Below are 126,193 nucleotides of genomic sequence, written 5' to 3'. Positions count from 1 at the left end.
CCTCTCCGCAGTCTGGTGATGGGGGATTTTTGGGAGGGGTAGCTCGGGTGGGATTTTGGGGTTTTTTTCTTTCTTCCTCCTTCCTCTTCTTCTTGCAGATGTGGGTCATTGGGGTTTTTTTTTTTTTTTTTTAAAATAAAAATTATGATTTTTTCCACATGGCAGACATTTGGCAGCCACGTGACATATATGTGGCAACCATGTCAGCATTTAACAGATCAATGGATGGAAAATGTAACGGAGGTATTATTTTGAAATAAAATAGTACTTAAGATATGAAAGTGAAATGTTTTAAAGATGTTGTAAGGAATTGAAATAGAGTCCAAACTTGAGGTATGAAAGTGTAATTTACCCTTTCTCAAAAAATGAGAATTAGTTGTGAGATCCACTCCACATTGAACTGCAATGATCCGAACTTTCTATTTTGTAAGACTCGATTCATATATTTTTTTTGCAAAAATTCAATTAAATGCTTCAAATATTTCTGATCTGGCTAAAATTTTGCAAAGATGGTCTATGAGGTGCAGCTTGAAAAATAGACAGTTCAGATAGTTAAAGTTTGATGTGATATGGGCCCCCACAAATAATCTCCATTTCTATATAAAAAAAATATAGGGATCTCTTCCCTTAAAAGCTTATATTAGAAAGTGTATAAGTTGAAGAAGTTAGTCCATCATAAAATTAATTGGCAATAAAGGTAATGTCAAACTACTTATAAGCACATGCAAAGTCTCTCATTTCTTTAATGTGAGATTCATTCTCAACATAAGTATCTTAATTTTGCAGCCCTTTGATAACTTTTTTATTTTTTATTGAAATGAAAATCTTTTTGGTAACTAGTTTTGGGTTTTTTATAAAAGAAAATGAAATATGAAAATTGAAATCCAAATTTTGCACACTCTAAAAGAGTAGTTTTCATTTAAAAAAAAATTTCAATTTAAAAAAAAATGAAAAAAAAAACTTAAAAGGATATGGTTATCAAACGGCCTCTTTATATGTCCAAATAATGACGAATTTTAGGTCTATATTTTATACGTCACGTTCTGGGTTTGATTCATGATTATGGTGAATCATACGATGGTGGTCAGGTAGAGGCTAAAATCTCTCTGTAAGTCTTCTCAACCCCTGAAAGGATGGACTGATGTACCGAAGCCACCAATTAGCCTCGTTTTAAGAAAAATGAATAATAATAAATTCTTCCATCCAAAATTACAATGAGTTGATCGTATCTTTTGGGTATCATCATTATTTGTGGTAGGGTTGGCATGACCAGTTGTAATGCCAACGGAGATGAGAAGTTGGATAGTACAAGACAACATTTTTCCCCTAAGAAAGCAACTTTGGGTGTACAAGACAAGTTGAACGATGTTTAGAAGCATTTACGTGGCCACAATTGTCTTGCTTGCACGTTACATCCAAGGGAAGGGCTGGCCCTTTTCTCCCCATTCTTCTTTGCATCATTTTTTCATCCCCCTTCAATTGAAACAGAATATGCTTCTTGTTCCGTCTGCTGAACTTATTGTGCTTCAGACTTCCATCCCATGAAGATTATCTATATCATTAATTTGTTTATAGAGATTTAATCTTAATTTCTTTTAAGACATCAGCAATGAGAAATTGCCTTTCCCTCTCACCTTCAGCAACGAGTGTTTTCAAGAAAACCAAAGCTTCCCTCTCCATTACCTAGCTGGCCTCCTGGTACGTACTTGTTCATCTCTCTAGCTATTTAGACAGTTCTGATATGAGTTGCAATGATGATTTGCAATCGGTCCTCTCTTCAAATGCATTTGTGGTATAAACTTAATAACCAGTTAAAGCTTGAACCATATATATTATATCTCTACACACACACACACACACACACACACACACACATGCCTACGCATTATATATACCCCAAGACTTTGTTGTTGTAATTTCTGAGTTTTATATAATATACTTTACAGTAGTAATGCCAATTAATCTATATTTACCGGTGTACATGAACATGATATATGGATCATATTTTATTAGGTGATGGGTTCGCAAGTGGAATGATCGATCTGGGAGGGTTACTAGTGTGTCAGATATCGTCTTTCAACAAAGTTTGGGCTACTCATGAGGGGGGACCAGGCAACCTTGGGGCAAGCTTCTTCGAACCTTCACCCCTACCCCACGGATTCTACATGCTTGGCTGCTACAGCCAACCCAACAACATACCCCTTTACGGACGGGCCCTTGCTGCTAAACCGACAAAAGACAACGACGATGACCCTTCTTCGCCCTTGCTGCGGCAACCAGTTGATTTCACTCTCTTTTGGAGTAGCGAGTTCTTGAACATCAAGAAAGATGGCAATGGCTATGTCTGGTTACCTGATAGGAGCATATTTAGGCAACTTAGTTGGCTTGTTCTCGTGCATTTACGTTGTGTTTCTTTAGTTATTTTAGTCCTTTATGCCATTTTCGTGTGTTTCTAGGTTCATATGGCTAAGGAAGCAAAAAGGTGCATTTTGGAGCATTTTGGAGCAAAATTGGGCTTGGAATGGATAGCTTACGTTTGGAGCAAAAGGAATGGACGAAATTGAAGAGGATTCCTAATCAAATGAGGAATCTTAGTCAAAGAAGGTTCCTACCTATTCTAGGTCACAAAACTTGCAACCTTAAGCCATGCCGTGTATCCCCTTGGTGTTTCCCTTCCTTGCCGTGCAAGGGAGGGCCTTCTTTCCTATTCTAAAGCATTCAAACACATTCCTTTTTCATATCAAACTCAGCCATAATTCACATATCCTTTTCTATTTCAAAGTCCTTGCCTAATTTCAGAAATAAATGACATTCTCCTTCTCACAAGTGAATGCCGCAAGTTACTTCCTTTTCCCTTTAAATTCTGACTTTGTGTTTCCTATTCTTAAAGAATTTGGAGTTAATTCTTTTCCTAAACTAAGTAATAAAACCTTAGGATTCTTTCTTCCTTATAAAAACCCATATGCCGCACCCTTATTAATCCTAATCACCCTTCCACACAACCTGCCTTCATTCATTCAGAAAATACATCCCTTGCCGTGGCTTTCCAGCATTCCACACCATCATTGCAGCCACATTCTTCCATTCCCACTTCAATCATTCACCCTAGCTGTCACTCACATGCATTCCCTTCATTATTTCAGCCACATGCACCCATAATCATTCACTCCCCTAGCCGTGACATGCATTCATCATTCAGCAACTTTTCCTAGCTGTTTTTCACATGCATTCCCTTCATTATTTCAGCCACATGCACCCATAATCATAGAGCCACATGCAATCTTAATCATTCAGCCAAATATTCTCCCATTCTCCCTATAAAACCATGCATTCCCTCACCAACAAGAGGAATCAATCCCATTGCCGTGCATAACATTGCATTTTCCAGCTTTCCCCCATCCTGGCAGCAGCACTCCAACCATTCCTCACTCCATTCCACACTTCCACATACCTTTCCACCACCTTCCAACCATCAAACACTCATCCACACCCAACCTACACCCCTTGCCGTGTCTCTACACTCCCCAAAACCCGTTCTACATCATCAAAACAGCCCAGAAACCATCACCATCCAATCTGCCGCAAGCAAGGGAAAGGAGACAGTTTCACACAATTGTTTGGCTCTTCATTCTGAGTTGTTGAACAATTTTAGGTGTATTCTATCTTATATTTCAATGTCTAATTCATGTAATCTTTGTTTTGCCTTGAGAATGATTGGCTAAATTCGCCTTGGCTAAGGGGGATTTGAAACCATGATTATATATGTGAAATAAGTTGATTACTTCCAGTTATCAGTTGCATAAGTCGTGAATACAATTTGCTTAACCATTTGATTTAGAACTTATTCTTGTATGTTGATTGAGAGTGCACGCTTAATTTGCATGCTTGAATTTGGTGCTAGGATATAAGTTTGTTTCACCTAATCGTTATGAATTTATATTCATAAGTAGTGAAGGTCGCTAGTCACGATCATGTTAAGTAGATTCCTGGCAAGAGTTTCATGCTTTTCATAGTTACAAATGCCTTGTCGATGCTTATGATTTCCAAAGAACGTAATGATTCTAACTTGTATCTTTATCTTTGTAGACATCGAAATTTCGGGAACTTTTGTGTTCACAATCATGCTGTTCATATAAAGAACTTGTTAGGAATAATTTGTTTGCGATGCATATTCATCCAATTCAATGATTCTAGGGAAATCTGAAGGTTAATTTAAGCGGACCTAATTAACTTGGAGTGTCGAGGTTCATAACTTAATGAATTGATAACTGGAAAGTGATTTACGTTGCATATATTTCATGTGTGGAGAAAAACCCCTTAGCTATTCCATCATCCATATTTTCATCACATTCATATTTACATTCTGCCCTTAATTGCAATCTGTGCATTTTAGTTTAATTTCGTCAAAACCTCAATCCCCCCCATATTTTGTTTAGTCTTAATCTATCTTATTTTGTGTTTTTAAGTATTTGGAGTCTTGTGGACTTATTTTGAGTTTTCGTTAAGTGAGTTAAGTGTTTTAAAAGATTAGTTTTATTTATTTGAGTCAAGTGTTTAGCACCCCTAGTTAATCCCCGGTTAGAACGATCCCTACTTACATCATTACTACAATTGTCACAAATAGGGTTTAATTTGTGTGTCACATTCGTAACGCACCATTACCCACAGCCTCAGATGGTTATAAAGCCATAGGCCTTGTTGTCACAAGCTCTCCGGAGAAGCCATCCCTCGATAAAATCAGGTGCGTTCGTTCCAGCCTCACTGACGAGTACGAGGCTGACTTGTGGATTTGGGGACCAGGTACCGCCAGCGATGCCAATGGATTCAAAGTCTTTAGCGTCAGACCCAGCAATAGGGGAACCTCAGCCATGGGTGTCTTCGCTGGCACTTTTATAGCTGCTCAACAAAATGGTGGGTTGTCAACTGTGGCTTGTTTGAAAAACGCCGCCATATCTAATCCCTAAGTATCTATGCCTAACCTAACTCAAATTGAGGCATTACTTGAAGCTTACTCTCTATTTATATACTTCCATCCTGATGAAGTATACCTCCCTTCTGTTAATGTGTGTGTGTTAACTGTGTATTTCAATGGAGGTTTTCTGCAACCTTCGAAAATGGCAGAGAATGTAGAGGGAATTTCAAAGAGAAGATGACGGAATATTTTTGATTTTTTTTTTCACACCAAACATGTGTGTGCTTGTTACCGTTATACATGGAAAGGAAGGAGATCCTTCACTCACCAAACCAAGATACAATCTCAATCCTTAATTGTTATCACCCTATGAAATGATGCCAATTGTCTTAATCTATTACTTAAGCTAGATACAAGATTGAGCTGCCATATGGACTATGATCCAATGGCTCAGATTCAAACTTATAACAAAAACATTTTAATCGATCTTTGCCCCCAAGCTTTAGCTGAAGGGTTACACATCAACACTTCCTTCTAACCCTTTAGCTGATTTAACTCCGAGTAGCTCCCTTAGATATGCAAATCGATCTTTAGGCAAGGCTTTAGTGAGTATGTCTGCAATTTGCTCCTCAGTCCTGCAGTACACCAGTTCAATCTCTTTGGCTTGGATTACTTCTTGGATGAAATGAAATTTTCTGCTGAGGTGTCTTGTCTTTTGATGAAGGACAAGGTTCTTTGCCATAGCAATGGCTGATGTGTTATCACATATGATCTGAGTTCCTTCCACTTGTTCTTCTCCAAAATCCTCAAGTACAAACCTCAGCCATTTTGCTTGAGAAGTAGCTTCTGCGGCACCAGCATATTCTGCTTCTGCCGTGGGCAATGCCATTTTGCTTTGTTTGATCGATGCCCATGAGAATACACCGGATAGTGTAAATGCAAACCCTGAAGTGCTCCTCATATCATCCTTACTTCCTGCCCAATCATTATCACAGTAACCAATTAAAGTAGCTGTCTTCCTTTTAAAAAAACAATTCCAAAGTCAATTGTTCCCTGAATGTATCTCATCACCCTTTTTGCTGTTCCCATGTGTTTCTTGGTAGGATTATGCATGAACCTTGCCAATAGACTTACTGCAAACATCATATCAGATCTAGTTGCAGTTAAATAAAGCAAGCTTCCCATAATCTACCTATATTCTCCTTTATTTACAGCTTCACTTCCATCAATCTTGCTCAATCTCTCATTCATTGCAAGTGGAGTAGCTACTGATTTGCAGTCTTTTAATCCAAACTTCTCAATTAACTTTTGTGCATACTTCTTTTGGTGTATGAAAATACTCTTCTCAGTTTGTAATACTCCTATTCCAAAAAAATGGTGTAACAATCCCAAATCTATCATCTCATAGTGCTTCATCATGTCATCTCTAAACTCTTCAAGCATTTGTGGACTGCTACCAATGTATACAATATCATCTACATATAAGGAGACAATAATGATACTCAAATACTCCTTTGTTTTCACAAATAAAGTTGCTTCACTTGAGCTCTTCTTGAAACTAGCACTGTTGAAATAGGCATTAATTTCATCATACTAAGCCCTTGGTGCTTGTTTCAATCCATACAATGTCTTCTGCAATTTGTACACCTTAGTTTCTTCATTCTCCTTTATAAAGCCTTGTGGTCGCTCAACATACACTTCTTCCTTTAATACTCCATTGAGAAACGCAAACTTCACATCCAGTTGATACAAGTTCCATTTCTTCTGTGCAACAAGGGCAATCAAAGTTCTAATGGTATCTAACCTTGCCACTGGGGCAAAAGTTTCATTGTCAATTCCAGGCTTTTGTGAATAACCTTTAGCCACCAATCTAGCTTTATTTTTCTGCACAGTACCATCTAGATTAAGTTTGGTCTTATAAACCCACTTGACACTAATGACAGGCTTGTTAAATGGTCTCTTAACAAGCTACCATGTATTATTCTTCTCTATCATTTCCAACTCAGCTTCCATTGCCTTTCTCCATGATTCATCTTTAGCTACATCATCATAGTTTTTAGGTTCAACAATACACATGTAGCACTAAGCTATAATTTCATTCACATTTCTCAACTTTTTAGGTGTAGAATCATATACTTGAGACCTGTCAATCACACTTTCTCTTTGAGAAGTAATAGGTTGCTCAGAATGAGAACTTTCACCAGTTTCACATAGCTTATTAGCACTTTGATACTCAGTGACAGCTGTAAATCTCACTTCATTGTTGGTAGTGTAGTTCCAATCCCAGGAAGCATTCTCATCAAATGTAACATCTCTTGATAGAATGATCTTCTTTGAAATCGGATCATACAATCTGTAACCTTTCTCACTAACACCATAGCCTACAAAGATGCACTTATGATAGCTATCTTCCAACTTGTGTATGAGATTTGAAGGAATGTGAACATAACAAAGTGAACCAAAGACCTTCAAATGAGCTATCCCTGGTTTGCTGCCACTGTAAGCTTCAAATAGAGTTGTTTTCTTCAATGCTTTGGTTGGACACCTATTAAGCAAATAAACTGTAGTGTTCACTGCTTCTGCCCAAAATACATATGGAAGATTCTTTTCATGTAACATTGACTTTGCCATTTCCACCACAATCCTATTCTTTCTTTCTGACACTCCATTTTGATGGGGAGTGTAGGCCATAGTCAACTGTCTTTGAATTCCTAGCTCACTGCAGTACTTGTCAAATTCTGCATAAAGGAATTCTCTCCCTCTATCACTTTTGAGACATTTAACCTTCTATCCACATTGCAACTCAGTCATTGCCTTAAATTTCTTAAAACACACCAATGCATCAGACTTATATCGTAGAAAGTACACCCATGTCATTCTGGTGCAATCATCTATGAATAACAGAAAATACCAGTTCCCATCTTCACTTTGGATGTCAAATTTCTCTGGATATTGACTAACAACCTCTCATCACCTGTCATGTGGTTACTGCAGCCATTGTTAATATACCAAGTGTTATTAACCTTCACATCTGTCTCTGCATTACAAACATAAAATGGTGATCATGTCTCTCCCAAGATCGTGATGTGGAAGACGTCTTGGACCTCCTCTTCAGTGCCATCTTTTTGGACTTGTTGGCGTGAAGATTGGCCAGTATGGACAATGGTGCGCCTTATTACCTTTAGTGGTCTTTTTATGTCAACCTCCAAGGTTGCTTGGTGCTTCCTCCTTGAAGGAATCGAGCTTCGAACATCATCTTTTTCTATTAGATTGTCGAGCTTTTCTTCATTTGGTGCTGTCTTCCTCTTTTTAGAAGGCTTATTGGTTTTTTCAAGTCTTTCCAGAGCCGATTGTCGCGGAGGAGTGCTAGATGCGTTGCTTTGTTTCTTAGGTTTTGACAACTTTTCAAAAACAGAGTTTTAGGGTTTTGGCATGTTAAGCCCCTTGCAGACGGAAGTTCGGTCTCAACCACCAATGCGATCAAGTGCTAAAATTCTGGGTTTTGAACGATTCCACCAATGCAATTGTTGATAGTGTTTGCATTCTTCTTTCCAAGATTTGAAGAGGAAGCGAAATCGTACCCAGCCTTTAACATCAGTTTGTAGGCGAAATCCTTTTTCGATCCTCTTGGTTGGAAAAGAGCTCGGTTCTACCCATTTTGGTAGACGAAACCTTGTGGTGATTTTGAAATTTTAGCGTTGCCAAGCTGTGTTAGAGGTAAAACCGCATTTGTCTTGAGCAGCTTCATATCGTCTTTGTGCAGCTGTGTGTCGGGTTTGCTTGTTCCAATTTCGAATGGGGATTGTCCATTCCTTTTTTTTTCAACACGGCGATGTATCGAAATACTAGTGTGTTTAATCCTTTTGAGGGCGTCATACTCTCTTTGATTGTTGCGGGCTTAGTAAGCTCGTCGTCGTTTTTGCTTGAAGATGGCAAGTGTCACACCCCGATCCCAACGTACGTCGAGAATCGACACGTGACAAGGAAAATAACGTTCGTTGAACACGGTCTGAGCGACTGAAGGAAATACTTTAAATGATAACCCAAATTAATATGAAGATAACTAAGTTCACCACTTGATATTTACAAATATGTACATTCCAAAAAGAAGTACAACCTTCGCCAGACCAAAAACAAGTTCAAGATGCTCAAAAGAAAGTCCCAAAATAAAAAGTACAAGAGTGAATCAAGGGTAACCTAACGCTCCAAGTCTCTGATACCGCACTGCTACCCCCACCTACGACCGTCTCGAAGTCTACTCAACTTGTCACCTGTAAGTTCAGTGCCTACACCATCGAAATGGTACATCGGCAACCATCCATCAAACATAATTTATAAACATTGAATGTAATTCCTTGATAACAATCAATACCAAACCTTTGAAACTCCAAAGAAGTCACCCGGATATCCAAAAGTTCATTTGAAACAACTATCACATCTCACACCCATTTTCACATACACACAATGAAAGTAAAATTAGGTGACACAGTTTATCCAAAGCCTACACCTTTGCAACTATCTCAGCCTAAACTCAAGGAACCAAGGTGGATACAATCCCGGACCATCACTCAACGGGATCGCGGGGTAAGAGGGATTCCGGACCATCTCTCAATGGAATCCGAATGGTTATGATTCCGGACCATCACTCAACGGAATCGCGGAGTGGGAGGGATTCCGGACCATCTCTCAACAGAATCCGAATGGGTACGATTCCGGACCGTCACTCAACGGAATCGTGGAAAGCCAACACCCATAATGTACAACGGTTCAAAGAACTGAGACCAGCACAAGTTACTTCATTTACAAAAGCTCAACTAAGAGAAGTAAGGCATAAATACTAACTTTTAGAATGGATCAACGAATCGTAAATGAAACAATATCAAAACAGCAAATCCCCAATGGGTTAATGACCCACCACTAGCCCTCACATTTCATCACATCATGCCAATCAAACAATTTACATCATATTTCAAAATGTAATAATCAAATCTCATTCCATAATCTTAAGTCAAAACTAGGTATTAACATAATAATTCAATAGAAATATATTTATAAAACTAAGTCACACCCACACAGAGTAGTAATTACAAAAGCAAGGTAATCACTAATATCACATATATTGAAGTCACTCACCTGGAACCCACGCTAATGCACCTTAGCACGAGAGTCAAGGCATCACGTTCTATCACCTCTTGAACAAAGCACAAGTCCACATTTAGATTTCCTTCGATAATTCACATAATCAAAAACTCTTATATGCCTCCCATAACACATTTAATAAGGGATCAAACCATTGTTCTAAGGCAGGGTCCATGATCTTACATCATTTACTCCATAAGACCCAATCACTAGATTTTCACTACTCCAGGTATCGTTATGACCCATTACCAGAAACAGAGTGATTCCAAATCCTTTAAATATATATAAACTTGAACATAAGCCACACTTAGATGGAAAAGTTCCAGTAATTACGTAGTCGAAAAGTAGGGATTCCAGTGGCAATACTACTAAATTAAACAATTGAATTAACTACTTGAAACGTAGGTGCCCGGTATCACACAGTCTCCTCCCCACCGGCTTCCTTAATCTCTCCCTTGCTACAATCATTTTCTTCATACCTTCCCTCAAATACCCAAGAAGCAGGCATGAAAATACAGTCAAACGCCCATTATAAATCAAGGCAGTAACGTAAGGCTAGTTTCTACTGAAATTGAACACATTAACATAAAGCATCCAAATGCAGACTTAGAATTACAAAATGCATGAAAATTCACATTCCAATGTTTTATTCAATCATCAACATTTCCATAACACCAATGTCACAAAAAAATTCGACCTTTTTTTTTCTCCCAAAAAATCTCAAATTTTACAAGAGCAAATATCTCAACAAGTAGAATAAACTTTATACCTGGGGCCGAGTCCAATTTGGCCGGGAAGGCCCTCAAATTGGCTCGCACCCAACGAAACCCTAAGGTGGGTGTTCTTCAATTCCGCTTCTTTGGTGTTCCAACGCCCCAACCACCAGTTGGGTCTTGTTCCTGGGTCAAAGGGAAGTTGAATAAGGGTGATGGTGAATGGTGACACTCACCGGAATGACGAATCGCCGTTGAGAATCACTAGGGTTCTCCGGTGGAGTTCTACCTGAAGTAAGCCTCAAACAAACTTGATTTTTGGTGGAGATGGAAGGAAGGAGATAGTCAAGCAAGTTACAAGTGAAGTAGACAAGAAGGTCAGCTAAGAACCAGAGGAATTAGCTTGAAATTAGCAGGTTTGAAATTATGTTGGTGAAGCATACGGGTCACAAACTAAGGGGGGGGAAAATGTCCCCTTCTCACCTCCCTTAACGTCTTTTTATAATCCCAAAAAAAAAAAAAACTGATTGTTCCCTTAAAAAAACTAACTTAACCTTTACCCACTTGTGGGAATTTAATAATTCCCACAATCTAAAGTTCACAATTCAAACGTCCGTAACTATACCGTTATAATTCGGACTCGCAAACGGCTTTCGCTTATGTATTCGTGGGTTCAAGATCTATTAAAAAGAACTAGTTGTACATTCCAAATGTCAATGAGAGATAAAGATTGATTATGAAACTTCCAACTCAAAGCCAAATCAATTTCCAAACTTAAAATTAATGGTATTAAAATTAACTAATAAAGATCACCTAATCACGAAATACGAATTTAAAATACGGGGTACATAATGCATGGTGAAATTCCGGCGATGGGATTTCACAGCAAGGCTTCCCCTTCTTGTTTCTTGGGCACGGCTTGCCACTCTTGTTTCTTAGGTGCCGTTTTGCTTGTGGATTTGATTTCTTTTGGAAGAGCTTTAGGCACCATGACTTCATCTATGTAGAACTTGGCGTCCGCGAAGTGTGATTCGGCTTCGGTGAAAGTCTTGGTGTTGCCTTGTATCACTTTTACTCATTCTCGGTAGAACTTTAAGCATTGATGAAGGGTGGACGACACTACTTCATTCTTATGGATCCAAGGCCTTCCTAAGAGCAAGTTGTAGGAAGTTCTTGCATCAATCACGTGGAATAGCGTGCTTGATTTGAGTTTGCTAATGGTCATGTCGACCCGGATTATGCCCATCGCTCTTTGTCCTCCTTGGTTAAAATCTTGGATTAGGAGGTGGCTTCGGGATAGTTTATCCACCTTGATGCCAATTGTGGTCATTGTTGACTTTGGTACGATGTTTATAGCCGACCCACTATACACAAGCATGCGTTGATTTTGTTCTCTCTCACTTACCCAGAGACAAAGAGAGGACGATTGTGAGGCTTTAATCCTAGCAGCAAATCTTTGTCAGTGAAGTTGATTGTGTCATGAGCGACATAGCATGTGGCATATTTATATAGCCGAAGCTTCAAACCTTCGTCCTTGCTTTCTTGCACATCGTGGTCGTTGGGACTTGCCAAGACCGCTACTAGTGCCTTTCTCATCTCCTTGGGCAATCATAGTGTTTCCTCGATGCTAAAGTGTGCCGACATGCTTTCTTTGGGCATGAGGGTATTTTCTTCCTCGATAACGATAACGATAACTTTGCCTTTTAAGGGCTATTCTATCTCCATTTCAACCATGTGACAGGCAGTGGTAGTGCACTGTTGGAAGAAGTTATTTGGGAAGTACTCGTACAAGGAGATGAGAATGCGCAGCTCTTGCTTCATAGGTTGCCCTATATGCGTTGGCTTAGCAGCTCTTAAGCTCATTTTAGGCTTCCTATTGTTACGATGGTGGTGCTTTCTCCCTTGTTCCATCATTGGCCGTGTGGCTTGTTGTCTTGGCTTCTTTGTCTTTTTGTAGGTCACCAATGTCCACCCTTCTTCATCGTCGGTAGGTGCATTTTGGTCGCTTACCCCCAACGATGGTTGTGCAGAAGGTGTTGTGTAGCTTGAGTATGGATGAGAGTGGTTAGGTGTCACTTAGAGAGGCACAGGATCGAAGGATCGAAACACAATCGTAGTAGTATGTGTTGCGGTTGTGTCTTTAAGGTCAAGCTCGATCTGCCCTTGTTATGCTAACTGCATGGTGAACTCCTTAAGGATGAAGCACTTACTGACATGATAACTTACGATACGATGGTATTTGTAGTACCTAGGATCATTAACTTGATTCATCTCTTCGGGGCACTTGCATTCAGGTAAGCCAATCACCTTCTTTTCCAGCAAGTTGTCTAGTATTGCAGCCACGTTAGAGTGAGGAAAAGGGTACGTCTTCTGCTCTAGCTCCCTCAAGGTGTTTTTGTACCTGTCTTGGGTGCGAGAAGGCTCACATCTTTTCATCTCTTTGGTTTTGTTTTTGGAGGAGTTCTTGACGGGAGCGGATGAGGTCTTGATGGGGGTAGTATGGACGGTAAAAGCTTCATTGGCAGGCTTTTTCCTAGTCTTGTCCACCTTTGGGGTGAACACCTTATCCTTTTTGAAGTCAGTGATCGACTCATTTTTCCCATGATTGGCAATACTCAGCTCCATATCATGGGATCGAGTTGCCAATTCTTCAAATGTTCTCGGTTTTATGCCTTAAAGGATGTAATGTAACCCCAAGTGCATGCCTTGAACACACATATCAATGACGGAGGTTTTAGGAAGTCAATATTTACAATCTAAACTTAATAAATGCCACCTATTGATGTAGTCGATGACAGGTTCATCTTTCCATTGTTTCGTACTCGTTAGCTCCAGCATGCTTATGGTACAGTAAGTGCTGTAAAATCGGTTGAGGAATTCCCTTTCAAGCTGGTCCCAACTATTGATAGACTCGGGCTTGAGATCGATGTACCAGTCAAAGGCATTACCTTTTAGCGAGCACACAAACTGCTTGATGAGGCAGTCTCCCTCCGTCCCAGCATTGTTGCAGGTTTCAACGAAATTGGCAATATGTTGTTTAGGATTGCTCTTTCCATTGAATTGCATGAATTTGGATGGCTAATAACCCCTTGGAATCTTCAAGGCGTCAATCCTTTAAGAGTATGGCTTTGAGTATAGCACGAAATCATGCAAGCTTCTTTCATATTGCGCCTTGATCGTGCTTATGATCATCTCATGTAGTTGTTGGATAGAGAGAGATCCTATGAGTGTCGCAGCTCGGTCCACATCTAGCTTCTCCTTAGCTTTGTCCATCAGAGGCTACTCATTTTCATCATTTTCTTCCTTTGGTGGATCAACCTTCGGGTTAGCTTTCTTGTCGTGCTACGCTTCTAGAAGGTTGTCGAGTGTAGCAATCTGAAAGTCATTTTCCTCCACAGTCTTTGTCAGCCTTGCGATTGCTTCGCTCATTTATGCCAGTTGCTCTTTAATTGAAGTTACACCAATAGCCATGACTTGCATGGCCACAGGATACGAGCTACTGCTTGAGTTGGCATCGGAAGTTAACGACTCGGAGTACCTCATTGGGCTTTCTTCCCTTGGTGCCCTTAGTGAAGCTAGGGTGATCACGGGCTTGTGCCTCGGGTGCTTTTGCTCATTCGGCAAAGTTAATGTAGGGGTGGAAGACATGGTAGAAGAGCTCTTGCATTGCTTCGGGTTGTGACGCCTAAAGTGCCACCATTTGTTCTTCGCGTTGGTTGTGGGAACAACTTGATCATTTCTTGATGCCATGTGTATTTCTGGTGGATTTGAAGACAGAGATGAGAGGCAAAGTAGTCCCATTGGGCGTGCCAAATTTGTAAACACGAAGATCTTACGACAAATGAGACAAGAACACTTGTACAAAGAATATGTTGTACAAATGAATTTGTAGGGTTACAATCTCTTTACAACTTGATCATATGATTCGATCTCTGAGGCATGTATATGTGTAATGTTGTGGATCCAAGGGTCACGATGACTTGATCTTGAACAAACGAGGGCTGTAAGGTTTTGGCTCTTGGCAATAGAGGAACCAGCATGTGTAGGGATGCTTGGTGGTTCTTGTGATGTAGGGGTTGTTAATCCAAAGGTCACGATGACTTGATCTTGGATGAACGAGGGCCGCATGGTTTTTTGGCTCTTGGCAATGAAAGAAACTAGAGAAGCCAAAAATGCTTTGCTTATTTCTTGTTGCTTTGCTTTGAATGTGTGATTTTGGGAAGTTTGATACTTTGATGGAGAAGCTTGTTTATAGGCTTTGAGAATGAATCACCACCACAATTTTTTTCTTCCCACCCATTTGTGGCCTAATTTTCCCACTTAATACAATGTTAAACTTGAAGTGGCCTAACTTATGGCCTAATTTTCCCACTTAATACAATTTTAAACTTGAAGTGTGCTTGCCTTTTCATTGCCCAAATGATTTTAACTTGTTTTGATCCATAATGGATTGAAGTGTGCTTGCCTTGTCATTGCCCAAAATGAGAAAAAAAACCTTATTTTGATCCGTAATGGATTAAAGTGTACTTGCCTTGTCATTGCCCAAAATGAGAGAAAAACTTGTTTAATCCTCCAATGGTATTTCTTCTTATACCTTTCATGCACCCCTTTTCAATATGAGGTGATTCGTCCGATTTCGTTAAGTCACACGCCATGTGTACAATTTGTACGACACCTGGCGTATGCCACGTATGCGCTAACATGTCGAAACTTTAATGCTTTGGTGAACATTTATTTCACCGAAATTTTGATGTCTACAAATGCCCTCACTTCAAGGCACGTCGTATACATGTGCTTGTCACATGTAGAAGGTATGTCGTATTCAAATTCCACCACTTCAAGGCGTGTGGTATACTCGTGTTCACTAATTCTCTTACTAAAAGGTCATAGCGAGACCCCCCAAATACCATGAGAGTGCGAAGAACCTCGTTGCGTTCTTCTTCGCGTTGCGTCCTACACTTACCAAACTCCGGCAAGATCACACCACCAGTCCAAACCACCACCAATCACTCTCTCTCCCTCTCCTTGTTTTCATTTTTTATTTTTTTTTACTTGTTCTGTTCTTTGAAGTCTCAGAACATTTGATGGATTATGTGAATTTGTTGCGTTTGTTTTGTGAATGAAGGCTGGATTTGTGGTTTTCTAGGATGCCAATTAGTTCTAATCAAATTGAACGATTTCTGATTTCTCTGAAATTTGGATTAAGCATTTGTTATTGGAAGTTCTGCAATTTCCAAGGTGCAGAAGAGCACCAACAATTTGTGAAGAACATACCTTTTTTTTTTTTTTTTTTTTTTTTCCATATTGATATTTTTAATAGAAAAGAAATTAAGCTACAATTATTATTATTATTGTTAGTCCAACTTCTTATTCTAACATTGCACCAAAAACTTCACCAAGTTAGTCCAACTTAGTCTAGTCTAAGCCAGTCCAGCTTAGTCTCTAAAACTAGTCCAGTCCAAATAGTTAGGTGCAACAAATACACCCTACAAGTAAATGGGAAGTATGTAACCTAGTACGACACAAACCATAATATTGAATCTATAAATTGGGACGTGCAAAACTAATTATGTAACCTAAAAACCAAACCAAACTGTTGAGATATCCATTTCGGTTCTAGTATGAGCGGTAAACAGGACTTATTGATGCATAAAATAGGATGGACTTTTGGAACACCGTAAAGTGTTAAGTTTGTGACATTTGCAAGGTTGCTTGGTTCACCTAGTGAGGATAATATGTAAAGAGATAGAGATATGGAAGCAAACACAAAATGTACGTGGTTCATCCTAAGTTGGGCTACATACATAGGGTAGAGGAATTCTCATTAATAGTGAAAAGTTTACACAATGCATAGGTTCAAGCATTATCATCATTAGCGTGATCTAATGACGAGTTTAAATACAATAATGACATTAAGGATCAATTGTAGGATAATGATTTTTTTTTTAATAGTTAAGGAGAGTTGCTCACTTCCGTTTGCGGTCGATGTGAGACTCTAAGAGATTTATTCTAATGTTGACACATGTCGTGTTGTGATTGGTCTCTTGATTGGAGAAGAACTCTTGTGCTTCAGCAGGGGTGCCCCAACACGAATCACTAAGTGGGTATACGAAGTTAACCGGTGCTCGGTAGTTTTGGGATTGATGAAGTATGGTAGAAACGAGACCAAAATTGAATTGTGCCCACCCCTATGTAGAAATACCTTTGCTCTAATCCGCAGACTTGTAATGGCTTTTGAATAAAGCTAAGAAACAACATTTTATTGGGATGCTGGGCGGCATCAACTGCAAGCATTAGGAATGGAATAATTGTTCTACTGCATAGGCCAGGGCTTATAGTGGTTATAAAACGACTCCCACTGTTGTTCTAGACGTTGTAGCCTCGTTCGGAACTCCCACGATCGCAAAACGACATCACCATCCTTGAGCATCTTCAATGGTGGTTTTATATATACTCTATAAGGCTACTATATATATATATATACATATACAGGCCTTTTATGCAAAATGATCCCAATTTTTTGAAAAAAATGGAGATTAGTTGTGGAGCCCACTTCACATCGAATTTCAACAATCCGAACTGTCTATTTTCTAAGTTACAATTCATAGATCATCCTTACAAAATTTCAATTCAATCCGAAACCATTTACCTATTTAATTATCAAGATCAAAATGTCATTGTTTCTTTATATAAGAAAGTATTCGTTCATTTCTTTAAACCCAATTAGATGTGTTAAATATTTCTGATTTGGCTAATATTTTGCAAGGATGATTTATGAGGTACAACTTGAAAAATAGACGGTTCGGATCATTAAAGTTTGATGTGGTGTGGATCCCACAATTAATCCTCAATTTTATAAAATAAAAAAAAAATGGGGATCCTTTCCCTTAAAGGCTTCCTATACATATATATGAAGCCAGTGAAAAATTTCATCCCCAATACCGGAAAATGAGGCTAGATCCACCACTTGGGTGGACAACGTCTTTCCTTGGGTAGCAAAAAATTAGGTTACATCCAGCCCTAAAAAGCAGTGGGTACAAGAAATGTAATAGCCCATGTTAAATTGGTTCATTCTCCCCTCACTTGCAAATACACTTATACTCTCATTTTATTTATATATATTTTTTCATATTTTTTGTTTGTATGCTTAATGGTTAAACATAAAATGATATAAGATGTTCTACTAAAAGGGCTTACTTTTATCAATTTCAAAATAAAAACACACTACATATTGAAATGACATTGGTAGCTTAGAGAGCTAAACCGAAAACATAAACAAACAACATACCTAAATTGCAAGGGTATTACAATTTAGTAATTTGAAAGCATAAACATGCAAATGGACCTAAATTGTAAAGTCATTACAATTTAGTTAGTTAAATGCTACAAACACAAGATTTAGCCTCTTTGTGCATGTTCATACTACATGTGTTATCAAATTATTACGAAGGGCGAAATGAGCATTTACATCATCCACTACACTTTGGTTACGTAGATATTGATGCAGTGTTAAAAGATCTCGGTATGCGTCACTCGTGTTGGGTTTTTGAGCATATTATTGAGATTGATTCAATTCAAATAATCACACGCAACAAAAAATAACATGCAATATGTTATCCTAGTTATATATTTGGTTCGTTGTAATTGATAAAGCAACAAACAAAGAAAGAGAATATATTAAGAGTAAATTACACTTTCATACCTCAGGTTTGGGGTATATTTCAATTCCTTACAATATCTTTAAAACATTTCACTTTCATACCTTAAGTACTATTTTATTTCAACATAATACATCCGTTACATTTTCCATCCATTGATCTGTTAAATGCTGAGGTGGCTGCCACATATATGCCACGTGGCTGCAAAATGTTTGCCACGTGGCAAATACAAATAAATTTAATTTTTTTTAAAAAAACCTGAATTTTCTCAAAAAAAAGAAAAAAAAAAGGGTAAATTACACTTTCATACCTTAGGCTTGGGATCTATTTCAATTCCTTACAATATCTTTAAAATATTTCACTTTTATACCTTAAGTATTATTTTATTTCAAAATAATACCTCCGTTACATTTTCTATCAATTGATCTGTTAAATGCTGACATGGCTGCCACATATATACCACGTGGCTGCCAAATGTCTACCACGCAGCAAATAAAAATATTTTTGTAATTTTTTTAAAAAACTTGAATTTTCTCAAAAAAAAAAAAAAAAATTGAAATAAACCCCATCCCATCTCCCCACAAAACCCATAACCCTTTTGCCCCACCCACACCCACCCAGCTCATCTTCCCCCTTCTTCCCAAAGACCCACGTGAGCTAGAACCCCGCTACCTCACCTTGCTTCCCCCCCTCGCGACCCCACCCTGCTTCCCCTCTCCCCCTAGAAACCTTACCCTGCTTCCCCCCTCCCGCAACCTAACTCCCTGCGTCTGACCTTACCCAGAACCCAGATCTTAACCCGGGCGACCCACCTTGCCCAGAACCCGACCCCCACCCTCCTCTCATCTGCAACACCCACCCTCTTCTCCTTCCTCCATCTGTGCCCTGCTCGTCGGCAAGTCGGTCGGCTCCGACAACGAGGTATGCATTTAATTTTGTCCTTCAAATTTTGAATTTTTTTGGTGCTTGGTTGGTGGTGGTCTAGATGGAGTTAGGTTTGCTAAGGGTGGGTGTGGTTGCAGATGAGAGAAGGGAGGGTGGAGGTGAAGAAGAGAAAGGGCTCGGGGAAAGTGGGGGTTTGCTGGGTTTCTTGATGGGAGGGGAGGTGAAGAGAGTGGAGAGAGGGAAGTGGGTCAAGGGGGGAGAGGGTTTAAGGTTTCTGGGTTTGTTTGCAGGGGTGGGGGGTTATGGGGAGCTAGGTTTCAGTTTTTTTTTTAATTAAAAAATTTATTTTTTTTGTCACGTGGTGTGCCACGTTAGCAGCCGCGTCAGCACTTAACGGATCAATGGATAGAAAATGTAACGGAGGTATTATTTTGAAATAAAATAGTACTTAAGGTATGAAATTGAAATGTTTTGAAGATGTTGTAAGGAATTGAAATATACCCCAAACCTGAGGTATGAAAGTGTAATTTACCCTTTTTTTTTCAATTTTTTTTCTTTTTTTGAGAAAATTCACGTTTTTTAAAAAAAATTAAAAAAATATTTTTATTTGCCACGTGATAGACATTTGGCAGCCACATGACATATATGTGGCAGCCACGTCAGCATTTAACAAATCAATGGATGTAAAATGTAACGAAGGTATTATTTTGAAATAAAATAGTAGTTAAGGTATGAAAGTGAAATGTTTTTAAAATGTTGTAAGGAATTGAAATAGACCCCAAACCTGAGGTATGAAAGTGTAATTTAACCATATATTAACTTACTTAAATCTCCAGCCATGCGCATGCCGCGTGATTGGATCACCCACTATTCAATATTCCTTTTCATGCTTGCAATCTTCGTCTTCATGGTTGATCACACAAAGCTCTGCAAGTATTGAGCCTCTAAAAGTATCCACACTGATACACTAGCAACCAATGATGGAGTGGTCGATTTAAATGTGCTAGCAAACCTCTCACTTAGATCAATATAAAATGGACGGCACTAAGGTGTTTTGGCTTAGGATTTTCCTCTCTTTTATTTGAGAGACATAACTGAACAACTTTTGCATTGTGTGTATTAAGAAAAATATAGAGTACATAGATACTCTTTGCCGCACCCCTTTATACAGTTTAGTTGAATAAATGATGACAAGAAAATAAAACCATGAATAAACTAAGAAAATACAAAGAAAAAACGACGTTATATGCCATGTTGAATCATCAAATAAAAAAAAACTAATGAAAAGGTTTCAAAACTCTAAATTTTAACCAAAAATTATATAATAATTTTATTTAATGATAAGGATAAAAGAAAGAATAAAAAATAAAAAAAATAAAATCAGCCAATGCACTCCATTACATCTTTTGCAGTCACCCTCTCGCTTTTTGGATATTGGGAAGTTAAGGCCATCTCCAATCGAGGAAAGATTTTTTTTTTTTTTCAAAAAATAAAAAATTCGTCCAAAAAAAAAAATGTGAGCAAAGTTGAACTTGATTCCGTTATGAACTTCCTATTTACGACCCGATAGAACCCGAACTTGATGACTAGCCCAACCCAGTTTGTGAAAGAGTGGATCGGGATTTAGATTGACGTTCCGACCCGGCAACCCGCACCCTTGAACAAACCCTTGACCTTTATAGTAACTTCTGTTCATCCCTGAGTTGTCAAACATATCGCTGGTGGAAGATTTTAGCTCTTCTTTTCAATCGTCATCTCCAGAGGAACTGGTACACCCCAAATCTTGTGGTCCGTCTCTCTTTTCCTTTTCTCAAACCGATGTTTCGATTTTCATCTTTAATAAATTTGATTATTTATGCATGTTTGTGCTCCAATTTAATGGGTTTCTCTTGAATCTCCCAAATTTCTGTGCTTTTCTTGTAAATTTAGAAATCTATCCTTCTCTGTATTTAAATTGAAGCATAGATAAGATTTGTGATATCATAAAAAACGCCTAATTTTGTAAACTACAGTGTGATTTCAATTTGATGGTTTGTTAAGATTGGCTGGCTCGATTTTTCGATTGAATTTTCTGCTTGTTTGAGCTTGAGTTCATGAAACGGTTCAGATTGGCTGCATCGGGCTGGCTGGCTGGAGATGGCCAGCCCGCTGGCCTGATTTAGTGGTTTTGGCTCCACCGGGCCCACAAGCCCTTTGGCCTAACCCTTGGTTGGAGACGGTTTTCGTGTCATTTTGAGCTAATGTATGCATGCAAGTATGCAAATATGTTTTTAATCTTATGTATTGATTTGGGGTTGAGAAATTGATTGACTGGTCGGCAATTCCATCCTTTGTTGTTTCCTTAATCTCGATTGATCAATTGCTTGCATGATTAATTGCAAATTAATTATACTTGTTTGCTTCCTCTGTGTCTTTTTCCTGGGCTATATGGATGGATTCTTTGACATTCTTGCCTACAATTGAATACTTCAATTTAAGGATTGAAAAATTCCGCCTTAGTTCTTGAATAATATTATTACACATAACTTGCCATAAACACGCTTCTTTATTTATTCATTTTGGTTTTCTTTGGAACTTGCTGCTTCTTTTACCACTGGACTGAGATGGATGCTTAAAACTCAGGTTGCTTGTGTGAGCAAGTATAGCATTATATGATGCTTCATGACTAGCTGATGAAGGGTTTTTGTGAGACGGCTGTTGCGTCGAAATATTCTTCTAAAAGTTCAACAGATTCAACAGATAGAGGTTCATCGTCTGCTTGTTCAGATTCAGGATCTAGGGACAGTAAGCACAATAAGGCATCCCTGTGGACAAACTTCTTTGCGTCCGCTTTCTCAATCTTCGAAACACATAGTGAGTCATCAATTACTGAAAAGAAGGAAAGTCACTCTAGAAACAATGGATGGACAGCAGCTGTGAGGAAAGCTGTGACTAGTGGATCTATGAGGAGAATTCACGAGCGTGTACTTGGATCCAGCAGGACTGGAATTTCTTCTGCTAGTGACATATGGCTTCTTGGTGTGTGCTATAAGGTCTCACAAGATGATTCCTCCGGAGATGCACCTATTAATAATGGATTAGGAGCATTTGAACAGGATTTCTCATCAAAAATTTTGATGACATATCGTAAAGGTTTGGCTTGCAAAGACCATTTTAAACTTTAGCAATTATGAGTTTGTGGATAAAAATCAACATGTATATATTTATTTCTAGGATTTGAGGCTATTGGAGATTCAAAGTACACTAGTGATGTAAATTGGGGTTGCATGCTTCGGAGTAGTCAGATGCTTGTAGCCCAGGTATGGTACAGTGTTTTATCCATTTTGGGTTCTTGCATTCTTACGTGGTTAATAACTGGTACATGTGTGAATGTTATTGTTAAGGTTTCTTGATCATGGCTTCGGTCTTTGCAATTAGATAACTTTTTGGTGTCTTCATAGATGCTTTACTTATAGGGGGATTGTGCTTCTTGATTTTCTGTGTGGCTTTATTTTTTATTTTGTGGACATCTTGTCCACTTTTTTTGTAATTTTGTTGTGATATGCAATAATATTTTGTTTCTTCTTCTTAAAAAAAATAAAAAGTAGTGAATGACTAGAGTATATTTTTACAGGCGTTGCTTTTCCATAGATTGGGAAGATCTTGGAGAAGGCCCTTGCACAAGGTAAGTTGGGTGAGGTAGGATTGTTTTTTCTGTGATATAGTTTTGCCTTGAAATGTTTGCAGCTCACATCTTACCCCTTTACATATATTTTCTTAAATCACATTCAGGAATCTGATTAGTCATACATGTTTTTTTATACCTCTGTTATGCAGCCTTTAGATGAAGCATATATTGAGATCTTGTATCATTTCGGTGATTCCGAAACATCAACTTTCTCCATCCACAATCTTCTTCAGGCTGGAAAGGCTTATGACCTCGCTGCCGGATCATGGGTTGGCCCATATGCCATGTGCCGCACTTGGGAGACTCTAGTACGATGTAGGAGAGAAGTAACTGACCTTGATGATCAGCCACTTCCAATGGCTGTTTATATTGTTTCCGGGGACGAAGATGGGGAGCGAGGTGGAGCCCCAGTAGTCTGCATTGAAGATGCTTCTAGACACTGTTTGGAGTTCTCAAGAGGCCAAGTTGATTGGACTCCTATTCTTTTATTGGTTCCTTTGGTTCTTGGACTTGAAAAAGTCAACCCCAGGTGTTTCTTTTATTTATAGTATACGGATGATTATGATTGGTATATGCTGAGTTGCTGACGTGGGAATATTTGGTCATTTTATTTGTTGTCTAGATATTTGAGTTAGTGTTATTTAGCTTTTGTTGTTTCCTTTTTCTTACGTTGTTAGATTAAGAATTTAGGAAGTCCTTTCCCAAAACTGTAAGCTTATATGTCTCACCGAACCATAAAGTTAACTTGGAGCCTAGATGACATGGAGAATGATAAAATTAGTGAAATTCATGACTCCAGACATCTAAATTTTAGACCATTTATGTTACTTAAATGGGACCATTAATTGATTATCAGGTGCTGCTTTAGGATAGTTTAGAGTTGTATTACAAAGTAAGAGGTTTATGATGAATTTTATTTTTCTTTCTTTTTTCCAAGGGTTGTACCATTTTGTTGGTGGACCTTTGGTTCACTAATTTTTGTTTTGTGATTATAAGCTCTTTAATAAAATATTGTTTCTGATAAAATAAAATAAAAATTATAATCAGGTACATTCCATCGTTGCGGGCGACATTTACCTTTCCCCAAAGTCTTGGCATCATGGGTGGAAAACCTGGTGCATCAACTTACATTATTGGTGTGCAGGATGAAAAAGCACTTTACCTTGATCCCCATGAAGTTCAGCCGGTATGGAATTTCTTTTTAAATACTTCTCATTCAGATATCTTTGTATGTTTTCAACCAAAATAAAAGCTAATAATCTGAAAATCTGCATTGTTCAACGAGCAAATTGTGTTTCAAATGGCAAAGTTGTATGGCTTATGTGAAACAAATACTCCTTGATGAATTTTGAATATATCTCATACTAAGGACATATAGGTTATAAGATAGACTAGTGTCTAGTTAGTGTCTAGTCATACTTTGGGTGACATCTAGGCTAGTGGCTAGTCATAATTTGGGTGACATCCAGTTGTCTCCCATAATCCCATTGCAAATGCACTCATGGTTGTCCTTTTCTTTGATTGTGGATTTTCTAGAACTAACTGTGGAGAGTAATGCTGCTAAACTCTATGCCAATTGCATCAGCTTGGAAAATCCGTATTATTGATTTAATTTGTGTAGGTGACTAGAGCTCCTCATGAGGTGTGGACTGTATGAATCCTGTGCTGTATTCCACTCAATCGAGGACTATGCCTCACTCAAGTTTGCAAATTCATGTCCGTCCGCCCACACAATACTTTTGGGCTTCCTCTTCTGCCAATATTCTCTATTTGAATAAAGTCACTCGTATACCAAGCATTTTTATGTTGTTGTACATGTCTAAATCGAGCAAACCACCTTAGTGTGCGTGGTTGAAGGTCATGTTCTCTATTTCTGGCATAATATCTGATGCAGTAGCAACACCTTGGTTAACAAAGCCCAAGTCCAAACACAAGTCTGTTTTCCCAAATTGAACAATAAGGCAGTTTCTGTCAAAAGAAAAATTCCCGTGGTTGTGTAAGAGTCGGGCAATACAAAGATTGAGCAAGTGAAGTTCTTATAGTAAAATAGGCTAAAGAGTGAAATGAAGTGTGATATTAGTCAATATATTTGGTGCTTTAATATCTCAACTACTTTCTCGTCTCTATCTTCCTTATTGTTCTCTGTTTCTCAGTGTAATTCTGTTTCCTAAACTTTTTACTATCTGAAGGCCAGCATCAACATGGCAATACATTGTCTTACGTCAGATTGGTAAATAGAGCTTATTCATCCTCTGTTCTTTCAAATTTCTTTTATTTCTTCAAGTACAGTAATATCAAAGCAAGACATTCATCTACGGTTGAGGGTTTGTCTAAAGGTTGTGTGGGCAATAAGAAGCCGCTCAATGAGTTGATTGGGAAACAGCTTAAACGTATTGTTGCTTCGGTTAGGGAAGATGTGAATGGGCAAAATGCAAACGTGGATTCTCGTTTGTCAGTGTCTAGACAAGAACCTAGGGAATTTGCAGTAGAGATTGGTTTATGTGGGATGCAGATTAAATAGGAACCAAGATGAATTGCAGAATAATTCAAGCTTTGAAACTCTGCATGCATTCTGTCCACATCTTAGAAAATTGAAAATAGTATAAAAATCAGCGTGAATCAAGTTAATTTCAATTCTTCATTACGTTCCCAAAATAAAAATTTATAAAATTAGGATGTTTTAGTGACTGATCACACTTCTCCAATTTGGGGTTTTGCCCAAATTCAATGTAAGTCTCGAGTCTCTATCATGTATATAGGTTGTTTTAGCGACTGAAGAGATTGGTGGTGTTCAAATTTGAATGCGAGTCTTAAATTGGCATGAAACAAGTTAATTTCAATGTCAATATTATATTCCTAAAGCAGACTTGTATAGTTTAGGATTTTGTTCAAATTCTGGTGCAGGTCTTTAAGTTCCAGGTGTGAAAGCTTTGTGAGACTGTCAAATTTTGGGCTACCACAGGCATCAGTAATGGCTGTCTACATGATGTGTTCTTTTTTGGGGACTTTTCTGATTGGAAAGCTGTAATAGTCAAATTTCTATGAGTTGATCTTGTAGCTGTTATTTATCCACTGGATTTATAAGCCATTTCATGCCTCATATTACCGGTCTCTTAATCCAGATGCCATTTCTGTCTTCTATGAGTTTTTATCTTCTAGTATTATTGGATTTTCCCTTCAAGATATTCCTAGTAAGAAACAACTCTACTATCCAAATTGTTCCTTTGTTTTTCTCTTCTTGTATAGTGGAGTTTCTGTCCAATAAACTCAGTCTCTCTAGAGTTTGTTCCACCGGTATAGAGTCTAGCAAACAAGCTTTTGCTTGATTTGCCTCCTAACACCATGCCTATCTAGAATTCTCTTTTTACCCATGAAAGTCCCTGTATTCCAGGTCTCCAAAAATATTCTACTTTCCTGGACTAGTCTCTTTACCTGCAAGATGTCTGTTAAATTCTGTCTACTCAGCACAATTGGTGCCACTGTGGTGCTTCCGGGAACACCTTAGATAACCACTCCCTTTTCACTACACTTGGATGTGATGCAGCGCATCACTAGTAGGAAATGTTCCACTCATCTCATAGATCCAGTTCATCTATAATCCAGTGTATGAAATTTCAAATTTACCTGCAATGACTTCATCTAACACATGTTGGCCTCACATTTATCTGGGATTTGGAGGGGCTGTGGTATATGGTTCCACATGAAGCATATGGAGTGATAATTATTAATTACATTGGAATGTTCTTGTTACAGGGGTTCTTATTTGTTCTTATTTAGGTTGGATACTTGTGATAATGTTTTGAATTATTACATTAGCTGTCCTATTGTTCATGGCAGACTGGTTTTTTGTCGTTGGTTGTGCCAGGTAATCAATATAAGAAGGGATGATTTGGAGGCTGATACTTTATCTTACCACTGCAAGTAAGATTCTTTCAGACTAATTGTCTTCATTGAATTGTGTGTTTAATACTAACTACTGGTAATTTGCAGTGTTATACGGCACATTCCCCTTGATTTGATTGATCCATCCTTGGCGATTGGATTTTATTGTCGTGACAGAGGTTTGCTCTGAATTCATATTTTTGCAAACCTTGGTTTATGTACTTGTAGTGAAGTTGATGTACTTAGTATTGTTTCATTGCTGGCAGATGATTTTAATGATTTTTGTTTTCGAGCCTCCAAGCTGGCAGATGAATCAAATGGTGCTCCACTGTTTACTGTGACTCAGACACATAGTTTTCCCAGGCCGGTTAACCACAGTGATGCGTTGGGTGATAGTGGTGCAGTAGAAAACGATGATCCATTTTCTGTTCTGCCCATGAGCGATGCAGATGGAAGTGCACAAGAAGATGACTGGCAACTCCTATGATGACTATTTACCAGGTATGAAATGAATATGGGTGTTCGACAACGTTGTACATTGTGGGCGGTTTTGGGCTGTCGTGGTTGTATCCGAGCACTTCTGGTTGGCATTTGGATTGCGTGCTTTATTCCTGGAGTTGGGGTGAAATTGACATTTGTGAAGAAAAAAAATTATGATTATGTTATAAATAGACAAAACTTAGAGAAATAACCTTTGCTAAGGACAGAAACGAAGCGAGTGCGAAATATCACACTGTTTTTGTTTTGTAACTATAACACAAATGATTGCAGATAAAAGAGGAGAGGAGGGAAACTGATATTATTGCTTTCAGTGATTTTCTCATTTTCAGTTGCTATACCTTAATCACCTGCAAAGTGCTTTATTTATAAAGCCACATTCGTAGGTTTACAGTGAATGAAACATAAACAACACTATTAGGCATGTGAGAAAGTTAATGTTGGCATGTGGGCATACATTTCCACTGTTTACAACACTCCTCCTTGGATGCTCACAAATCAACATTAGTTGCCTCGTTAAAACCTTGTTTGGAAAAACTCAGTGGGAAAAAACCATAGTGAAGGAAAAAGAGTACAAGTTTACCTGTATTGTTGATATAGTGTTAAGCATGCTTATGTTGCCTCATTTAAACCTTAATAGGAAAAACCTAGTGGAAAAAATCTTAGTCGAAGGAAAAAGAGTACAACAGACATGTATTATGGAAGCTCCTCCTGAATTGTATCTCCCCTTGATTTCGCATTCTTCAAATTTAGCTCATTGGTAAGCCGACGTAATCCGATACCCTGCACTAGCTTATGGAATGTGCACTTCGGTAGAGATTTGGTGAACAGGTTTGACATATTTTCATTGGAACAAATTTGTTTGACTTCAATAACTTTAGCCTTCTGAAGCTCGTGCATTGAAAATTTTTGGAGATATGTGTTTAGTCTTATCGCCCTTGATGAATCCTTCCTTCATTTGGGCAACACAGGCTGCATTATCTTCATGGATGACAGTTGGAGTGTCTGTCTTTAAAGGAGACCATATAAATTCCAGATATGATGGATCATTGATCTTAACCAAGAACATTCACGACTTGCTTCATGTAAAGCAAGTATTTATGAGTGATTGGAAGATGTAGCAACTAATGTTTGCTTTGTTGAGCATCATGAAATTGTTGTATCTTCATTAGTGAACACATATCCAGTTTGTGAGTAGGCTTTGTGCGGATCAAAGAGAAAACCAGCATCTACATATCCAACAAGAATCTGGTCATTTGTGGATTTCTCTGAGTAGAAGAGGCCCATGTCTGTTGTCCCACAAAGGTGTCGTAAAACATCTTTGACTCCTTTCCAATGATAAATTGTTGGAGCAGAGTTATACCTTGCTAACAAGTTGACTATAAAAGTTATATCTGGTCTAGTACATTGTGCTAAATACAATAAAGCACCTATTGCACTCAAATATAGTACTTCTAGACCAAGGACCATTTCATCATCTTCATTCGGACAAAATGAATCTTCTTAATGTCTTAATGTCCAAAGAACGAACGACCATTGGCATGCTGAGTGGATAAGCTTTGTCCGTGTCAAATCGCTTCAGGATTTTTTCAATGTAAGTGATTGATGGACCAAAATTCCATTAGCACAATGCTAGATCTGCAGGCCGAGACAATATTTTGTTTTCCCAATGTCTTTCATTTCAAATTCACTTTTAAAATATTTTGTAGTTTTATTGAGCTCTTCAGGGGTTCCAACTATGTTCATATCATCGACATATACTGCCACTATAGCAAATCAAGAATTTGATTTCTTAATGAACACACAAGGGCAGATGACATTGTTACTATATCCTTCTTTGATCAAATACTCATTGAGACGATTATACCATATTCGTCCAGATTGCTTCAGCTCATATAATGATTACCTTAATTTGATTGAGAGCATACCTTGTGGTTTGTTTGTTGTTTCAGGCAACTTAAGTCGTTCTGGGACTTTCATATATATGTCAGTATCTAATTCTCCATATAGATACGCAGTGATGACATCCATAAGTCGCATGTCAAGTTTTTCTAAAACCACCAAACTTATCAAGTAACAGAATGTAATTGCGTCCATTACAGGAGAGTATGTCTCTTTATAATCAATTTCAGGTCTTTGTGAAAAACCTTGTGCAATGAGCGTGCTTTATATCTTGCAAACTTGTTTTTCTCATTGCGTTTTCTTGTGAATACCCATTTATAACCCACAGGGTTTACACCAGGCGGGGTTTGGACTATCGGTCCAAAAACACTTCTCTTTTCTAAGGAATTTAATTTTGCCTGGATTACATCTTTCCACTTAGGTCAATCTTGTCTCTGTTTGCATTCATCAATAGAGTGGGGCTCAATATCATCACTTAATATGATTTCAGTGGCTACTGTGAATGCGAACATATCGTTGATGATTATTTCATTTCGATCTCACAAGTTGTTAGTACATGCATAATTTATGAAGATTTCTTTGCTTTCATGTACTTCTGTCTCTTCAGGGACATGTATCTCATGAAGGGCATTTTCTTTTCTGAAAGTTCAGATTGTGGATTTGTCATTCATTTTCTTTTCTTGAATGATTTCATTTGGATTCAGTTGTGCCCTCATCTTTCTTTTTTGAGGAGCTGAATCTTTTGAACCTGGGGGTCTACCACGCTTTAGGCGTGCACTGGATGAATCATTCACTACCACTTTATTTTGTCTAGCAGGGACATCAATTCTTGCAGGTGCATTTGCAGTTGGTATATGTGATTTTGTCACTTTTGTAGCATCATTAAATGCATCTGACATTTGATTAGCAATATTTTGAAGATGAACGATCATTTTCACTTCATTTTCACATTGAGTGCTTTGTGGATCAAAATGAGATAATGTAGGTACAATCCATGTTAGCTCTTGCCGTTCTTCTGGAACAGTTTTTTCTCCCCTAGCAACGAGAATATTGTCTCATCAAAGTGACAATCTGTAAAACGAGCTGTAAACATATCACCTATCAAGGGTTCCAAATATCTAATGATAAATGGTGAATCAAAGCCCACATAAATTCCTAGTCTGCGCTGAGGTCCCATTTTAGTGCGTTGTGGCCGTGCAGTAGGCACATAAACAGCACAATCAAAAACTCATAAATGTGAAATATTTGGCTGATACCCAAATATGAGTTGTATTGATGAGTATTGGTGGTTGGCTATGGGTCTTAATCGAACCAATGATGCAGCATGTAAGATAGTATGTCCCCACGTAGAGACTGACAATTTTGTTTTCATGAGTAGAGTACGAGCTATTAATTGAAGCCGCTTGATAAAGGCTTATGCTAAACCATTTTGAGTATGGACATAAGGAACAGGGTGTTCAACATCAATGCCTAATGTCAAGCAATAATCATCAAAGGTCTGAGACGTAAATTCACCAGCGTTATCAAGTCGGATTGACTTAATAAGATAATCTGGGAACTGTGCTCGCAACTTAATTATCAGAGCAAGAAGTCTCGCAAAAGCTACATTTCGAGTAGACAAGAAGCAAACATGTGACCATCGGGTAGATGCATCAACCAAAACCATAAAATATCGAAATGGTGCCCAAGGTGGTTGAATAGGCCCACAAATATCCCCTTGAATTCTTTGCAAAAATGATGGGGATTTAGCATCAATCTTTAGTTGTGATGGTCTAATTACCAACTTTCCTTAAGAACAAGCCTTACAAGAGTTATCATTTGAGATAGTAATGTGTGTACTCAATAACGGATGTCCATTAAAGTTGGTAATGATCATACGCATCATGGTAGATCCTGGATGACCCAGACGATCATGCCAAAGCATATAAACTTTTGAATTAATGAACTTCTGGTTCATGAAAGTATGTGCTTCAATTATATTTATGTATTTATAATACAATCCAATCGATAAACACTCAACTTCTCCAAAATACGGTTCTAGGTATCATTGGAGGTAATGCATAGATATTCCACATTTTCTGCACTTTTTGTTTTAATGTGTTATCCATTTAAACGTATGTCTTTAGATCGAGTAGCGTACAATGCATTTTGTATGGACAATATTGTTCCATTTGGTAACATGATCTGGGCTTTTCATGAGCCTTCAATTACATCTGATTGGCCTGATATTGTTGTTACCTTTACTTTTGTAAGCATCAAGCTTGAGAAATATTTTCTATCTCGAAGTATTGTATGCGTGGTTACACTATCTGCAAGACAAATATCTCCACTATTGCTCTTGTTTTGAGAATAACCATAATTTTTATCCATACTCTCTGAGTAAGGAAATCTTAGTTAACAGAACAATTTATTCATAATAAAGGAAATTGAAATGTCACTTTTATTGAATTGAAATGAAAGCTTTAAACTACAAATTCAGATAAGAGTACATCAAACAGAAGTGATTCAATCAGACCGATACACTTCGGCCCTGTTTGGTACACCGTATAAGGCACCGGATAGGACTAATAATACGGTGTACCGTGTTTGGTGACCGTTTGAATTAAATAAGCACTGGATTAAATAATATGGGGCCACCTTTTTTATCCGATGCTTACCTGCTTAGTAATACCGTGCAAATGCACGGTACAAATTAGTCGGGCTTCGGTTGGAAAGAGCAGTCTTCCTCACCATCTCTTCCTCTACAGGCGCTCTCCAGTGCTCTCCAGGTGCTCTTTCTTCCTCTCCAGGCACTCTTTCTTCCTCTCATCCCAGGTTCGTCTTCTCAACTTCTTCTTCTTCATTTGAATCACAGTACTTTTCAGATTTCTTCTTCTAGGATTCCGCCCCTCCCTCTATTCTTCCCCCTCCTCCTATTTTTCTTGCAATTTTCTTTCAATTGATTGAATCTAGTTATCATTTTCTCTCTAATTATGCAATTGATTATGTAATTTTGTGTTTTAATTAGAATTTTTTAATTTTAGGGTTTTCTATTGGAGTCGAATTTAGGGTTTGTTGTTGGTGTTGAACTTACAATTTTAACTCTGTGTGTGTGTGTGTGTGTGTGTGTGTGTGTGTGTGTGCTTGCAATGTGCGCAGATAGTGTGTGTGTGCAGGGTGTGTGTCTGTGTGTCTGTCTGTCTGTGCTTGCAATGTGCGCAGATAGTGTGTGCAGCGTGTGTGTTTGTGCAGCGCGTGTGTGTGTCCAGCGATGTGCCCAGATAGTGTGTGTAGCGTGTGTGTTTGTGCAGCGTGTGTGTGTGTGCGCAGGATGTGTGTGCAGGGTGTGGGTGTGTGTGGGCGTGTGTGCGTGTGTGTGTGTGTGCGGGCTTGCAATGCCAGAGAAAACCAAGGGCAGCGTGCGTTTGTGTCTGTGCTTGCAATGTGCGCAGATTGTGTGTGTGTGTGTGTGTGCTCGCTTGCAATGCAAGAGAAAACCAAGGGCTGTGTGTGTGTGTGTGTGTGTGTGTGTCTGTGGTTGCAATGTGCTCCAGGCATCTGGTATCATCTTTGGGGAAGAAGAAAGAATTGAGTATTTTGAAAGGCTTTGCTGGGAGTGCGCCCTCAAAGGTGAGAAAGAGTTGGGCATTTTCTTCAGTTCTGCTTTGCCAAAAAATGAAGGTCGACATATATAGGGAATTCAATAGCAAGTGGTGGTACTGTTCTTTTACCGTTGTCGACAAACGTTTTGATCCCGCAAATCCGGCTTTTTGAAATAGTGACGACTCTTTGATCTTTGAATTTGCCTCTTCGATTTCTGAGCAGTCGCCCCTTCGATTTCTGAACGATGCCCTTCGCTTTCTGAACGACACGTAGTAGCGCGGATGCGGCTCTGTCTGAGATCTTTTGACAAGTGGCACGCGTTTTCTGCAAAGCAGATAAAGCGTCGCCGAACTTTGCGCTTGTCGGCTAAAGACGTGTAGTTGCGATGATGGCCTCCACGTGTTGAACGCGATTTCTGAAAAGCCGAGGCTTTTTGAATTGGTGGACGCGTTGCCTTGGCATTTTTATAGAGCTATCGATCACCGCCAACTTACACACTCTGAAGATTTTCCATTCTTGAAACTCGTCTCCGGCTCTTTTGAAAATCTACTCCGTCCACCCCTTCTCTTTTAACTTTGTGAACAATGGCTAGCTCATCCAACCCATCGAACCTTTGCTTAGATTTGAGTCTAAGCAGTGATCCGGTCGCGTCTCGTCAGGGTAAGGTATGGTGCCCGTCTTTCTTATCTTCCCATGGCCCTCTTACAGATGAGGACTTTGTGATGACGGATCCCACAACGGCTACGATAGTGGCTCGGAACCTCCTCACTCCCAAAGACAGTCAGCTGCTTTCTGGACGGTCCGATGAGTTGGCCGTTCAAGAGTCCTTGGCTCTTAGCGTTCAGTGCGCTGGCTCTGTGTCCAACATGGGCCAACGCCTTCTTGCTCGCTCCCGTCAGGTTGAATCCTTGATGGCGGAGGTAGAGAGTCTTAAGCAAGAGATCAAACAGCTTAAGTACGAGAACCGAAGTTTGCACGTGCTTGCCAACAATTATTCGTCAGGCATGAAGAGGAAGCTTGATGAGCTTGATGACCGTCAACGGTTTGCAGCTTTCTTCCAGAGGCACCTCTTTCCTGGGTCATCCAGCGTTCCACCAAGGTTTGAGGCCTTGAATGATCTATCTTTGGTACCTCCCGCTCCTATGCCTTCCGCTCCGATGCCTCTTGCTCCAATGCCTTCTGCTCCGAGACCTCCTGTTCCGATGCCTCCTGCTCCGAGAGTGTTGCCACGTAGTGGGGCCTCACGTACACAACCTTTGTAAAGGCTCCATCTTTCTGCCATGTTTTTTTTTTTTTTTTTTTTTTTTTTTTTTTTTTTTTTTTTTTTTTTTCATCACTCGGAAATCAATAAACAAGCTTTATTCACTGTATTGGGTTGCCTCCCAAGTAGCGCTTGCTTTAACGTCGTACAGCCGGACGATGAACCCAATCACTCCAGGATATGTTCACGAATCGGATGAGAACTCCGAGTCATGAACTAGTACCTAAAACAAGAAACAAAACAAATTTAAGAATCTAGAAAAATAAAAACAAACGAAAATAAAACAATCCAAGGGATTAGCAAAGTTGCTAATCCCCGGCAACGGCGCCAAAATTTGATGTGAGAATTACTTGACACTCAAATTAAACCCTCGTTTGACAATTGTAGTAGAATGGATAAGTGAGGGATCGTTCTGGACCGGGGATTAGGAGGGATTGTTAATCACTTGGATTTGACTCAAAAACGTAAAAACACAATATAAAACACTATACTAGACTCAAAGAATGCAAAACTAAACTTTAAAACACTAAGACAAACCAAAGACTCAAAATGCTTTAAAAACACAAACTAAATTGATTTCTAACTAAATTGAACAATAAAGTAAAGGGGGATTGAGTTTTGGACGAAATTAAACTAAATGCACAGATTGTAAATTAAAGCAGAATGTAAATATGAATGTGATGAAATTTAATGGATGGGAAACTAGCTAAGGGGTTCTTCTCCCAAACTAAGACACTTTCTAACTAAATTGGACACTAAAGTAAAGGGGGATTGAGATTTTGACGAAAATAAACTAAATGCACAGATTGTAAATTAAAGCAGAATGTAAATATGAATGTGATGAAATTTAATGGATGGGAAACTAGCTAAGGGGTTCTTCTCCACACATGTTATACTTGCATACAAGATTGATTCTCAGTTGGTCTTTCGATAAATTATGAAACTCAACACTCCGGACTAATTAAGTCCGCTTAAATTAACCGTCAAGTTTTCCTTAAGTTAATGAATTGGATGGGTTTGCGCAACGCAATTCACAACATTCTCCAAAAGTCCTTTACGTGAACAGCACAATAAAGATACAATCAAAGATCATTAAGCATTATGAAAACTATAAGTGTTGACGAGGCATTTGTTACTATGATGAGCATGAAACTCGTGCCAAGAATTCATTTAACGCGATTGTTTATAAGCAACCTCCACTACTTGTGAATATAAGTTCATAACGATTAGGTGAAATTCACTTATATTCTAGCGTCATATTTATGCATGAAAATTAAGCGCGCATTCTTAATAAACATTCATAAATAAGTTATCAATCAAACGGTTAAACAAATTGAATCCAAAACTTATGAAATTCCCACGAAAGTTAATCAATTCATATTGCAAATATAAACATAGTTTCGAATCACCCCCTAGCTAAAGGGGGTTTAGTTCCTCATAACTTTGAAATCAAAGAAACACCTAAACATCCCAACAACTCAAAACTTGAATTGTATGAACGTTTAAGCACTCTTTTCTTCCATTTCTCATACGTACAAAACAAAGAGAATTAAAATGAAACTTTGAAATCAAAGAAACACCTAAACATCCCAACAACTCAAAAATTGAATTGTATGAACGTTTAGGCACTCTTCTCTTCCTCGTTGTTGTAGCACAAGGTTTAAGGATAGGTTGGTTGGGGGGATGGAAGTGTGGAATGAAGTGGAAATGGAGGAAATGGAGAAGGGGAAGTGTTTGTGTATTACAATGGAAAAATGAGATGATTTGGTGAATGGAATGAATGGGTATTTATAGGAGGAGAATGGGTGTTAATGGATGTTTGTTTAAGGTATTTGGTGGATGGGAAAAGGTGTGGATGGTGGGAATTATGGTGGATGGATGGTTTAGTGGATGTAATTTAGGGTTTATTTAGGTGAATGTGGATGCATGGTTTAGTGGATGTAAAGGATAATGGGATGGTGTGGAATTAAAAGCTAAAAAAATGGGATAATGGGCATTTAAGTGTGAATGGAATGGTGGGATGCACTAATGGAAATTATGGAATGGAATGGTGGGATGCACTAATTAGGAGGAAGAATTAGGGTGAAGGGCTTAATGCATGGATTTGGGCCAATTAGGGTGAAGGGCTTAATGCATGGATTTGGGCCTAAAATGCCCCCCCTTGCATGGCAAGGGAAAGGACTTGGGCTAAAGCCCACGGCAATGGCTCTAAAATGGGCTAAGGTTAGGGTTTAGGTCATCTAAAAGCCCAAAGCCAAGAATAGAAACTCACGACAATGGAAACCTCCAAGAATAGAAACTTCCAACTTTAGAAACTTTGGTTACCAATTCCGACTTCCTTGCTCTTCACTTTCATTTCTTCATTTCTTAAGCTCCTTTGACCTTCAACCTCGTTCATTCCTCGTGCTCCATTTGCATACACCACATTCCAGCTCAGTTTTTGCTCCAAAAGCTCCAAATTGCATCATTTCATGTAATATGTCCTTTAAACCTGAAAACACATGAAAGTAGCTTAAAAGACTACTTTAACAAAGAAAACATAACAAAAATGCATAAGAACTAGCTAACTAAGGCGCATAAATATGCTCCTATCATGTGTGCGTGTGTGTGTGTGTGCGGGCTTGCAATGCCAGAGAAAACCAAGGGCAGCGTGCGTTTGTGTCTGTGCTTGCAATGTGCGCAGATTGTGTGTGTGTGTGTGTGCTCGCTTGCAATGCAAGAGAAAACCAAGGGCTGTGTGTGTGTGTGTGTGTGTGTGTGTCTGTGGTTGCAATGTGCACAGATTGTGTGTGTGTGTGTGCAGCGTGTGTGTGCTTGCAATGCAAGAGAAAACCAAGGGCAGCGTGTGTGTGTGTGCGCGCGCGCTTGCAATGTGCGCAGATTGTGTGTGTGCATGTGTGTGCAACGTGTGTGTGCAGATTGTGTGTGTGTGTGCGTGCGCGCGCGCGCGCAAATTGTGTGTGTGCAGATTGTGTGTGTGTGTGTGTGTGTGTGCAGATTGTGCAGATTGTGTGTGTGTGTGTGTGTGCAGATTGTGTGTGTGTGTGTGTGCAGATTATGTGTGTGCAGCGTGTGTGTGTGTATGTGTGTGCAGCGTGTGTGTGTGTGTGTGCAGATTGTGTGTGCGCGCAGATTGTGTGTGTGCGCAGATTGTGTGTGTGTGTGTGTGCAGATTATGTGTGTGCAGCGTGTGTGTGTATGTGTGTGCAGCGTGTGTGTGTGCAGATTGTGCGTGTGTGTGTGTGTTAACATGCTTCCTTCCGTTTTTAGTGTTATTATTCATTCATGCTCCATTTACTTAATTTTTTGCCACTATCTAATAATGTTATTTTATATTATCACTAGACATGGATCAAAGAAAGATTGTGGCATGCTTCATTTCTTCTTTGGATGGTGCAATGAAAAAAGGAGTGGATCCAAAACCTGAGATTGTTTCAGAATTGTCAAAGATGGATTTGTCTATTGAGGATCAAATCAAGGCACTAAATATCCTTTTTGAAAAGCCACAGAATGAGAGGACATTCTCGTCTTTGGATGGTGCAATGAAAAAAGCCTTTGTACTCATGTTACTTGGACAAAGTAACCCCAATTGTATATTTTATGAACTTGGATATGTGGTTGGATTATATATCGTAACGATTGTAGTTGTTTTTTGTGAACCTTTTTTTATGTTATTAGAAAATATTTTGAATTTGATGTATGAAATTTACTATTTTTCTTTGTTATTTGAAAATTTATGTGGTTTTCAATAGGAATAAATATGAGAAAAGTTCAACAAATAAAGAAAGATTTGTTAAATTTTTTTTTTCTTTTGTCCTATCCGGTTCAGTACCAAACACAGTATAAATAATACGGTCATTAATCCGATACTGCACCAAACGCCCGACTAATTTAGTCAGTACTATCCGGTGGCTATTTATCCTATCCGACAGAAATAGTCAGTACAGTCCGAGTTGCCAAACGAGGCCTTCATTCCCTCTTTCCACAATGAAGTCTGAAACATCTAGGTGGGTTGTGTTCAATTGCCTTGATAAATCGAATACTGGATCAGGTTTGTTCATCGGTTTAGCATGGTCGATAAAATTGGTTTTGACACCTTTCTCCTTGAGCGAGGCTTGATACAGATTCACCAGATGTTTTGGGGTACGACATGTACGCGCCCAGTACCCATTGCCACCACACCTATAACAAACTCTTTCAGGATTTCTACGAGTGTTATTCATTTGAGCTTTGCCTTTCTAGCGATTTGCATTCTTGAAGCTCGGGCTTGAATTATGCTTTGGAACCGAGTTGTGAAACTAGACACCATAGTTCTTGCCTTTCCCGTTCCACTGGCCTCGCTTATGGCCACGTCCTCGTTTATAATTATTGCCACGAAATGATGTGGTGTTCACTTCAAGGGAAGCAGCATTCACTTCTGGGAATGGTGTTGATCCAGTAGGTCGGGACTGATGATTCTTCATTAAGAGCTCATTGTTTTGTTCAGTCATCAGGAATACAGATATCAGTTGTTTGTACTCAATAAAGCCTCGTTCTCTATACTGTTGTTGCAGGAGTACGTTGGAGGCATAAAAGGTGTTGAAAGTCTTTTCCAGCATACCTTTCTCAGTGATGGTTTCCCCACAAAGCTTCATATGGGAGCTGATTCTGAACATTGCAGAATTGTACTTAGCCACTGTTATGAAATCCTGGATCCTTAGGTGAGTCCACTCATAACGAGCCCTTGAAAGAATCACTGTTTCTGATGATTGTATCTATTTCTCAGTGTTTTCCAGAGGGCTAATGGATCCTCAACAGTTAGCTACTCGCTCTTTAGTCCTTCATCAAGGTGGCGATGGATAAAGATAATGGCCTTCGCCCGATCTTAAGATGATGCATTATTCTCCTCCTTAATGGTTTCTCTAAGATTCCCTACCTCCAGATGGATCTTGGCATCCACTAACCAGGTATGGTAGTTCTTCCCAGTAATGTCGAGGGCAACAAAATCAAGTTTTGCCAAGTTCGCCATTTTATTTTCTGAAAGCAAAATGAGATGTGTAAGAACTTGCAACAATATGTATTCTGAAGGAATGTAGTGTTAAAACTTCTGGTTCTTACAAATTTTTCATTTTGATCTTCAGGCCAAAATGACAAGCACTTGAAATTTTAGGCTCGAGATTTACATGATTAATGAGGAGGGTGATTGTGCTGCACCACTCTCATTGAAACAATATAGCATAAGATGGGCAATTCTGCACCACTCAAGCAGCAGGAAAATTTAAATATGCAGAGCAGGGTGGGCGATCATACCGCACCTAGCTAAAATTGTAGTAAAATTAAATGGTAAATTACACAAAACTACCTTAACTATGAGTTGAACAACACTATCATATCTCATCTTTTTAAAATGACAATGTCATACCTCATCTTACGAATTTGTGACAATGACATACCTTCCGTCAGTTTGTCAGTCAATTATTCCGTTAAATAGTGACGTGGCTTAAAAAAATGAATTAAACATTAAAAACTAAAATTATAAAATCATTTAACAATTTTTTTATATGGGGATCCACCCCTTATCCCCCTCACCTTTCTTCTCTCCTTTCATCTTCCCCCACCCCAAACCCAGATCCCACCCGCCCCCAACTTCCCCTAACCCACCCCCCAAACTCATCACCCTTAACCTTCTTCCCCACCTACCTCCCCCGAACTCATCACCATCACCCACCTTCCCCATTTCAGTCCCCACCTTAATTTTCCCACTTCGCTTTCCCTCGTCGTGCTCAGAACCACTATCCCTCCCCTCTCTTTCGCTTTTCTCCTGTATTCTCTCTCCCTTTCTCCTTTTCACGCTGCAACAGCAGCCTCGTATGCTCCGCCATCATCCGTAAGCTCCAAGCCTTAGACTTTGCAAACCTCATCTTCCACACCCACGCCGAGAGCCTTTTGTCTCCGAGAACCTGATCGATTCGATCATTGACATGTGCCTCGGCGAGCTCGCCCTTCGCACCCATAGCTGTGCCAGCAAATCTGCTGAAGGGCGAGCTCACCGAGGCACATATCGACGATCGAATCTATCAGGTTCTCGAAGACAAAAGGTGCTCGGCGTGGGTGCAGAAGACGAGGTTCGCAAAGTCTAAGGCTTGGAGCTTACGGATGATGGCGAAGCCGACGAGGCTGCTGTTGCAGCTTGAAAAGGAGAAAGGGAGAGAGAATACAGGAGGAAAAGGAAAGAGAGGGGAGGGATGGTGGTTTTGAGCATGGCGAGGGAAAACGAAGTGGGGAAATTAGGGTGGGGACTGAAATGGGGAAGGTGGGTGATGGTGATGAGTTCGGGGGAGACATGTGGGGAAGAAGGATGAGGGTGATGAGTTTGGGGGGTGGGTTAGGAGAAGACGGGAGCGGGTGGGATCTGGGTTAGGGGTGGGGGAAGATGAAAGGAGAGAAGAAAGGTGAGGGGGATAAGGGCTGGGTCCCCATGTAAAAAAAATTGTTAAATGATTTTATAATTTTAGTTTTTAATATTTAATTAATTTTTTTGAGCCACATCACTATTTAACGGAGTAATTGACAGACAAACTAACGGAAGGTATGACATTGTCACAAATTCGTAAGATGAGATATGACATTGTCATTTTAAAAAGATAAGGTATGATAGTGTCGTTCGACCCATAATTGAGGTAGTTTTGTGTAATTTACCCAAAATTAAATCTGCAGTCCAAGATGGGTAATGATACCGCACCATCTTTGATCATAGCAAAGATAAATAAACTTTCAGTTAGTAATCAGGAACTACACTAAACAAGAAATCAAATATATAAGTAATTGTTATATTGACAACTAGAAACAGGCATGGTGCTAGCAGTTCTTAGCGAGGGTACACCAGGTAGGTGAGGCAAAGGAAGAAGAACAGTAAAATCCTTGGTGGAAGCATTTTTTGGCTAATGGAAATGAGAACTGTTTAGGGTTAGAGAGTCGTGCTGATAATGTGTTATAAATAGTCAAAATTTAGAGAAATAACTTTGTTTTTGTTTTGTAATATCACATGAACGAAGCGTGTGTGAAATATCACTTTGTTTTTGTTTTGTAACTATAACACAAATGATTGCAGATAAAAGAACACAAATGATTGTAGATAAAAGAGGAGAGGAGAGGAGAGAAACTAATATTATTACTTTTAGTGATTTTCTCTTTTCAGTTGCTATAACTTGATCACCTGCGGAGTGCTCTATTTATAAAGCCACATCCGTAGGTTTACAGTGAATGGAAATTACACCCGTGACCAATCCAACAACGTCCGTGATTAGTTTATAGGAAGTGGATGGTTGCTATACAAAAAGCAAAAACAACACTATGTGAGAAAGTTACTGTTGGCATGTGGGCATACATTCCCACTGTTTACAATAGATTCTTATTACTTTAAATTATTATCAATCCATCTTGGAAATTTGGAAAGATGGCCAAAGTTTTTAGCTAGGCTTTTTATTTAGAGTAAATTGCAGTAATGGTCTCTTCACTTTAACTCAATTAGAGTAGTAGTCCCTCAACTAAAAAAACCATTACCATTGGTCTCTCAACTCATCAAAACATGTAGCTATGATCTCTCAACTAAAAATTCATTTCCATTGGTCCCTCAACTTTAATCCAACTGGAGAAATGGTCTGTCAACTTTAACTTAATTGGAGCAATGGTCCTTCAATTTTAACTCAATTGTAAGCAATGGTCTTTCAAACATAACTCATTTTGACAAAATTCTGACGAAGTTGACAAAAACAATCATAGCTACACGTTTTGATGAGTTGAGAAATCCTAATTGTACCAATGGTCTTCTAACATAACTTATTTTGACAAAATTCTAAATAAGTTGACCAAAATGACCATAGCTATACATTTTGATGAATTGAGAGACCAATAGTAATGAATTTTTAGTTGAGAGACTATTACTCTAATTTAATTATAGTTGAGAAATTATTGTTACAATATAATCTTTTATTTATGATAAGAGGAATGCTTTCTTCATTTCCCACTTACCTGTTTCTATTTACTTTTTTCATTCAAATTTTGACATGTGACTCTACTGCTACAACTACATCAAACTATCAGGAAAAGCTTGGTCAACCATCGTTGAATCTAATCCAACGCTGCAGAAAAATAAGTCATTTAATATTATCTTCATTTTTTCTCTCTTTCCTCACACCTTTGCTCTGTCGGAAATCGATGAACGACAACCAACGAAGAATGACGAATGAAGGGCACTGCAAGCAATGGTGGTTGACAGAGAACACAAACGTCGCATCCAAGATTTATTTGTTTACTGCTATCCAAATCTAGCGATGGTTAACAACAGAGTTTGTTGAAAGTGGCGTGGCGGCAATGGTCATCAACACCTCGAATCTAGCGATGCACTGAGAGAGACGTGGAGAGAGATGCGTTGAGGAAGAGTTCGGAAAGAGAGTTCGGAAAGAGAGTATAACTATTGTAAGTAAAAAAAATATTAAAACAAAAACGCTTTTATTTATTCACCCTTGGATTTTAATCCAAGGCTGTTGACCAAGATTTCCCTGGACCCTGCGTTCCAGGTGAACGGGATTGTCAAATCCAAATTACCTATTTGATTCATAAATTTCAATAGGTTTTTTTTAGCCAAAATGGTCCCTAAGAATTGCATAACTTCTCATTTTGGTCCTCGAGATTTGAAATCAATAGAAGTGATCCCTGAGATTATCCACCATCAATCATTTTGGTCATTTGATGAAAAATTATGTTAAATAAGGTTCAAAATGACAAAAAATACCCTCAATTTAATAAACAATATGACAAATGATTTGACAAAATTTGAGGGTAGTTTTGTCATTTTATCCTTATTCAATAGAGATATTTCAGAGAATGACCAATATGATTGATGGTTAATAAACTCAGGGACCAATTCTACCGATTTCAAATCCCAAGGACCAAAGTGAGGAGTTATGCAAATCTCAGAGACCATTTTGGCTAAAAAGCCATTTCAATATTTGTTATAAACAAAATTGTAGCAATGGTCATTGATCCCTCAACTAAAAATCTATGATCATTGATCCCTTAACTTATCAAATTGTGCAACTATGGTCCTTTTATTCAACTCCGTCAAAATGAGTCACGTTGGAATGACTATTGCAACAATTAGGTTAAAGTTGAGGGACCATTTCTCCAATTGGGTTAAAGTTGAGTGACCATTTCTCCAATTGTATTAAAATTGAAGGACCATTGCTACAATTTTTCTCATTTGGTTTTCCATATTTGCATCTTGATTTAGTCTCACATGTGTGGCACGTGACTCATTTTAACTGAAGTTCTAACGGAGTTGACAAAAAGGACCATAATTGTACGTTTTGATAAGTTAGAGACCATTGGTCACAAATTTTTTGTTGAATGATCATTGCTACAATATCTTAGTTCTTATAATATTGTGTTGATCAATTTCTTCCGTCACAATGAGATATCTCAATCTTTTTCAATGGGGTATGACACACCTTGACCCGGAATGTCCAGCTGGATTCTGAATCAAGCTGTGTTGGCCGATACCCGAAGGGTGACAAAGCCATAAGTGTAGTGATATGAAAAATGTGAATAAATTTAAACCTGAAAGTGCCTAAATATAAGAGTGCGCTGGTGAGCGGGAATGAACCTATTTCACACTCATAAGTAAAGTACAGTAAAGTAGGATAAGAATTATATCATCGAATGTAACCACTTATACCAAGATTTGCCAAGAATCCTTATCGATACCAAAGCTCGGATGCTAAAACCTGGAGGGGCGAAAAACAAAGGTGAGTGGGCCTAAAAATAAAGTTTTATAAAAACCTTTTTGAAAACTTTATAACCCATTGCCGTAAAACAAGTATAGTTTCCAAAATATACATACTACATATAGTAAGAAAATACTTACCGTAACCTGCAATATTTCAAGAATTCAATACGGCACAATACTTCGTAAGTAAATACATGACATCCGTAATCGCATAATCTTGCATAAGTAAACATATCATATCAAGTGTTCATCGACACATGCTGACGCACGAGTTCATGCAGAGATATTCTGACATGAAGAGGACTGGGTGTAATAATGATATACGTTCTAATATTACAATCACATGAAGACTGGTGTTATGCACAATATATACGAGTCTTAATTGCCTATAAAAATCTAGGATAGGACTGGCGCCTACAATGGATCCAAAGTGAGCGTATGATGCGATGTGCACATACACATGAAAGACTGACCCTGGCCCAAACGAGTGTTAACACCGGTGCAGCAACGATAAGCATATAACGTAAATATAGTCATGCCACAATGATTCAATAATTCTAGTCAACATAATATCATTCATAGCCATAAATATAATTATGGAATCAATAATAATAAGCATACATTTGCATCCCGTAGGACGTAGCATAACGTCATAATTTCTATCAACGTGCTAAATCTTATAAACGTCACGCTAATTTAGGTGTATTGTGGAAAACTCTTTATAAAATGTATAAATGGAAACTAACAATTATATATATACTATATAAAAGAAAAGACTCACTCACAGTTACTTGCGATGCCACATCCGTTCGAGTTAAGAAGTTGGAGTCTCCAATAGTAATTACACCTAAGCATAATATTGGGACCCATTAGTAAAACTTAATTAAACCACTTGAATTTGGAGAAACGGATGGCAGATTTGAAATCAACACATCGAAATATGCTAAGGAGTGTCCCGGGCTTTTTTTCTTAAAAAAATCAACAGTTAACGGTCAACCGTAAAAAGTCAATCGAGATGCCTCGATGGTCAACTATGTTAAAACTTTGGAATTTCAATAAATGGATGTGAAAAACGAATTAAGGACGTCGAAATTAGCCCAGGAAGGTTTCTGAGAAATTTTCGAAAAAGTCAACTAATGGTCAACAGTTAACTTTAACGGAATATTCCATTCTCAGATAGAATATTTTGTTAAAGTTAACTGGGAGGTTAATATAATATTCCCTCCAAATCAAAAATGGATCTGGGTCAATCTAGCCATGGATTCGAGTTATGGGCTTGGGCTAGTTCCAGGTTTGGCGTTTTTTTTTTTTTTTTATTTTTTTGCGGTTGGGTCCACACGGTTCCTCTCACGGGTCCAGTCGTCGAAACTGGGCAGCAAATTCCCGAGCTCAAAACCCAACCATTTTTCATGAAATAAAAGTCAAAATAAAGCTAGTGAAGTAAGGGTTTGAAATGTACCAGTTTGAGGTCCAAATGAGGCCTGAGGCGGCTGGAAAAATGGCCGGATGGCCACGGTTCGATTCCCAGAAATCTGGGGAAAAACTCCCCCGAGGTATTTCTGCATCAATCTTTCTCCAAATCAATTACAAGATTGTAAAAGACATCAGATCATGATTAAAAGGAGAACCTAAGGAATCCTAAGGCTTACCTTGGTCGGAATCTTGAAAAATACGCCGGAGTTGGCTTAGTTAGGTGACTATGCACTGTTGCTTTCTCCATACCAGTGGAGGTAGAAGGGATGAGAAAGAGACTGAGAGTTTGAAGAAAGGTTTAAAAGGAACAAGGATATGGTCGTGGTCGATTGAAACATCATCATCAAGGTTTGGTTTTTGGGCAAACCTTCTCGACCTCCCTACGTGTGCAGAGAAAGAGGGAGTCTAAGAGGGATTAAGATGTGAGCTGAAAGGGTTAGAGGAAAAGGATGGGTTGGCAGCCAATAAGTGGTGGAAGTGAGGTGAGGGAATATTTAAAAAAAACTAAAGTGAGATTGTCCTGAGAGATAGGGGACATGAGAAAGAGGTAGATGAATAGGGTGTGGGCCCCACATGGTACACAGCTCAAGGCTAAAGGACAAAATCAAATTATCTCCTGTAAACGTGAAATTACTAAAATGCCCTTTACTATCGTAGTTCCGTAAAATTTTAACCGTATCTCCGATTTTGATTCCGCTTGCACCTACATGTTCGTAGTGATGAGCACTACAAGGATACGCTAAAAGAATAAGTTATAAGTCTCTCTAAACAATGGTCAACGGAAGTCAAAATCCTTGCCTCTAGGGGCATTTTCGTCAATTCACAGTCTTAAATTTTATAAAATCATAAAATTAGGGACGGGTTGTTACAATCTACCCACCTTAAAAAAATTTCATCCCCGAAAGTTGAAATAAGTTGTAAACATAAAATACTCAAAGATAGATAGAAAATACATAAAGAAAAAATCAAGCTAGAGCGGTTGCATAAAAGAGAATGTCATTCCATCAAAATCGGAGTGCAATGATTCCTCTTTCATGCCTCCAAACTCATACTTTCCTTCTCCTTCAATACAATACTATAATATAATACTTTTTATAAAAACATAAAATCGAAAAATTTATATAAGTATAATAACATCATGTCAAAATACGTATATATAATAACGTAAGGTTAAAAATAATTGTACTAAAATTAAAACCGAACATAGAAAGATTTCAGCTACGTACTCGTAGCATAATGTACTCCGAGAATAAGTGTAGTATCTTTGGGTGAAGCCCAAACAATAAATAAATAAACTAACGTAAATGGCCTAATTGTCCACTTGCTTAACGAATCCAACAAATATGTTATTGAAATTACGGTCTGCAGACAATACCGACAATTCACTGTTGTCACGATAAGCAAGCAAATAATTCCCGATGGTGCAATATTACCATCTTGCCCCTCATTGGGAAATACACCTCGATTGCGCTCACACATTATCCTCTTGGGCGACATCATCAATAGCTCACAATTATGCTACATCGTAAACTCAATCATTCAAATACCCGTTCGTAAAACTCTTATGTTTATCAAGTATTGTCCAGTAGAATGTCTATACATCATCTCGAATGGTGCCATGCTAAAAATTGAAATAGTAATTGTAGTTGCACTCAACTCTAACAAGGATAAGTGTCTAACATAACTGGCTCAAACTGTAAAACATACATAGCAATATGTTCTCTAAGTTTCGGGCAGTTCATTGAGACTGGCTATTAGTTTGAGGGCGAAATGTGGTATTTGACAAAAACTTAGTACCCATGGTTTTCAAGGAGACTTCCTAAGACTTGGAAGTGAAATGCGCATCACATTGAGATACAGTAGTGACATGCACACCATGTAGCTGAACAATGCAATTCACAACACCTTAGCGAGTAGATTTACAATGAATTCTCTCGAATTTAGTGAAAAACTATGTCGAGAAGACTAAAAGAACACTCAAGAATTTGAGGTCAAAACAAGTTCATCACATCAAGAATACAAGGTAACTAGATTGAATGCATAACATGTCGCTACAACAGTAGCTTCCGAAATATTCAATCACCAACAGTAAAGGTTCGTTCAACAGAGTATTGGTTAGGTGATTGAGGAATTAATGGCCACAACTAAAATTTCAAGGTCCGAGCGATTCTCCTAGGTGATCTATCTGTTTCAAAATTAATACGAAGTGCAGTAGAATAGACAAGTATCCACGGTCGATTGAAATGCTTTCTTGCACAAGAAGATGAATATGGAATCACATTCAGAGTAAATGTTGATCAAAACACCAGAAAATCTGGTAAATTCAAGTTAATGTCATCGAAAGGTGTAAAGCAAAGGTGAGGTGAGACAACAGTTCGGTTGTCAGAAACTTTATTCATATCCACATCCCAAACCAAACTAACTTTCCTCGGTCGATAAGTGAGGAAAAACACTATAGCCAAAAAATCGCTAACAATTGTCGATAAAAATCGACAAGGCCAAAGATATCTCAAATTTCACAACACTTTGCGAGAATTTCAACTTTCTTCTGCTACAACCTTTTGGGCAAAGAAAAGAATATCGTCCACTGAGAGCACGGCTCCCAAGAAACGTACATGTTCTAAACAAGTTTAACATTTGAAGAATTTGATATAAAGCTGACTATTGGTGTTTAGAGAATTTGGTCTCACTACCGAGGTAGATGAGAAAGTTGCGATAAGACCACTATGAATTCGTCAGGCTATGGAAGAAAACTCGGGTTACAAAAGTTGGTTGAGTAGACCATCAATTTGAAGTCAGGGTTAACGATTTTTAATCATCACCCGATTAAGTTACTAAAATCTAGGTACGATCCTAAGGTTCAATCTTTCGCCTTCATGGATGGGTTTGAGGTTCCTAAGATAACGTGTTTAGTTGGGTGAATTCCTAATCGATAAGCTTTCGCAACTAAGTTTTCTCGGTGTCAAAGGAATTTGATGTGAAAAATGCTTTCTTACATAGTAATCTTAAAGAATAAGTTTATATGGCTATTCCACATGGTTATGCATCAGTTTCACAACCCGAAGTAGTGTGCAAATTGAATAAAGCATAGTATGGATTGAAACAATCACCTCAGGCATAGTTTGGTAGATTCCGAACGGCTATGAGGAAATATGGGTTTAGGCAGAGCAAAGTTGATCATACACTTTTCTTGAAACGTCAAATGGGGAAATTGACGACACTTATTATTTATGTGGATGATATGATTGTTCCAAGTGATGATAAAGAGGAAATCTGAAGGCTAAAGGATTACCTGGCAACCGAGTTTGAGATGAAAGATCTCGGTGGATTGAAATATTTCTTAGGGATATAAGTAGCTCGATCTAAACAAGGTTTATTTCTATCTCAAAAACAATATGTTCTAGACTTGTTAGCTCAAATAGGGATGCTTGATTGTAAACCGGCTGACACCCCCATAGTCCAAAATCATCATCTTGCCGTGCACCCTGATCAAGTTCCCACTAACAGAGATCGTTATCAAAGATTAGTTAGGAGATTAATTTATTTATCTCACACCAGACCTGATATTACATATGCAGTAAGTGTTGTTAGTCAGTTTATTCATTCTCCAAGTGATATGCATATGGGTGTAGTTGATCGCATCCTACGATACCTAAAGTCCTCCCTGAGGAGAGGCATCATGTTTTCAGAAAATGATCATTGCCGGATAGAAGGTTATACAGATGCAAATTGGGCAGGAAACATTTTTTATTAACGGTCTACATCTGGATACTTTACATTTGTGGAGGGAAATTTATTGACTTGGTAGAGTAAGAAATAGAAAGTGGTTGCTTTATCCAATACAGAGGTGGAATACAGGGGTATGGCGAAAGGAGTGTGTGAATTATTATGGCTTTGGAGGTTACTTGCTGAGCTCGGGTGTCCTTCAAAAGTCAACATAGGATTTGTTTTGTGATAATAAAGCAGTTATTGGTATCTCACACAACCTAATCCAGCACGATTACACGAAACATGTGGAAGTTGACAGACACTTCATTAAGGAGAAATTGGAGGGGAATATTATTCAATTCCCGTTCGTAAAGCAGATGATCAATTGGCGGACATCTTAACTAAAGTTGTTGCGAGTCAAGCGTTCTACAACTCTCTCGTCAAGTTGGGCATGAACGACATTTATGCACTAACTTGAGGGGGAGTGTTAGAGAGTTGACCTTTTGTAATTAGTTTAGTTACTTGTTTGGGTCCTTATAATCATGATGTAATTAGGAAAGATATTATTTGATGTTTCTTTCCTTGTAAATCAATCTTGTACATTATATATTTTCCTCCATGGTAAAAAGAATAATATCAGAAAATTAAGCCTCAAGATAAGTCCTAATTAGCATTCTACCCTTTCAATGGCCCGCCAGGGCCAAAGTTGAGTTTCTGAATCTCTCTCCCTAGGGAAAATTGGTGAACATATTGGTGACTGGGAGCACGTGACCCTACGAGTCAGCAATTTTACTAAGGAACTCTGGAAGGTCTACTTCTCGCAGCACAACGGGTGCATATGGGTGGACGCTTCTGAGCTTGAGTTTCAGAATGGTGGTGGGAACAAAGCCGTGACCTATGCATCTTTGCACGACCATGCTTTTTATGCCAAGCCAAGACTTGTATTGCAAGGCACTGGAGGAATAGGAATTAGGAATGATGCTGCCAAGAGTAAGATGGTATTGGACACTGGACAAAGCCAGTTTATAATCATTGCAGTTGACTATTTGGGCTCCGTTATATCCGAACCGCCATGGCTCAACTACTATTGGGAATGGGATCCAAAACTTAGTTATGACATTACTGATGAACTAAAAAAGGTGGAGAAACTTTTGCCTGGAAAGCTCAAATCTGCATTTGAGAAATTCGTAAAGAGTCTACCAAATGAAGTGTTAGGGGAAGAAGGGCCTACTGGTCCCAAGATGAAGAAGAACTGGACTAGTGATGAAAAAATGAGACTTTAGTTAATTATATATGTTTATGTATAATTTAAAGGGATTCTTTCTACATGATCAAATGAATTCGTTTGTTGCCTTTCACCAATTAGTCTACTACTAGTTGCAGGAGGAAGGGAGAAAAATCTTAATTAAAACTTTGTGCAGTTGTAGGAGGAAGGGAGAAATCTTAATTAAAACTTGGAGTAGTGGAGAAAGGAGACGCTTTTAATGTGAAAACATTTTTATTTCTTCACATACAAAAACTATATAACAGTGCTTGGCTTTTATAGCTAATACAATACATCATAATTTATTTAGTTAATTAAGAACAACTTTGTAACTGAAACGTGTAGAGAAATAACTGACTCTAGCAATCTCAATCATCACAACTCTAAGACTTCTATCTTTTATTAATCCCTATTCGTGACTCTTAACTCAATAACTAAAATTTGGTTTAGTTCTCCAACACTAGTAAGGCCTCTTTGTCCATTATAGGTGCGTTTGTTTGGCTTCACTAGCCTTCACTGGACTAGACAGGACTACTCATCAGTGCAGTCCTATGTTTGTTACATAGTGGGACTATGTTTAATGGGATTGAAGGGGACTTGCGTTCACTAACTCTCTCACTAAAGGGTCATAGCGAGACCCCACAAATACCATGGGACTGCGAGGATCCTCACTGCGCTCTTCTTTGCGTCTCGTCCTTCCCTGCTTTCTTCTTCGTGTCGTGTCCTACACTCACCAAACTCCGGCAAGATCACACCACTGGTCCAAACCACCACCAATCTCTCTCTCTCTCTCTCTCTCTCTCTCTCTCTCTCTCTCTCTCCCCCTCATTTTTTTTTTTAAACTTTACTTGTTCTGTTCTTTGAAGTCTCAGAACATTTGATGGATTATGTGAATTCGTTGCGTTTGGTTTGTGAAGGGAAGCTGGATTTGTGAGTTTTCTGGGATGCCAATTAGTTCTGATAAAATTGAACGATTTCTGATTTCTCTGTAATTTGGGTTAAGCATTTGTTATTGGAAGTTCTACAATTTCCAAGGTGCAGAGGAGCACCAACAATTTGTAAAGAAGATGCCCTTTTTTTCCATATTGATATTTTTAATAGAAAAGAAATTAAAGTATAATAATAATTATTATTATTATTATTTTTAGTCCAACTTCGTAGTCTAACATTGCACCAAAAGCTTCATTAAATTAGTCTAACTTAGTCTAGTCTAAGCCAGTCCAACTTAGTCCCTAAAACTAGTCCAATCTGAAATAGTCTGGTGCAACAAACGCACCCTACAAGTAAATGGGAAGTATGTAACCTAGTACGACACAAAACATAATATTGAACCTATAAATTGGGACGTGTAGAACTAATTATGTAACCTAAAAACCAAACCAAACTGTAGAGATATCCATTTCGGTTCTAGTATGAGTGGTAAACTGGACTAATTGATGCATAAAATCACATGGACTTTTGGAACAACGTAAAGTGTTAAGTATGTGACCTTCGCAAGGTTGCTCCGTTCACCTAGTGAGGATAATATGTGAAGAGACAGAGATATGGAAGCAAACACAAAATGTACATGGTTCACCCTAAGTTGGGCTATGTACACGGGGTAGAGGAATTCTCATTAATAGTGAAGAGTTTACACAATGCATAGGTTCAAGCATTATCATCATTAGCAAGTTCTAATGACGAGTTTAAATACAATAATGACATTAGGGATTAATTGTAGGAGAATAGTTTTTTTTATAGTTGAGGAGAGTCGCTCACTTCCGTTTGTTGTCAATGTGAGACTCTAAGAGCTTTATTCTAATGTTGACACGTGTCTTGTTGTGATTGGTCTCTTGATTGGAGAGGAACTCTTGTGCTTCAGCAGGGGTGCCCTAGCACGAATCCTTCAATGGGTCCCTGAAGATACGACGTTAACCAGTGCTCGGTAGTTTTGGGATTTATGAAGTATGGTACAAACGAGACCAAAATCAAACTGTGCGCACCCCTATGAAGAAATACCGTTGCTCTAATCTGCAGACTTACAATGGCTTTTGAATAAAGCTAAGAAACAGGGTCTTATTGGGATGCTGGGCGGCATCAACTGCAAGCATTAGGAGTTGAAGAATTTTTCTACTACATAGGACAGGGCTTTTAATGGTTATAAAAAGACTCCCACTATTGTTCTAGACGTTGTAGCCTCGTTAGGAACTCCTATGGTCGCACAACGACATCACCGTCCTCGAGCATTTTCAATGGTGGCTTTATATATACTCTATGGGGCTACTATATATATACATATACAGGCCCTTTATGCAAGGGGATCCCCATTTAAAAAAAAATGGGGATTAGTTGTGGGGCCTACTCCACATCAAATTTCAACGATCCGAATAATCTATTTTGCAAGTCTCGATTTATAGATCATCCTTGCAAAAATTCAATTCAATCCGAAACCATTTACCTATTTAATTATCAAGATCAAATTTCATTGTTTCTTTATATAACAAAGTATTCGTTCATTTCTTTAAACCCAATTAGATGTGTTAAATATTTCCAATTTGGCTAATATTTTGCAAGGATGATCTATGAGGTACAACTTGAAAAATAGACGGTTTTGATGTTAAAGTTCGATGTGGTGCGGACCCCACAACTAATCCCCATTTTTATAAATAAAAAATGGGGATCCCTTTAAAAATGAGGATCCTTCCCTTAAAGGCTTCTTATACATATATATGAAGCCCTAGTGAAAAATTTCATCCCTAATACCGGAAAATATGGCTAGATCCACCACTTGGGTGGGTAACGTCTTTCCTTGTGTGGCAAAAAATTAGGTTACATCCAGCCCTAAAAAGCAGTGGGTACGAGTAAAGTAATAGCCCATTTCATATTTTTTGTTTGTATGTTTAATGATTAAACATAAAATGATATAAGATGTTCTACTAAAAGGGCTTACTTTTATCAATTTCAAAATAAAAACACACTACATATGGAAATGACATTGGTAGCTTAGAGAGCTAAACCGAAAACATAAACAAACAACATAACAATTTAGTAATTTGAAAGCATAAACAAGCAAATGGACCTAAATTGTAAAGTCATTACAATTTAGTTAGTTAAATGCTACAAACACAAGACTTAGCCTCTTTGTACAAGTTCATACTACATGTGTTATCAAATTATTACAAAGGGCGAAATGGGCATTTGCATCATCCATGCAATATGTTATCCCGGTTATATATTTGGTTCGTTGTAATTGATAAAGCAACAAACAAAGAAAGAGAAGAGATTAACTTACTTGAATCTCTAGCCACGTGCATGCCACGTAATTGGATCACTCACTATTCAATCTTCCTATTGGGAAGCTGAGGCTATCTCCAACCGATCCTACCAGAAGGCCACGGAGCCAAAAATAGCCCGAAATGACATGAAAATCATCTCCAACCGAGGGCTAGGCCAAATGGCTCGTGGACCCCACCAGGCCAAAAAAGGAGAAAAGGGCTAACCGGTTGGCCCAACCCAGCTAGCTTGGACCGGTCTAGTAATTTGAATCCAACGGCTACTTGATGATGTCATGATGACGTCAGCTAGCCATTATATTGATTTTTTTTTTTACAAAATTTAAAAAAAAAAAAATTAATTTCTAATTTTTTTCCTATAACTACATAAGCCATTACACAACATTAAATAACATTAAGTAACATTAAACAACATTAAATAACATTAAAACTTAAATGTCTACTACATGCTTCTTTTGAGATTCCTTATCAACACGAAATCTGCAAAGTCACTCAAATATCGACACATATATCGACAAGAAATCTGCAAAGTCACTCAGATATCGACACCTGTCACTCGAAATCCGAGACGTAAAATTATTGAGATTCCTTATTGACAAGAAATCTACAAAGTCACTCAGATATCGACACGTGACACTCGAAATCCGAGACATAAAATTATTGAGATACCTTATTGACAATAAATATGCAAAGTCACTCAAATATAGACATGTATCACTCGAAATCCGAGACGTGCCCCTCGGTTAGAGATGGTAAGAAATATGACCTGACACTGTTCATTAAAATATTAATTTTGAAGGTGAGAAAGTGCCGAGAAAATTTAAGAAGAGGAGATAGAAGAATGATAGTTAAACTTCGGAGAGATGTCATATTCAGCTTAAAAAGTAGTCAGTGCATGGCAAAATGTGTTCAGTTTTAAGAATAGTGTTCGTGTTCAATTTCAAAAATAGTATGGTACTCGTGTTCAATTTCAAAAATAATGTAGTTCTTGTATTTAGTTCAAAAACAATCAGTGTTAATAGTATTCAATTTCAAAAACAATGTGGTACCATTCAATTTCAAAAATAGTGTAGTACCATTTAGTTTAAAAAATAATGTAGTACCATTAAATTTGAAAAATAGTATAATATCATTCAATTTCAAAAATATTACGTGTGATGGACTCGCGGGTTCCCGCAAGGCAATTTTTTTTTTCACTTTTTCTATTTTATATTTTAGACTTTTGGTATATCAAACTTTTGTTCTTTTTGGTAAAATTTAAGTCATTTTCATTAACTAAAATTATAAGACGATTTTTTTGTTAAAATAAAGTCCGAACACTTTTCATTAAAGTTCCCAATAATAAATGTGCCGCCCTCATAGTAGAATACGCGTAAAAAACATTCTACTTATGGAAATCTTTAAAGTACACGTTTTAATCTAAATAGCTCCAATCCGTTTATTAACTGAGCAGCAAAAGCCCCAGCGCCTATGTCACTTCAAAATTTCTTCAAAGTACTTGAATATGCTCAAGTGATGTGAGTGTTGAGGTTTTCCTGTGACAATTTCTCAACTAAAACCAACAGAAACTGAAATTTTTACACCACCGCTGCATCCTTCACAAAGCCATCATTCGGGAGCAATTATTACTCAAACAAAGTGATACAACACTCAATTTCTCAAGACGAAGCTGCTTTCTTGCAGAAATTCTCAAGCGATTCCATCGTAACACTTTTTGGCCTTTCAAGAGGCAAACCAAGAGCTCGGTCCCATATCAACTGAACCAAACCAAGAGAACATATTAACACAAAGAAAATTTAACAATTAGGAATAAAAGAGAGAGAGAGAGAGAGAGAGAGAACCTGGGAACCAATCCCTATACTCCTCGATGCACCGAAAAGAACAGTAAAATATCTGCCACGGTTGAATTTCAAGTACATTATCATCTCAAAACATGTACCGCTTTGGAATATTATGGACCATCACCAGGTACAACGTAAGGAATAATAACATGAAATATGATACCTTGCCTCAGTCACAAATAGTGTAGTACCATTTAGTTTAAAAAATAATGTAGTACCATTAAGTTTGAAAAATAGTATAATATCATTCAATTTCAAAAATATTACGTGTGATGGACTCGCGGGTTCCCGCAAGGCAATTTTTTTTTTCACTTTTTCTATTTTATATTTTAGACTTTTGGTATATCAAACTTTTGTTCTTTTTGGTAAAATTTAAGTCATTTTCATTAACTAAAATTATAAGACGATTTTTTTGTTAAAATAAAGTCCGAACACTTTTAATTAAAGTTCCCAATAATAAATGTGCCGCCCTCATAGTAGAATACGCGTAAAAAACATTCTACTTATGGAAATCTTTAAAGTACACGTTTTAATCTAAATAGCTCCAATCCGTTTATTAACTGAGCAGCAAAAGCCCCAGCGCCTATGTCACTTCAAAATTTCTTCAAAGTACTTGAATATGCTCAAGTGATGTGTGAGTGTTGAGGTTTTCCTGTGACAATTTCTCAACTAAAACCAACAGAAACTGAAATTTTTACACCACCGCTGCATCCTTCACAAAGCCATCATTCGGGAGCAATTATTACTCAAACAAAGTGATACAACACTCAATTTCTCAAGACGAAGCTGCTTTCTTGCAGAAATTCTCAAGCGATTCCATCGTAACACTTTTTGGCCTTTCAAGAGGCAAACCAAGAGCTCGGTCCCATATCAACTGAACCAAACCAAGAGAACATATTAACACAAAGAAAATTTAACAATTAGGAATAAAAGAGAGAGAGAGAGAGAGAGAGAGAGAGAACCTGGGAACCAATCCCTATACTCCTCGATACACCGAAAAGAACAGTAAAATATCTGCCACGGTTGAATTTCAAGTACATTATCATCTCAAAACATGTACCGCTTTGGAATATTATGGACCATCACCAGGTACAACGTAAGGAATAATAACATGAAATATGATACCTTGCCTCAGTCAAACCAAAATGGTTCAACAGAACTCCACTGTGTGCATCTACATTGGGCCATGGGTTTTTAACCTATAAAGATGATAAAATCCCAGATAAAATCAGCATCAGATTGGTCCTAAGGTTAATAGGAAAAGACAGATACAATGATTGTAAAAATCCTCAATTTCTCACTAGGCTTTAAAGTGAAAGATCATAGTTCGAGCAGAATAAAAAATTTTGCACTTCCGTCAGTAAATATAAAGGATTACAGTAATATTCTCAAGAGGCAAAGATATAACATAATTTACATTCATAAAATAAAGTTATTAAATTACCTTGCCTAGTTCAGTAAGTATGGGAGGCACAACTTCATAAAGCTTCGAGACCTGTTTAAGGTAATGACTAAATTAGCTCATAAAGGATGGATGCAATTACAACCATGATTTGCAGTGTGCATAAAAAGGGCACACCCTCGTGCGATCAGGGTTACACCTACCAGCTGAAACAGCGGATCATCAGGCATGTGCTTCAATGCAAACTCCCTTTGACATGTGTATCGTGGGTCTGTTTTACGCAAGACTCCGTGTCCAAAACCAGGAACAACCTGCAATACGAGAAAAAGAGGAGAGAGGTGACAATTACAGACAAGAATATTAGCAGCTCATCAAACTATGGGCATCAAACGAAGTTTCAAATATATTTCAAATAGTGAAGATTCAAGAAAAGTGAAAGTCCATTTTGCTTAAGGAACAAAAAAAAAAACTAATCAGGTCTGACAAGGTAACTTCCCTTGCAAGTTTAAAACTTCTACAAAGTCAAGGGTAGAATAGTCGACCACCCAGGGCCGGCCCTAGACCAGGGCAGCCAGGGCGACCACACGGGGTCCCAAAAAATCAAGGGCACAAAAAAATTTAATTTCTATTATTATAATGTTATGTCCAGTAAGCATATAAAAATATAAAACTGGATTATTTGTCATAATTTGTTATTTGCAGCAGTGTTTCGCTGATTTCTTGCAATGGAAAGGAACACGGGTTCGAATCTCAAAACTGCCTATGTTTTTTATGAATTATTTCACCTTTGGTTTAAATAAGTAGCTATATTTCTATATGTGCCTTTGACAAAAGTGGTTTTTACAAATTCATTTTCAATTAATTACCACCCTTTGGCAAATAATAATAATAATAGCCACCCAGGTTCAGATCAAACCGAGGGCCTTTTTCTTTTTAGCAATGATGTTCTGTTTCAATATAATGTTAAGGTTTAGGGTTACTTTTCTTTCTTATCCAAGAAAAAAATGAGTTATAATTTTAAATAACATATATGTGGTATTTGGTTTTTCAATAAGTTTTTTGGTTCATTCATTGTTTATAACATTATATATAAAAATTAGAGATAGAAAAATATGACAATTCTTATGAAGCCCCAAGGGACAGTAAATCAGAAAATTATCCCCATAACCATAAGTTTTATACAAAAACACCTGTCATACTTTAATTGATTTTTGCTTGTGAAATATTTGTGTACCCTTATCTAATTACAAACCAACGTGAAATGTTATAGCTTAGATGTGAAATCTATTTTTTCTTCACGTATAAGTAGGAGGTCTTAGGTTTGAGTCTTTTAAATGACAAGTTAGATACCAAATTATGGCTAACCCATCTTGTTGCTTTAGCATAATCCCTCACACCCCGCTATCATTTTATCAAAGAAAAGTTACATCGGCACGCACGAATACGAACACTAAAACAATTGAATTTTGTTTCTTACGTGGAGTTATACTAGGGCACTTTTTTCTGGTATTGCCCTGGGCCTCAAAAATCTCAAGACCAGCACTGATTACTACATATTTTATTTATCTGTTGACAGTTCTAAGTTCAGTAGGCGAGTTCTGACAAAGATTGAATGGTTTAGCCAATTTTCTGGCAGAAAAATGTCCGTGAGCAAAGATGCACATTGCTAATTAGATACTAGATTCATACAAAAATAATAATAAATTCGTGAGCAAGGGATCAACCGTGCACGTTTACTACAAGAAGAGAATAAACTGAACATGGGCCATATTTAAATAGACTATTTAGGTAAAAGTCGATGGCATTACCTTCCCACTTTTTAATGTTTTCCAGACATAATCTTTCAACTGCTTTGTAGTTACATTCTCTCCAACTTCATCTACCACAGACTTTATCCAAAGCAATACTTCCTGCAATAAAACAGTGCGGTATGAGGAAAAGAGAATGCATCATTTCAACATGCAACCTTTCTATACATCAATAACTTTTTTAGATATACAAAATATAGTTCACGCTTTTATTAGAATAAACAGATGGAAAAAACCAAACATAAGAAAAAAATATTACCTGATTAGCCAAACCATGGAGTGGGCCAGCCAAGCCGTTTAAAGCAGCTGCATATGAAAGATACGGATCTGAAAGTGCACTAGCAACCTGTATTCAGAATGTAAAATTAAAGAACATATACATCAACATCCAAATTGGAATAGATATCAAGTTATCGATCAAATCATCGCATGATTTACATTTTTCAAGACGAAATGATGTTAACAGGAGTCCTCATTACCAAAGTATAAGAAAATAACAAGGGAAAAAAGAACAAAAATTGGGTAGCTTACTAAGTGGCCGGTGTGAGCACTGACATTCCCACCTTCATGATCACTACAATGCATTATTACTTAAAATGTCATGTAACTTGAAACCAAAGGAAACATGTCATTCACTGTCCTTGAAAGAGAAGTTTATACAAACCTATGGATGGTGACATAAAGCCTCATGAGCTCATGCACTATGGGATCGTCAAAACCCAGCATGTGTGAAAAATTTGCACCATAATCCAGAGAATCATTAACGGGTCTTACTTTTCCATCCTTGAAAATTCTTCAAACCACAAGGAAGAAGAGAAATAATGCCATCGTTCATCAGTCAGTTGACAACATCGTACATAAGAAACAACTTTTTACACAAAAGTTTCACAGGTTTAGATTAAATGCTATTCTAAAACATGCACAAGGGGTGCAGTTGGATTGGAAATTCTAATCCAAACCGAACATTTCCGATTCTGAAAATTTCTGAAAGACTTGGATGGCAATTGGAATGTACCTATCCAAACCGAAATTCTGACATTTCTTAAACTTAGTACTATAAAAAAACCATGCGTATTCTTATTTTATCATGTTTATTGTTATATTTATATCATACACTCACCTATTGTAAATTAAAAATGAAGAGCATAATCATACGTACTATTTTTTCTTGTCCACAATGATTTTATGTCATACACTCACCTAACAGCCTACAAGCAAAAATTCGGAAAAAAAATATTGAATGCTAGATACATAAAAGTTTGAAAATTTTCAAAGTTTTGCAAACTGTAGGAGATCCGGATCGTAAATTCCGAGATAAAACCGATTCCGAAATTTCTGATAAATTACGATAATCCCAAATTGGAACTAATAGTTGATTCCCAAATTTTTCTGGATTAGCATTGGATTGCTGGCTTCCGATCTGATCACAATGTTAAAACTTTTGTTCTTTCTAGAAAGAACACAAGGTCAAACATTCAAACATATAACTATGAGAAAGATGTAATATGCTTTACCAACCTTCGATAAATATAGGCAGCTACTACTGGCACTTGTGCAATCAAGCTAAGTGAATCCTCAAAAGTTGGCTCCCAGTACCTAAAAATAACTTATGTTAACAGGTCTGAAAAGTAATGGAAGACTGGGGTTGAAAAGAAAAATACAAGCAAACTTACTTTGATTTATGTATCCCCTTTTCATATGCCTTCTGGAATTCACTGTCTACCTGAAAGCAGTATTAAACAATGGGAAATTTAGTTGCATATACTAGAGATACTCAGCAAATCAGGTAAATGAGTACTGCCAGCCTTTTAATGAAATACTTAATTGTTTCATTCACGTGGAGAACATTTCATTCTTTTAGAAAGAAATACTGTCACTAAACCCAAAAGAAACACTGAAGCCGATTGAATGCTCCAACAAAGAATAGTCATTCAGAAAAATTAGCCTCCTTAGCTCTAGATCAACAATCATGAAGATGAAAGACAACATGCAGTATTCACCACAGAAGTAGCATGTATCATACTTTTGCGATAAATCCTAATTGATAACTGTAATGCAAAACAGACCATACCCAAGCAAGGACTTCATCTAATTACTTGTTCGTATGTAATTCAAACTTATTGTGATAGATCAAAAATTGCATAGTAAACTCAGGACTATGAAGTTTTTATCTCAGAAAGTAATTATGAAAAATTTACAACATAAACCTCGCATTAAACATATTCAGAAAAAGTTGAATACACAAAGGAATGCTAGAAGCATATGAGATTATGAAGAGACAATCTGGGGACTCGACACTAAGTTCTCTTACATATAAGTAGTAGTTCTCCATATCAATCTTACATAATGTACAGCAATTTCTCCTCTATTTATACAGAAACTAAAACAAAACATCCGGGAATTGATGCTGATAATATTAACACTTCACAGTTGAATGTGTGAAATCAAGTAATCAAGACTCAAGAGGGGTAATACCGTAATATTAATGAGAAATACATGCATACATTATAATAATCGATGATGTATTACAATTTGCAAAATATCAAGTTATTTGCTTATGCAAATACACCCTTGGCTAAGGGAAAAGCCTAAAAGAAATGCCCCACCTTCCATTTCACAGTTACCTAGAAGCCTAGGGTTCTGCTAAAGACAATTTGGCTAACCAAGAACCAAAACTAAATGCATGAATACAGAACCAAAACTAAATGCATGAATCTGATTTTGACCAACCATGATTATGGCAAAAGGGCAAACGGAGAATAACTGAAACATGAGTATAATGCAACCCTAAGTAGCCCATATACCAACCTGGAGGGCCATGACACCAGTGGTGAACTGGGTCATTGGATGTGCTGTAATAGGCAGAGCATCAATGGCCTTATACACATGAGCTGCAATGGAGAATTACAGAGATCTGATGAGTAATCTTATATTAATGATCATAAGAGTGTAAAAATTGAGTGACTGCGCACAGAAGCACTTCAATCAAACCTTATGCACATAAGAGCCTTTCTAGATACAAGTATTAAGTGAAACTGTGAAACAAACATCTTCTGTAGGTAGGCTTCTCACATATATGACCACTTCAGAAGTAGCCAATTGAAGTCGTCATAAGTATTTGGTTTTTCTTATGAAGACATATAATATAATCCAAACAGAATTATGTAGTTCATCAAATTATGGGTAGCAAAATAGACAAATATAAGCTACCAAACCTGGAACTACAGCACGAGTCCTCAATTCCTTGGATAATGCATCTACTTGCTCTTTGCTAGGTACCTATGACACATACGAATGGCAAAAGCTGTGTTCAATGTTAAGATATTCCAAAAAAAACACACCCAAAGTAAAAAAGAAAACAAAGCCAGATAATTAAATACAAACGCTCTTTGGTGCATGTTATACGCAAGCAATGTTTTATCCAAATTTGAACTGTGACATTAATGATGACATTCAGCTGAGGCTAAGTATTTCAGGAGGTATATAGGGAGTTACAGGTATCTTGTATGGAATCATGGATACACATTACAGTAAAATGAAACTTGTATTTTTTCAAGAGTGCACCTTTAAAATATCTTGTGATGGAATATGCCTAAAAAACCATACCTTTCCTGTCAAAAGCAGCCACAGAAGACCCTCAGGCAAAGGTTCTCCACCTGGCTTTGCAGCCGGTAATACTTTCTGGCATTCTGGAATTGACAAACCCCTGAAGCGAATTCCCTGCATAAAGAAATCAAGACATCCTATTAACATCATATTTTCAATTAGCTGTTAGAATTGTCACATAAATTTATCCACATTGATTTATAAAATTTCAAGATGAGTAATTCAAATGTACACCTCATCTGGATCAAGTAAGGAGGTTTCCCACAGCAACCCTGTCATTCCTCTCATTCCACCAATCACCTACGCAGTTTTAAATCGAATCCAAACACAGTTACAACCTATGATCATATGTAAGTTCAAAATTAAAAGTTTACTCTATTTAAAAAGAAAAATAATAAAGTTCAGATGAAGGCTCACTTCTTGGCTTTTAATGGTACAAGCATTAAGTTCTTCGACTGATAACAAAGGGAAACATTTTACAGTTTCTATATGAAAGAAAAGGAAGAAAGAAAGATACTATACCATATCAACCGTGATATTGCCCAGTTGAACTTTTCCATAATCTGCCTTCAGTTTTTTCAGACGTTCCTGTAGCCAAGAAAGAAACATGCAGCTGTGATAATATACAAAATACACTTACTAACATATCTAATATTCAAATATAAGTAAAATCTCAGAATTGCTCAAAGTATGAAAAACTGTGCATGACATAAGACCTCAACCTTCCACCAATCTAATGCCTATGGAAAAATGAATAGAAGGAAGAGCTTTAGCTAGCTCTTAAGCACACACTACTTGAAGCAGATGGAAAGAACTGATTCTCACCCACACATTACACCAGTCATCTAAATAAACAAAGAATGCAGCAACTCAACACTCGACATCAAGAATACAATCGAGTGATATTAGCGTACAAGTAAACCAAAAACAAGAAAACACAGCTATTGGGAAAGTGAATGCTTTCAGTCAGGACTAGGACTAGACTAGTGTAACAAACCTGTTGTTCTGGAATCAATTCCGCCAACTGAGAACGAAGGTCCTGCACGGCATTGACAACACAGACACAATGAATGTCATGACAAAACTGAGATTTATTACTTGCAACATTTGTGATTCACTACTTTGCACATTCTCGGAAATTAATTGACATAAAATGAAAACGATAATATCAGAATTACAATTTAGAGGCTCCAACGTGCATGTGGTAAATAAAATTAAATGGATTCTACAAATACTAATTGATTTGTATGCAGAATATCGACTCGTTTCGTAATAGGAAGAAGAACTCACGAGATCTGTGGTGGTCTGCGTTTGAATCCATCTGACGGAATCCCTGAGACTCGACCGATGCCCCTGCAACCATCACAATCACAATCACAAACACATTTGGTTCCAAAAAAGGAAAAATACAAATTTCGGTCTGAAACAGGTAAAAGGAAAAGGAACTCACGAGACGAGAACGGAGCTTGGAAAGCGCGGTGACGCTCCTGAAGAATACCATCGATGACTGCAGAGATTGATCACCTCTCTTTCTCTCGCCGTACCCTGCACCGAACCAACTCAATTACGTTTTAAATGTGAAAGACCGAAAAATACAAACAATCAAGGATATTTAAGGCCCAAACCCAAAGAGAGAATGAAGAACTGAAGAGAGAATTACAATTTAATATTGGAGTTCCGATAAAAAATTAAAAATGGCAGAAAAAGGAAGGTACATACGGACGGAGGAGTCAAAACTCTCAAAAGTCAGAGAAATAGGCCGTGAACAACTAGTAGTGTAGTGCCAAACGTAATTTGAGACCAACCACCAAATCAGACGGAGTACAAAAGGCCAAGCCGCGGTCACTCGTTTACCTTTTAAACACCTGTCACTTTATTTTGTTTTTATTTTCGCATATGTATATTTTAGTTATTTTAACATTGAACTTGCAAGAGGTCATTTACCACAATTGTGAAAAGGAATTGAGCTTTTGGATGGCGGTGTGAATTCGAATCTCGTTAGACTCTACTCTAGTAGCAATAAACAAACATACATTTGCACCTTATGCCAATTTAGTTCCCTTCAATTCACTTTTTAACGTACTTTAATAGCTTTTTTCTCTATTTATAAATTGTATGTTTTATGTTCGATTGGTATAAATGACAAACGTTACATTAAATTTTTTTTTTTTTTAAAGGAGGACAACTAGTGATAAGTCATGATCATCCATCCATTCCGAGGGCCAAAAAGTGTCACGCCTCGAACCCGACATACGTTTAAGATCGATACGTGACGTCACCCAACATTCGTATATCTAACAGATCCCGCCTCCAGGATATGTACAAGGCATAACTCAAGAATCGAATCGCATAGCAATTTTTCGTATACTTTATGGCTGCATCTAACCTCCTTGTTAGACTGCCTACGTATCCTAAACAGAAATCAAGCCATTCATAGTTCATCCTTCCCCACACTCGAGCATTTGTCACATAAACCACTAGGTCTCGACATAATGCCACAAATCAGGCATGCAGCAACTCATGGAACATTCAATAAAATACATTAATAATCTCTAGCCACATAGGTCAACGAGTCTAATCATAATGACAACCATCATAACCAACATCACTTCACGATCATACCAATCCATAACACATACAATATACCGAAATGCGGGGCTAGACACAGTTCGACCGAGGCCTACATCTCTGAAACTGAAATCAAATCCAAGGAACCAACAAGTCAAATGATGCGATTTCGGACCACTCAACGAAATCCATCAACATCGGGTTTCGGACCTCTTAACGGAACCATAATACCAAACAGGATTCCGGACCACTCAACTGAATCCAAACCAGGATACAATTCTGGACCACTTAACGAAATCGCGGAGTAGAAGGGATTCCAGATCTCTCAATGGAATCCGAATGGATACGATTTTGGACCACTCAACGGAATTGCGGAGTACAATGCATATCGAATTACTTAACGAAATCCAAGCTGGATACGATTCCGAACCACTCAACGGAATCGCCGATCACGAGGAATTCCATACTTCTCAGCAGAATCCAGACGGAGTAGAGAACCGGACCACTCAACGGAACCCCAGCGGATACTCAGTTCCGAATCACTCAACAGAACCAAGCGGAGGACCAAGGAATATAGCAACGCTTGAAGAAGAAGACTTGAAACAAGTACTCAAAATACAAAAGCTCAACGAAACAAAAAATGGAACAAACGCAAGGTACACAATTAGAACAGCTCAACGAAACGAGAAATTATATAATGATATGATATGTGAAATAAGTCTTGAAGCAACAAACCCCATGACAATGGGTTAACGGTCCACTGCTAGCCTTCACATTTCATCACATCATATCAATTATGCAAATCAACCACATTTCAAATATGCACATCAAATCACATTTCATCAAACAATTCAACAAGCACTTCAAATCACATTTCATCACATCATACTCATCATACAAATCAAACCATATTCCACAAACGTTTTCAATGCACAAATCAAAACATACTTGATAACAAGTATAATAGAATATGATGCCACTAGTACGCAAATCGAATCACACGTCATCACAATGAGTCCATCAAACTCCATGAAATCTCATCTGCACTCTAAGATAACCGACACGCTAGAAGAACTCGGGCTAGTTGACTAAAAAGCCAACAGGCAATCAAGGTCGAGAGTAGGGTCCACAACCCTAGAAATCTAAACTGAAGATCCGCCTATCAAAAGTCTAATTCGTAACTTTCTAAAGTCCACATTATGCTTCTAGATCAACATGCTAAAATCTCATCACAATCCAATGGTCGGATCTCCGCTAATCACGAATTCAAGTGGCGGTTAACGTTTGATTTTACAAACTTAGAAATCCAATTCGGGAAGATCCATACGTCGGATTCCAGATCTGTAAGTTCCGATGGTCTTCAAATATTATGTACTATATTGTATTAAAGTTTACTAACGATTCAACGATCAGATCGTCAATTCATATTTTGGTCAAGTGATGTATTGTAATGAAATTAAGTTCAAACAATCAAACCACGTCATACGGATATCAATTATGAAATCGAAGCATCTAATTGAACTTAGAAATACATCGTTGGCCCACCGCGGTCGGGTGCCCCGACTTGCCGAAAAATTCAACTATTTTCAAAAATCACCAAATTTTACAGAAATATATATCTCTATCTCAATGAGTAGAGCAAGTTTCATACCTGTGTCCAATGCCAATTTGGCCGGGAAAGGCCCCAATTTCACTCAAACCCGCCGGAAACCCTAGAATGGGTGAGCTTCAATTCGTCATCTCCAATGTTCCGCCTCCAAGGTTGTTTGGGCTTTATTCTTGGGTTCAAGGAGGGTCTAATGGTGGTAGAGATCGAGGGGATTGCATTCAAAAATGACGGATCACCGTCAATGATGTCGTCGGCACCAGTGCTTCTTCTTTCATGAAATTGAACCCAAAAGCCCTCAAATTTGAGCTAAGATGGTAGATATGGGGTTGTGGAATAGGTTGTAGGTGGTGGAAGGGTGAATTTAGACTGAAAAGTGGTGGAAATTGGTCGGAATCAAACTGGGTACACGAGTCGACGGGTGAGCCCATTCCCCTTTTCCTTTCCTCTCTCCTTTCCCCTCCTTTCCCTCCTTCTAATTGGTCCTCCTCCCCCATCCTTTCTCTCCTTTCTCTTCTTTTCTTTTCATCTCAACCATCCACGTGTCATAATCTGATCATTCCAGAAAATCTGGAGCCTTCTAATGAGGGCCAAATTTACTAAAATATCCCTAACTTTAAACGTTAATAACTCTTTCGTTATAACTCCATTTCATGAATGTTTGTGCCTACGCGTTCGTGAGATCGAGCTCTATTCGAAAATATAAATTGTGACCTCGAATGGTCTACGAATTTTGAATAATTAATTTCCAAACTTCAAGCCTCGTAACTACTTTAATAAAAATCTAAATTCAAACAAATTAAAAAAAAATTCTCGAACAATAAAACAAAATCTCAATAATTCAAATATGTATATCATAATAGTGAAATCCAAGAACGGGATTTCACAAAAAGACTCACAGAAGCATTTCAGCCTGCCCTGGCTATAGTCAAGCAGACTCACCAATTTGGAACCTCAAACCTCCCGATTTTTTGTATTTTAGGAGCTAGAATATACACCCTTACCACTGAGACACTGTTGTGGTTGACAAATGTTACATTAAATTAAATTAATATTCATTACGTGACTTAGCGAAAATATGCTCAACCTAATATTGATATATTGTTGTATTAAAAAAATCCAATATTTAAGAGAACTAATAGAAAAGAGGTGGAGCATTTTACTTGTAGACACGTTGGGGGGCCGCCAGCGCATATTAGTTTTCATTTTCGAATGCTTAGCTAGCTTCGGACATCACCACTCCACCAGTTGGGTATCTGATGCCTTCTGCTGTCGATTTGAGACCGTTCAAGACCATCAGCCACCATTTGCTCTTTTTTTATTGTTTTATTAATTAAAATATTTTTTTCTTCTAAACAAACGATATTATCTATATTAAGAATGTAGAGAAGTGAGCTAAGCTTCACAATTGATTAGCAACAACGTGATTCAAATTCACTTTTAGCAAGAATTGAATCTGATACCTCTTACTTACAAGTGAAGATGAATATCATTAGACCGTAGTACTAAATAACTTAACAAAATATATTTCAAAAAATAATAATTAGTCTTGCTCTCCTAAGGTTCTCATTTTGAGGACATGTGATGACCAAATGCATATTAGTCACAAGATTATATTAGTTTAGATCCAAAGATTTAAAATAATTATTAGAAAACTCATTTTTTTGTTAAGACTAGAACAAAACACTTACTATCATATTATGTTGTATTTTTACGATTTTTTAAAATCATAATGATAGAAAGATAATTTGAGTATTATGAAAGCTTCACTCTTTTTTGCATTCTCCATGTAGATATAGATGAATGCTCAAATTCAGTACAAAATCTAATTTGATTAAGGCACGTCCAGTGTCTAGTAACATTTTACATAACAAATTTCTAAAAGTTATTTTGCATAACGAAATGACAAATAGAATTGCAGATATATTTAAGAGTGCATTTAGTTTTTCACTGGCAGTGATATCTCTCTCTCTCTCTCTCTCTGATGCTCTGCCACTTTCCCTTTTTTATTTTCATTTTTCGAAAAGCTTTTTTGGGATATTTAATTTAATTTTCTGGTTCGTTCGTTTGTTTTCTCTTTATTTAGGAAGACAGACAAAGAGATAGCTCAGAGGCCTGGCGCTAGGCCAATGTGGAAGCTAAGAACAGGGGCAACAAAAAGTTGAAGGCTTTAATTTTAAGAAACTTTAATGAAATGTTTTCGGTATTGTTTACTTTAACAAAAAATTATATTTTTATACTAAAAGGTTAATCATAATACTATTCACTTTACTCTTTATTTTATCCTTATCGTTAAAACTCAAAGTTTTCAAGTTATTTTTATTAGTTTTTCTTTAATTTTAATGTTTATTTTTATTTTTTATTTTTATTGTAAAGTTGAATAAATTAATTTCTAGTTGCTGATCTTGGAATTCAGCAACAGTGCGAATCCCCATAAGCATTAGATGCCAATTATTGTGGACTCTCCACCTTTCCTTTCCACTTTTTTCTTTTAATTGGTTTTTAATTCTCTTGCTACAATACAGTACGAACTCGAGATTAATCTAACTCAGAACTACGCAGACGTGGACCTAGTTACATTGATCACTGCCCTCTTCGTATATATTTGAGTTTGCATCTCCCTCATGTATTTTAGTTAGATAAGACTAGAAAAAATGCATGCGCATTGTCGTGGGAACTAGCTGTTTCAGGCATAATCGGATGAATAAAACATATTTAAGTTGAATAAATTCAACACAATTATGAACAAACAAAGGGATACATGAGTTAATGAGGTCAATAAGATAAACAATTTTGCTTTTATATACATTCAAGTGAGTTGGCATAAAAACACATCGTACAATGAGTGGGAAGAAATTGAACGTCTTTGATTAGAAATAGATGATTTCCAAAAAAGTTCTGTTTCCTTAAGAAATAGAAGAAACATTTAGTTCACACATATAATATATGTCCAGCAGTGTAGGCAGCCATTTCAACAGGTAATTAAAAATATAAAGTGTTGAGGACTTGTTCAGTAGTTAATTTTGTAACCATAATTGTTTAAAGGCAAAAATAAGCAAAAGGTCTGTTTCCATATGAAACTGAAGAAAAAGAAGCAAGCTGTAGTTTACACATTTTGCCCCTATATGCCCTGCAATTTACATACCTCACTTGTGCAACATATGCCTTACACTGGAAAAACATCAAAAATTGAATACAAATTTGTAAATCATGGACGGCTTTTGTTTTACATTTTTATAATCAAATCAAGTGACAGTGTAGCACGTAAAATAAAAAATGCATGATGAAATGGATTCATAGTTTTCATGCATGACACAACCCTATATTATTCCATAAGTCAACTTAATATAATTCCACAAAGTGAAATTATAATGCTTACTTGTCGCAGTGCGGGCAATGCCACAATGAAAGCATATGGCGAAACTTAGTAACCTGTAGCATTCATTGCACTTTGTAGCCGATATGATTTTGCCTATCTGATGGCATTTGCCAACACAAAAAAGGCCACAAAAAGGATGCCAAGTCCACTGTGATTCTTATGACATGCGATAAATAGAACAAACAAATGATGTTTTCCATATCAATAGCATACCTAAAAATGTAAAGGAGACAACACAGTAGCTTACTAATTCAAAAGATTAAATGAACTATAAATGGACCAGTGGTTAATGGAACAAATTCAATACAACTGAATCACATTCTAATTTTAAGCTAAGCACTATGTTGCCAAGAAAAGTGCCTATATTGCTGTAAATGTAAGAAAAATGAGTTAGCACTATCCACTGCTCATTTTGCTGAATGAAACGCCTAGAATCTATCCATTTCAAGTAAGTAAAAATCCAGAACAGGGAGATGGAGATATTAGATGTTGAAAAGTGATTAAATTGCCATCTTAACAATCGATTTAACCTATATACACCTACATATATCAAATTCGATCTTAGATAAAAATAAAGCTGCTGATGAGATAACTGATTCCTGATGTGAGTCATCACTTCTACTTTTTATGGCAACGATTACTTAAAGTTCTCATGCATACTCAATTGATCAATAATATCGACAATCCATCATTTCAAAAGGGTCATTACTAAACATCTACTAATCCGTAGTTACCTATAGTTTGATAACTGGAAGCCTGAGGCTTAACAAATTTGTAGATGTTTAGTAATGACCCTCCTGAAGCTCTTTATCAATATCTATGTATGTTAAGTTAAGAAAGGCATGAAGAAACTAGAGTCAAGACAAAATTAATTTTAATTTAAGAATTTGAACAATCAACCTTGAATTAGTACACTTGGTGATATGGATTCCATGTTCCATCAAGACCGCTCAGAACAAATGCGAGATTTTGGAATGGATTCTTTGTTCCTATTCTCACTTTTGGCTTGGCATCTATTGCTTTGTTTAACATGTAACATTATATGTATTACTATAACATGTATATAAACAGATAGGTAACATATTGCATTGTGTGTATATAATGTAATTTTGTTCTTATACCAAAAAATAGTTGGCAAAGAACACATTCAACCTGCAGATATAGGTTCCATTCAAGTTTACACCAAATTCATATAACATTTCCAAGTAAATTCATACATAATTCGTTTAAAAATAAACAAAAATTTTAGCAAGTTGGGCTAAAATACTGCAATTGCTCAAAGTCAAAAAAGCGGGGAAAAGGTAGTCAGCTCAGCATAATATACAAATTTTCAAGCTTAGAATTGCCTTGTTCGCAAATCAGTATTCTGTTACGTATACAACCTTTGAACTTATTATTTGAATCCAAAGCGAAAAAGTCAAGAAGACATTCACAAAACCAAATCAAACGCACCAAATGTCACATCAAAGAATAAATTATATAAATTGGCAGATTGAAAGAAACTCAGTAGAGATTAGAAAGAGAAAGAGAGACCGGAGGAAGCGGGAAAGTGAAGAAAGACGTAGTTGTAGAGGTTAACGAAAGAAGCCATTGCCAATAAATCAAGCTTGAATAATTAACATTTATTGTTACAGATGATTAACTCTAAGGTTTCTCAATATCTGTGATCAAAATGCATGTAAATGGTTAAATGAGTAATTTAGCTTGTTGATTTTTCTTCAACCACCAGTGCAAAATTCATACGAATTCTCTCATATATCAAGATTGGTAATAACATGCTACTCGGCAAAACATTCATTATTCACCCGTTAGTATTTAGCTCATGGTTACGAATACATACATATATTCTGGAAAATTTAAATACCTAATTGTGCAAAGCATATGATCAGGGAACGAAAAAACCAAAGTAGGTACCTGGCTAAACTGGAGAGTAGTGTTGTTAACATACCTAAGAACATACTAACATTCATTTAAAAATGCATTTATGTAAGTACTAACACTACATGGAACTAATAATTATTGCTACGCATATGAGGATTAATCAACCCTTAATGGCACTAATAACGGACTTACATCTACATATTGAAGAGGATTGATATAATTGAGTGAAGTGTAATCACTAACATTTCACATTTAACATAATTTCAATTATGAAATCTACATCCCAGTTAAATAATAAAATCAGGGATTAAACTTAGTTACTATAATATGTTCATGTATTACAAATTATTAATACATGCAGTGAAGAATGGTTCCATTGTACACGTATACTGAGAGTCTGAGATGCAGAGAGGGCAAAAGATTGCATAATTGGAAGGAAGAGCTTCAAGATGAGAATTGAATTGATAAGCAAAAGATTGCACATACTGAGATGGAAATTGTAAGGAATGTGGATGTACAAATCACATGAGAATTGACTTACCTGATAAGTGCACAGTAACCAAAACCCTAAAAAAATTATAATACGCAAACAGAAAAATCTAAACGAAAAAACCAAGGAGATGGGAAAGGAGGATGAATTATTATTAACTGAAGAATACAATTCATAGAACAATAATTAGTACATAAAACAAAACAGCAATGTAATAGTCATGGGGCTACCTGAATTCTGAGGGCTGAGGATGATAGCTTAATAGCACCAAGTTCCATTTTCAGTCCGAGTTTGGAAACTGAATTCAAGACTCTTCTGGGTTCCTATTAACAAACATAACATGGCGGACCAAATTAAAAACAGCCTTAAACCGAAATTAAAATCTGAGTTGTTCTAGTTCTTTTTGTAAGAATTCTCATAACCTTGAACAAAAAGAAAAGTTTACTGCAAGCTTGGAGCTAATCGGGGTCACTTTCTCCTTGCTCTGCAATCACACATCACAAAATTCGAAGTTGAAAACTTTTTAAACATATATATAGCAACTTGTCCTACCAACCTGACTTTAAAATACAACTTCACTAAAACTTTTAGATGGTGGTGGTTTCTTACATTACAAAAATGATACATAATGTAAACTAATGAACTTGATTCTCCGTGGAGGGGTATGTGTATCTTTTAGAACATCTATAGCTGACAAAATGGAAAGGTACAAAGCCATTAAACAATTATGTACACCTAAACAATGGTCTAAAAATAAGCTAGCTTATATAAATGTTACCAGAATCTCAAAACGACCGATGCCCCGGAAATAGCCATGCCCTATTGCGCCTCCTCCTTCCCAGTTTGTCCTGAAATGGGGGTTTGACTCATAGTTTGCTCTGCAATGGGTAGCTTGACTTATAGTTTGATCTACAATGGGAGTTTGAATCATGACCGAATAAAATTATTGATCGAAATCGTTCTGTTTATTAATGCTTGTTAAGAGACATAATCATACCAAACAGAGAGATATGGGGAGCGAAGAGAGAGGAGAGCAGAGGAAGAACGCAGAGAAGAGAAAGAGGAAGAGTGAGCGAGGAGAGAAAGAGTGACCCTGAGGCTCCAAGGTTTATCAGTGATATTTCCATTCTTAATTTTAGCAGACAGACATGAGTGGGAGCAGTCCACCAACTAAACTTTGAATTCAAAACTATTCACATGTGGAATAAATTGAAATGCATCAAAATATTATCATGATCCAATTGTATATGGAAAATGCCTGAAAGTAATCCATTCCTTTCTCAAAAATAGGTCATTCAGCGTAGAGCACTAAGTAACAGCCTCTAATATCAGAGAAGATACCTGCCAAGAAAAGAAAATAAAATATTAGGCATATGAGTGCAAGGCTGCAAGCTTACATAAACTTTGTTTTTGTACACTTTCTTCTCCCTTCAATGACAGTTTGTTTCTTATCCAGAAAAATAAAATGAGCAGGTCAATGGTACTCACATGTGCAAAATGCTAAACTTATGGTCTAAAGCTAACTGAGTTTTTAAGTGTAAAATCCATAATTTCACTGCATTTGGATTGATCACAGTTCGTGACTTGTTAAACTTGATATCTCCTTGTACATTTTGGGAACTTGACAGCTTAAAGAAGTGCTCATAAAAGCAAATTACACAATATCTACTAAAAACTTAGAGAAGGGACTCAATTAGTCAACAAACAGGTGCCTCACACTTAAAATATTAAAGACCAAAGAGAGAAAACCAAGCCGAACTCTTCAAAATTCGTTGGCACACATGCTTCATTGGCTCAATTGAATGTATAATGCATACTTATATACAACAATTCAAGCAATTGTTAGAGATTGACATAAGCCTCCAAACTTGAAAAAATTTGAAACCTTAAGAAAGCAGAACCTGTTTTCCTTCATATTTGTGCTGTTTCGATTAGCTTATCTCGCTATCACAAGGAAGTTCTAATCACTACGAAAACAGCTTAATAACATTTGATTATCTCTAAAACAAAGAGGGAAAACTTAGAAATACTATATGTACTCAAAATCCCAAATGTGTAACATATGGTTGTAATCTACCCTGATTTCAAAATTTAAAATTCGACACAAAAATGAAAAATGATTAGCAGGGAAACAAGAGAGAGAAGTGTGAGCAAATATACCCATGAGGCCTTCGGATCCGAGTTTGGAGCTGGAAGCAGCAGAGGTTGCGAACCCAGAGCATGGAAGAAGCGGGAAGGATTTTCCTCTGTGCTGCCTCATGAACGTGTCTTCTACTATTTATCCAAGCATTGAATGTGTCAAATATTGGCTAGTGGGTAATCTTAATACTGATATAATCATATAGAAATAACTTTGTTCAATCTTTCAGTATCTTAGCAACATGTCTTTTGTTTCATGACTTCTCAACAAAAGATGTGGCATCAACAATATTTGTGATGTTAATTTTGAATCATGTCTCTATTTTAGATTGAGAGAGAGAGAGAGAGAGAGAGAGAGAGAGAGCATGATTTAAGCAGGAACTATCTCAGGCAATTTTCCTATCTAGCAAATGGTTAAGACAGAAAAATCAATCTTCAATATAGAAAACATCCTGACCTTATAAAAACCACCAAATCAAAGTTATGTTTTTTTATGTGCTTGTTTGCAACACGGCATATTTATTGCTTTCCGGGGTATAAATGGCTATCAAGCAAAATGAAAAAGAAGTTAAAGACTTCCAACAATGGAGAGCAACCATCATATGTGATCAAGGGCAACACTATAAAAACATGCTGGAATTAGAGAGATGAGACTGGTGGTTAGTGGAATTAGAGAGATTAGCATTACCTCCAAGATAAGTCGACCACTCTGATCATATGGGAATCTGTAACGCATGGATTTCCTGTAGATATCTTTTGCATCATCATGGTCATTATCAAAAAGGTAAACATGATCACATGTTTCAGGGACAGCATAAAGAACACGCGTATACACACCCCAATTGCAAACTCTGCAATGAAAAGGACCAAAATAAAATAAAAACTTTAGTTAAACTAAAACAAGTGCAAAATCCAAAATTCAATTCTTTCTTTTTTGCAAACTCTGCAATGAAAAGGACCAAAATAAAATAAAAACTTTAGTTAAACTAAATCAATTACAAAATGCAAAATTCAATTCTCTCTTTTTTCTTGTGTCAAAATTAATTTATAATAACAAACCTTCATAAATGCATCAATTTCTGGATCCGGCCTTATGTTCCTTTCCCTCTCTAACCGTACCAAATCATTCATGAATGCTACAGCATAAAACGATTGACAAAAACAGGGAAAGGATATTAGCAGTGATCGATTGAGTACATGAAATCAATTGTTGGAATTAAGAATATCTGCGCATTGAATGTAACAAAATTGCAATTAAAAGGAACACACCTGCATAGGCTTCACTTGCATCTTGACATCTAGCTGTAAAATCCAATGTTTCTCTTACGGTCAGCTCTGGAAAATGATTATCTGTTTGGTGGATTTATGCCCCAAAATTCGAACACCAGAGTTTCCTGAAAGAAAAAAAGACTGAAATCAGCCAGTCACACACAGCATCCAAGCACACATACAAAACCCCCAAAAATTACAAAATAAAAGCAATTGTAGGCTCACTGAAAAAGTATAAATTTTTTTTTTTTTTTTTTTTTGTTGGAAATGCTAATAGATTCATTTTCCAACCCTCATATCTATTTCCCCACAAAACCAAAAACAAAAGGTTAGTTTGCTCCCCTCAGAAGCAAAGGGAATGAAAGAAAGGAAGAGCAAAATAAAAGAAAAGGGGGAGTCTAAACTTGGACACCAAGCATAATGAGTACAACTACTGCTAAAATCATTTGTCAGATGATATGAAATATGAATCATGAACATATACGCAATAAAGTTTCCCTTATGGAATCCTCAAAAAATCTGGTACAGATTGGATCACCTAGAGATGAAGAAACAATAGTCCTACCAGTATAGAAGCATGCAAAAGAAGCTCTAAGAATTAGAAAAACATCATCCGCCATACGTGATGAAATATCTCAGGCTGCAAGGTGTAACCATTTGCAGTTCATTTATCTGCATCCCACACCATGTAGCTCCGCTAATGACCAATGAATTTATACTGCAGCGCATAGAGAAAAATGCAACTGCACATAAACTCTTAACTACATTGAAAGTCATGATATCAAAGTAATGATGAAACTTCTTCACATGATATCATTTTGAACCATACCAAAGCATGTGAATTCTATGTGATTTTGTTAAGAGTAAATGTTCATTTTCTATGTTGTATATATCCATGTACCAACTTCAAATCTACTAATTTTGAGAGAAAGGGAAATAATTACAACATTTTTCTATGCATGACCATAATAAATATGACTCATAAATAGATTTGACCTTAAACAAAAGAAAATGCTTAGGAAAATCAAATTTAACAGAGGTCCATGTTAACTACATTGCAATGTTTGGGAATTGAAGGGAAAATCAAGAAGAAAGATGATCACAGAAGGATGAACACAGAGAGTTTTAGAGAGAGAGTAAAGAGAAAGAAATATGCCTTTGTATTGACTGAAAGAATGAAGATTACACACTTTGTTTTTATACTAGTAAGTCTAACAACTCTAACCAAATACTAACAAACTTGCTAACTATATTTCTAACTGTACTGCAGACTTATACCCTTAATACTCCCCCTCAATCTCAACTGGGGAAACCCAGTTTGAGATTGGAAGAACATCTGCAATCACTGCTATGAAACCAGAAAACAGAACACAGAGTTGAACCATCTGCAATCTTGCAATCCCACTTCATCCACCTCAGATTCATTCCATGTCAAGAACAATATGACAGAAAACCTTGCAAGCTACCCTTTAATTGCCTTCTTTCAATCTGGTTGTGGGTAGTTAACCTTTCAATATTGTACTACTCTGCAATCTTCTCCTGGAAATCCTTTTCATCATTTTTCCCTTTTGAATAGTTCTACAAAGCTGTACTGCCCCCAACTTCTAGCTGAACCTTGTCATTGCAATCAATCTCACTTTCCATCACACTTTTCTTTCTATCTAAAACTACATTGAGGTCAGCGCTGCCAGAATTTGAACTGCTGTCCATGTTCAGTTTTGGCTTTGCTAAAAGATTTTCCTCAATAGATCCTCCCCTGCTTTAATTTCCAGATATAACACTCTTTTCAGTTTCACCCTTATCGTGATCACCAGAGTCGTCGCCATTATGTATATGTGTTCGGAGAGACAACTGGTATTTTCCAAACTAGTAATAGGGTTCTGAGCAACAATTTTCTCCATAGATACTTCAATGTACTCATCCCCAGTTATAGCATACTTTTCAGTCTCATGATCACCATCATCAATAATATTTCCTTCTACGGGTCTTTTGCTGCTATAATCCGCATCATCCAGACCAACAGAGTGTGTTGTTTGATTTATTCCAGTACTGCTAAAGGAATTTGCATCAGATGTGACATTTGTATCACTTTCTGGAAAGTTCACCTGTAACGACTCGTAATTATCATAAGTCTCATGTCCTTCAGGAGAGCCAACCAAGCTTTTAGCTACCTGAGGCATCATAACGTCAGCAGGGGATGATTTTTCATCTGAACCCTGGTTTTCAGTAGTCTTGATCTCAATCTGAGACACATTGGCTTCTTCAGAAGGCACTTCCTTAACCATTGGCTTGCTGCTACCTCCATCCAAATTACAACCTTTGTAGATACAATCTTTCCATCCAAAAAATCCAATATTCCTCTGCCTCTCACATGAGTTTCAATCAAAGAACAGCCTTGTATAAACGAGTCGTAGCACACCCTCATGTCGGTATAACAACTTCTTACGGGTTTACCCTTTGTGGGATTTACCGTCAACAATCTCATTCAACTTGGCTTCGGCCTTTAATATTTACAAAAAACAGAAAATTAACAAACTATAGTATGGCATCAGCCTTAACTATAGCACCACGGGATTGCCCTTTGTGGATTTTACCAAAAACAATCTTCTTTGAACAATGGCATCGGCCTTCACAATTTCAACAACAAAAAATCAACATCTATGTAGGATTACCCTTCATGGGATTGACCTACTCATAAAACAGGATTACCCTTCATGGGATTTACCGTCAACAACTTGTTCAAACTTCATCTCTTCAAGAAACACACAACCGGACTTCTAGTAGATACATACTACAACTAAGCTGGTTAGACTCTGAAATTATAGGCTGATATAAGCTTCAGAACAATTTAAATCCAATGACGAGACAGCAGAAATTCAAGGACTTACATCTTGAAACTAAGTCCCATTTGGAACAAATTATGATACCAACAGCTGCATTATCAAGGACCATGAGCAACTTCAGCAGAGAGAAATATTAACCATGTTTGAGTTTTGCACCACCAGGCAGTAATTCAAGTTTAGTGAAGGAGTTGAAATAACTAAGTATTCAGATTTATCAAGGAGTGCCTTGCAGAGAATGAGAGACATGGAGTCTTCACTATCTAAAACCAGCCGTACATACCCAGATTGCTCTCCCATGTCCACAAAGCTCCGTGCTATGACTCAAAATGCTGAAGAGCAAGTTCTGTTGCAGAAGAAGCAAGTCTCTTCTCTGTTCAACCTTGCTGCAAGCACAACCCCAAAGGGCCTACACTGTCTTTCTATGCAGCTGACTGCAGAATATTTTACTCTGGATTCCAAGGAGAGGCAGTTTCGTAACCAGAAAAAAAAATTACATGATCCAAAGCTCTATCATTATCCTGTTTTCTCCGACAATGTTCAGGCTGTACAGTGGTTGTGAACTCCACTGTTTCCACTGCCTTGAAACCAGAGAAGATTGTTTTCCATGTGGTTACTGATGCACTCAATTTTCTAGAAACCATCAACAAAATACTTGTTCTGACAATACTGAACCCCAATATTAGAAAAAAAAAAACAACATGAAACTCAGAAAAGATCATCGAAAGTGAGATGAATTCATGCCTTAATTTGGATGAAAGCAAATGATTGTCACATCCCAGAAGTAATTGCAGTAAGAAATCGTTCCAATTCTCCAAAGAATTCAGAGAAAATTATTGGAAACATAACCTTCACAAAAATCTTGAGCTGTCATTTCGTCGAACATGTGGACTGCACAAATTTTGAACTTTCCTCCACACCAGCAAAGGGGTGATCTGCGAACTCCACCAAGAGGAAAGAAATAAACCCAAAACACCCGCTTCTCTCTCTCACTAGGGTTTTAGACTTTGGAGGTTTTGCCACTCGAAACCCTCCAGTTGCAGGCTCTTCGTTCTGATTTGATCCGAATACTCGAGAGGAAGCTTTCAATAGAAGCCTAATGGATATTCGTATTCTCGCTAAGGAGGGACCATAAGCTTTAAAGACATTTTAAAATTTTATTTATCACTACTGTGGTTAAATGTCTTTAACTTAAATTTTGTTTTAAGTCTTGATGTCCATGTGGATAGGTATGCTCATCACTAAGGTAGATGACGATGGATGAAGTGAAGGAAATCCAGTACCTTAGCTCTTCAATGAAGCCATCCACATCTGAGAAAGTATCCAACAAATCTTTGTCGCTCTGCAGGTCACCTGACGGCAACTATGATGATCTCCACATGTAGTCTTGCATTTCCTCCATTACTACTCTACCCTGTCATCTCTGCCATCATTTTCCAATCCCAACATTTTCTTGTTTGGAGTTGGTAATGAACAAGTAGAACAAGTACTCTGTTGGAATATATTTTTATTTCCTAAAGCCGCACCTATTGGGAGAAATCCCAATGATGCCTAATTAATGTGGTCTCCTAGTCACTTACAGATTGCTTGGAAATCCAATTGGGATTTGGAGTATTAAGTTATTAACTTGGCATATCTTGTACCCAATATAGTTTAGTGAATATGAGTAACGGGCAAAAGGGTTCCTATTCTATTTGGACTTAATTTAGGGAAGTATAGATGCACAAGGATTTCTAACGGGCATATGATGGGTGTATTCTATTAGGATTATATACTCTATATAAGTAAGGGTTCTTGTTGGTGCTATACGCATTACACATAGTCAGTGTTTGAAATTTCTTTGATACGGTTGATATGTGGAAATATCAAAAAATTGAGAGAAAGATACGAAAATGGGGGGTGAAGACTAAACTTCACCTCATATTGGAAAAATTGACAATTTCGTTGAGATTTCTAACATATCGATTAAATATCGGAGAAACTCTTATATGTCACCAGTGTTTGACATTCTCTAATGTTTCATTTTAAATTTCCATCATTTCTCTCGAAAACAACCGACATTGATGTCGATATTTTCACAAATTTGCATATCATATTTACAACGATACTGATATTTTAAACACGGCACATAACACTCTTCATTAGGTATAGTAACCTAATGTGTAGAAACCAATAGAAGAATTTTTGCTTGCTCGCGTGGAAGGATTCAACAAGAAGATGTTTTTGAAACTCAACGTTCGAGGTTAGTACTGTGGGTTTAACCATATGAACACCTTAAGATTAACATGCTCCTCCTTATTGTTTTTTTCTTACCAGCAATACTTATTGATTCCGGCGGCGGTGCAGGTTTTCCAGTGAGAATTTGCCCCAGTTCTGGAAAGTTGGCAGCTTCTGTCTTAAAGATTTCTGGTGCAAGTACGTGGATTATGCGGAGTTTGGCTTCGATGTCATACTCTGAGAAATTTTATGTGAATCTTTGTGCGGCATGCGCAGCTGCAGCTCATTAGAACTAGGAGTTGATGAGTATTGTGGCTTCATCAATCTTAACAATTTGGGGATAAAACTCACTGAACAATATGCCAAACCTAATTTATACAAAATATTACCGATCATGACAATTTTCTTTCTCCTTTTCTTTTGCATAGCTTGTAATAAGATCTAAAATTAGATTCAAGTACTGGTATGTACGATTTCATTACACAGAGGCATCCAATTTCACACAAATTAATATTTCAAACTAAAACTCATGAGCCTGACAGAAATAATGTAACAAAATTCTAATGCCAATATATACCCAATGTTACTTATTACAAGACATTAAATCAAGAACAAATGAATAATAATCTCTCAAACTCGAGCGAGCATACACACATATATTAATGATGTATATGTCACATACGAATATGTGCTTAATTTAATTAGGAGAATCGAGTGGTTGAGTATTCTTGGCTACTACTTTTGCTGTTAGGGGACTGCATCATCATTGTGTTCGTGTCCGTTGAGTTTGTTGAAGGAGAGAGCTCGCCGCCAGCAGGTAAGTCAGAAAGAGCAGCGAGCATCCGGCGAATACTGACAGAGCGAGCTGGTTTGAAGCTGTGGGACCTCTTGGTGGTTTTGGAGAAGATGTTGGATGAGTTGGAAAGGATGAGATATACCAAGGCCTGAACCAGGAAGAACACGCCAACCTTCACCAGCACATGCTGCACATCTGCGAAGCTGCTTTCTATCATCATCAGCACCATATTTCTCTAAATTAAACTAAACTTTAATTGGGTGGAAGTGGACGACTGGAATGAATGAATGAATGAATTGGATTCAAAACTATAGTATCCAAACAAGTATTCATATATGTATATATAGATGGGATTATGGAGGGCGGGAGGGAAGGAGAGATGGAGGGGGCAATGGAACACGGATAACATGGCATGGGATCATTGGAATGGGATTGGAAGGCAAGCAAGCCAACCTCCTTGACTTGCCTTCACAATCTAGAACTTGTGCTTACCTTACGTGTTCATTATGTTGACCTTGAAAAGTAAACCAGCTAGGAGGTTAGCTTAGCTTCATGTGTCCACGGTCAATTAATTACCTGCTTTCCTTAATTTCCCGGAACCTAGCTGCTAAGCCATCACTGCATGAAGAAGCAGGCACTCATCAGTCATCATCATCCACGTCACCCAACTAATCCTAATCCTAATTCAGGTGTGTCGTGTGAATAAAAAAAAATATAAGTGTCTGAATGAATCGTTTGCATGCACATCCATTATGTCTGACTTTGGTAATGCAAGAAAGCAAGAAGCACGTGCATAATATAATTTACGCCTCTCTATGACACGACAAGAGACGTAGTAGGCTAGTAGCTAATCCATGCCTTCACTCACTTGTTTAATTTTCTTCATTGTTTTCGTAAAAGAGAAATGCTAAGAAAACTTTCATAATTTATTTAATTTGATAGCCAAAAACAAAAACGTGTGCAAGACCCAAAAAAGCTGATGAAACTTTGTTCTCTCGAGTAATTACTTTTGTGGTTCACCCTGTAAAATTAGTCAGAACTCACAAGCTACACAAACACACACACACACCACAACTCGGTATTTAGCAAAAGCAATTTCTCTCTTTCCCGCCTTGACATTCATAATTGACGATTCAATTTAACGGTTTTGCTTCCTTCATCATACATGCATAATGTGTTCCCATGAACTGGCACAAAATCTGTTATTTTGTATTGTTAAAACGAAGGTGCATTCCTGGGTGCATGAAGAGCTCCAGATCCACCGCAGGCACCTAACAAACTCCAGTCCACTGCAGATTTACACCTCAGTTTTATCAAGACACTCAACATTCCTCAATGACTTCTGCTATAAATTCCCTGCAATCACATATTCAAAGTGAGTCATTAGTTAATTCTACAATCTACAGGCCTTGCTCTTTTAGCTTTTCAAAATTGATACAATGTAAAAGTTATCCCGGTGACAGAGAAAGTAAACCCCACTCCGCATGGTCCATCCCATCTTAAGAATAGTCCATGCCAAATGCGAGGCCGGATATTTTGCGAGGAATTCCACAGGCAGACAATTTCATTGTCTTGTTTTAGACTAGTGTAAATAAGGTTTCGTCTCAACTTAAGGCTGCACTGGATGGACTCATGGATGATGACACAACGCAACGCCTTGCCCTTCCTATGGCAATTTTTAGATGCTCTGGAGTACTGAATAGTCCGGATGCTTTACCGTTAAATCTGGACTTATATATTTTTAAACAAAGATAGTTAAACTTAAAACATCCGAACCTCTTAAGCTTATGCACTTTGAATTAGCTGTTTCTTCAACCGACTTGGCACCTGCCACAGATCTCAAACCACATAATACAAGGATAAATGGCGCCGCAAAGTAATTGAAGTATAAATCCATACCTCGAAAATCATTGTACAAGTTCGACGAACGTTTCTTGATCTAAGTAATTGAAGTATAAACATCCATACCTCGAAAATCATTGTACAAGTTCAATGAATGGTTCTTGATCTCATAATACAATGGAAGTGTGAAAACAAGCAGATAGGATGTTGGAAAGCGGCTGAATGCTTAGCAAGGCAAGGTAAAAGGTAATGAAAGAGAAACAAGTGAATCAATTTTCTTTACTTTCTTGCAACCCCTGCGGTAGTAAGAGTCAACTAGGCGACATGTTATTGCTGCATGGAATTTTTGAATTCCATGAATTACGTAAACAACAAATACAAAATTTATATCAAAGAACATTCATTTGTGAATCCTGAAACACACCATATGCAGAGGAACTTCCTCAATAAAAGCACCAGGAAGCAATATCTTTTGGAGGCTGTGTAGGAGGATGTTTGACAGCAAGCGATTGTTTGAAAAAGAAAAAAAAAAGCATTTTTGCCTCCTTATTTAAAGGTGCGATCATAATCCTTATCCATCTGTATGAAACAGTAGCCATATTAGTAGTCGTTAAACAAAAACTACTCAAGAAGAAAATCCAGCTTAAAACTTACAGATTTGGAAAGCTCTGTAGCTTTATCATCATCAAAACCTAGGGACGCCAAGATCTTGTAACCTGCCGACTCTTTTTCAGACCAAATCCCAAGAAGCAGATGAGTTACTGTTATTTCCCCATTTTCTCCTGCATCAGAGAAGACAATCTCAATAAACAGTGAGGATGAAAATGCACTAGCCAACCAAACAATTATGCATGTACAGCGTACATGCCTAGATGGGAATGGTGGAAACTGATGACAATCCTAGATTTCGAACTACAAAATCACCATCATTAGATTTTCTGAACCTAAATTTACAAACCTGATTTTAGTTTTTGATCAAAAGCCCAATCAAGGGCTCTCTGGGCTGGTTCAGTTAATGGAGGATGCTCAGGGCTGAAATAGTACATGTCTGATTTTCCAAGTAAATTTACAGTTTCATCTCGAACCTTGAAGAGTGTAATTCCATTGGCTCTAAGAAACTTTGCAGCTAGGCTTGTTCCTGAAGTCAAAAGTAATATATCTGAATAACATGAACACGAAAAACAAAAACATTAAACAAGCATTGACATAGAGGCAAAGGCACATGGAAGCCACTGAAGGAGCTGCCAGGTTTGTCTTAAGCATGGTAAGATTCTTGAAGTAAGCAACTTATGATTCAGTGAACCAAAGCTCATCCAGATAATTTTATTTGTTACAAGATCAGAGTGGAAATAAGACTAAGAATGGTACGAAAAGACAATCTCTTGTTTGGTACTCTACTTGAACCCAACTTTTTAAAATCAAGAACAATTTTCAAGTTTTAGGCCTTAAATACTTGTTTGGTAGGACTATTTTCAAAAACTGAACTCAAGACTAACTAAAAAACATAGTCTATTCTCTAAAAACATAAAAGGTGAGTTTTTAGAGTTTTTAAACTTAAAACTCACTCCTTTCTTTTCTCTCCCTCCTCCCCTATCACTCCAAATCTCTCTCTTTTCTTCGTTCTCTTTCCTCTTTTTTTTTGTTTTTACCTTTTTCGTCTCTCCTCCAATCCGCTCTCTTCATTCTCTCACTCCTCGTCCTCTCTATCTCGTCTGATCCTCTCCCTTCTTTCTCTTTCCTTCAATCATCTCTTACTTTCTTTCCTCCTCTCTCCTCTTTCTCCCTCTCCTGCAACCCGCTCTTTTTAGATCTCTTTGTCTAGTTTAAGTCGTAAGATTTAAAATTTTTAAATCGCAAACCAATCAAGTTTTTGAGTCTTAAAGAAAATTGTTTTCAAGAAATGTTCTTAAGAAATGTTTAGGAGAAATGATAAAAAATATCAAATAGGATTAGTTTTTTATTTAAAAATGAGCAAGCTTTCCACTCTTGGTTTTGATAAAGATAACAAGAATCATAATAAAGACTTCAAAAATACAACTTTTCAAATAGAGAAATGATAAAATACACACCCTTTATCTCCTCATACACAATCTGTTTAATCATTTTTGTTGCTTCAGTGTAATTTATTCAATATGATGGTTAGAAACAAAGAGGGGTGTGTGGAAGGCTAAATGACAGAAAAAATGTATTGTTTCATCTATAGTTTTTCCATAAACCCAAGATGCAGCAGCATCAAATCAAAAAATCATGATGACAAGTTCAAAGCCATTCATACTTCTCGAAATGCCAAGTGCAGACACACTTTCTCTTAGCACAGAACCGTTTGTAATCTACAAAAGGATCCATTTCTACGAAGGCAGGGCAATTACTAGCGTTTAAACATTTCATAAACAAAAAAACAATAAAAGAAATAGGGTTAATCTCAGTTTACTACCTCAAAGTTTCAAGGTTTTCAACATTTGGTACATGAAGTTTTTTTCATCCCAAAGTATACCTCAAGTCTTAATTTTTGGATAATCTCATACATCCGTTAAGTTGACTATTAAATCAGTCATTAACTGATGACGTGGCACCCATGTGGACAATGATTGGGTGTCATATGTCATTAAGGCTCACGTGGAAATTTTAAATTTAAAAAATTTTAAATTTAAAAAACTAAAAAATAAAATAAAATTGAACCTTACACTTCCTAGTCTCAACTCTTCAACTACTTCAAGGCTTTCAACCAAATACAAATTGGCTCATCAAATTGGGTTCTACAGAATGGTACTAAACCGTGGATGGAAGAATTCATTGCCCTCTCGAAAAGTATGTCTCTACAATGTAGACAGAGAAATCACATAGAGATGCGGCCAGAAATTTGGGGACGAATGTGAAGGCCATCTCCTCCTCTCCTCCTCTCCTCCCTTCTTCAAGATCTCCCCCTCTGATACAAATAAAAAAATAAAAATCCGATTCCAGACTTCCTTGGAAACCTGCTCACAGAGGAAGAGTTCAATCCGCCCCTCCTTCATTCCCCAACCCCCTTCTCCCTTCTCTCCTCTGCAACCCACCCAAACCTCCTCTCCTACTCACCCCCCACTCCCAATCCCCTTCGCTGCAACAGAATCCACCTGAACAGCGGTGTACCTGGATCTGGATATAATCAGAGGGCTGAGAGCCACCACAAGAGGGATTACTATTGCCGTTAGGGACTGCAATGACCGATTCGTCGAAGCTCGAGTGGGAGTGAGTCGGCAGATTTGAGAGCAAGGTTGGAAATTACGGAGGAGAAATCGGGCGGAGGAGGATCAAGTCGAAGATCAGGCCGCCCCTGTCACTCCTCTGAGACAAATCGGGCGGAGGAGGTAGACCAAGTTGGCGAAGACAGAGGAGGAAGAAGGGGTCTGAGCGATGGGGATGGTTAAAATTAAGGTTTAGGTTTAGTTTTGAGAATTGTTATTGACACTCCAAAATTTTCATTTTGCACTCCAAACGTTCTATAATTAGAAAGAAAAAATACCCTTATAAGGAGGGTAGAATGAGATTTTTGGAGTGCTAATAACAATTCTCTTAATTTTAAATTAATTTTCTAATTTTTTTTAATTTTTAATTTTTAGTTTTTAATTTTTAAATTTCCACATGGGCCCTTAATCACGAGGCACCAGTCATTGTCTACGTAAACGTCACGTCACTAGTTAATGACTGACTTAATAATCAACTTAAGTTAACAGATGTATTAGACTGTCCGAAAATTAAAGCTTAAGGTATGACTCTGATATGAAAAAAACTTGATGTGTCAAATATTAAAAACTACGAAATTGGATAGTAAACTGAAATTATCCCAAAAAAATAACACGAAAGCACAAATACAGATGAGATTTAGCTCGCAAGAAGCTGACTAACCCTCAACCAAAATCCCCATGAGAAGTGCTTCGGTCCCTGTATTGGGATATTTAAGCTTCCTTGCTTCCAATTCAGCCATAGCAAACGACTTTATCGCTCTGGCGGACCATCTAAACACCAAAATTCAATGAATATCTCACATTCAAATTCACATGGACACATATAGGCACGCACAAAAATGCAATCAAAATGAAATAAATATAACTCACTTGGGGCTCTTCCCAGTAGAAATCCTGTCGGGCTTCCTGCAAAACAATCAGATCAGTACAGTACAACTCAGATGGGCCGGGCTTTAATCTAGGTACAATTAAAATACCATCACTTGGAAGAAGAAGAAGACTTACGCGGTTGGGAGGCTGAAGAGGACGGTGGCGATGGCCGTCCGATGCTTGGAAGCCATGTGCTTTACATTCGGAATTCGAATAGAAAGCCTTGCGCCGAGAAATGTTGTCAAGTTATAGTGGGGAACGTGGCAGGGAAGGGAGGGAGAAGAGAAGGCGCATCGGTTTCTGTGGGGTTGAGAGGTAGAGAAGGGTGAGATTGGGAGAGCTGAGAGTGCGACAGAGGCGGATGCCATATTCTTCTGCTGCGACTGCTGCGTGCCAAAGCAATTGCAATTATCAGAAACCCTAGCCTAGCATGAGAGAGTCTGCATCGATCTTAACGGCTCAAAACAATTCGATGAGATCGTGTTTTCAATTTCTATACAGCGACATATCGTGTATTTCTAATTATGTTTTCAGTTTCTATACAGCGACATGTCGTGTAGGGTTTTTAATTTCTAATTTTAATGACGTAGATCACTATATTTATCATTATTAAATTAGTTTAAATTTCAAGATATGTCTAATAATAGATATAAATTCAAAATTTAAACTTATTCGATAATAATAAGTAGAGTTATAAAAAGGCCATAGCCCAACCTTATCTTTTGCATTGTGGGCTAGCTTGGTTAGGATCTAACCGGCCCAATTTTTTTTTTTTATACAAACAATATTTCTATACTAAGATCATCTTCAACTCTTAAAATAAAGTTTAAAAATTTAAGCCAGAAAATTTTAAGCTATAATTACAAAACTGTTTTTCTCCTCCAACCTTTATGGCTTAAAATGTTAGCCCGAGATTATTAAATAATGATTTTAGCCTAACTTTTTTTTTTCGGTTACTTTTTTGAAAATTAAATTTATATAGATTATCCTAATTTATTTTTATGAACATTTCAATCTAAAAATATAATTCCGATAAGTAATAAAAAAAATTATACAAATACATAGGTATTTATAAAGTTATAAGTTAAATTTGATTTAAATTATTTTAGACGTCAGATTTAATTTTGGGCCATCAAATCTTCTTTTAACCATTAGATTTGATCTCATTTGATCATAACCGTTAGATTATAAGTAAAAAAACAAAAGAATGTTTGAAATATAATAATTTGGTAGGTCCAGAATAATTTTGGCCAAGCTTAAATCATGGGGGGAATCTAGCCCAAAGATATACTTCCTCTCCAAGGCTTATTTTAGCCCAAGGGTTGGAGGTGGTTTTTTGGGGGGGGGGGGGGGCGTGTTTAAAGCTTATATTTTAAGTTTTATCCCATGAGTTGGAGATGGTCTAAGGGGGAGGGGTTAGACTTAGCCTCACAATGGGTTAGCAATAATGTGGTTTAAATTCGTCTTTGGTGAGAATCGAATCTACGACCTTTCACTTACAAATGAAGAGAAATACTACTAAACTTTAGCACTAAGTAGCAGGCCTCGCCCAATCTTAGATCTGATCTTTATTCGACCTGATTTTAAATGGGCAGGGCTAGACTTAGCATTTTAGGTCATGGGCTAACTCATAGGCCGAGTTTAGTCTTGACCCTTTCCTAGGCCTGATCAGATATGGCCCAATATAATTTAAATACTTTGGAACTTTCTTTAAAATAATTAATTTGTAATACTTATTTATTTCATTTAATTGTTTATATTAACTTAACAGATACCTTAGTTCAAGGGAAGCTATGCTATGAAGTTGATTAAGTATTTTTCATCAAAAATTAGTTTTGGTAGGCTAGTTTCATTAGTTTTCCTTAGTTCAAGGGTAATTGACAATTGATGAAAGTACAAGGTATAGGTTCAATCTTAACTATATTAATGGGAAAAAAAAATCTCAACTATATTACGTTTTTTTTAATTAAATGAAAATGACTAAAGGGCCAAAAATTGGGCCAGTTAGGTGGTTTGCTCGTAATGCCAAAATTTTTAAGCCTATGAGCTGGGCCAGGGCCTTAGGCTATCTCCAATCGAAAGCTGGCCAAAGAGTTCATTTTAGCCCTCTGGTCCTCCAAGAAATTAATATTTTAATGAATAGTGCATGGCCAAATTTTGTTAGCTCGACCGGTTGACCCTTTGGCCATTTTTTGTCCAGTGGAGCTCACGAGCCATTTCGCCTGGCCCTCAGTTAGAGACGATTTTTGGGCTATTTTTAGCCCTCTGGCCAAAGGGTCAACTGGTCGGCCCAAATCAGCCAGCCAGCGGGCTGAAATTCAAATTGCAACTGCTAGCTGCTGACGTCAGCTAGCCATTATTTTTAATTTATTTATTCAATTTTTACAGTTTTTTTTTTATTTTTTTTTTTACAAAATTTGTAAATATCAATTTACTACCCTTAAGTTTCGTGATTGTCAACATTTGGTACATGAAATTTTTTTCTGTCCCAGAGTCATACGTAAAGTGTTAATTTCGGGACAGTCTCATACATCCGTTAGTCAAACTGTTAAGTCTGCCATTAACTGATGATGTGGTGCCTATGTAGACAATGACTGGACGCCACGTGTCATTAAAGGGTCCACGTGGAAATTAAAATTTCAAAAAATAATTAACTAAATATTAAAAAAAATTAAAAAAAACTAAACTAAACTAAAAAACCAAAAAAACCCACCCACAAATCTTCCCCATCGACCGTTCCCCCTCCCCCCACTAGCTGGGATTAAGAACTTGAAGAAGAAGAAGAAGAAGAAGAAGAAGGTTTGGGGGGATAGAGAGAGATTGTTTGGGGGGGGGGGGGGGGAAGGGAGTCCTGACCTTCTGCGTCACCTGCGACCGTGACATCCACTCCACCAGTGTTCACTATCATCCACACCCACGTCTCCCCTATCGCCATGTACATCCCCACCCTTCATTTTTGTCCTCCCACCCATCACTCTATCTCAACCACCGCCTCATGTCCTTCTCACTCACTGAACACCATACCCCTCCAAACCCCCTCCGAACCCGAACCCCATTAGAAAAACAATTTCAGACGTGGGTCCAGAAGCTCAAACCTGGGTTCAGGCGGCTCAAAGTGAACTAGGCCCTGAAAGCCCAATTGGACCTGGATCTCGCAGTCGACATTTTCTGATGAACCGCCCAGCAGCAGAACTACAAGCACAACCACGCCACCTACCTCATCATGATCAAAATCTTGCTCGACGGCAGATGTTACCCCACGCCGAAACCGTAGTTGAAGAGGTAATTGTCGGGCATGTGAAATTAGCGTGCCCCTTTACAATACCATGATTCGATTTTGATGTCGAAGAAAGCTGTTTTTCAATCGTGCTTTAATATTTATAAGAAAATGTTGAATTCTGAGAATTGCAAACCAAATCTTGAAACTTATGCATTGTTACTGAACTCGTTGCTTAGGAGATTTAATAACATGCATGTTTTCTATGTGTACTTGCGCACCGTGCAATCTTTATTGAGGGGATTGAGGGGCTGGGTTTTTGGGGAGCTTGGTGGTAGGGGTAGGTATCAAGGAAGGGGGAAGGGTGTCGGTGGGTGAAGGGTGGAGAGGATGGAGGGGTGTCGGGTTTTGGGAAAGACGATCTGGGTTTTGTCTTTTTTTTTTTTTTTAATTTTTTTTAACTTTTCTTTAAATAGTTATTTTTTTTTAATTTTTAGTTTTCACGTGGACCCCTTAATGACATGTGGTGTCTAGTCATTGTCCACATAGGCGCCGCATCATCAGTTAACAGTTTAACTAACGGATGTACGAGACTGTCCCAAAATTAACAGTTTAGGTTTGACTCTGGGACGAAAAAACTTTATGTACCAAATGTTGAAAACCACGAAACTTGAGGGTAGTAAACTGATATTTACCCTTTTAAAAATTTCGTTAAAATATTAATTTCTTAGAGGGCCAAATTGAGCCCTCTGACCAGCCTTCAGTTGGAGATGGTCTTAGTGGCTTCTTTCTTAAGAGTGAAAGAGTTGCACTAGAACGAGCCATCTCCAACCGAGAGCTCATTTTAGCCCTCTGGTCCTCTAAGATATTAATATTTTAATGAATAGTACAGGGTCATATTTGCCTCCATCTCCAACTGAGGGTCAAAGGGCCATAGGGCTCGTTTTAGCCCTGTCACAAAAAACCGTCTTCAACTAAGGGTCAAACATAATTTATTATTTAAAACCTACAACTTAAATTCAAATCCAACGGCTAAGTGATGTCAGTTAGCCGTTGGATTTGAATTTTTTTTTTTGCTATAAATAGGTGGATATTGGGTTATAATTCACACAACTTTGAATTCAATCTATTTCAATTCAAGTTTGCAATGAATTCCAACTTTGGATCCTCTTCGGATTCCAACTGGGGGTCCTCATCCAATTCTAAATTAGAAGAAAAATGGGTGCAAATGAGACGAGAAGGTGAGGAAATTATAGAAGTTATAGGAAAAAAATAGAATTAAAAAAAAATAGAAGTTATAGGAAGTTATAGAAAATAGAATTTAAAAAAAAATATGAAACAAATTTTGTAAAAATAGAAGTTATAGGAAGTTATAGAAAAAAATAGAAGTTATAGGAAAAAAAAAATTTGTAAATAAAAAAAAAATTCAAAAATAATAGCTAGCTAACGTCTGCTAGTCGTTGTATTTGAAAATTTGGCCTAGCATTCCTATTGGATATAATCGACAGGAAGATACATATTCCTGTTGATTATATCTGACAGGAATACTCACATTTCTGGCCAGCCCAGGGTTGGCTGGTTGGATTGGACTAGTCTTTTGGCCATTTGGCCTTTTTAGATTCCGTGAGTCCCACGAGCCCTCTGGCCTAGCCCTCGGTTGGAGACGGTTTTCAGGGGTTTTTCGACCTTCTGGACCATTTGGTTGGAGATGGTCTTATATATTTGACTTAGGGATGCCTTAACCCATTTATTTTCGAGGCCAAAAAATTTAAGGCGGGGTAGTGCTTGAGCCTTGAACTTTTAGGCCAGACCAATTTACAGGTCTAATTTTGAGCTTTAAAGGATGAATTAGAAAATAAATAGTTTAGGTAAAATAAAAAAAAATTATGGTTTGAAACATCATGCAACACAACGATATCCAAAGCGCTAAAGGACATGACAAATTCCAAAGCTTGAAAGAGCAAGCCTATAAAAGTGAACGAAGAGAAGGCTCACTGGAAAAAACTTCTCTAGAGAGACTACAAAACACAACAAACTGAAGACCACCATATAGCTCAAAAATTTCTAAATTAGGTCACCAGTCAAAAGTGGGAGAAGTTTCGAGCGAACAAAGATGGTTATAATTTGAGATAAATAATGAACCAAAGGAAGGAAAAACTTACCTAGGCAAAAAGGATGATGAGAGACGCACCAAAATCATTTGCCAACGATTCGGTTAGCCCTTGCCTCCTAAAGACTCGTTTGATAGCCATTTGATTCTTAGTTTTTATTTTTCTTTCTTTGTTTCTTCTCCTCCCTCTCACCACCCTTCTTCACCATCTTTTTCCCTACTTACTTTTCTCATATCTTAGCACACAAATATTAAAATGAGGAATTGAAAACGAGTTGGCTATGAAACTATCCCTAACTGATCATTTCACTTTGAGAGAGAGTTATTCTTAAGGAGCTGATTTTCTTGTACCCTTTTAGCCCTTCTCACACTCTTTTTTTATTGGTCATCATATGAAATAAATCAAACAGAAACAAATGATATTGCACATGGGTGTCTAAAAAGTTAGTGTGTGCGACATGCCCAGATCCCTATGTCCGAGGGACATCGAGATGACCACGTGTTGGCCGACACTGTGGGTGACGAAAGCCATTTAATGAATAAATATGCTGAGAACATGTAAAACATGTGTATAAATTTCATTCGAACTACAAGATAATATACTAATATTCAATTGCCAACAATTATAAAGATAATGACAATGCATGACATGTTTAGAGCATACAACTAATTTAGAGTACAAGTGGAAGATAAAATAGAGATGTGTTATTACAATAGAAGTCAAAGCAGAGATGATGGCACGATACCACTAGTAGGGGAAAGCCTCGTAGTGCGGGTCGTAATCCTCGTTCCTATGTCCTGAGGGGACGCAAAACAAACATGAGTAGGCCAAGTTGATATATATATATATATATATATAATATTGGAACAGTTATCAACAACTAACCCCCAAAGTTTTATGAAAACTAATAGCATAATATGTGATAGGTCTTTCCGAAAACCTTAGTATGCCATAAAACATTTCATAAAACATATGTCATATATATTGTGCTAACTAGTGGTATCAGTATTGCCCGAAGGCATATAGAACTCTTCCTTCACAAGTATCAATCGCTCGTAGGCTCTTACAGCACCCAACTCAAAGGTCAATATAAGTATCATCGCTCGAAGGCTCCTACAGCACCCAACCCGAAGGTCAATATAAGTATCATCGCCCGAAGGCAGAACAGTGACCACTAGATACGCACAAAACCATTTAATATACTCTTTCCAAACATAGATGCATATATCTTAAAAGCATCTTCATAGCATATAGGCATTCATCATATATAATATAAAGAAGTGTAAAAACATGTTCATAAGCAGTATATAGTCATCCATCATATATACTATGAAGAACATAATTTCGATAAAATATGGTATTCCAAAATATTCGCAGTAAAGCATGATATATCATAAGTGTAGATCTAATTTACTCATAAAATGTAACCATTAAATCATGCTTTTTATGTATGCATTTCCACTATTAAAACATGCATTTTAGAAGGGGTTCACTCACAGATACTCAATTGTCGTAGAGCCGTACGAAATGGGAATGACGAAATCGCAGCTAATAATTACACTTAAGCACATAAAGCGTACAATTAACAAAACTCTATTCAAAAGATTGAATTTGGGAGAACAGACATCAAAAACAGATCCAAGATGTCAAACTTAGCCTAGGAAGGGTCCCGACCGAAATTCGAAAAAGTCAACGTTGATCGTTGACCAGTCAAAGTTAACAGGTCGGGTCAACGGTTCAATAGGTTGGATCCAAGTTTAAGGTTTTGGGCTTAGAGCTCGGCCCAAGGGAATAGGGTTTTGGGTTTAAGGCCCAGACCAAGGAAATATGGTTTAAGGTTACTGGGTTTTGGGCTTAAAAGTTTAGTGGGTAGAGGGCCCTAGGTTTTGTACAGCCGAGCATGGGCTTGGAGGCCTAGCCCAAGGTTAAAGGGTTTTGGACATAGGGGTAATTGGGTTGGGTTTAGTATTTTAGCGGGCTAAAGGCTCGATGTTGGTCACAGCCCGAAGGGCCTTAGTTCAAAGGGGTTAAGTAGGTTAGGCTAGCTCAACTCAATTCGTGGGTTATCAGACCCAACAAAAGAGAAGCCAAGATTTCAGCCGAACAATTCCCCCGACTCCGATGACGGGTTAAAACTCAACCAAAATTTGTCATTCTAAAGCCAAATTGAAGATAAAATAGTAGGGTTCAAGTCATACCAAGATGAGGTGGAGTTGGCGTTGAAGACGACCGGAAAATAGCTAGTAAGCCACGGGATCTCGCCAGAAATTGGGGACAGTGTTCCTCAGGTATTCCTGCGTCTAATAAAACACCCCAATAAGTTCCAAAACTATCTAATCACTTTTCTTAACTTGATTTAGGGAGATTTAGAGGTGAGTTATACTTACCTTATCGGAAAACTCGCATGCACAGTTCTGAAAAGAGAAAGTGCAATCGGAGATGTGAAGGAGAGCGAAGAGATTTAGGTGATGATGTTGAGATGGTTGGTGTGTAGGTATGTATGTGTGTATGTGAGTTCCACTTTCTGGGCAGTTTTGAGCACTTTGGTGAATTTGGACGAATTTGTATAACAAATTGAATCAAAACACTTATAAACACAAACTAAAACACTTTCTAACTAATTTGGACATTAAAGTAAGGGGGATTGAGTTTTGGACGAAATTAAACTAATTGCACAGATTCTAATTAAAACAGATTGTAAGTATGAATGTGATGGATTGCTAGCTAAGGGGTTCATCTCCACACATGTTACACTTGCATAATAAAAAGATTTCCAATTGCATTTCAATAAACCATAAATTCTCAACACCCCAAGTTAACCGTGATGCACTAATTAACCTTCAAATCTTCCTAACGTTATTGAATTGGATGATTGCATACGACAACCCAAAACATTCCCCACAAGTCCCCTACATGATTGCATAATAGAGATACAAGCAAGAATCATTACGCTCTATGAAAATTATAAGTGTTGACGAGGCATTCGTTACTATGATTGCATGAAACTTATGCCAAGAATTCGTTTAACGCGATTGTTTATAAGCAACCTCCACTACTTGTGAATATAAGTTCGTAACTATTAGGTGAAACTCACTTATATTCTAGCGTCATATTCATGCATGAAAATTAAGTGTGCACTCTCAATAAACATACATAAATAAGTTATCAATCAAATAGTTAAACAAATTGAATCCACAACTTATGAAACGCAATTAGAAGTAATCAAATCAAAATGCAAGCATAAACATATATTTCGAATCCCCCCCTAGCCAAGGGGGGGTTTAGTTCCTCATACGTACAAAACAAAGAGAATTGAAATTAAACATTGGAATCGAGGAAAAGAAACACCTAAACATTCCAACAACTCAAACTTGAATTGTATGAACGTTTAGGCACTCTTCTCCTCCTCTTCGTTGTAGCACAAGGTCTAAGGATAGGTTTGGAGGGATGGGGAGTTATGGATGGTGTAGAATGATGTGTTTAGGATAGGGATGGATGTAGGGGACCTCAAGGCTTCTTTTTGGGCAGAAAAAATGAAGAATGGTGAAGTATGGATGTGTTATAGAGAGGGGATGAATTTCTGGCGTGAATGGTGAATGAATTGTGTATGAATGGGAATGAATCCATTGTGGCTGCAATGGATGCTTATTTATAGGTGAAAAGGAGGGAATATGACAGCTAGGAACTTGGTGGAAATCTGGAATGGTGATGGGAGATGCATGTGGCTGATTTGTGAAGGGAATGCATGTGGATTAAAGTGGAATGACAGCTAGGTTATGATGATGAATGCATGTGCAAAGTTGGTTGAATGATTATGGGTGCATGTGGCTGATTTATATGAAGGGAATGCATGTGGAATGAATGTGTGAATGATGGCAGATTGTGTATGTGAATGATTAGGGTGAATGTGCATGTGCTTTGACAGCTAGGTTGAATAAATTAAAGGGAGTGCATGTGGCTTGGCTGGAATGATTGGAATGCAATCTGAAATGGGATGTGTTGGTGTAATTTCTGGTACAAATGGCCTCCTTACCAAGAAATATGAGAGAGTTAAGACGAGAAAGAGAAAGATATGCAAGAGAAAGTGTGAGAGTTGACTCCTGGGGAAAAAGAGAGAAAAATGAGAGAAAGAAAGAGGGGGTAGGGGTGGTGCCATATGGTAGATAGAGAGAGGAGGAAAATATGGATAGTAGATCCAAATTGGGTATAATAGTTAGGGTGAAAATGCAATCCTATATATTTTTAAGGGAAAATGTAAAATTACATAAGGTTTTGGGGGTAAGGTTTCACAATCTACCCCCCCTTAAAAAAAATTTCGTCCCCGAAATTACAAACTTAACCAAAAAGATAAGGGTACTGGCTCTTCATCAAATCCTTCGTTTCCCATGTCACTTCCTCGACTGAATGGTTTCTCCAAAACATTTTTACCAACGAGATGACTTTATTCCTCAAGGTTTTATCCTGTCAGTCGACGATAATCACTGGTTCCTCGACGTAGCTCGCATCCTGATTCACTTTCAGTGGTTATGGCTGAATAACATAAGAGGGATCCGACACATACTTTCGAAGCATGGAAACATGAAAAACGTTGTGAATTTGTGTGAACTGTGGTGGTAGCTCTAACCTATAGGCAACTGCACCAATCCTCTCCGTAATCTGGTAAAGGCCAACATATCGAGGACTCAACTTTCCTCGTTTACCAAATCGAACCACACCCTTCTAGGGCGACAACTTCAAGAAGACAAAGTCATCGATCTTATATTCTCGGTCCCTAGAATGACGATCTGCAATGCTCTTCTGTCGATCTTGAGCATCCTTTAGATTTCTCTTAATTAGTTGGATGTTAGTATTAGTAATGTCCACAATCTTTGGCCCTACTAACACCCATTCACCGACTTCTGTCCAACACAACGGTGTTCAACACGTTTTCCCATATAATGCCTCAAACGGTGCCATACTGATACTAGAATGATAGTTGTTGTTGTAGGAAAACTCAACCAACGGCAAATAACTATCCTAGTTACCCTTCCATTGGAGAATAGACACTCTTAACATGTCCTCCAAGGTTTGAATCGTCCGCTCAGACTAACCATCGGTCTGCGGGTGATAAACAGTGTTATACAACAACTAAGTATCCATGGCATCATTAAAAGCTCTCCAAAACTTGAAGGTGAACCTTGGATCTCTGTCCGACACTATAGTAACGGGTACACCATAAAGCTTGACAATATTATCAATGAATAATTTTGCCAACTTCTCTAATAAGCAGGTTTGTTGAACATGTGGGAAATGAGCAATTTTGGTGAGTCGGTTTACAATCACCCAACTGACATCAAATCTCGACTGCGTTATCGGCAAACTATACACGAAATCCATGGTGATGTCTTCCCACTTCCATGCTGGTGTCGGGAGATTTTGCATTAGCCTTTCAGGTCTTTGTCTCTCTGCCTTTACCTGCTGGCAAATAATGCATATCCTTACATAATCCGCCACATCCCATTTCATCCCAGCCCATTAATGGAATGGACAAATAGTGTGATACAGTTTAGTGCTCCTTGGATGCATGGTATACGCTGAAATGTGAGCCTCATCAAGGATTTCTTTCTTCATCGATTTGTTGTCATTAGGCACAAACAACCTATTTCCCATCACCAAGGTTCCATCTTTCAAGATTTTCAAATTTTGTATCGACCCATCCTGTACCTGCTTCTTTAAGTCTGCACACTATGGATCAAGCTCCTGAGCTTCCCTAACCATATCCACCAAAATAGGTTTAACTTGGAAGTGTGCTGACAAGGCTCCCTGTGGATCTGGTGTCATGGTAACGCTAGTTTCTCGAAGAGAAAATAGCAGTGGCATATGAATAGCTCGAAATGAGGCAAGTTGTACATGAGATCTCCTGCTAAGTGCATTTGCTACTACATTAGCGTGTCTATGATGATATTCGATAGTGCAGTCATAATCACTAATGAGCTCCATCCATCTTCTCTGCCTTAAATTCAGTTTCTTCTGAGTAAAGACATGTTTCAGGCTCTTGTGATCAGTGAAGATGCGGCACTTCTCGCCGTACAAGTAATGTCACCAGATCTTTATACCAAAGACTATTGCCCCGAGCTCCAGATCATGAGTGTAGTTTCTCTCATGATTTTTGAGTTATCTGGAAGCATATGCGATGACTTTCCCATGTTGTATCAGAACACAGCCCAATCCTAACAATGATGCATTAGTGTAAATCTCGAACTCACCATCATCGTCCAGAAGAGCAAGGACGAAAACCTAAATAAAACGCAGCTTAAGCTTCTAGAAACTTCGTTCACAATCATCATCCCACTCGAATTTAACCCCCTTCCGAGTCATCTTAGTAAGAGGCAGGGTGATTGCTGAGAAATCCCACACAAAGTATTGATAATAGCCTGCCAGACCTAGAAAACTCCTCATTTCTATAACATTCCTCGATTACTTCCATGTAAACATTGCCGAAACCTTCTGAGGGTCCACACTAATTCCCTCAGCAGAGACCACATGTTTGAGGAAACTGATCTGGTTTAGCCAAAATTGACATTTACTGAACTTGGCATACAACTGATGATTTCTTAACCTCTCCAACACCAACCTCAAATGTTTCTGGTGCTCGACGTTACTTTTGGAATAGATTAGGATGTCATCAATGAACACAATCATAAACCAATCTAGATACTGTTTGAAAACTCTCTTCATCAAATCCATGAATGTTGCAGGTGCATTTGTTAACCCAAAAAACATGACACGGAACTCACAGTGTCCATATCTAATGCGGAAGACAGTCTTCGGCACATCTTCTTCCCAAATCAGTAGCTGGTGATAACCCAAACGAAGGTCGATCTTAGAAAACACCTAAGCACCTTTCAGCTGGTGAAACAGATCATTAATCTGAGGCAAAGGATAACGATTCTTCACCATCACCTGATTTAGTTACCGATAGTCGATGCAAAGTCTCATCGACCCATCATTCTTTATGACAAACAAGACGGGAATGCCCCAGAGAGACATATTGGGCTAGATGTAGCCCTTATCCACAAGCTCCTGAAGTTGAGTCTTCAGTTCTCTTAACTCTACTAGTGTCATTCGGTATGGTGCTAGGGAGATAAGGTTTGTACCTAGAAATAAATCAATAGTAAATTTGATTTCCCTTGTCGGTGGTAACCCTGGCAAATCCTCAGGAAACACATCAGTGAATTTATTCACCATTGGCACATCTTCAGGACACAAAAAAGGTTCATCCCTCGTGACTACGTGGGCTAAGAATCCCACACATCATTTCTGCATTGACTAAGTTGCCTGAATAGCATAAATGATATTATTAGGAAGGATTCGTCACTCACCCTAAAACGTGATCGATGATCGTCTAGGCCGACTGAATGTCATAAATTTACCCTACAACCAACATAAGCATGATGCCTGGATAGCCAATCCATTCCCAAGATGACATCGAACTCTATAAGTTTGAAAGGAATTAAATTAGTCTCCATGAGTTCCCCTTCAACTATGACCAGGCAATCCCTATACTTCCACCGTGTAAAAAAAAAAATCTCCAGCTGGCATTTGTATAAGCATATCAAAACTGAGCGGTTAAGGTTGCGAGTTTAAAACCCCAGCAAATGATAGAGATACAAACGAATAAGTGGCACCCAGAGCAATCAAAACTCTAGCCCAATTATCACACACAAGTAACGTACCCATAATTGTTGAGATATAAATCCTTCCTAATGCTAGAACATATTTAGTACAATGGCACAAGCAAGGGTGTCGAATCCACAGGGACTAATTGGACCTATGCAATTACTTGTTTTGCAAGAACTCTACGAAATGAATCAAACTAATCAACTTAGGCAGATTAAGAAATGAATCAAACTAATCAAAATAGGCAGATTAAGAAATGAATCAAACTAATCAAAATAGGCAGATTTGTTGTTGTAACTTGAAAGTATAAGAAAATGAAGTAAACACAAATAAATGAATCAACAATTAATACAATAAGATGGTTCTAATGGAAATGAAGCTAGGGATTCGGTTTCACCATTGCTCAACTAAGTCCATGTTTGTTAAGTTAGTTTGTACTCATTCATCTACCTATTTCTTGAGTTTGTTTCACTTGGATATGATCAACCATATGATGTGTGGATTTGATCAAATGTCTCTAATCATGAACCTAATTGTGATGTGCAACTTTGATTCATAATCAAGAGTATGTAATGCACAAGAAACTTTCATAAAACCAAAGGGAATAACTCGGCAGGATGTTTGCTAAACATTCCCTTCATTCATTCACATATCTACCAAGATTATGCATGATGTGTGTTTTAATCTTGGCTACACAACTTTGTGATTAATTCAAATGATGATCAAACATTAAAATCAACACACTAAGTCACCATTAAATCAGAGAATGAAACAAGAAATAGATGGACAAACTGAGCATTCTAACTTAATTACATGGCAAACTTTGCAAGGTTACATCGAATCCCTAGAGGAAGATTAGTTACACTTCATGTTTACAAAGGTTTGACAAAAAAAATAAATAACATGAGTGAACATAGAATTAAGAAGAAGAAACCCTTGAAGCAAAACTGATGTTGAATTCCTTGAAGAGTGGCCTTCGGACTTGATTCTCCAAGTGTGATGCATATGAACTAAATTGGTTATGGTTGAATGGTTTCTGCCCTTGGGACAGAAATGGACAGAAAATGAAGTGAAATGGGAGAGGTTATGCGTGTGTAATGGACTGAATGAAGAAGAAAAATGCGGAACCCCTTGTTGTGTGAAGTGAGCCTTGTTTTATAGAAATGAATGTGGCTCCAACCTTCAGATTGGATCTGGAATATGTTTAATTCAGATGGCAGTGCATAAGTCAGCTGGAATGATGGATTTCTGAGGTAGTGGACGCATGGCATGGACAAGATCTGCAAGTAAGTGGTTTATTTAATCAAAGAAGCATGTGCCCTTGCTGCAACAAGTGAGTGGACCTTTGCAAAGGTGAATTGGAGAAAGGTAATGGAATGCAAGGTCAGATTGTGAATCATGCATGTGAATGCATGTTTTGGTGTTAGAACATGGAATCTGCACGGTATGATTGTGTTTGTTGGTGTCAAGATGGCTGAGTGAATTAAGTAATGGAAGTGCATGTTCTTGGTGCAAAAGGGAGTTGGAATGGCATGGGAAGCACGGAATGGATGTGTGGAATCTGTTTTAGAGCTAGAAGTGCATAAATGAGCTGGAATGGCATGGAAGTACACGGCAAGGTTGCAAACATGTATGTGAATGCATGTTTTGGTGTTGGAATCACCTAATCTGACTTCAATGCTTTTGCCTTGCTTAGAATCACCCAATATGGCCGAATTGCACCACTTTACACTTCCACATCTTTTCCTGAAATTCAAGCAGTCACATGTTTCCTAGATTCTTCATTTGGACTTCAATTTAACTCCCTAGAATCCTCTCCACGTTTAGAATAATGCTCAGCTACCAAAAGGAACGTTTTTAATTCATTTGCCTTCCCATTGATCCAAATTCACCCTTGGCTGCACACTAACACCAAATAAGGTAAAATGCAACTAGTTTAATCCAAAACAATCACAAAGACGCCAAATAATGAAGATATAAATGTATACAAAATGTGACTTATCAATAATTACTCTCAGGTCCTGCTTCACCTCTTGCTGAGTCATGGCATTGATACGTCCATGAACCTAATATCCCGCTTCACTGTTATGGCCGCCTCGAGTCCTAGGACCTTAGTTGTTATGGCCTGCTCTGTTCCCTTGAGTACAGCTGCCTCAAGCTGCTCCGAACTGCTATGGCTGTCGTTGGGCAGAACACTAGGTACTCTAGCTACCACTGCCATCATAGTTCTAAGTACTGCCATAACCTTGAGTATTACTGCTCCCACTATAACTAGTATTCGGGTTATTACTCCCACCATAACCCAAACTATCAACATAATTAGCAGATGAAGATGGAGTACCGTAATCTCGGGTTATATGTCCAATGTTGCCACACCTGTAACACAATTCGGTCTAGCTGCACCTAAATCAAAATGGATGAATGATCGTCTCCCCGATTCACTGCATCGGCCGTCACTAAATGATCATGAACCCTGACACTGTCGCTTAAAAGAATAAAAGTGTTTAGGGTCGAAGAGGTTAAAAAAAGTAGAAGGCTCCCTCATGCTCCAGGATAGGAAATTACGATCCCTCTGATTATGATTCCGAGGGCAATTCTGACTTTGAGGCTGGTTCTGACTTTGAGGCTGATCTTTGTTAAGATTGTCTCATCTCGTCTGCTTGATCCTCAAGGCCATCTCAATCATTTCCTAATAAGACCTATGCCTCTGTGATGCCAAAAGCTCGCGATAATCCGGGTGTATAGCAATCAGCAGCTAAATCATCATCTCCCGTTGGTTCTCATAGGTTCCTTCATGGTGTCTCCACAGGAGCTAGAAAATGCTATTAAACTCTTTAATGCTCAGATCGCCCTGGCGAAACTCCAGGAACTCTTATCGCTTTCTCAGCTGATAATTGGGCTAAAAAAGTATGCACTGAAGAGTTTCCTGAATGTGGCCCAAGTCATCAAGGAACCAGGTGGACGACAACCCTTCACTGACTTCCACCAAAACCTCGCGTCCCCTTGAAGAAAGTAACCAGCGGTATTTGCCCATTCAGACGTTGGGCATTTCATGCTTTCTAGAGTATCCTCCATTTTCTCCAACCAATCCTCAGCCTCCTGACAGGCTCTAACTACCCTAAGATCCGGAACACCGTGGCTACGAGCAATCTCCATGTATGTACGACTTGGCCTGCTACTACTAGGAAAAGCATTCTGTAATGCGAAGGTCAACTGCTGAATTTATCCTATTATACCAAAACGAGGTCGTCGAGGTACATTCCCACCAGGATGGTCTATGATTTTGATAAGAAACAAACAAGATTTAGAAAGACGAAAGATCTTGGATCCAAGAAAGTTTATGATTACCAAATATAATGAAGTTCTAAGTATGCTCTGATACCAAACTGACACACCCCAATCCTGATGTTCGAAGGACATCAGGATGACCACGTGCTAGCCTAACACCCGCGGGTGACGAAAGCCATTTAATGAATACATATGCTGAAAACATGTGAAACATGCGTATAAATTTCATTCGAACTACAAGATAATATACTAATATTCAACTGCCAACAATGATAAAGATAGTGATAATACATGACATGTTCATAGTATACAACTAATTCAAAGTACAAGTGGAAGATAAAATAAAGAGGTGCTATTGCAATAGAAGTCAAAGCAGAGATGACGGCACGATATCACTGGTAAGGGAAAACCCCAGTAGTACAGGGTCGTAATCCTCGTTCCTATGTCCTAAGGGGGCGCAAAACAAACATGAGTAGACGAAGTTGATATATATATATATATATATAATATTGAAATAGTTATCAACATACTAACCCCCAAAGTTTTATGAAAACTAATAGCATAATATGTGATAGGTTTTTCCAAAAACCCTAGCATGCCATAAAACATTTCATAAAACACATGTCATATATAGTGTGCTAACTAGTGGTATCAGTATCGCCTGAAGGCATATAGAACTCTTCCTTCAAAACACTTCCTTCATAAGTATCAATCGCTCGTAGGCTTCTACAGCACCCAACTTGAATGTCAAAATAAGTATCATTGCCTGAAGGCTCTACAACACCCAACCCAAAGGTCAATATAAGTATCATCACCCGAATGCAGAACAATGATCACTAGATACGCACAAAACCATTGAATATACTTTTTCCAAACATAGGTACATATATCTTAAAAGCATCTTCATAGCATATAGTCATCCATCATATATACTATAAAGAAGTGTAAAAACATGTTCATAAGCAGTATATAGTCATCCATCATATATACTACGAAGAACATAATTTCGATAGAATATGGTATTCCAAAATATTCGCAGTAAAGCATGATATATCATAAGTGTAGATCTAATTTACTCATAAAATATAACCACTAAATCATGCTTTTCATGTATGCATTTCTACTATTAAAACATGCATTGTAAAAGGGGTCCACTCACAGATACTCCGTCATCGTAGAGCCGTACGAAATTGGAATGACATAATCGCCACTAATAATTGCACCTAAGCACATAAAGGGTACAATTAACAAAACTCTATTCAAATGATTGATTTGGGAAAACGGACATCAAAAACGGATCTAGGACGTCGAAATTAGCCTAGGATGGGTCCCGACCGAAAACCCAAAAAAGTCAACAAAAAGTCAACGTTGACGATCAAAGTCAAAGCCAACAGGTCGGGTCAACCAGGTCAGGTCAATCAGCTCGGGTCAACTGATTCAATGGGTTGGATCCGAGTTTTGGGTTTTGGGCTTAAGGCCCGGCCTAAGGAAATAAGGTTTAGGGTTACTGGGTTTTAATGGGCCGAGGCCCTAGGGTTTTGTACAACTAAGCTTGGGCTTGGAAGCCCGGCTCAGGGTTAAAAGGTTTTGGACATGGGATTAATTGGGTTGGGTTTAAGGTTTTAGCGAGCCGAATGCCCGATGTTGGTCACGGCCCAAAGGGCCTTGGTTCAAATGGGTTAAGTGGGTTGGGCTGGCCTAACTCAATTCGTCGGTCGCCAGACCTAACGAAATAGAAAGCTGGAATCTGGCCGGACAATTCCCCCGACTTCGATGAGGGATTAAAGCTGAACCAAAATTCGTCATTCTAAAGCCAAATTGAAGATAAAATAATAGGGGTTCGAGTCATACCAAGATAGAGTGGAGTTGGCGTCAGAGATGATCGGAAAATAGCTAGCAAGCTGCGGGATCTCGTTGGAAACTGGGAAGAATGTTCGTCGGGTATTCCTTTGTCCAATAAAACACCCCAATAGGTTTCAAAACTATCTAATCACTTTTCTCAACTCTATTTAGGGAGATTTAGAAGTGAGTTCGACTTACCTCGTTGGAAAACTCGCATACACAGTGAATGTGCACAGTGCCGAGAAGAGAGAGTGCAATCGGAGAGGTGAGGAAAAGAGAAGAGGTCCAGGCGATGATAGCGAGATGGCTAGTGTGTAGGTATGTACGTGTGTGTGTGAGTTCACCAAAAGAAGAAGAGAGAGTTGAGACGAGAAAGAGAGAGAAAAAGAGATTTGCGAGAGAGAGTGTGTGTGAAAGTTGACTCAGAGAGAAGAAGGAGAGAAAGAAAGAGGAGGTAGAGCTGGTGCCACGTGGTAGATAGAGAGAGGAGGAAAATCTAGATAGTGAGGGTGAAAATGTAATCTCATATATTTTTAAGGGCAAATGTGAAATTACATAAAGTTTTGGGGGTGGGGTTTCACATTGTGTTTATCATTCGCATTTTTCTTATCACCATAACCCCGTTAACTTTTTTCTTTCTTTTCTAAATAAAATGTGTTCTGCATTATGTCAATAATATAGTTGAATGATGTCATGATGGCATCAATTCTGAAAAATAACCTTGAAAGAAAACTAAGAAATATATGGAAGCGGCCATCTGAAAGAGAAGTAACATGAATTAATGTTATCTTGTGGCCTTAGTGGGGTTGGTGAAGTGACGCACTTAACTGATCCCCCACTAATATTTGATGTATACTTGATTTAGCATTCTAGTTTAAACTCAAAACACCCGGAAGCTGTTATTTACACATCATCACCTTCTACTATATATATATATATATATATATATATATGGTTTTGCCTTTTGTCGGCCGCACGATCTTTACCACTCAAACTCAATGATTTTGTCCATTAACTCTCTATTCTGGAAGCAACTATATATCCCTTCAAGTGCAGTTCAGACCGCAGAATATATGTATACATATGAACGGATGAACCCAAAGGCCACACCACTACCAGTGTCCACCACGAAATTCTAGCTACCACCTTAATTTGTCTTATAAATTAACATAGAGCTTCTCTCTCTCTCTCTCTCTCTCTCTCTCTTCTAGCTTACATCTGAAATATTATTCTTTACTGATCTGATAATATAATTACAGTTCAGAAAATGGCATTAGGGTTTGGCTACTTGGTCCTAGTCCTGTTAGTTATGATATCAAGTTATACAGCGAGCTTCGCAACGGCAGATTCAGCAAAAGACAGAGAGGAATGTACGCAGCAGTTAGTAGGGATGGCCACGTGTCTGCCTTACGTTGGAGGTCAAGCCAAGGCTCCAACACCAGACTGTTGCAGTGGTCTCAAACAAGTGCTCAACAACAATAAGAAGTGCCTTTGTGTTATCATTAAAGATCGCAATGATCCTGAACTTGGTCTGCAGATGAATGTAACGCTTGCTTTGGGCCTGCCTTCCGTTTGCAAGGCCCCTGCCAATGTCTCCAAGTGTCCCGGTACGTACGTACGTTCGTATTTCTAGTTATATACATACATACATTCTGCAGTAGTATTCTAACTTTGACACACTACTTTTTCTGTTTGATTTGCTGGTTGGCATGGAATTGCTGGATGCGCGCAGAACTTCTGCATTTGGATCCTAAATCACCAGAAGCTCAAGTTTTCTATCAACTGGAAGGCAACTCTACTAAAACTGCCAGCAGTCTTGCTCCAAGTCCTAGCGGTAAGTGATAACTAATATATTACTAACATTATTAGCAATATAGAAGAATTGGAATTAATTACTTTGTTTTTGTTTTTCTCTAGCTGAATAAAAATTAGGTTTAAAAATCTTTTTGGTCCCTCTGATATGGCTGGGTCAAAATTATTTTGGTCATTGTGTATTTAATTTAATCAATTTGATCACTGTATTGTTCAAAGTTTAACAATTTTTGTCACTTCAGTCAAATTGAAAGTAAAAAAAAAAATATATATTAAAATATTCATTAAATGAATGAATCTAATTAAGAGCACAAAAAGAGGAGGAATGAAAATATTGGGGGGCATCGGGGAAGATGGTCAGCCACCACGCGACCATCAACAACAACTAGAAAACCTAATCTGGCAAGTCTTGGTTCAATACGATTGCTTGAGATTTGAAACACAAATCAACAACCACTCCACCCCCCCCCCCCAACACAATAATCAAGCGTTACGACAGCCCTTGACTCACAGTTCCTCTGCTAGTTTGAGCGCTGAATTTATTCAATATGTGCGGATCCCCACCCCCCCCCCCCCCAACACAATAATCAAGCGTTACGACAGCCCTTGACTCACAGTTCCTCTGCTAGTTTGAGCGCTGAATTTATTCAATATGTGCGGATCCCCACCCCCCCCCCCCCCAAACAATAATCAAGCGTTACGACAGCCCTTGACTCACAGTTACTCTGCTAGTTTGAGCGATGAATTTATTCAATATGTGCGGATCCAGTAAGTGGAGTGCGTATGGTTGGGGGAGGGGGTGATCTTGGCAGGGGAGAGAGAGAGGTGGTGACGGTGTTGGGCTGGTCTTCCCCAATGCCCCCATTCTCAAGAAATTTTTAGTTATGACGGGAACACAAGTGGTACATCACGTGTTTTAATAGAAGTAGTGGGAAATTTTATTTTTTAATTTATTAAATTTTTTGCACACATATCCCACAATTTATATAATGACATGTAGTGTATCATTTTGTGTACCGGTTGTATTGAAAAATCTCGTCCTCTTTTTCAATCCTTATTCTTTTTAAATGAATTTTAAAGTTTTTAAATTGTTATTATATTCATTCTAATCATTTTAAATTGTTATTTTATTCATTTTAATTATTTAATAAATGTTTTAATATTTTTCAATTAAGTGACCAGAATTGTTAATTTTGAACACCACACTAACCAAATTAACTTAATAAAAACACGTGATCAAAATAGATTTTAGATTAATGTCACATTTATTACCTATTTGTATTATTTTTAAAAGTTCAGAAATATAAGTGGATTTTATTTTTATTAGAAAAAATGATATAAATAAATGATAAAAATAGTATTTTTGTAGGGTTTAAACACGACCAAATTTTTTTAAGCCTAAAAATTAGCTATAACGGTTTTGGGTTCTTTAATTTCCTATATATTGCAGTGGATGGGCCGACGAGTGCCAAAAGTGTGGGGTCAAGTTCTAGCAGTGGCGCTGCTCGACAGGATATTGTCGGTCTGTTACGGTGCAACGAAATGGTTATGATTAGAGACTCGTCTTGGTGCTTCGTCTTAATGGTTTTATACTTGTTTACCTAGATGCTTGAAACGGATTAAACTCTTTTATTACAAACTCAGATCTTGAGGGCCTAGAGTCTATGACCCGTGACTTTCATGATAATGTATTATCTTGAGGTTCAATGATAAATATATAATAACTATTGTCTCTATCTTTTGGGCTAGACGCAATTTAGAAGAATTTTTTGTTCTTTTAAATTCAGATGTCTGGATGTGCCATCACGTATAGATTGACTAACATAGGAAAAATGAAAATAATTGTATTTTGCGCCTTGATTTTGATTTTAATCAACTACATGAGATTAAAGAACCTTTTTCAGTATGAGTTAAAACAAGTTATAAAGAGCACCGATTTATGAGACCATAACCATCCCCTATAATTATACTAATCGTTGTTTTCATGACCATGATCTGTTAAAAAATGCAACCCATAACGGAAACTTGTGGTTCTACTCCTAATTGCATGAAGGCTTATTAATATAATTCAACATCTGTTGAGTTGTATTTAAATTGAGACAATATCAATATTATTAACAGTAGGCTAGCCGTTGATTCAACTTTGAAATCTAGTGCCTCTTCAAAATGAACCAAATCGTCATTAGCCAAACATAGCCAACACTAAGATAGTTTTGCTCTTTTTGCTAAAGTTACATGGAAACCCTTGTCTCTTTTCTTTTTCTTTTTCTTTTTTTTTTTTTTTTTTTTTTTTTTTTTTTTTTTTTTTTTTTTTGCTTGTCCCTGTTTATTGTTCACTTATTATTCTCTTTACTATTCAATCAACTCTTTTTTTGACACCCCATCTATCTTTGCTCTCATTTCCCTAACCAGCAAAAGAGATCCCAAATATTTTACTCCTTTTTCGTTGTTCACCCAATAAAATCATCATAAATTAATAAGACCAAGAAAATTGCAACGTGCTCGCTCTAAACCTTTGATGGGGCTTGATGAGTCCATATTATATTATATATTTTACCCTAATTTTAGTTATAATTTATTTGTTATTTTGGTAGAATTTTGATACTTTAATTTATATTCTTAATATAGGACATTCAATTTCCTCTGAAGCAAAAAGTGATCGAACGGATGAATTTTGGAGTGATTCTAATTGGAGGATGTTCATGATTCTTTCAAAATGAATGTATTAAAATTCCAGATTTTTCTACTAAGCGTTTGACCGTGGCGATGAAATAAAGGCCCAGTGCATAGCTTTTTCAGATTGACGTTTTTGGACTTTTTGGGTATTTTGAAGGTCAATATGACATATTTTGAGGAAGATTCCTTCTGAGGATTTGTAGGGGACGTCTCCAGCTTTCCAAAGAGACATTTTGGGACCAAATCGGAGTTTATTTGGTTGGTCAAAAGTCTGATTTCCTGAGAAGTCCAAATTTCAGTTTAAATAAGAAACCTTTTATTTTCTGTTTTATTATTTTATTATGTTTCCTAGTTTTATTCTAAGACTTTTTAGGGTTTTATTTTGTCGTAGTATAAATAAGACTTTTTAGCCGTTAGGGTTAGAAGGAAAAGAGAGGGGGAAACGCACAAGCCTTTGACAACAAGTTTATTTTCTAGGTGTTTTCTACCCTTGTTCTTAATAATATTTTATTATGATTGTTCATAGCTAGTTCTTTTGCTACGGCGAAGCCTTGAGTCTTAGCATGAATATGTAATTTTATTAATTTGCTTATGAATGGAAGCATGCTTGCTTTGAATTATTAATCATTGTGATTAAACTAACTAATTGTCTTAGTAATTCGCGACCATTAGGATTTTTAGACAAGTAGTTTGATGCAATTTTTGTCTGAACATCACCCTGAAATTGAAGAGGGCTTCTTGTGATTAGTAATTGTAAGTTCACTTATGGTGAATATCACGCTCTTAAGGGTTGCATGATTTTTCAAAGGGTTTTCACAAAGCTTTATGAGTCTTGCATGTTTATATTTGATCTAAACATTACAGACGGGTTGCATGTTAGATATACGTTTTCACTTGAACATCACGAGGAAAATATGCATTAGGAAAACCTAACCTTCAAAGCATGTATGTCATGTATGTGGAAATTCATAAGTAATTAGTAGAATTGCATAGGATTGTAACAGTGACGGCTGAACCCTAGGCTTTACAAATTGACTTTCTTTAAATTGCATAATATTAAATTCTAAAATCAACATTTTCCAAACTTTGTTTTCAATAATTAATTAAGAGTTGGTTTTAAACACAAATTATTCATTCAATCTCTGTGGAAAACGATCTTACTTGAGCTGTTATACTACGAGCCTCTATTGATATAGCATCCACTTGAAACCAACTTCGACTTGAAGTTCTGTATATTTTTGTTAGTTTCTATTACAAGAGAAAGAAACTAACTGAGCGGACCTAAGTCTTCTTTAGGAGAAGCTGAATTTTTTTCAGCAATTGGTCATGTCAACAAGGCCATTCAATTCGTTACTTGTTTGCCCTTTTAGTTCTTTTATTGAAGCAAGTTGATGGCATGATTGCAGGACGTTGTTCATCTGTGTATAATAATTTACTAAATATTCAGTTGTTTGAGTGACTGGGTTGTATAATATCAATGAAGAAATTAGGGTAAAGTACAAAAAATTACCTTAATTATTGGTATCACGACACTTTCATACCTTATCTTTTAAAATTAACAATGTCATACCTCATCTTATGAAGTTGTGTCAATGTTATACCTTCCGTTAGCTTGGCGTGAATTTCTCAGTTAAATGCTGACATACCTTGATTCAGGATCCACTTTCTATTAAAAAAATTATTAAAATATTATTAAAAACTAAAAAAAAATCATTTAATATTTTTTAAATATTAAAATAATAAAGAAAAGTAAAAAAAAAAAAAAAAAAAAAACAAACAAACAAACAAAACAAAAACAAAAAAAAAAAAACAATTCCTCCCTTCCCTCCCTCCCCCTCCCCCAAAACAAAACTTCATCCCTTCACCCTCTCCCCACCCACCCCACCCCCCCCCCCCCCGGCGTCCTTTTCTCTTCTCCCCCATCCCCCCCCCTCTTCTCCCCCACCCGTGCCCCTACTTGCAACCCAGAAAAAAAAAAAAAATCCTAGTTCATCTTCCCCTCGCACCCACCCCTTGCGGAATCGGCCTGGTGAACGGGATCTGGATTTTTTTTTTTCCTTCTTCTTCTTCCTCCTCCTTCTTTTTCTTTCTGGGTTGCAGGGTTTTTTTTTTTTTTTTGGGGGGGGGGGGGTACGAACTGGGTTGGGTTTTTTTTTTCTTCTTCTTCTCCTCCTTCCTTCTTCTTCTTCTTCTTCTTCGAGGGGTTGGGGGTTGATGGGTTTTCAAATTTTTTTTTTTTTTTTGGTTGAAGATTAAGCAGGGAAGAAGATGAAGATGTCTTCTTCTTCTTCTTCTTCTTCGAGGGGTTGGGGGTTGATGGGTTTTCAAATTTTTTTTTTTTTTTTTGGTTGAAGATTAAGCAAGGAAGAAGATGAAGATGGGTTCTTCTTCTTCTTCGAGGGGTTGGGGGTTGAAGGGTTTTCAAATTTTTTTTTTTTGGTTGAAGATTAAGCAGGAAAGAAGATGAAGATGGGAGGAGAGAGAGAAGGGGGAGGGGGTGGAAGGGACGAAAGGTTTTGATTTTTTTTTTTTTTAACTTTTCTTTATTATTTTAATATTTAAAAATATTAAATGATTTTTTTTAGTTTTTTTAATATTTTAATAGAAAATGAGGTCTAGGTCAAGCTCCGTCAACATTTAACTAACAAATTAATGGCAGACTAACAGAAGGTATAACATTGGCACAAATTCGTAAGATGAGGTATGACATTGTTAATTTTAAAAGATGAGGTATGAAAGTGTCGTGACACTAATAGTTGAGGTAATTTTTTGTATTTTACCCAAGAAATTAATTTCACGTTCTGATTCTAGCTAACGTAAACCTCAAATGAGAACTCAACGAAATTTTATTAGCTATTAAAAGGAAAAATAACGAGTACATGTTATGACCTAACCTCATGACTCAGTGGTATTTCTCTCATATTTGGGACAAGTCACAAGGTGAGAGTTTGATCCTCCCCCTCCCCAATTGACTTAGAAAAACAAATTTTGATTTCCTTGCACATTAATTTTGTTTTGTGTAGGTAATTAATAGGTAGTGTCATTTTCTAAAATCTCAAGGGATGAGCTCTTGAGGAGATGCTATAGAAGACAGTACATGACAGAGGATTTCAAACAATAGATCTAATAATCGAATTAGCTGGGTATGTGAATTTCGACTTGTCAATTATATATATAATAGCAAACAACTGAGACTAAACATATCTTCGTAAGTATCGCATACTCGAATTCGAATATATGTTTATACACAGAACACTTATGCTGTATACATGATGTGAAGGCAAAGCAAATAAAGTGTTGTAGTTTGATATGTAGAAACAAACAAGCAAGAAACTTATCGCTTACAATATTACATAGTTATCCGAGGAACGGCGGCCTTAAGCTTCCTGGGCTCTCTAAGGGTTGGGTCGCTCCTGACTTTAACCAAATGGCCTAAAACTTTGGCACAACGACTCACCAGTTTTTTCAACTTCACTCCTCCTTGCAAACTCTCTTCTGCCTTTTGCTGCTTCTTGACCAGTTGAAGGTGTTTCCTGTTTCCTTCTTCAGTGAAGTGTTGGCCAAGTGAACTTCTTCCAGTGCTCCCTTCCTTACCTGACTTGATGACCAGCTTTGCTTTTTCATCCCCATTGATCAATTGCTTCAAGATTTTACGGTCAGAACCATTCTCTTTGGAGGGCGAGAGCAAGGGCGAACTCTGATCTTCTCCATCTCCATTTCCATCCCGAAAACTTTCAAGAGCAAGAGCGGGAGCGGGAGCGGGAGCGGGAGCGGGAGCAGGGTTGCTAATTCCTCCTTCGACGTTATGATTAAAAGACGACTTTCTAGTCCTCCTTGACATTGTAATATCAAAACAGCGTTTGTTGATACTGCACTCGCTCCCCTTTCCCATTGTTTTGCTGAATTATGCGGATCAAGTGCATATCAGCACATGTTCTATCTTTGTTTTTTTTATTTTTTGGGGGTATGATCTCATGATCTTCTCTGCGAGTGCAAGGAATATATGACATGATAAAACAATTGCAAGAAAAATGTTGTGGTTGTAGCTTCTACTTTAATAATTTTTAGTAGGAGCAACGCCGGATTGCTTAGCGATTGAGCAATTGGTGAGAGAGTAGTTCCAAAGGATCTGAAAAGAAAAGGTGAAATGTCTCCGCACTCTGCAGTGCCGGTCGAATAAAACTTAATTCCATTTTAAACCAACACATCATCGTAAGTATACTTCTGCCGAGGAATTCAAAAGGTGATGGGAGGTCGCACCATATATGCATTATTTATTTATTGGTTTATATGTTTATTTTCTTATATGCTCACATCAACAGTGGTTGTGGCCTCGCCATACCTTTTCTTGATTTGATCAGTCACTTTCTCTTTTGAATTTTCTGCTTGGTCACCTTTTTCTCTCAGACTGAGGGTAGGTGACTTTCATGCTTTCAGTTGGAAGCGTTATCATCCATTAATTCATTGAGAAGAACTCGCACGGTACGGGGATTGGATTCCTTTTTATGCTCTTTTTTTTTTTTTTTTTTTTTTTGTCAAACTAAATTTACTTTCATTAAATAAAAAAACTAATATAAGAAATAGAAAACCCGAAGGCAATCCAATACAAGCATATTCCATTAATAAAAAGAACTTCAAATTTTTACATTTTAATCAAAAATCATCTACTAACCTTTTTTAATAATACAAATGACATAATTTTCTCAAGGTTTTGATTCTAAAGAATTATGTGAGTTCATCGTTTTCAGGCAATGCATGTTTTCACAAGACAAAAAAGGGTATAAGTTTCAAATCTTGTGAAATTGGACCAAGAACTAAACACTATTTATGAAACATGACTACGAACTAGGCACTATTTATGAAAGTAGACCAATAACTGACACTATTATGATATCGGACCAAGAAAGAGACGTTATTTATGAAATTGTATCAAGTACTATACACTAATTATGAAATTAGACCAAATAACTAGGCACTATTTATGAAACATGACCAAGAACTACGCACAAGAACTAGATACTATTTATGAACTCGACCAATAATTAGTGTAGCACCGTTCAGTTTCATAAATAGTGTTTCAGTTTCATAAATAGTGTTCAGTTTCATAAATAGTGTTTCAATTTCATAAATAGTGTTCAATTTCATAAATAGTGATTAGTTTCATAAACAGTGTTTGTGATGGATGCGACGACTCGTCCCAAATTAAAATATATTTTATCCTTGAACGCGTGGAAATGACAATTTTACCCTCGTGAGCGTTGTGATGTGATGTGAATGTATGTATATGGTTTAAATTATTGCCCCGTTGGCAAAAAAATATTGATATTTGAGGTTACGAGGGTGTCGATGTGAATTAGTGGCCGAGTTGGATTCATAGTGGAAATATTAGTAAGGAAGAGAGGAAATTGGGTTTGACCCAAATTGCATAAGCTCGGCCATGCAGCCCAATTAGGACTTAGGACAATTTAAAATGCCCAATTACATTGGACACACATACACACACGTGCAACTTTCTTCCCTTCTCTCTCTTTTTCTCGAAAATTCTTTCCGTCTGTACAATCGAGCCTTCAACTTTCAAACACCATCAAAACACCACAGATCGAACTCCTAAGGACCACCTTTGGATTCCTTGCAAGCCTATGAACCTAATCATACCAGTTGTTCAAAGAAAGGACGCCGGGAACTTAAGAACTCGCGAGCTCTGATGGGGTACCCTGTTACTCCAACGTGATCGTGGATCATTCATAGTATTTTAAAGCTCAAAAAGGGTCCTAAACGTTTCTACTAAGATCCTAGGCTAGTTTTGGAGTGGTTAGACATCGAAACGCTTGGGCCTATTGAGTTTCAGGTTTGGCCGGTTGTGTCGAGCTATTTTTCGACCGTTTTTAGTCGGTGTTAGGACTTCAAAATGGTAAGATCATGTTCTACTCGTCTAGGGCTTCAATTTGATATAAACTTTATGAAATTTGGTTGAAAAATGGCGAAGATATTAAAGTTTAAAGTTTTTTCAGAAACCGACGAATGCAGCGGTGATCGGCTTTGGAATACGGCGAACCATCGGAGAAGACAAGGAATATTTCGTCAACTTTGACAGAATATACTAACAGCATAAGGTAACACCGTTAGTTTTTAGACAGTACATGCTGATATTTAACGGAATATTCCCTAACCTCGTTAGGGAATCCGTCCGTGTGTCAGGCACGTGCCCGCGCGTGCCGGGCGCATATGGCCTTGCCTTAGCCGGCACGTGGGACGTCGGTAAATTATTCTAAAAATACGAGGATGCTCGGGGTGTTGAGTAGGCCACGATAGTATATTCAAGCACCCCAATTGAGCAACGTATGATAAGTTATTTCATAATGATGGTTATGTGCTTAAAAATAACATTAAAATAGTTGTTTCACATATAGGTGAGATGTTTCTAGAAGACGAGCGCAGCCAGGTGAGACTTGGGGGTTACAACTCAGCTAAATACCAGTGAGTGGGCTTTTGAGTTATATATATGCCTTATGTTTCTCAGAAACTGTTTAAATGGTTTTTACGTTTTAAATGCCATATCGTATGCATTACATATTAGAATATGCTTTATTATAGATGTGCATATTACTGCTCAACGATGTGGACGCTCAAATAAGCTTCAGGTGAGTATATAGCGATGGTTGTGATGGTAGTGTGTATGATTATGATGAGTTGCTTTTAGTGATTTATATCTTGCACCCTGATGTTAGTGCTCCGCCCGAGGGTAGGGCCTAGCCTTCACTTGATTGTTTACCTCCCGCACCATACGCTCACCTTGGATCCAAGGCAGGTGACAGCCTATCGTACAAACCACATTAGGTGGTTCTAACTCATAGGTGACTTGTGATACTTCGCACAGCCTTCACGTGATCGTAGCACTTGAGCGTACTTATTTACACCTGGCCTGTCGTACAGACCACATAGGTGGTTCTGACTCGTTTGTAGGATTTGATTTGATTGTTAAGTTATTGATTCAGCCGTACAGGTCACGTTAGGTAACTCCAGCTGATGTGTCACTTTATATTAGTGTAATTCACCTGGCTTACTTATTCATGGTTGAGATGATTGTCATGGCATACACATGGTTTGGTTATTCTCGAGTATAGTTTTCATATATGTTTACAGTATTATTTTCTGGTAAACTTATATGGGTTTTATAGTGAGGGGTTATTACATTTGAAAAGATAAATGGCTTTGAAAGTTTTGTTTTTGCCCACTCACACTTTCTGTTTTACGCCCCTCCAGGTTCTAGATAGAAGTTCGTGTTGGTGGCTCACTAGGACTTCACGGCGGTTCTGATAGACATCCACCAGTGTAGGGTTTCTTTTATAATCTGTATAATTATTACTTAGTCTTCTGGACTACACTTCGATACCTATGCTCTGGTTGTGTGTGTCTTTACTCTAATCACTTTCACTCGTATTTATAGGCTAGTCTAAGGTAAGATAACTAGTGATATTTATTTATTCGCATTTTCATATCATTACCACTTCCTCACAGCACACATGGTTACATCACCCTCACGTGACGGCCAACATGCCTCGATTGAGGTTGGGATGTGTCAATGGACGCGTGTCAGTTTTTTTTTTTTAATTTCTTTTTTTATTAAAATTGTGTCATTTTCATTAAAATTTAAGTTCTTGTGTCCTTTTATTAAAATTTAAGGGGTCTTCATTAATATTTAATTATTTTTCATTAAATAAAGTTATAGCATGGTTTTTGGTTAAAATAAAATTAGCTCAAGTCCTTTTCATGAAAGCTCCCTATTCCAAAAGTAAATACAACATAAAAGTTCAAAAAGAGTAACACAACAAAAATCCTAGATTTGGTAGAATGCAAACTCCACCACACCAGCTGTGCCGCCATTGCATATCTGCCACCACCAAGAGGAAGGATTCACGAACAAACTGGATGAACGGAAAAATGGGGTTGAGCGAGCAACCCCCGCAAAAAGCACTCTCATAGTCCTACCAAATAGTAACAACCATCCAACACTAAAATGTGATGCCAAGGAGAGACACACCATGGGCCAAGTAGTAGATGTCAACAATGAAGGATTGACAACAGGGAGAAACATCAGAGGAAAAAAGGGACATAAAAGGTCAAATTTAAGACAAGCTCAAGGAAACTAGAAATTAGAGATTATATCAAAATCAAGAAACGCAGGTGAAAAGGGAGAAAGGAGTCAGAGGGAAAAGGAGGAAGCAAAGAAACAGAGGAATGAAGGGTTGGAAGGCACGGGGAAGATGAGAGGAAGGGGAGGATGCATAAAGAGATGAGAGCTAGGAGTCTTGAGAGGGTGGACGGGGCACTAGTTGCCGACCCTAAGCCGGAACCAGAGGCTGACAGCCAAGAAGCTTTTAGAAGTAGGATTTTTAGGAGAGATGAAGGATGCACGAAGCTCTAAAAAGAAAAAAGGGGAGAAGCTGATTGATCGGCTTTTCTACTTAAACATGTGTTTTTCTCTGTGTTTGATTTATACTTATGTGACGCAGAAAGAACCAAAATGGCCGAGGGAAATAGAAAGAACGGGGGATAGATATCTGGGAATCACTCAACCAGGGGCAACGAAAATCACTCACGTTGTTAATCGTGGATTCACTCACACGATCAAGCCTCACACTTGATTTAAGGAAGGAGAAAACTCTCTTCTTAGATTACTTTTAATCTACAAATTGACTACTTTAAAGATACATTTGAAGCCCTTTAAATAGGGAGATACAAACTCATTGCTACAAGAGATGATAAAGAAAACATCTTGTAGTTACTATGCAACCTAATTAAGAAAGCCTTAATCATATTCTTAAGGAACGAGAAGCCACACCAGCTATCATAACTTTATGTGGCTGTATTAATTTATCATTCATGTACTGCATCAATCTCTTCTTCTCGAAAAGAACTCATCCTCGAGTTCGAATCCTTTTTTATCTTTGTTTGAGTTTAGGTTTTCCACCTGTCTAAGATGTAAACTGGTGGAGCTTTCCAAATAATTGAGTATCAACGACTTGGGTTAATAATATCTTCAAAATAGCAAACAAAAAGTCATCACATAAGGCACCGAACCAGATTTACAAAATAGTAAAATCAGCAACATCAAAGCCACGTTTGAAATCATCTTCCAACCAGGAATTTCCTTCCTTTATTGGAAAAAGTTGAAAAACTATAGGCTCAAGACTTTCTTGTGTGGTTGATGATGCAACTTCTTGAATGAACTTAATTGGAAATACCTCTTTGGTAGGAATCATCAAATATCCATCTTAAGAATAATCATCATATATTGGAGGAAGACTCCAATCAACTCGTTGGAAAGAAAATAAATCTTGTTCCCAAAGTAGCTGCTTAGAATTAACTTGAAAAACCTGATTATCATTCTCGGCAACAAAACATTCATGCATTCTTTCCATTTGAAATATAGTTTTGTTTTTTTCTTGGTGCAAAACGTGTTCCTTCAATATATTGCTGATATATTTATGCAAAACTTGGAGTGAGCGCTGCTTCTTTCTAGACAATAGGCTCGACCTTCGCAGTGATATGTAGCTTGCCGGGTAAAGCAAAAGTTAGGAAATTCAGTGTAGAGAAAGAACAAAGGCTGTTCTTTGTGGAAGCACAGCGGAGAACCTGCTCTCGTACCATGTGACGCAGGTCGAACCACTTGTAAATAGAAAGAACAAGGATAGATACCTGGGAATCACTCAACCAAGGGCAATGGATTCACTCAGGTCGCTAATCATGGATTCACTCGACACGACCAAGTCTCACACTTGATTTTAAGGAGGAAAAAACTCTCTCTTCTTAGATTAACTTTAATTCACTAATTGTCTACTTTAAAGATACATTTGGAGCCCTCTAAATATAGAGATACAAACTCATTGATACAAGAGATGATTTATTGGAAGAATGTGCTGTTACAGACAGGACGGCAAGCATCATGGGTGCATGATACAGACAGCACGGCAAGCATCATGGGTGCATGTCATTGCTGAATCTGGAAAGGAAAGACAGCAAGACAGCAAGGGTGTAAAGGACAGCAAGGGTGTAAAGCTTTGTGTAAAGCTTTCAGCTTTCTTTGTTGCTGACTCATGGACAGCAGGGAAAGGAATTGCATGTGCTGTTGCATCCGAAGCTTTCTTTGTATTATGTATAAATATGCCTTCCCATAAGGCTTTCTAGATATGAAATGAATTACAATTCAAATCAGAAAAGTCAATATGGTATCAGAGCAGGAAAAATAACCTGCTTCTGCATCATCTTATCCATAATCGACAGAGAGCCTTTCCAAGAGCAGAGAGCCGAGGCCAGAGCTGGTTCCACCTCCAACGGCGTGGAACACCAGAAAACCTTGAAGCCCCGTATAGTTATCAGCAAGCTTTCGGATTCGATCAAGGCAGAGATCAACAATCTCCTGTTTAGACTTGGCGGGCTTTGCGGCAGGGTTATCGAACCAGCTTGGGCATCTACAGGCAGTGCCCCATCAATGTCCAACTCTTGACATTGTTCTGCATCCAGCAAATCAATTGTAGAAGGAGAAGGTCCAGGAGTGCTCCAGGGACTGCGGCGCAATTCCCTTCGAAGGCTTCGACGACGCCGAGTCTTGGTCGCCGACGATCTCTCCTTCTTCGGGCTCGTCGTCATCCTCCCTCGGCTTAGCGTTCGCCTCGGTCTTGGCCTGATCTTCTGAAGCTGAAGTCTTGGGTGCGTCTTCGACTTATTTAATTCCGAGCATCGCCATCTGTTCGACGATCGGTTTCTGAAGGATTCGAATCAAACCGAAAGAGCGGAGATTGGTGCTGTTGACGGCGGCGAAGAAGCTTTGGAAGAGCTGCCTTGCGGTGGTTTGGTTGTTCCATCTCAATAGAATAATCGAAGAAAAAAAAAAGGAGCTTGAATTTTTTGTAGCAGCTTTTGTTCTTGGAGCCGTATAAATTTTCTTTTTTGGCCTTCGATTAAAAAAAAAAAAATCAGAAAAAAAAAATTCTTTCTTTATTCTTATAGGTCTTTATATGGCAGAAGAGAATTCTTATTCGTTTGGAGATTCCCAGATACCTTCCTCCTCAACCGTGTCTGAGGTGGATGTCAATCCAAATCAAAGATTAAGCTCGGTCTTGTTAAATGAGTTTAATTACTTACCTTGGTCGAGAGCAGTGAGTCTTGCCCTAGGTGGAAGGTCCAAGCTAGGGTTCATAAATGGAAGCATCGAAGTTCCTGATGTTTCTTCACCAACTTATGAAATCTGGCTTTGCAAGGATCAGCTAGTTATGTCATGGCTCCTAAATTCCATGGAACGTAAACTAGCTGAAATATTCAGTTATTCTGAATCATCATTCAAACTATGGCAGACAGTCAAGGAAATGTATGGCAGCCAGAACAATGCTGCACGTGTGTTTCAATTGAAGAAGAACATTTCCAACATACAACAAGAAGGAAAGCCCTTTGTTCAACTTCTAGGCAGCATGAAGAGCATGTGGAATGAGCTGGAAATGTATCGGCCTCACACAACTGAGGCGTCTTTACTACTGAAAAGGGCAGAAGAAGACAAGATATTCTAACTCTTGTCAAGTCTCGATCCAGGATACGAAGACCTACAAAGCCATATACTCATGAACCCCGAACTACCTTCCTTCACCAGCGTATGTGCAACAATCCAACGAGAAGAAGTACGAAGGAAAGTCATGAACACTGGCACAAAGACCAGTGTAACTGAAGCAAGGGCTTATCTAGCCAACGAAAGAAAATACAAAGTGAAGAATCCACACTTAAAGTGCTAACACTGCAACTATACTGGTCACGTTAAGGAGACATGCTGGATTTTACATCCAGAATTAAAGCCAGAGTTCATGAAGGATAACAAGGGCTCACAAAGACTAAACCGTGCACCACATAGAGCCAACAATGCAACTACCTCAACCTCTCATAGGTCTGATACACTCAAGAGCTTCACTGCAAATCCAGCTGCACTCATAAATGAGTTTGCAGTGTATCTTCAAAGCAAGAAAGAAAGGATTAAGAGTGATCAAACGGTCGGCTTTGAAGATGGAAGTTTAACAGCTTTGCTAGGCAAGTTTGCTGGATTTCTGACAGAAACACAACACATGGCCCAAGATGACATGCAAGGTATCATGACTGCTTTTAAAACTGCTCTTAATGTAAATATGATGCATGATTTGTGGATTGTTGATTCGGGTGCCACAGATCATATGACCAACCATGTTTCTAAGTTTCACAAGTTTGAAAAATTTTCAAAACCGTCTCAAGTATCAACTGCCAATGGTGAGAGTTCTAAGGTTTTAGGGAAGGGAAATATCAACTTAATATCGGACAAAATTGAGTCAGTAGCCTTATTTGTTCCTTCTTTTCCATTTCAACTTCTATCTGTGGGAAAAATCACCAATACCTTAAATTGTTTGGCCATTTTCTCTCCTCACAATGTCATTTTTCAGGATTGCCTCACCAAGAAGACGATTGGTGAAGGGTTTTACCTTGATGGCCTCTATTACATATAAAAAAACAGTCTCAGAGGATTTCAAGCCAAGTCCAGTCCATCCCAAGATAGTCAATTGTGGCATCAACGTTTAGCTCATCCTTCCCAACCTGTTTTGTCTTCCTTGTTTCCAAACTTAGGTAATGATTTAATTTCGTGTGAAACATGTCATTTGTCTAAAGCCACCAGATTGCCTTTTACCTCATCCTTATCTAGGACTAGTAAAGTTTTCGAACTAGTTCACTCAGATGTATGGGGACCAACGTTTGAATCTTTTGATGGTTATAAGTATTATGTAACTTTTGTCGATGATTTCTCTAGAGCCACATGGTTGTACCTTTTAAAGTCTAAGAGTGAAGTGATTGAAGTTTTTAAGGATTTTCACAATCTTGTTAAGAACCATTTTTCCTCTCAAATTCAAACCTTAAGATGTGACAATGGCACCGAATATATGTCTCATATCATGTCATTATATTTGAGCAAGCATGGTATCATGCATCAAACAAGTTGTGTCGGCACACCTCAACAAAATGGTGTAGCTGAAAGGAAAAATCGTGACATTCTGGAAAAAACGAGAGCATTAATGTTACAAATGAACGTACCAAAGAGATTTTGGTCACAAGGAGTCATGGCGGCTGTGTACATCATCAATAGACTTCCTAGCCGAGTCTTGGGGTTTAAATCTCCACTTGAAGTCATGAAAGGAAGAAAAATCGACCTTTCACATCTTAGAGTCTTTGGCTGTGTCTGTTTTGTTCATATACAGTCACACCATCGAGATAAGTTGGACCCTAGAGCTCTCAAATGTATTTTTCTTGATTATTCATCAACACAAAAAGGATATAAGTGCTATGATCCTCAACTAAGAAAAATAATTGTATCTAAAGATGTACGATTCCATGAAGCTAACCCTTTTTTCAACAAATCACATGAAGCCACAAGTCAGGGGGAGTGCATCTTAGACCTAATTCTTCTACCAAGAATCTGTACTTCTACACCTCCCATTGAAGTCAATAATGAAGGTACTCATCCTGATAATTCTGTGCATGATGATTACTCGGTGCATGATGATGACAACGGCAACATAGAAAATCCTCAAGGAGTGGATGACAATTTGAATGAGGATGAGACAAACCTCCTAGTACCTCGACGCAATCCTCGGCGTGATAGACAACCTCCTACAAGGTTTCAAGATTTTGTCACATATAAACCGAGGCATCCAATTTCAAATTACGTGTCGTATCAAAAGGTAACTCCATCTCATGCTGCCTTTCTTAACAACATTTCAAGTCACAGTGAGCCTCAAAACTTTTATGAGGCTAATAATCAAGTTGTGTGGAAAGAAGCAATGAGAGATGAACTCAAAGCACTAGACCAACACAAAACCTGGAGCATCACCAAACTTCCACAAGGAAAAAAGGCAGTGGGCTGTAAGTGGATCTATAAGAACAAGTTTAATTCTGATGGTTCGATTGAGAGGCATAAAGCCAGGCTGGTGGCTCGAGGATTCACTCAAACATTTGAGGTGGATTATAAGGAAACATTTGCTCCTGTTGCAAAAATGAACTCAGTAAGGGTTCTATTGTCTGTTGCCGTCAATAAAGGTTGGTCTATGTATCAAATGGACGTGAAGAACGCTTTTCTTCATGGTGATCTTGAAGAAGAAGTCTATATGAGATTGCCACCAGGACACCCACAAAGCCAAGAGCCTAATTTGGTGTGTAAGTTACATAAGTCAATTTATGGACTGAAGCAATCACCACGTGCATGGTATGCAAAACTAAGTACCGTTCTTCATAACATTGGTTTCAAAATGAGTAATGCAGATTCATCATTATTTGTTCGCACAAAAGCTGCAAGCAAATTAGTTGTGTTGATATATGTGGATGACTTAATAATAACAGGTGATAATGCTGCTGAAATCACCACACTCAAACAGTCACTTCAACAATAATTTGCGGTTAAAGATCTTGGGGTGTTGAAGTATTTTCTTGGAATCGAAATGGCATCTTCTTATAAGGGATTATTTCTTAATCAACGAAAGTACGTCATGGACCTACTTAAAGATGCCAATATGAGTGATGCCAAGCCTGCACTTACCCCTCTTGATAGCAAGCTCAAGCTTGACTTGGGAGGCACGCCACTCTCGGATATCAGCTTATATCAGAGGCTTGTCGGCAAGCTGATCTACCTAACGATCACCAGACCAGACATCTCACATTCAGTAAGTATTGCCAGTCAGTTCATGCACTCTCCCACCATCGAGCATCTGAACCTTGTCAAAAAAATCTTACGTTACTTAAAAGGGTCTGTTGGTCGTGGCATCCTCATGGCAAAGAATGACAACACTCAAATCATGGGGTACTGTGATGCTGATTGGGCAGGAAATGCAATCGATTGCAAGTCCACCACTGGTTATTGTACCTTTGTTGGTGGAAACTTAGTCACGTGGAAGAGCAAGAAACAAACTGTCATCCCAAGATCAAGTGCCGAAGCTGAATATCGTGCAATGGCCTCAACCGCGTGTGAGCTGATATGGCTAAAAGGACTTTTATGTGACTTAGGTGTGTTCACAGCTCAACCAATGACCTTATTTTGTGACAACCAGGCTGCCATGCACATAGCATCAAACCCCGTCTTTCACGAGAGGACGAAGCATATTGAAGTCGACTGTCACTATGTCCGTGAACAAGTACAGTCGTAGGTGATTCAGACACATTATGTAAAAAGCTTCGATCAGCTGGCTGATATATTCACCAAACCTCTGGCTTCTCATCAGTTTCAAAGACTCCTCTCCAAGCTTGGATCCATCAACCTACTGGATCCAGCTTGAGGGGGAGTATTGGAAGAATGTGCTGTTACAGACAGCACGGCAAGCATCATGGGTGCATGATACAGACAGCACGGCAAGCATCATGGGTGCATGTTATTGCTGAATCTGGAAAGGAAAGACAGCAAGACAGCAAGGGTGTAAAGGACAGCAAGGGTGTAAAGCTTTGTGTAAAGCTTTCAGCTTTCTTTGTTGCTGACTCATGGACAGCAGGGAAATGAATTGCATGTGCTGTTGCATCCGAAGCTTTCTTTGTATTATGTATAAATATGCCTTCCCATAAGGCTTTCTAGATATGAAATGAATTACAATTCAAATCAGAAAAGTCAGCATCATGGGTGACAGCACGGCAAGCATCATGGGTGCATGTTATTGCTGAATCTGGAAAGGAAAGACAGCAAGACAGCAAGGGTGTAAAGCTTTGTGTAAAGCTTTCAGCTTTCTTTGTTGCTGACTCATGGACAGCAGGGAAAGGAATTGCATGTGCTGTTGCATCCGAAGCTTTCTTTGTATTATGTATAAATATGCCTTCCCATAAGGCTTTCTAGATATGAAATGAATTACAATTCAAATCAGAAAAGTCAATATGATTAAAACTAAAGAAAACATCTTGCAGTTACAATGCAACCTAATTAAGAGAGCCTTAATCATATTCCTTGAGGAACGAGAAGCCACACCAGCTATCATAACTTTATGTGGTTGTATTAATTTATCATTCATGTACTGCATCATTATGTCTAATGTGGGACCATGACTTTTTAGGGCTAGAGTAAGACTGGTCCGAATACAATTACCTCAAAATGATGGTTATGCACTCACCAACTCTGGGCAGAGCTGTATCAGATAGAATAGCAGTGCCACCATCACCCTGTTATAGGGCAATAGGCGGAGTCTTTACGTCT

At 37.8% G+C, this 126,193-nt stretch overlaps 5 protein-coding genes, 3 long non-coding RNA genes and 1 pseudogene across 20 annotated transcripts; 4 read left to right on the top strand and 5 right to left on the bottom strand.

Annotated features, from left to right (window-relative positions):
* Positions 1 to 2,078: 2,078 nt before the first annotated feature.
* LOC125478247 lies at positions 2,079 to 5,807 on the bottom strand. Its single transcript, XR_007259085.1, has 2 exons — positions 4,663 to 5,807; positions 2,079 to 2,352 (listed from the first exon to the last, which is right to left on the bottom strand). It is a non-coding gene; the product is annotated as an uncharacterized LOC125478247 (long non-coding RNA).
* A 15,117-nt stretch (positions 5,808 to 20,924) lies between these two features.
* On the top strand, positions 20,925 to 27,667 carry LOC103945807 (cysteine protease ATG4). Of its 6 annotated transcripts, none has more exons than XM_009356388.3 (9): positions 20,925 to 21,076; positions 21,930 to 22,439; positions 22,521 to 22,606; positions 22,921 to 22,971; positions 23,124 to 23,503; positions 24,022 to 24,160; positions 26,840 to 26,895; positions 26,965 to 27,035; positions 27,123 to 27,667. In XM_009356388.3, the coding sequence occupies exons 2-9, from the start codon at positions 21,980 to 21,982 to the stop codon at positions 27,341 to 27,343; spliced, it is 1,464 nt and encodes a 487-aa protein (XP_009354663.2). In that variant the 5' UTR covers positions 20,925 to 21,076; positions 21,930 to 21,979; the 3' UTR covers positions 27,344 to 27,667. The 6 variants fall into 6 exon arrangements, 4 of the variants coding, with proteins under 4 accessions (XP_009354663.2, XP_009354662.2, XP_048442210.1 ...); XR_007259081.1 differs by lacking the exon at positions 27,123 to 27,667 and adding an exon at positions 25,128 to 25,204 and having other exon boundaries at positions 20,940 to 21,095; positions 26,965 to 27,041; XM_009356387.3 differs by having other exon boundaries at positions 20,940 to 21,095.
* Positions 27,668 to 31,891: 4,224 nt separating this feature from the next.
* LOC125478246 lies at positions 31,892 to 37,758 on the top strand. Its single transcript, XR_007259084.1, has 2 exons — positions 31,892 to 32,070; positions 37,445 to 37,758. It is a non-coding gene; the product is annotated as an uncharacterized LOC125478246 (long non-coding RNA).
* A 5,323-nt stretch (positions 37,759 to 43,081) lies between these two features.
* Positions 43,082 to 45,828, bottom strand: LOC125478245. Of its 3 annotated transcripts, none has more exons than XM_048586254.1 (4): positions 45,515 to 45,828; positions 45,325 to 45,434; positions 44,647 to 44,712; positions 43,082 to 43,863 (listed from the first exon to the last, which is right to left on the bottom strand). In XM_048586254.1, exons 1-4 carry the CDS (start codon positions 45,583 to 45,585, stop codon positions 43,787 to 43,789), a joined length of 324 nt encoding a protein of 107 aa, XP_048442211.1. In that variant the 5' UTR covers positions 45,586 to 45,828; the 3' UTR covers positions 43,082 to 43,786. The 3 variants fall into 3 exon arrangements, 2 of the variants coding, with proteins under 2 accessions (XP_048442211.1, XP_048442212.1); XM_048586255.1 differs by having other exon boundaries at positions 44,651 to 44,712; XR_007259083.1 differs by lacking the exon at positions 43,082 to 43,863 and having other exon boundaries at positions 43,913 to 44,712; positions 45,325 to 45,424.
* Positions 45,829 to 54,949: 9,121 nt separating this feature from the next.
* On the bottom strand, positions 54,950 to 64,043 carry LOC103945808 (citrate synthase, mitochondrial). Of its 2 annotated transcripts, none has more exons than XM_048586319.1 (21): positions 63,959 to 64,043; positions 63,690 to 63,784; positions 63,530 to 63,592; positions 63,237 to 63,278; positions 62,762 to 62,827; positions 62,474 to 62,539; positions 62,240 to 62,353; positions 61,849 to 61,912; positions 61,442 to 61,524; positions 60,307 to 60,356; positions 60,152 to 60,229; positions 59,298 to 59,426; positions 59,165 to 59,207; positions 58,893 to 58,979; positions 58,634 to 58,735; positions 57,029 to 57,136; positions 56,868 to 56,918; positions 56,549 to 56,622; positions 56,386 to 56,437; positions 55,424 to 56,297; positions 54,950 to 55,339 (listed from the first exon to the last, which is right to left on the bottom strand). In XM_048586319.1, the coding sequence occupies exons 2-20, from the start codon at positions 63,738 to 63,740 to the stop codon at positions 56,199 to 56,201; spliced, it is 1,422 nt and encodes a 473-aa protein (XP_048442276.1). In that variant the 5' UTR covers positions 63,741 to 63,784; positions 63,959 to 64,043; the 3' UTR covers positions 54,950 to 55,339; positions 55,424 to 56,198. The 2 variants fall into 2 exon arrangements, with proteins under 2 accessions (XP_048442276.1, XP_048442275.1); XM_048586318.1 differs by having other exon boundaries at positions 63,900 to 63,962.
* Positions 64,044 to 72,293: 8,250 nt separating this feature from the next.
* LOC103945810 lies at positions 72,294 to 80,022 on the bottom strand. 2 transcript variants are annotated; one of them, XR_007259187.1, is made up of 7 exons: positions 79,261 to 80,022; positions 75,572 to 75,696; positions 75,362 to 75,438; positions 74,991 to 75,153; positions 74,324 to 74,437; positions 72,586 to 73,504; positions 72,294 to 72,486 (listed from the first exon to the last, which is right to left on the bottom strand). It is a non-coding gene; the product is annotated as an uncharacterized LOC103945810 (long non-coding RNA). The 2 variants fall into 2 exon arrangements; XR_007259188.1 differs by having other exon boundaries at positions 79,695 to 80,022.
* A 2,375-nt stretch (positions 80,023 to 82,397) lies between these two features.
* Positions 82,398 to 87,822, bottom strand: LOC103945812 (ATP-dependent Clp protease ATP-binding subunit CLPT1, chloroplastic). Of its 3 annotated transcripts, XR_007259111.1 has the most exons (8): positions 87,496 to 87,822; positions 87,361 to 87,396; positions 87,152 to 87,261; positions 84,225 to 84,404; positions 83,921 to 84,048; positions 83,691 to 83,845; positions 83,201 to 83,251; positions 82,398 to 82,780 (listed from the first exon to the last, which is right to left on the bottom strand). XR_007259111.1 is itself a non-coding variant. In XM_009356393.3 (6 exons), exons 1-6 carry the CDS (start codon positions 87,726 to 87,728, stop codon positions 83,813 to 83,815), a joined length of 720 nt encoding a protein of 239 aa, XP_009354668.2. In that variant the 5' UTR covers positions 87,729 to 87,822; the 3' UTR covers positions 83,532 to 83,812. The 3 variants fall into 3 exon arrangements, 1 of the variants encoding a protein (XP_009354668.2); XR_007259110.1 differs by having other exon boundaries at positions 82,398 to 83,251; XM_009356393.3 differs by lacking the exons at positions 82,398 to 82,780; positions 83,201 to 83,251 and having other exon boundaries at positions 83,532 to 83,845.
* A 2,128-nt stretch (positions 87,823 to 89,950) lies between these two features.
* LOC108867134 lies at positions 89,951 to 91,126 on the top strand (annotated as a pseudogene).
* A 15,382-nt stretch (positions 91,127 to 106,508) lies between these two features.
* Positions 106,509 to 110,568, top strand: LOC103945925 (non-specific lipid transfer protein GPI-anchored 14-like). 2 transcript variants are annotated; one of them, XM_048586375.1, is made up of 3 exons: positions 106,509 to 107,084; positions 107,210 to 107,311; positions 109,918 to 110,568. In XM_048586375.1, exons 1-3 carry the CDS (start codon positions 106,745 to 106,747, stop codon positions 110,007 to 110,009), a joined length of 534 nt encoding a protein of 177 aa, XP_048442332.1. In that variant the 5' UTR covers positions 106,509 to 106,744; the 3' UTR covers positions 110,010 to 110,568. The 2 variants fall into 2 exon arrangements, with proteins under 2 accessions (XP_048442332.1, XP_048442331.1); XM_048586374.1 differs by lacking the exon at positions 109,918 to 110,568 and adding an exon at positions 108,740 to 109,026 and having other exon boundaries at positions 106,527 to 107,084.
* The last annotated feature ends 15,625 nt before the right edge of the window (positions 110,569 to 126,193 follow it).

This window comes from the organism of the source record quoted next, unplaced genomic scaffold (assembly GCF_019419815.1).
Source record: "Pyrus x bretschneideri cultivar Hongxiangsu unplaced genomic scaffold, Pyrus_bretschneideri_v1 Contig24, whole genome shotgun sequence".
Taxonomy (NCBI): Eukaryota; Viridiplantae; Streptophyta; class Magnoliopsida; order Rosales; family Rosaceae; genus Pyrus; species Pyrus x bretschneideri.
The sequence above is the reverse complement of the archived record's forward strand: the minus strand, read 5'-3'. Positions and strand labels throughout refer to the sequence as shown.

What these genes read in the sequence shown, in the direction of transcription:
- LOC125478245 (XM_048586254.1), bottom strand. Translation starts at nt 45,585, where the DNA reads ATGGAGAAAGCAACAGTGCATAGTCACCTAACTAAGCCAACTCCGGCG. An exon ending in CTCATTTGGACCTCAAACTG is followed by an intron (nt 44,713 to 45,324) that starts GTACATTTCAAA and finishes TATTATGCTTAG; the next exon opens with GTGTAATTACTATTGGAGAC. An exon ending in GGCATCGCAAGTAACTGTGA is followed by an intron (nt 43,864 to 44,646) that starts GTGAGTCTTTTC and finishes TCGCCCCTCCAG; the next exon opens with GTTTTAGCATCCGAGCTTTG.
- LOC103945925 (XM_048586374.1), top strand. Translation starts at nt 106,745, where the DNA reads ATGGCATTAGGGTTTGGCTACTTGGTCCTAGTCCTGTTAGTTATGATA. An exon ending in CAATGTCTCCAAGTGTCCCG is followed by an intron (nt 107,085 to 107,209) that starts GTACGTACGTAC and finishes GGATGCGCGCAG; the next exon opens with AACTTCTGCATTTGGATCCT. An exon ending in TCTTGCTCCAAGTCCTAGCG is followed by an intron (nt 107,312 to 108,739) that starts GTAAGTGATAAC and finishes TATATATTGCAG; the next exon opens with TGGATGGGCCGACGAGTGCC.
- LOC103945812 (XM_009356393.3), bottom strand. Translation starts at nt 87,728, where the DNA reads ATGGCATCCGCCTCTGTCGCACTCTCAGCTCTCCCAATCTCACCCTTC. An exon ending in TCTACTGGGAAGAGCCCCAA is followed by an intron (nt 87,262 to 87,360) that starts GTGAGTTATATT and finishes TTTGGTGTTTAG; the next exon opens with ATGGTCCGCCAGAGCGATAA. An exon ending in TGATCAAAAACTAAAATCAG is followed by an intron (nt 84,049 to 84,224) that starts GTTTGTAAATTT and finishes TCTCTGATGCAG; the next exon opens with GAGAAAATGGGGAAATAACA.
- LOC103945808 (XM_048586319.1), bottom strand. Translation starts at nt 63,740, where the DNA reads ATGGTATTCTTCAGGAGCGTCACCGCGCTTTCCAAGCTCCGTTCTCGT. An exon ending in AATTGATTCCAGAACAACAG is followed by an intron (nt 62,828 to 63,236) that starts GTTTGTTACACT and finishes TCTTGGCTACAG; the next exon opens with GAACGTCTGAAAAAACTGAA. An exon ending in CCTTACTTGATCCAGATGAG is followed by an intron (nt 62,354 to 62,473) that starts GTGTACATTTGA and finishes TTCTTTATGCAG; the next exon opens with GGAATTCGCTTCAGGGGTTT.
- LOC103945807 (XM_009356388.3), top strand. Translation starts at nt 21,980, where the DNA reads ATGAAGGGTTTTTGTGAGACGGCTGTTGCGTCGAAATATTCTTCTAAA. An exon ending in GTCAGATGCTTGTAGCCCAG is followed by an intron (nt 22,607 to 22,920) that starts GTATGGTACAGT and finishes ATATTTTTACAG; the next exon opens with GCGTTGCTTTTCCATAGATT. An exon ending in GGAGAAGGCCCTTGCACAAG is followed by an intron (nt 22,972 to 23,123) that starts GTAAGTTGGGTG and finishes TCTGTTATGCAG; the next exon opens with CCTTTAGATGAAGCATATAT.